This window comes from Trichoplusia ni, chromosome 6 (genome assembly GCF_003590095.1).
Source record: "Trichoplusia ni isolate ovarian cell line Hi5 chromosome 6, tn1, whole genome shotgun sequence".
NCBI classification, from domain to species: domain Eukaryota; kingdom Metazoa; phylum Arthropoda; class Insecta; order Lepidoptera; family Noctuidae; genus Trichoplusia; species Trichoplusia ni.
This window is the reverse complement of record NC_039483.1, coordinates 1,473,853-1,618,031: the sequence shown is the minus strand read 5'-3', so window position 1 is coordinate 1,618,031 and position 144,179 is coordinate 1,473,853. Positions and strand designations below refer to the sequence as shown.

General features: G+C 35.1%; 7 protein-coding genes across 15 annotated transcripts in view; 4 read left to right on the top strand and 3 right to left on the bottom strand.

Annotated features, from left to right (window-relative positions):
* The window catches only part of LOC113495088 (transcription factor LBX1-like), a 13,554-nt gene extending 6,098 nt beyond the window's left edge, over positions 1–7,456 (top strand). Inside the window, exon 3 of the mRNA XM_026873683.1 lies at positions 6,660–7,456. Within this exon, the coding sequence (XP_026729484.1) occupies positions 6,660–7,058 (399 nt within the window). The 3' untranslated portion in view covers positions 7,059–7,456. The remainder of the gene's footprint in view (positions 1–6,659) is intronic.
* Positions 7,457–43,736: 36,280 nt separating this feature from the next.
* LOC113495220 lies at positions 43,737–48,532 on the bottom strand. The gene is made up of 4 exons (XM_026873843.1): positions 48,396–48,532; positions 46,480–46,809; positions 45,373–46,260; positions 43,737–45,063 (listed from the first exon to the last, which is right to left on the bottom strand). Exons 1-4 carry the CDS (start codon positions 48,492–48,494, stop codon positions 44,866–44,868), a joined length of 1,515 nt encoding a protein of 504 aa, XP_026729644.1. The 5' UTR covers positions 48,495–48,532; the 3' UTR covers positions 43,737–44,865.
* A 459-nt stretch (positions 48,533–48,991) lies between these two features.
* On the top strand, positions 48,992–82,314 carry LOC113494716 (protein polybromo-1-like). Of its 6 annotated transcripts, none has more exons than XM_026873150.1 (32): positions 48,992–49,411; positions 49,937–50,086; positions 50,475–50,646; positions 51,090–51,220; positions 51,499–51,753; positions 51,885–52,064; positions 53,339–53,444; positions 53,520–53,751; positions 58,247–58,362; positions 59,631–59,884; positions 60,197–60,470; positions 60,998–61,262; positions 62,122–62,220; positions 62,820–62,981; positions 63,444–63,650; positions 64,271–64,453; positions 64,892–65,040; positions 65,551–65,669; positions 65,975–66,088; positions 66,596–66,762; positions 67,307–67,373; positions 67,453–67,576; positions 67,848–67,981; positions 68,564–68,686; positions 69,080–69,203; positions 69,536–69,724; positions 71,758–71,897; positions 72,487–72,589; positions 73,764–73,947; positions 74,283–74,359; positions 74,812–74,977; positions 81,216–82,314. In XM_026873150.1, exons 1-32 carry the CDS (start codon positions 49,283–49,285, stop codon positions 81,508–81,510), a joined length of 5,190 nt encoding a protein of 1,729 aa, XP_026728951.1. In that variant the 5' UTR covers positions 48,992–49,282; the 3' UTR covers positions 81,511–82,314. The 6 variants fall into 6 exon arrangements, with proteins under 6 accessions (XP_026728951.1, XP_026728950.1, XP_026728948.1 ...); XM_026873149.1 differs by having other exon boundaries at positions 48,993–49,411; positions 59,643–59,884; positions 73,752–73,947; XM_026873147.1 differs by having other exon boundaries at positions 48,993–49,411; positions 73,752–73,947.
* On the top strand, positions 75,335–80,364 carry LOC113494718 (flocculation protein FLO11-like). The gene is made up of 16 exons (XM_026873153.1): positions 75,335–76,664; positions 77,158–77,281; positions 77,521–77,607; positions 77,695–77,778; positions 77,863–77,931; positions 78,178–78,255; positions 78,326–78,403; positions 78,485–78,544; positions 78,618–78,707; positions 78,781–78,864; positions 78,948–79,022; positions 79,102–79,185; positions 79,258–79,329; positions 79,405–79,482; positions 79,892–79,952; positions 80,302–80,364. Exons 1-16 carry the CDS (start codon positions 76,626–76,628, stop codon positions 80,303–80,305), a joined length of 1,167 nt encoding a protein of 388 aa, XP_026728954.1. The 5' UTR covers positions 75,335–76,625; the 3' UTR covers positions 80,306–80,364.
* Positions 82,315–82,800: 486 nt separating the features above from the next.
* On the bottom strand, positions 82,801–85,667 carry LOC113494719 (protein BCCIP homolog). The gene is made up of 7 exons (XM_026873154.1): positions 85,473–85,667; positions 85,072–85,198; positions 84,863–84,987; positions 84,354–84,490; positions 83,998–84,134; positions 83,256–83,401; positions 82,801–82,977 (listed from the first exon to the last, which is right to left on the bottom strand). Exons 1-7 carry the CDS (start codon positions 85,590–85,592, stop codon positions 82,906–82,908), a joined length of 864 nt encoding a protein of 287 aa, XP_026728955.1. The 5' UTR covers positions 85,593–85,667; the 3' UTR covers positions 82,801–82,905.
* A 78-nt stretch (positions 85,668–85,745) lies between these two features.
* Positions 85,746–91,107, bottom strand: LOC113494720 (odorant receptor 4-like). Its single transcript, XM_026873155.1, has 8 exons — positions 90,834–91,107; positions 89,607–89,759; positions 87,967–88,093; positions 87,386–87,482; positions 86,938–87,039; positions 86,257–86,345; positions 86,117–86,183; positions 85,746–86,032 (listed from the first exon to the last, which is right to left on the bottom strand). Exons 1-8 carry the CDS (start codon positions 90,940–90,942, stop codon positions 85,976–85,978), a joined length of 801 nt encoding a protein of 266 aa, XP_026728956.1. The 5' UTR covers positions 90,943–91,107; the 3' UTR covers positions 85,746–85,975.
* A 14,904-nt stretch (positions 91,108–106,011) lies between these two features.
* LOC113494809 (soluble guanylate cyclase 88E) overlaps positions 106,012–144,179 on the top strand; it is a 92,297-nt gene continuing 54,129 nt past the window's right edge. For all 4 annotated transcript variants that reach the window (XM_026873288.1, XM_026873289.1, XM_026873287.1 and 1 more), the window contains exon 1: positions 106,012–106,095. The gene's annotated coding sequence lies outside the window, so the exon portion shown is untranslated. The remainder of the gene's footprint in view (positions 106,096–144,179) is intronic.

The following is a 144,179-nucleotide window of genomic DNA, read 5'->3' as shown; positions in this document are numbered from 1 at the left end:
CGACTCAATTACAGTCCGTTTGAACTTACGAGACTAGTCTAGGAGTCGCGACTCTTGTAAACTAGAACAGAGTATATAACATTTTTATTAAAGTACTTATTATTTGGAGAAGTCATTTAGATACTCGTTTATTTTGTTGAGCATATTTTCTGGCAAGTGGGTTAACTCAAGTAAAATTAACGGTGATTTATAATCTAAGTAGCCCGTTGCGTCGAAAGTAATTTACCCAAAACTAAGTGACTATTGAACATTTCCCAGCGGTTCGCCGTCCAATATCTTACAAAATAAACTATGACTGCAAACAAATAAATGTAATTTGAACACGATTTTTGTTGAAACGATTTGATGGTTTTTTTTTTTTTAATCTGATGGGCAACGGGGCGTAAAACCAGAAGGTCCTACGTGTTTGGTCGCGGCACCCGAATGTTTCAGGCCGTGTGAACAGCGCCCGTGAGAATGTGGTCGAAGTCGATTGTTTTATTGGATTATAGTCCTCGCTCCATCATCGTACTGTCACCAATTGCCTCCACCAATACCGTAGGCGGATCTGAAGCCATTTCTACCACATTTATCACTGCATTAAAAGCATTACACGCCATCAAATGTCTTGCAGATTGTACTGCGTTTAAATTCGTACCACCACACCTATAACTCTTTTGAATGACTGTAATGCAACCCTGTTTTCAATAAACATACGATTTATGACTTCAATTTGTTTATTGAGCATGCATGCGTTGAAATCGTGCCAAAAGTAACTCAATTAAAATAAATGAAAACATCGAAAAGCATGACCTATTATTTCTTATTATATCACGTTCAATTCCGGTCGCCAAGTACGCAAAAAAAAATGCAATTTCATAAAGAATTCGAATATTATTTTGACACGGATTCCAAGAAGCGACCGCAGTTCGCAACTAACCGAATCGTCTGTGATCGCTGCGATTCGATTCGACCGCAATTCACTCGTTTGTCAAATTGGCAGTTTGTACTTTTTGCGTTTTTTTTATACGATCACATAAAGCACCGGCCGCAAGACTTTTCTACTCTACCACCACTAAAACAACACACTAATTTTAAATTAAAAAAAGTCGACTTAACCGGATACTTATCCCTAATTAAGAAGCAAAAACATCGTTATATGTCACGCACCATTTTGCCGCGGCACCACAAAGTGTGTGTCACTAAGTCGTTTCAGCCGCTTCAGTCGACGCAGTCCCAGTCGAAATAGGCCGTGCTATTAACTCACCCGTTAAGACGAAACGCTTTGTAATATGTTTTGATAATGGCGGGCTGTTGTGACGTTTTTTGATACCGTAGCTAAGTGACACATGTTTCGAAATATAATTAGACTCGTATTTATAAATGTAGAGCCAATGGCAAGTGATAATGTATTTCTGCAATGCGTCGTTTATTTTTATTTTCCGGCAATTTAAATGTAGATATTAAGTCTTAAATGGTATGGGCAAAAATTACAGAACATCATTATTGCTCATTTAAAATCTTAATAACTACGTAATAAAGTAATAAACATTAATCAAAACATAAAATAAATTATATTTTTGTGCACAATGACAATTCGTTAGCAAGCGCTAATTTAGCTCCGAAATTACCGTGATTGGTCAAAACAAAAACTTAGTACCGCGTTTTTATAAAACAATACGAAATAGCGGTCATTAATGTTTCGTCCATTTGTATTCATGCAATCAAATAACATAGGCATTATTATATTTATATTTTTTGGTAGCGATACCCAGTTATTACGAGTAGTTCGTGTAATTACGTTTAGTGATGCATTTTGCATATTAATCAGGTAAAAGGATATTATCGAGTAATCTATCTTGATATTTTTCGTATTTTATGATATGGGCGTAATTACTTTTATTTGTAAATGTTTATAACACTTGTAAAAAGTGGATTGGAGGTAGGATTGTGAGGACACGCCCGTTTCCGTTGGATCGCAAATTATTAAGATTCTAATTTTTTTATTGTTATACTTCGTTCTTATTTAACTCTTAAATGCATGCACATTGTCTTTAACGTTAAGTTTGTAAATCTTTTCTAGTCGCCTCAGTTCCAAAGCTCACGTAATCTTCAGATCATCTATTTAATTTCCCTTTTGTATGTAACCTAGAAGTTCAAAAGCTTCAAATATTATTTGGAACGTCAAGTTGCTGTCAACTATGTATCATGCTATCTCTTTTATTGCAACCTATAAAATTGAGACAGAATCACATTTAAGAATTAAAGATTTGTCAGCATTTCAGTATTCTCTCGTTCATTTATTAATACATCTTATTACACGTAAAGGTTTTATCAAACAGAATTATAAGTAGGTATATAACTGGTCACTGAACCGGTTTGATCGCGAATCACTTTACTGGCACTTACCTTTATGCATTGGTCTAGTTACTGCATAAAAACATTCACTTAATAACTTAAATGCTGTTAACAAGATAAGCAGGCTCAAATTAATGTAATTGACAGAAGCAGAGATTGAAATATGTATGCTTTCCTACTGAATCTTAAATTGTAACTATAGTACAGGCACAAATAAAATAGATATCACCCTCTATAAAGAGGGCAGGGGGAAGTATAAATACAGAATAAAGCTTAACCTAGCATTTATTGTAATAAAACTAGAAGAAAAATAAAGTTCTTTTTTCAAATAGTGATAACATAATGTCATGCTAACTAACGCTATAGCACCTGTCGTTAGCCTACTTATTCCATATTTAAAATAGACTCTACATTTCATGCTCCATTCGATTACCTCTTGCAGTTTCAATATCGATCATTTTACTCGATTCCTAAAACCTGACAATCGATAACAAAAAATCAATGCAGTACATTCTACCCTGTTTCGCTACGCTTTTTCGGCATGTAGGTCTAAACAAGCGTGGTATGCTAGGAAAGGAGACTTCCATTGTGTCGGGTTCCGCATAACAAGGTGTACGAGACAAAAAACCTTAAACAGGACATTCAATTTGTGGTCGTTAAGAGCTGTCCACCGCTATTGTTCAAATATCACGATGAGGGATTCGGGTGGAGGTTGCTTAACGCGAGCAAAGGCGATGATCGAGTGATGTTCGGGGCTTGTTCGTTGCCGAAGTTAGAAAATGATAAGTGGCTAAAGGGAAAACTGGTGTGTAATTCCATCTAGAAAACGAAAGTTTCAATTTTAAAGAGAGCTGATAGTTAGAACTGTAGCATGAGCTGTTGGTAGAACGAAACCTTTCTAACAATAGTTGTTCTTACAAAACTCCACCAAAAACTCACCAAATTACCACGGTGACTACACAACAGCTAAAAATCATTGTTTTTCCATCAATTACTTTTTGTATTGTAACGACTCGATAGCTCAGTATTCGGCTAGTTGCACCCAAGCCGTTACCGATTAACCCTAGTTCGCTACAAAACAACATCGACCTTTAAATGCACCATTACGTGCGTATCGATTCGAGAGTCGCACCTCTACTGATTACGACGACCAATATACATAGCACTAAGCGATACCATCGCAAACTGTTATACATTGCGCGCTCACCAAAAGACTTTTAATGACGCGTTAATCAAAAGAAGCAATGGATGTTGTATGTTATGTTATATTGTTACTTTTTCGAGAAGAAAAGGGTCAGTCCGTTGATCCTCACACACAAGCCTGTACGTGATGTTATTGAGAAATTAATTAAGTACGCAAGGTACAGCCATGACAAAATAAAACGATGAAGGAAGTCTTGATTCTCCACAGCTTTTGATGCCACCAGCAGATTAAGATTCAGCTTAATTCTGATAAATGATGCGGTCGAAATCTATCGACCTTGCGATTCTGAACCGAGTTTCTGTAAGCGTTTTTGTTAGTAAAAAAAACTGTAATTAATTAACTTTATTGCAGAATACGTTTTTGCTTTTATTCTCATAATGTTATCTTAATAGATCCTTGTTGTGATCTGTTAATCAGAATGTGATAAAAAATACCGAAATTACCGTTTTTCTTACAAATGGTTGCTTAAAACCATTTTCGACAGAACTTGCCTGTTTTTATACTGGTTTGAATGTACCTTTTAATAATTTCTACCAAAATTTTGGCCAAAGTGCCCTAAACCATTATCCTTTCTGTGACACAATCAGGTGTTACCATAACTAATTCGAAGTTTTTTGTGTATCTTTAACGATGTCTTTGAGTCGGCGCTTTTTTAGCACTTTGCCTGTTTTATTCACATGTAATTGAGGTCCGGATTCGCTAAGGATACGATTAGGCGATGATTAATACAGCCGGCGATCTTTACTAACCTTTACTGTTAGCGGGCGAATAAGAATTAAGAAAACTTAGAGCTGATAGCACTAAAAACTAGACGTTTTTAATTACATGGCTTGGAATAAATCTTTTGCAATTTCGTTATTATTTAATGTACATTTATGACAGGTGTTCAATATACTGGCATAAAAGAAAAAAAAAACACATCGAAAGTGAATCGATGACATTTGTTTATGTGGAATATGTTTAAAAATGATTCCAAACGATTCTAGGTAGCGTTCGAATTTTAAAATGAATTCTTTTATATTCGCGCTCAATAATGAGACGTGTCGACCGAGTGGAGATGACGTGTGACGTGTGATAAATGCGATGGGATTTATTTAATTACCGCTCCATGCATTTCCATGTCCTGTTCGTGCTAATTGATTTCTTTGATGTATCGGATTCATTCTATTTAAAAAAATGTTATTTAGCGAACATGATTAATTTATTTTTTTGAAAACGTTCTAATTGCGGGTTTTTGATGTAAAAACTTGTTAGAAACATGACAAAATGTAATTCATCACTTTGTTCATTTGCGAATAAAATTGAATTTGATTTTTCGAGTCATTTCTGCAAACTTCCCAAAATCCCTCAAAATCATAATTATTGTTCCAGCTTAAAATATTCAGGGCTTAATCGGAAGTTATTTAAATTTTTAACGATACTAAGTGAGTCACGACAAGACTGAAAGGTTAATCATCGCATTACGTATATGACGAATACTTTTGCCGCCAAACCGACCAACAACTTTACTCGACATTAAAAAAATGATTTTCCTTTAACCTGCGGTCAAAGTAATTGTACATTAACTTCAAAGTTGTGAATCTCAATAAATCCAACAATGCATAGCCCATAGGCAGTTTCGCTTAACGACTAACATATTTAAAAAGTATGGATAATTTTTATTATAATCTGTGGTCAACCGCGCAAATATCTCCGAGGAGGTCGCTTTACGTTTTTTTTTTAATGACCATTAACAATTAATGATTATTGCTTGTTACAATTTCCTATTCTTAATATTATTTGTTTTCAAATCATGTAAAGTATAAAATGTACAGGGTGTAAAAGTAAGCGAAAAAGGTAAATAGGCAAAAATTCTGATAAGGAAACTACAGTTACACTATAACAGTGAGGGTTTTGTTTCATAGAGACTTATCTCACGTATCAACCAATAACCATTCACATTATAATTATGCCAACACTATAAAAATAAATGGGTTAATTCTAAAAAAATATCAGTCCGTGCAATTTGAAAATAGATAATACAAATGTACCGGATGTTGAGATAACGCCATTGTTGTTCTGTCTTCATTTCCTTTACGTTTATTGCCAGAGCAATAAATAGAAAATTGAGTTTTAACAGGCGTGGAAAATATTTACAAAACTTAAATACATTACATTTAATAACTACATAACATAACTACTTTAAGTTTTTAAGTGCAATTAATGGGTTTCATCATAACCTTTTATCGTTTTAGTAATCTCATTGGAGTAATTATAAAACTTATTTAGCAGTTGTCTTTTCTTACATGGTGTTTACAAAAAAAAAAAAAAGATTAGTACTATTTATCATGTTTTAACTACTTTAAAATATTAGGAAAAGATGATATTAATATTATGGTCGTAATGGATTTCAAAATTAGAAACATTGTTTTATTCGATTGTTTTTTCATCATTATAAAACTGTTTTACCGACAACCCGTATATGATTGTCTGCTCGTTAAAATGTAACGATACCTGGGTGTGTTTTATAGTGCTTTTTACGACAGACCAGTAACATTTTAGCGCTGCGGGCCTTTTATTGCAGTGTCATAGACTCTGGTGTTTTAGTGCTTGATAACGAGTGGAGGTTATCTGCCGAGCCACCATAGACAACCTTTTGCTTTTTTATTTCCAACCTATTATTCGAAACCTGATTTCTGTGACACCTCTCGAGGCGCGATTTAGTGTTGTGATTGATTTTATAAGGCTGTCAGCTTAATCGAAATGAGTTATTGGTGTTTATGAGTTTGTTGATTAAACGTAGATATATTAAAGTGGTTGTAAGGGAATATTTCTTGCGAGTTTTTGTAATATTAAGAAATATTTACAGTCCGACATTTAAGAACTTAGTTCTGCAACAACTAATCGTCAGTATTCGTGTACTAGTTCACAGCATTTTATTAATTACAATAACCTCAGAGAAAGGCACTTCGTTAGTAACAAAAAAATCTATGGAAATTTGACTAATCAACAAACGAGTTTGAATCCATCGTTTAACACAACTTTTTTCCTTTTAATACCTTGTCAATTGGCCACTTACTAAATTCTTTTTTACACATAGTTAATAACTTAATAACCGTGACTAATTCCTTGATTTTTTGTTCCAGATGGTCAGTCGAATCACCTGAATCTCTTCAACTCGAGGCCGCAGCCAAAGAAGAAGCGGAAATCGAGAACAGCCTTCACGAACCACCAAATCTTCGAACTGGAGAAACGGTTTCTGTACCAGAAGTACTTATCGCCGGCCGACAGAGACGAGATAGCGAGCTCACTCGGCCTATCCAACGCGCAAGTCATCACGTGGTTCCAGAACAGACGAGCGAAGCTCAAACGAGACATGGAGGAGCTGAAAAAAGACGTGGAAAGTGCTAAAGTGCTCTCAGCTCACAAAAGCTTCTTAGAAAACGTGACTGATCTCGGGATCCTAAAGAAGAAGGCCATGAGTATAGGCGCGAGTGAGGAGGCGGCCACCAACCTAGTAGTGAACGCGTCCAAATGAAACGAGGCAACACGCGCGATCGCGACCGACCTCACCTACGATCGACGCGTGCTCGACTATTAAGCCCAATAGTCGATTACTCAGTGACAATTTTATCGTGTAACAACACTATTGAATTGAATTTTTAGTACGAACATTCTAGTGACGTTAGATGTTTTTATCTTCACTATTAATAGTATTTCGTAAAGTACATCACTATTTAATACGTCTGTAAATAGTATTAGTTGACCGTAGTGTATTGTTGTACAAATCTTATGAAGCTTCGTTCGAAATAAATGTGATAGTTGATTTTATTATTTAAGTACTTAATATTTTATAGAGATATTCCTAAATTATTTATTTTTGTTGGATTGTCAGCTGGCTTACGGGACAACATTATTTTTTATTTAATTTAAAGATTTTTTGAATGTGTAAGAGGGATATATTGTATAGATACCGAAGTTTAACTTTTCCGTTTAATGTGCAATAAACAAGATAAATTTAGATAATCTCTGAGCCAGTTACAGCATCCAGCTGACGTTACTATTTGTAAATATAAATGTAAAGGTAGTTTGTTTAGTAATTAAATCTTAATGCGTAGTTTTACGATATTAATGAGAGTTCGGGAGTAAATGAAGTGTATAGTACCTACTTCTTATCTAATTTTTAATTAGTAAGCGCAATTACTAATTTGAAATTAGTTTAAATTGTGAATTTCTACTAATGGACTACCAGCAGTGTGGTGAACGAATATTAATGGTAATGACTAAGTAATTTCATGTAATTTTAACACCGTTACGTGCAAAATAATGAAGGCAGTCGTAAAAATTACAATTATTTCAAAGCGCAAACTAATTATTTTCCAGTTTAACAATTTTGTATGCGTTGTGTATGTTATTAGTCAGTTATATCACTAATTGAATGAATCGGCAACAATTTTGTTTAACTATTGTATAAATATCTTTCGTCGTTGTCAAAATAAAGTTATTAATTACAGTAATTATTGAATACCTATATTTTGTAATTAAATGTTGATGGATTTATGCTGTGTAAGATATACGCGAGTAACTACACCATGTATTTGGAACAGTAAATTGTATTCCTAATTGTAATAAATACAAACTATTTCAGTTTCAAGCTTTTCAATTAATTTATGTTAACAAATTAAATCGACTAAATCAATCGATACCGAATTGAAAAATGGAATATTGTCTTCGAACTGCACTAGAGAATTTTAAATAAGTTCATTTTTAAATCTGGAATACTAAAAAGACAATGTGTTTTTTTTCTGGAAGGCAAAGGATACTGTCTTATAGTGAATTCTTGTTCCTACTACGATATTAAACAGCTAAACATATAATTGTAACGTATGCTATAGGCACGGAGCGTGCTTCGACAACTATGTGAATATTACTTAGTGTAAATAAACATTATGTGTTCTAATGCGTTTGTTTCATTCCACCCTTAGATATTACAAAGAAAAACAACTGAATTTGTTACTGAAATATTGAAGAAAAATAATACAAACAATAATCGATTTTGTCTTCAATGCAAAATCTAAACTACATCTGAAATTATGAATAATGACATCACTACTTGCATTTACCATTTAACGAAAGAGCAATTATTCTAATTTAATACGATCATGTATATCAATATATCTACGACTATAGGAAAATTAATAGAAGGGTAAAAGGTAAAGGGAAAATTAAACCAACAATAGATACTTGTAGCAAGGGCCTTAGTACCTTGATGAGCGTCTCAAATGGTATTAGCGAACATCAAAACTGTATTTCTTTTTTAAATCGATTCTCTCAACAAGGCCTGTTTTTATGAAGGGCTGGGTCCGAAACTAGTCGGGCACTCCCGATAAATACGCGTGAGTAAACCGTTACATCATTTAATAATGAATCAGTCTCACGATAGTTATTATACAAATATTCATGATTGGTTTTACATGAACATTGAACTCACGTGCCCAAAACAAGCATTCTTAGGTCTCATAAATGCTTGTGCTCGAGGAAATTATACCATTCTGCTATCCTTTATGGAAGAGGGAAGCCGAAATTTTTTGCTGAATTTTATACGAGTGTTGCTCAAACTAAAAGTCCTGCTTACCTAGAATTGAATTGACGTTGATTTGCAGCATTATCAGCAACATTTTCAGGGGGTCGATAGTCATCTGTTACAAAAAGACTTTTGCAATTGTGGAAGCCAGATACAGAAGTACATGACGAAGAGATTTGTCTATTTGTCACAAATGGAAGGTCGTAACACAACACAATAATATAGGTTGAGATCCATGGAGGTTCTCTTAAAAAAGAACGCTTAAACTGTTAGTTAATTAAAAGATGCAGTCTGAGTATATAATAAATATAATGTAAGTATCGTTGTGAAGTTATCTTTGATGGCTACGAAATATTAGACAATCCGATTAAGTTTCGCTAAAACTATGATGATTTAAAACGTTCAACACTATTGTGGGCCAATGTTATGATATGCCAGTTAAAATTCGCAAAAAGAAAGAGCAAAAGTCGTGGTCGTTAATTGAAAAAATTAACTGATCCGTAAAATCCACCTCAAATCAAAAATACTGTAGCCTAACGGAAACACTATACCACGCAGGATTAACTAAACAAATAAAAAACAATTAAGAAAGTTTCGTTCATTCGTAATAATTCGTAACAAATTTGAAACAGGAAATATTTGACTCATTGCTCCATTACAATTACATAGTTGTTTTTGTATACCATAGAGAATATAAATGTGATTTGGTAATACCGGAAACAGGCATGGACAAACTATTACCTAATCAGAAATATGCCGTGGAAACATCGTTTCTAAGACAAATATGTGTTCTCATGCCGTCGGTGTAATCAATTCGGTATACATCGGACTTCGATTGTGTTGGAGCTCCATAGACAGATATAATATGTTGGAGTCAGCAGCTCATGTCAGAACATATGTCTTTTTAGGCTTTTTAAGACATATTGTTTAATTGTCCAGGTATATATGTCAGAAAGGTCAGATTTGTGGAGCGCCAGAAAAGTCAAATCGCAAGTTCTGGAAGAAAAAGGGGAGGTTTACCCAGCAATTTGAAATCACATGAGAACTATATTAAAAACGCCCAGTGTGTTGCAAGGCTTCAAATTAGAATAGGATACTGTTAGGCGATCTGTCCTTTTTAAGTTCAAAAGATTTGATAAAAACTAGAATCGAGATAAAGCATTATTTACAATGCACATATTCTTGGCAAGCTGTGAAATGGCTTGCAACGTAACAGTATAAAACGTAAATTGAGTGACAAGCCATGGATGATCGAGAGATCTTAGTATGTTCAATAATTTTCAATACTCCAAAATCAGACTCATTCTAAATATTTTTTTACCTAGCTCACTGCGTCCCACTGCTGGGCAAAAGCCGTTCCTTCAAATCTTTCCACGATTCTCTCATAATAATATGTTATTTTAGTTTTCCTCGCGTATCTTCCACTGGAGGTATCTATTCACATAACAGCGTTATCGACTAGTATTTGATCTAGGCATCGCGCGTCGCGTGCCGAGTGTGATGAGAACCTACAATGATAAAAATTAATAGGAAATAGGCTTTGAAACTTTACATCTACAGTTCTAACATTATTGAATATTTTTATTTATTGGTCTTGTATTTGATTTAAAAGAAATCGACTCCCGCACTAAGGAATTAAATCCTTGTATCGCGGGGCGTTTCAGAATCACTGAAATCACATGTGCAAAGACACTCAGGACAAGCATTCGTGGATCAAACACCTTTCCAAAGCGATGAAACACGCGACACGTCACGCACATACGAACTTTAGATTAAAAAAAGGGGTTTATAGAATGAGAGCATTAAAAACAGGAAAGCAAGGAAAGGTTTGATTATTTTCGAAGCAAAGACTTCCAAAAATGGACGACCTAACGATCACTTTACTAGCGTACAGCTATTGGAAAAGTTTTCTAAGAAATCACATGACACAGACAGACATTAACAATTTTTCTAGTATAGTTAATTTTAATTCGACGAAACACAAATGATTTGTATATTTTTCCTTATAGTTTTATAATTTACTATTTGTTTTAATTTAGCGAGCAATACGTGTAGGCGTCGCGTGCCTATTAAGTGGAGGATACATAAGCGAATACGGAATAAGTAATTTTTTGAAAATAGATAATTGTGTCTGAGATATTGTAACATTAATTATTTTTGAGTTTCCGTAATTTCCCATGAAAGTTTTCGCTACTTCAATGACCCATAAAAATATACTAGGTACTAGTAATAAATTGAGGCAAGGAAAAACAGTTTGGCTGAATCGGGCTGCTGTAGGATTATTCATCTACAATTAAGATAAAAGCTATGGAATAAAATTAGATTTTTCTCTACAAACTCGTGACAGAAAATAGTAGGCTCGATTTGAGGTCTGTAGAAGAATTTATACGCCGATTTTTAAAACACACAACACACTATACAAATATAAAGTCCTTGCAAAATTCGATATGTTCTAAGTAGTCATTAGTAAGTGACATTTCAGAAAAATAAGTTAATCCTGCACTTGCTTAATCCAGTGTTATCAGTCAATAAAATATGAGTCTAGAAAAAGTCTAATTCATAAAAAGAAACAATGTGAACCAAGCCTAACACAGCCGTTGTCAAATTACATCAACGTTCCAAACTCAAATTGTTAAAACTGTACGAGAATTAGTTACGGACTAAAGTTTGTTAAACGTTAATTGGTCGCCCACAAGCCGCAATCACCAGAATATCTTGACACCTCTATACTTAACACCTATTAGATGCCAGAGGTCTTGTTGTAAAGGCTAGTATGTTAGCACGCACGCTAGTTTCGGTCACATTTCAAATATTAATTCGTGGTTGTTAATACGTTAACTATGGTCACTATTCTTGCACAAGCGTGATGTGATGAACCGTAAACAATAAATAATTGCTTAAATACCGTCTAAGACCCACACCAAACGTTTTATAACTACACTCAATTTCCCTCGCTATTCCAAAGATGCCGTTTGCTAAAGTTGTTTTTTAAAGCCTTTCAGTGTTGGTATTGCGGTTAAAACACATCATCACAAAATTAAGCAATCTATACGTTGTATGGAGTAATTACAAAAACACACATTACTGAAAGAAAACCAGTAATAACACGGCCGTGAGCTGTTAATTTATGTTGCCTATTGTGCTGTAATTAATACTGGGCTGGCTTTTATTGATTTCGCGGGCTGCACTCAAAAACTCAGGACTGCGGCTTTCGGCGTCTTTGTCCAAAATTTAATACTATAATTTTTGAGGTCAACGCGCGTGATGGTAGGGTGTAACGTTGCTTTGTAAAATGTGACCAATTTAAATACACCCCCGGGCGTCGCTGCTCCTCTTGACTCATCTTTACAAAGTCCAAAGGCAAAAAGCGGGAGGGGTCTGCATTAACTGGTAACCTCATAACAGTTGTTGATTTCGAACGCTACAATTCGAAATTCAAAATAATTACCGAGCACAATCATAGGATGTTATTACGCAGCATTTGTTTTTCGAATCGTAATGAAAGGTGGGAGCTTTGTTTTGTTAATGTTGCCAGTACTTTTAAGTGGCAAGTATAAAAGTTTATATAAATAGACGGCCTCCTTTTTTCAGAATAAGTTTTAAGTATTGACGACAATTTTAAACGATCATAATTTTTCTTTTGCCACACCGTGTGTTCGTTAGAGGCTATACGCGTTCGTAATTTAGAAATAATAGTTTCTATAATGAAAACGTCATTTTAATTATAATTAAACCGTCATTATAATTAATTTGAACAGCACGCGCCGCCTTGGGCGTTGACAGTTGTGAGTTTTTTAATAGTCCCCACCCACAGCCGCCTCGATTGATATTCTGGTAACGCCAAGTCTATAAAACATTGACGTTTTAAATGTCCTTTTATCGTAATGAATAGAAATATGATGATTGAATATGTGTTTGTTAGGAGCAAGTAATTTGTGGTTTTTCACTTCGTCACACATGTTGATGAATAGCTAAAGCTTTTGTATAGATAAGAAGTATTTAAAACCTTGTTATTTGTAAGTGGATTGATATTATACATTGCAAAAGGTTTTTTTATGTGGTTTTTATAGTAATTTTGTGTAAACTAATAAATCTGTTAAGAATGATAAAAAAAACAGCAACGTATGAAAAGAATTAACTACTTACCCATTGCTTAGCAGATTAAACAAGTTTAGAGAAAAAACTTTAAACAATAGCAATAAATAAAATTCATCACTAAAAGTCGCACATATTATTAAACTTTTTCTTTAGTCCCTAAGGCAAAGGTATTGACCCAAAAATCCAGCCTCTGTAGCGAATTAACAAGAGAATTCGCTTCAATGATAAATCGTTTCGCACATTCGTTTCCCTATTATCTTTCCAAACTGCCTACCGAATATCAGTATCCTCGACATCACAGTTCCAAAACCTATCAAAAAAACATTCACAACATTTTCGTCTTTATTCCGATGGCTCACAGATCATTATTGTATTAATTTTAATGCTGTAACGACATACTTTACTGCCCTCAGTACGTGAAGTTCAAAAACGGAATGTGCGATTCCAAACTTTATTGTCACGTCGTGAAAAAAAAAACGGATAGTGTTGGGCACAATGGCGATTGGAAGTGGAGTGAAATCGCGACAATGGATTTTAATGAAGTGGTTTTGTCATGTTTTTAGGCGTTTCGCCGCGTGTGGGTATATTAAAGCACAATTATGTTATAATGGGCGTTTATTGGACGATTAGTGCGACGGATCGAAGAGGCGTGCATTGAGAAACTTGTGTTGAAATAGGTGTACTGTCATTCACAGAATTGTTTAGTTGACTGTGAAGTGACATTATTGAAGCTTGAAAAAGCTCTTTTTTTCTGTTTACACCTGGCTGCGCACGTGTGGTTAATAAAATGTTAAAGCTGTGATTTAGATCCGCTATTATAAAAAATACTCGTTGGACTAGAAAAATGATAGCTAGTATCTGACTATACTTAAGGAAGTGGATAGAAAACGTTCATTTTAAAGTCGGAATTCGATAAAACTAGCTTACCTATTTTGCCATCTAAACCAGCGGCTCACTTTCTTGGAAAAGAGTAAATATTTATGATTACAGGATAAAATTTTAAATTAAAGTTATATTGTTCCCTACAATTTGTCTTGTCTCTATAACAATAGATCTGAGAATCAGTTTCGTTATTCACTTGGTAATGGAAATTTGATTTAATTTGTCAGTAATTGTATTTTCCTAAGTACGAATATTAAAACTCTTAGAGATCTACTAAAATGTATAAAATAAAAGCATCACTTATCGCTTTTGTTACCCTGTTATAGAGCGCACGTCAAGAGACGATGATAATTAGTCTTAAGCAATTCAACAGGTAACTTAAAATAACCATTCGTGAAAACTGAAACTATTCAAATGATTCACGAGATCGGCTGACTAATTTATATCCCAAAAAGAGTCTTTAATAATCAACGCAACGGCGGGCTAGGAGGCGGTGCCGAGAACGCGACATATAAATATTTTGTTAAAACACTTGTGCTCATGAATGTACAGTTTAAATAAAACTGACATCATTGAGAAACACAATCACATTAACGACATATAATTGTGTCTCAATAATTACTTAGTAATTCACACTTACAAGCTTCTATTAGCAATATAAAAATCTTTGAGTGTTATGCGAAAATCATCTTTATTGTTGACAACTTAAAGCATCTATTAAGTTTTCATATGCAGACTGAATAGGTACTAAAAGTACCCCGAGACGTCATTTTTTGTAGTTAGCTAAACATTTATTTCCCTCATATAACTTTTCCTCATAATTTACTTCCTTCTACCTGCACTTACATTAAAAACGATTAAAAAACACATTTAAAAATAACAAACAATTGTAAAGAGATATTAACAGTCTAGACTAATTGGTTCCAAACACTACATCCATACAAATTACGTCTACAATGTAATATAATAATGGATGCGCAAGCGCATGTCACTGATCATTATCTCAGGGGATACCAACACCCTTTAAAGTGATATTACGGTTGTGAAAGCGAGACAACACTACGCCTTGTAGAGCGACATCCCTCTCCCACAATGGCAATAGGCCCTACACATCACAGCCATCTTAAAATATATCTTGTAAAACTATTGTTTGTTTCAATGTATTTTTAATTGTACATCGTACAGTCAAGTGACTATTCATGACAATTAAAATGTATATAATGTTGTTTAATTACTAAGTTTAGAAAGGCAATTTGTCATTGCAATCTGTGTAGCGGTGTTGTTCGATGTAAGGTTGGAATGATACTGGTGCTCTACGAGTTGCTTTAAATGAATGACAATTGCTGTGTTTTTATACCAGTTTAATAGCCCACATAAGTAGATAGTTAATATTATTTTAAGGTTAAATTGCAGACGATCAACGGGTTTCTACACAAGTTTAATAAGCCACGTATCTAGATAATAATATTTTAAAGCATTCAATACTATTTTTTTTGTATTTCGTATCTATTGATGTTTGATTCATATTTGCAAAAACTACATAGAGTCGGTCAGAGTGACGAAGTAAGTTTCAAACTTTAACGTTTGTCAAAATGTGTAGAGATCGAAATAACGTAAAATGGCATTTTTAGCAGAGAAAACGCTAGACTATCTCAGAAGTTAGAACAAATACAAAAATAAACGTTGAAGAAGAAACAATTAATTTTCATCAATAAATTATTCAAAAGGTTGACCAGAGACACACCAACCTAAGACATAATACTAATAGCGTACGATACCCGCCATGTTTTATTTGTAGTGGGGTAAATGATACCATAGACAAGACTAGAAGAGGTTGTCGTTGTGACTAAGTTGTAATTAGACATCTGTACTCCTACCTACGGTTTATGAGATGGTTTGATAACAACATTTATACTTTTAAAGTACCTTCTGCGGTTAAATAGGAAACAATACCTATAAAATGGCATTATTGATTAAATTGCAGGGACACGTTAAAAACCCTCATGTTTCCAGAAATGTGAAATTAATAATTCAAAAATACTGTTATCTGAACATAAGATGGTAGTAGATGAAAGATGAAATAACTGATATTAGCACAAAGCCAGATTTTACAGTAGACATTTTCTTGAACTAATTATCGGAAAAGGAAAAAAACAGGGCCTCGATTCCGCAATTTCACTGTCAATACAATGAACCATTGTAAAATGGCCATTGTAGTATTGACAGTGAAATTATTGAGTTGGCAACATGTTGAAGAGAATACTAATAGTGTCATTTTAATAAAATTTCCATTCATTCATCGGCCATTGTAAAGCAGAATCGATGCCTAGGGCGAAGTTCGTAGTTCCTAAATCATTAGACCGTCATCTTAACCACGTTAATGTTGACATTCCATTTACAGTCTAGAGCTGTCACATCAAGCATACCGCTTGTTTAAACTTTAAACTAAAGCCGATTGAAAAAATCATAATCACTTTAACATGAAAGAACGTCAAGCACAATCACCCACGCAAGTTTTGACAAGGCATTTTGAAAAGCGACCTTATACTTAAGTAATTAAAGTTGGTTTTAGTTTTGAATGGTGGGTATATGTGTGGTTTAGTGTGGAAACTAACAAGGATTCTGTCAATCGCGTCAAAGACGCCGCGTATTGTTCGCGCGTCTCGTTTTCGGCGATACAACGAGATTTAATCCCTTGTTTGAAACGCTGTTTTGAGGTGTGGTCATAGAGCTAGCGATTAGCGGCAGCTATGTCATGTTTACTCGTGTTTAAGTAATTAAAAATAACATAAAAAGTTTGCTTATGTAAAAACTGACTATATTTCAATTATGAAATGCTTAAGAAAATCTTCATATCATTATTATATTCTATCCCGCAAAACGTCCAACATATTTAAAAAACTGTGTTCTTGCGCTTGTTTTCACTCAGTTTTACTTTACTGTTACTTTTCAGACTCTACCGGAGCTGAAGGTAGTAGAACGGCTTAATCATTATTTTTTTCAAAAATAATAATTAAGCCGTTGGCAATAATTAGTTAAACCGTTGGAAATAAGAAGCATATGTGTATTTTGATTATATTTCAGAATAATTAATTGTCCGAAATAAATAAGACACTTTCTTGAAACTCTACAAGTCTATATTTCTCTTGATAAACTCTTGTAGAGTTTTGAACATCATCCTGACCTTCTTAGAATAACAGTTTGCTTCATTTGACTGGGGTCTCAATCAGGGCGCAATTAGAAATAATTAAATTCATAGCCAATCACGATAACGAACACTGCAAAATGCAAAAAAAAAACATAAAAAGTCCTTTACAATTTCCTTCTAGCTAAAAGTTATCTTATACACTAACTCAATACAAAGTAACAACCTATCAGAAGGCAATACAATCAAATCTAAACTAATCTCAACCACTTTAAGTGGTTGTAAAACGGATCACAGAATCTACTTACACTATCTGACACTTTATGTGACCGCTAGATGTCGCACCTGCGCCCTAGCCCTCATAAATAGTTTCGATATCAATTGATTTGCTATAAGTACTAATGAGGCATGCTTCCTTCGCTCAAAAGACTTTTGAGCGACACATTCGAATTAAATAACCTTCATCTCTTCCCACTCAAATATAAATCTTAATTTCAATTTTGTAGAGTTCGTTTTGCCATGTCATGTGTAGTATAGTTTTTAAGCTGTTAATAAAATTATTCGGATCTATTTAATGCCTTTGATTTGAAGATTAGGACAGATATAATAGGCTCAGTCTCGTATCAAGTTTGATAAAACAGCCGATGTCAAGATAAAATGTATGTATCTCGTTGTGACAGTTTAAGGTACGAAAAAATTAGAAGATGACATGTTTGGGGAAACTTACGTTCACGTATGTGAATGAACGTGTGATATTATGCAATAAGCTACTACTTTTGGGCATTTCTATAGCTTTCGCGACAGGTCAGGTTAAATAGAGTTTTGCACATACTTTAGATGCAAAGGTTTTAATGGTTCGTAGCTACATCAGGTTAGACTAGAAGCCGGCCCCACAAAGATGTAAAAATTCTAGAAAAAATAGATGTTATGTAAATGGCCCGGAAAGCTATTGATCTATGTAATGAGAATTCATAACAACATCTATGAATGCTTGTGTGTGAAATACAAGTCTGCATAAATTACTGCACAATAGATGAGAGATCCAAGAGGTTGGATGATCTCCCAGCTAATCATGTAAAATGGGTCCCTCTCACTCAACGCCAACAAATATAAGTGAAATACATTGATGTTGATGACATGCCACACCGTTGCAAATTACATTAAATGTCTAAAGATTTGTTAAATTAACGAATATAAAAAGTAGTTAGTACATTATGATTTAAATGACGTTAGAACATTAGAACCTGCTCCTAAACCTTAGGAGTTCTACAAGAGAATTAAGAAAATATATAATTGTAATATGAAATTCAAAAGACAGTTAAAAACTAAAAAATCAGATAAGATGAGTTTTTTTGTACTTATTCGACTATTCTACATAATCGAAATCAAAAAATTAAATCGTCATCTTTATCGCACTACGCGCTACGGAGTCATTTCATCGCCAACGAATTCCAAGCACATGCCTCTTGCCATTAAAACGACTGTATCACTACTGAATAATTAACAATCCTTTCTTTAAAGCTTGTGTGAAACCCAAGCTATGCAAAGGTCTCTTCTGTCTTCCAAATCTCTTTGTATTGCGCGTTTTCTGACTCATTTTCCAATTGACGTACACAAAATTTTACAATACAACAATTCTTTTAGCAGACTTACACAAGGTAAAATTAATAACAAATCAAATGAAATAAGAAAACTTGTATCTTTTGTCTAGAACCCGGTTAATCTGTTTAAACAAAACCGCAATTAAACGAGAGGATGTTTGAATAATGCTCAAAGCGAGCTCATAAACCATACCTGCGTTACATCACGACTATTTTTGACACTTATTCACATGTATATTAACAAATAAATAGGATCAAACGATCATATGCAAGATTATGATATTCGTTTCACTGATCCCGCCTTTGATATTACGAGTAAGATGTAAATCACACAGTTTTATGATAGCCTGGTGTTTCTCGCGGTAAGTAATTCATGAGCGGATTCGTAGAAACTGATTCTAGTTATAATTGTTGCTATATTAATTAATGCATTATGGGGCAAAGTTATATGATTATTCATAAAATCAATCGTCAAATAGGTTGACGAAATTAATTCCCGGTTCCCTCGCGACATAGATTTTCTTACTAAAAACCAATCAGTAATGATTATTCTTTATTTATGGTACTTGTGGTAGAATGTCTGTCCACAATCTATATCTAATACATGTAATTCCTTAAATTTTTAACGCCTTTGTACAGAGCCACCTGTGTCGCGAGTCAAACCCGCACTCGAGTCGAGCGGTCACTACGGTAACAAAATAACAATATTCCTCCAGTGAATCCAATCCATCAATCAATCTTGCGTATTTTTAACGAGAACTTTGCAGATAGAGTGTAATTAGTGCCAGTCTGGTCTAGCCCGCAGCTAGTTCTCGATGACTGGTACAGCAGACTTGGACATAAAGGTTCTGTGAGAGATTGACCAGTGTCAGAAAATAAACAAAGCTTTTAGTAATAGCGTTTATGGTAAAGTATTGAACCCAGTACTAATATGACTTTATCAATAATGTTCTTACTTTGTAGGTTGAAAAACCGGTCAGATGGGAGTCCGACTCGAGATGCTGAGGGTTCTATACAAGATGGTAAATATAAAGGAATTGGTTGGGTGACAAATGTCTGATCGTAACAATCGTTATTTAACCTCAATCTTTATTTGTATTGTTTGTCGTTACAGCGGCAGCATAAATAAATCATCTAGGAAAATGTCATCTGCCTTGCTGTCGCTGCTCATACAGCCTTGGTGCAAGACCGTTAGACCAGCGAACAGACGGTAGAGCCTCTAAAATAGAGTTTCGTTCTTTCCGTTTGAGTACGAAACCCTGAGAAACACCACAAAGATATTGTTAAAGAAAGGGCTGAAAAGTTTGAAAATGACAATATTTAATTGCTACATCAAGTGATTTTCTTCATATTGAGTGTTTCAAGCTAACGCGACTGTCAAAGTAACCCCTGACTAGAAGATTAGATGTGTAATCTGAAATCTTCAACCCTCTGGAGGCGTCATAGTGAATGCTAGTTCCTTCTCCTTATTACACAATGTCCAGTCAAATCTACCTCATTCTAGATGGCTTCGTACACTTCAGTAATTATGGAAAGTTCTCCTTCAAAGCAAACATTTTCCTGTTAGAAAGTATTCAGTAGCGACCGCCCGCTGGCTCCTAATCATTCAAGTAACTGGCAATACGGTGAATACGGTAACTTGAAAATAAAACTGAATCATCAAAATAGTGAATAAATACGCGGTGATTTGTGAACTTGCTTTTTTCAGAGCTGCTGCTGTCAGCAGGAAAGTCAATGACACATTGAAGTGCATGTAAAAAGCCTCGTTACTAAGACTACTGCTATCCTCTTGAAACTCAATTCGAATGATTCCAAACTGTTTTGGTCCACTTTTCATGCTACCGTAATGGATCTTAGACAGTCTTTTACACCTTTATTTTAAAGCGATAGAGTTCATTTTCCTCATCTTATTTACCACAGTTTGATATGTTTGGGATAAAATAACAAATGCTCACAAACATATCCGATTAGAAAAAGGCGTTTAACTAAAGAACTCTTAAAAGAAACCTTGCGGCCATTTGAGAAATTCAATTGATATAGTAATAGCTTCACCATGCGCCTATGAAAAACATTCAATTGAAATAAAAGATTCACCAGATATGATTAAAGCCCGCAACACGTCCGAAAATTTACGGGGTTTATGCAGGAAAGCTTTGCAAAGAACCACAAGACACCTCCTTATTGCCTAACCTAACTTTGTCTCTACATTCACAAATACAGCAGAATCACCTAACGGGCAACCTCATTCTTATCAAAACTGACAGAGCACTTAATACTGCCACCCATTACGAAGTCAATACCAATTCCAATACCATTTTTTGCTTGCGCAATCTTCAAGACCTAAAATTACCTCGAAAGTTAGCCAGTAATGGCCATAATAAATTGACCAATAAGCGAACTTAATACAGTTTTTCAACGAGTACTTTCTATGACGTTTTTGCTATTGTTGTCATACGTAATTGATCATGGCGACTACTACCTACCACGACGTTCTAAAGTAGAGCTGTTGTTGTTGAGGAAGCGAGATGGCGCTCTACAAGCTTTATAGCTCCGTCTCGTTTGCACACGCAACAGTTTTGGTTTAAAACGCTGTGGTAAGCAACTGTCTATTGCTTTATTACGAGGCTGTCTTGTCTCGGACTAGTTTTAGTTAATATGATATTGGCTTAACGAGTTTATTAGATGATTATGAAGTTTTCAATATTAGATATGTGTGGGTGGGCGTTGTCTGGTAAGCTGATGGATACATGACCGCTTCTAGAAGCTACCAACGATTAGAAGATTTTTTACCTATGAACGAATTATTTGGTGATCTTTAATAAGACTGGCGCGATGGCGTGTAAAAAAATGGTTTTACCTAATACTAAAATGTACTTCCATTTCTCACAATTACACTTAAAGATATTTGACTCACGTAAAAAAGAAATACAGTTTTGCTCTTAGTTTTTACTTACAATGTAACCAAGGACTTTTTCTATTGAATTTCGGTGATTAGTATCTAATGGCTTCGCAAAGAAACTCTATTCCACTTAAAATATATTTCTAATTTCATGTCCTATTTTATTGACATTAAAACTCACTTTAAGACATTACTTCTCGAAACTTGAGAACAAAACAGGCAGATGGCAAGCCAGACGGTTACGTAGCACAAATTCCTTTAAAAAAACATATATCAGATGAAACATTAGCAAAAAACCGTAGCAACTAAATTAAATTAAGCTAATCGATGGCTTTCAATAGAACCGGCCACCCTAAACGCTATTAATATTAATACACACATAAAACATTAACAATTATATAACTCTTGGCCGTTTTAGAAGAGAATTGGTACTAATTATGTCGAAATAGGCGTTAATAGGACATCTAATGGGCTGCTTTATGGCCGCGGCCCTTCAAAGGCCCACGTACTGTTTATAACCTTTTTTGTGTCCCGATCTAAGTTTTTGGGTAAACACTTTTAAAAAAACACTAGACGTCAATTTGAGCGTTCTATGTCAAAATTTGAATATCCGTGGTAGCTGTTTTTTATAACGCATTTATACTGTATAAATAAAATTGAAAAATATACGAAATACATCGGCTTATTATTTTTCTAAAACATCGTTAGATTGATATTATAAATATGTAATACTAAAAACTGTGTCTCACTTATTTTGCATAATACAAAAGAAAATACGTTTTCAACTTAAAAAAAAACATTAAAATTGATGTAAGTGATGTAAACTTTTTATGACACATTAAACTTAGCAAATCGGTCGTATAAACCTGCCACTAACTTTAGAGACAATATAAAATCTACAACTCAGTGCAACTTAAAGAATACTCAAAAAACGACTACCTACTGTACAATACACTCAATTTCCTTATAAATCAAAACCTCAAAACGTTAATATTTTAATCCCTTCAGATTGATATTAACGCCCTTTTTACGTATACCTTTAAACCGTATACATTCGCTCTAGCAAGGAGAAGTCTGTCATATCGTCCCGCCTAACCGCTGGTATGACCAAAAGAATAGGCACTATTGCACCATAATTTATAGCGAAGCCCGACCGAGCTATAAGCTATAATAGCTTCCCAGACACCTTCGCCTGTTAGACAGAGATGCAGCTATGTAAGTGAGAGGGATGCAAGACCAGAAGCGCCGCTCCACGTCAAAATACGTGCTCCGTTCGTTTTATTACCTTGCTGTGCTGTGGCGAAAGAGAGATGTGTCGATATCGATAGTTTATTGAATCTTAAATTGTTTATCGATAGTTTTTGGTTTGTTATTTAAATGTAATGCACTTTGTATTGAAGGAGTAGTCGTTATATGTATATACTTATTAATTAATCGAAAATAAATATGTAATTTTAAGTAATGGGCTGTTTAAGCTAATTACTGCAGATATGAACATGTTTCTTTTTGTACATTTAAGTTTTCTAGAATGAGCTTCGAGATGCAAAGATGTTTTAAATTAACAAATTCTTGTAAATACAATTACCGTACTAATTTAATATTTTTAAATTTGTGTAAAACCAACAATAATTAATATTTTCACTGTTATTGTATAAGAATTAATCTTAATATGAATTATAAAATAATCTCAACATTATAATACGAAAGACAAAAAGACAACCTACAAAAAAATTATCGACAACAACAAAACCGCTCTCCCACCGTCACATCCCTAAAGCCGGTGCGGCGGCAACATCAAAGGAGGCCACCTCTTTGATGTGGCCGATGGCGCGCGCCGCCAAACGCCGTAAGCGCCAAATCCATACGTCATCCTCCTGTCATTATAACGCCTCACAATCGAGCTACGGAATGTGAAATTACTTACGAGACAATATAAATTGACAAGTCAGTTTAATACCGATTACTTGCCTTTACTTGTCACTCGGATGGTCGTAAGCGCGATTGGCGAGGTGACCCCATGTCTTCAATTAACTAAATTGATATCAGGACTTTTTGGTGACCGAATTTGACATTTCGATTTTTTTAACGTCTTACGTCATTTGAACGACCATGGAGTTCGAATATCTTTTAAGACTACGCGCGCAGAAGGAAAATATATTAAGCTTTATGTCCTTTCTTAAGTTTAAGTTTAATATAGTTCAGTGTCCTTAATCTTTAAATAATTACATGGAATATCAAATTTTATAGTTTAGCGTAAAATAAAGGTTTATGCGGTTGGGTTTAAATACTGTTTGTAATATGAACACAAGGCTATGTCCACTAGGTTTAAAGTAATAAACTCGAATAGTTTAATTGTTTTAAATTAGTTTGCATGCATACATAGGTACTATAAAATGCAAATCCTACAAATTATAGACTTTGTTCCCTTACTACTAACATTTTTATTAGTTTTTAATTATGCAAAAGCAGAAATTACGAAACCTTCTTAAAGCAATTTCATAACTTTGCTAATAGGTATTACGGATTATTTTATCAGTCGTTTTTATTCCTTTTCAAATATTACAAATTAAACAGATAGGTGACATGATTCTAACACCAACCGAGAATAGAATACAGTCATGGTTATTCAAAATACGTTGCATTATCTTTAAACAAATACGTTATAATATCACAGTAGGACAGTTGAGGGCTGGTTTAAAACATAATTTTAAAAACCTAACCTAACCCGCAGCGAGCTTCGAATCATTATGAGCGTGGTGATCAATGCTTAGGTAAACCTTCCCTGTACTCAAAAAAACTTAAGTAGAGCAGAGGGGTTTTCATAAAATGTTTTTTTTTTATATATTATTATATACGAAAGTAAATTCAAGTCAGTCACCAAATAAATTAAAATTTAAGTCGTAAAATAAACGTTGTCCCGAATTTCTCAAACATTTTCACCTGTCTTCCAAGATTGAATGGTATTGTATTAAAATGGATATCGATAGCCATTTTAACTGATCAATTCTCTTTTTGTTTTCATATTAGTGATGGACGGACACACAATGGGCTAACACTCGCATTTAATCCATTAAGACTTCTGATGGACATTATTGTGAACTATCACGGTTATCTTATTGAAGAGCAGGTCTACTGCCATCTCTTATACTCGGACTTGAAGAAGGAGAAACCGTTCTACATCGTGTAGTCTGTTGTCTCCCTTCCACAAGTACCACAGTCTTATTTTAAAAATTAGTGATAGGTAGGTGAGAAAGAAATGGAAGGAAAAATTATTTTCTTCTTTTCTCTTCTTTATTTTGGCAGGGCGTTGAACTACTCCTGGATATCCGACCTCTTTGAAGGAGGAAAGGGTCTCTTACTGACTCAACCTAAACCGCCGCCGGGGTACGTGCGCTTTTTAATTATTTACGCAAGGCAACCTTCATACCTGATGGTAACTAGAACCTTTCTGCACAGTTACAAAGGGACATGTTTAGTTTGTTCAACTGCAGAGATCTTTAGACTAATTTATCCTACGTCCCTCTTTGTTTTGTACTTAAAGATATTTTGCAAAACTTGTAGCGTACGAATATAATTATGTTATTATGATCAGGTTTAGTCCTTTCTCATACTTCGTGTAAGAAGCAATGTAAGTCCATAAAAATATCCCGGTAATGAGTTAAATGACCTTTTATATAAGTTTGTTTTGAGTAATGTGAAGCGTATAAAACTGCTGTGTCGCAAGTTCAATCTTTCATAGATAAAACAATACAGTAGCTACATTCGCCTAATTAACAAGAAACTTAAGCCCGCACCTACAGTACAAGCGCACTGTCACTTAGGTCATTTGGGCCCGACACCATGAACAATAGTTCGCCTTGTGAAAGGGCACAAAAACCAAATTATAGGTTTCTCGGCGAAGCGCATTGTGCACGATAATTTGGGCAACCCTTTACATATGTTCAATGTGAATCTTTACATTGTTTTTTGTTAATTCACGTCTACAAAAGATGTCTGACCATTGATAAGGGCTGGAGTCAGTTGTTATTTTAATATCTCGCGGTTTTCAATGCGGAGGTCTTAGGTTGAGTTTAAAGAAATACTGAGTCAACATTGTAGATACATTAACGTAAGAATTGATTAAGTTAAAATATATAGTTCAATGGTCTGGTCATAGATAGCTGCACTTAGGCTAACTCAAGCTCTTTTCGAAAACATTTTTTTAACGACTCCCGCACTACGGAATTGAATCCTGTACTTTGACAAACGTTCAAGCACAAAGACGCCCAGAGTCAGGACAAGCATTTGTAGACCACACAAATGCTTGTTAATTTGTATAAGTATTTATGAAATTTGGTCATCAGTGATTATAAGAAGTTCCATGTTTAAAGCGGGTAACACCGCAGGGGCCGGCTAGTTTCAAATATTTAATCCTTGTTCGCACTGTGCGACACACATTCGAGGCCGGTAAAATAAAAAAAAATCCGTACTTAACTACAGATTTCATCATCATCTCATCTCAGCCTATAGCTGTCCGCTGCTGGACATATCCCTCCCCATACGTTCTTCAGCGCGAACGGACTACAGATGTATGGTACTGCAATAGAGCGATGTAAAATGTTATTATATCATTGTATTAATTGTGTTGGCTGTAAAACAGTCACTGAAATGGTTTGAAGCTTCCTTTAAAATGGAACTTTAGGCAGGTAAGGAAGTTCTTTTTTTGGTGCAAGATGAATAATGCAAAATAATAAGTGACCATGATAATTAATCAAAATGTATTTATATTGCCTAAAAAAGAAGATTTTGCGTGCACGGACTTTAAATCCATTTATCGACAAAATCAAAACCCTAACTCACCAAACAGACTGACCAATAAACTTAATTATGATTTCAACAAAAACGATTGACCACACAACATCACAATAACCTAACAAGAACTTTTAATAAACGAAAACACAAAAGTATCGTACTCAACTCATCAATCAAACAAACATAATATGTCGGACGACTATAAGACTATTATTAAACAACATTTTAACGGATAGCCGTGAATAATTAGTTAACAAAGGCACATTTTCCGTCCACCCGTCAACCTTTATCACGGAGAAAAATCGTCTAATTCACACCTTCAAGACCACATTTAGACGTACAACACTATTCTATAAATGTTGCCAGGTTTTTAATTAGCAACAATAATGGGTAATTTAAAGAATTAAATACATTTAAGTGTTTTTTCGCACGTACTGTGTTATTTTGTTTGTTTATTTTGCGCTATTATTTATGTGTAAGATGTCGGTTTTGATAGGGAGGCATTTTAATTGTCATCTAGTCCGCCATTGTTGGCACTAAATAAATAGTCTTGTGTTGACAATTAATGTAAATAATTGCTAAAACCTTGCACTTTTTACTGTGGTGTCGTAACATATGATTATTTTAATTGTTGTTGCAATTTCCACCAGAAACTAAAAACACTTACCTACAATTTTTTTTTAACAAATAAAATCAACCTAGGGAATCACATTTAAAACTGGACATTTTAGTTATAAAACACAACGTCACGTTCAATTTTCGAGGTAAATTGACCTTTACAACTAGCAACACCGAATCCTGCGGTCAAATTAATCAAGTAGGTCCCTAATTATGGCATATTTTAAAATGTTTTCGTTGAACGACACAGTTTTGACAGAGGCGCAAAGATAAATGATCGCTAATTACCGAACCGTCCGCTAGGGGGCGGGGTTCGATTCCGCACTCGATCTAATGGTCCAACTGTTACCGATACTAGCTTAACACGCGGGTTCACCATGCTAAACGGTTTTTTTGCCACTCTATTCCGATGTCTGACTATATCTATCAGAGGTCTATGATAAAGAACAAGTCTACCGTTGTTAGTAACTTAGTACCTACCTATCCACATATTTCACTGTGGTGAAAAAGTTTTTTGGATCTTCTAATATTAAAAATATATTTGTTAGATACGTCCAAAAATACTTGTCAGTTTTCACAGTAAACCCCTAACGAAATATAGTTTGGATACGAAACAGTTTTTCAAGATTTGAAAAGTATACTTTAATATAAAGCCGTGGAAATCTTAAAGATACAATAAAACAAAAAACATTTTAATTCATATTTCTAAAAACCCCCACAAGCAAGACACACAAAACAATTGACGATCAATATTCAACATATTCGACACTACAAGTTCATAACTTTAATGAAAAAAAAAACTTATTAATAACGGACATAAAGATTGGGATGAGTTCGCGATTAAAGAAGGTTGTATATGTGTTCAAATCGAGGAGATATTAACACGTCTCCATAATGGCTCGCATTTATTTAAAACGATATTCTCTTGATTGCTTCTGTTGGTTAATATAGGACAAACGTCTTCATCACGAAGACGGAGATAGGTATATAGTTCTGTCTCCTACTGGTGACAAAGTTTCAAATAATAGGTTGTTTTTAATGCAAAATGTTGTCATATAGAAACATATTATAGTTATTCTTGATGGTCAAAATTAAAGGAAAAGTATATTCATGTGATTTTCCTATCCTTCGTGAACAAAAATATCTAACTGAACTTTTATCTTCAAATTCAAGTTGTTAGATTAAAATATCTATTGAATTTCTTATTTTAGGTGGGACTACACGTTTTATTTTATCATTGTACCTACATTTTATAAGAAAAAAAATGTGTAAGATACAATTTTGCACGATTGCCAAAAAGTCTTTCTAAAAATCATCAAGTTATGTTTATAGTTGGTTTAAATTATAATTTCTTTTTATCATTAATTTTTCAAAAGTTTAACAAAGAACCTTACATCAAAACAATTCCGGAAAAAATTCGCAAATTTTAATACAGACGTCGAGTGCATGAAATAGATACATTACATCCATTACCTTGCACACAAAATGTATAGTTCTCACGTCATTTTAATTACACTAAATGAATATACAATATGATTAATTATGTAAAGCAATTATTTAATTAAATGTGTGGCGTGTCAAGCCTTGCCAAGCCACGTCAAGCCACTCCTCAATGTCAATATTTAAATATTAACATATCACGTGTCCCATCGTTTCGGTAAAGTCAACATGTTTATTATATTAATTACTATGCATATATTAGCGTTTTTTTTGCTTCTTTTCTACCTGGAATTAAGGCTTTATCGTGAAAATATGTCCCACGCAAACGCATGTTACATGAATAATTTATGGAATAGTTGAAAAATTTAAAACAATTTTGAAAGTTATGTCCATATTAGAAAATTTATTTTCGTTGTCTTTAACAGACAGCAGAATTGCAAAATAAAGTAAGGTGTGTTTTGTGTTATTTATTTATACAACTACTAGATCTGAACGAAGGGGATTTGTGAGCTCACTCGCTCAATTTATTCTTCAAGTTTCGCTGTGAGTAAACACATTTTTAATTACACGCAACATACAAAGAGTTTAGCTAATACACATATACAATACAATACGTAGAAAGATCATGCTTCTGTGTTAAGAAATACCTTACAGCAGATCTGCGATAGGAGATATTAAAAAAGAAAGGACACATGTTCTGACTGTATGAAAAAGATCAAATCTCTTGTCCCACTTACCAAATTAATTGATGATAAAGATGGCACTGAAAAGTAATGTTACTCTCTTTTATTAACTTTAGCCGTCTGTATTATGCAGTTATTTCTAAAACAATCATGTACTTTACTGAACACTCACCGAGACCTTGACGAGCTACATTTCATGACACCAGCGATACATTTCATCAATAAAGCTATAACTATAAGATGATAATTGATCTGATTAGAAAGAGTACTTATCATGATTCTAATGTTTCGTCATCTGACAACTACAAAAAGCTTTTAATATTAATGTAATTCTGTTAAAGGGAGTTTTGAGCATTATTAAAGGTCAGCCTTGCCCATTTGGTTCAAGGATGGGTGACCATTTGAAAATATATCGAGTCACTGAAATGCTTCAAGGGTTATTTTATGGTTCCATATTTTTGGGGTTAAAACCAGACCCCACAGACCATTTTCAGTTTTGAAAAAATAAGTATTCGCACATGATGTTTTTCTGTTGCCGCTATAAGATCAACTACCTCCAAAAAAAAACTAGAAGTTAAACAATGGTTTTTATAGATTTGTTTGACGACAGTCCGCCTCACACTTTACAAGTTAATAAATAGATCTATGGTGCTAAATCCAGAAACAGCACGATAAGCCATATGTCTTAGCTGGTAAACTTCAATAAATTGCACACAAATGTATGAAAATGACAATTTGTTTCGATAAGTCACTTAACTTAGTTCTGTCGTCTTCATACATTTCAGCGTTTTCTATTGACGTTGCCAATTGGAGAAATGTCATTTGGCTAAAAAGTTGCGATGCCATTTGACTGAACGGGTGAACTTCACCGTAAGGTAATCGTCCAAAATATATTAAGTAAATAAAACTAAGAATTATCAAACAAAGGGCATCCATCCCAAACCTTCTCATCGTTAAAGCGAGACGTTGCAAAAATTGCTTCATCATGTAAAACACAAAACCATCTTGCATTTCAAGTCAAAAATACCATCTTTATCAAATTTGCGATCGTGGGAATCTATTAGGAGCTCACCACTTTAAAACATTGAGTCGATCGCACGTGAATCAGCATTATTTCTATTAGAGGATCGACCAGTTCTGCTGACCTACCTCTCCGCCTTTCCTTCATCGGTTTTCATTCGGAAGAAGGGTAATGGAGTCTGTCTGTAGAGGTCTGTTAATCTTGGTCATATTAGATGTAATGAGCAGTTAGCTTTTCTTCGGTGATGTGAACATGTCATAGATAATTCGATTTAATAGTTCAGAACTGGTAATTATCGAATTAGGAACTTCTTCGTTATGGCTGCAATTTTTTCGTTTTTATTATTTTATGTAATTATTATATTAGTTGAGATATATGGGAAATTAAGTGGCAAGGCTTGTAGTCTCTCAGAGCCCCAATTCTGATGGCCGATGAATGGTCATTGTAAATAGAAGAATGGGATCCCTGATAGGATACTATAAGTAATTTAATAACGTAGGATAAGGACGGTAAGATTTTTGGTGAAGAAGAAATCTAAAAAAAGAATCATCGACTAGTTATTGCCTACAACTCGATTAAACATTAGGTCAAAACTGAACCAAGCCGAGTTTCAAATAAATCTAGACCTAATGATAGACATTTAATCAACTCGCCGTGCTGTAATAGCACGATTGTATAAAATACCTCGAATTGCATTTCTGAGATATTAACCGAATCTACTATAAGGATATGAAAATTCTTCCTTATTCGAAGTTTTCATGTGCCTAGATATTCTGTAATAATTAAACCTTTTTTTCTCCTGTAAGTCTAGATTCCCACTACCTCCTATCCAATTCAGTCTACCTTTAAGTTAGACAGACAATATCGTGGTATAGTTTTCATTCGCGGCGGCATTTGATTTATAAACAATACGTCAGTGACGTAAGCTTCTTTAGCGGCACAGATTTATCGCTAGGGAGGGGACATGATGGGATGCTGCGATCATATGTTGTCGATATCGATAATTATGTTGATGAAACTTAATATATAAGCTAAATTAAATATTTTGTGGGTTTTAGTAAGTGAATAATGATTATTTTCAGAAAAGTTAAATATCTAACGTATTTCTTTGAAGAACAACAGGGAATAGTATACTTATAATATACCTACTCTATGAAAAACAGTGGATCACCACGCCAAATCCACTGCGTGACACCTCAAGGGTTGATCCCTTTGTCTTTGTTACTTGCATGTTTGTAAAACCCCCGCGATATAAGAAAATTCTTTAGAAAGGGAATCTTTTTTCGAAGAAAGCTTCTACATTTTTTGATAAGATGAAAATTACTAGTAAAATATAGAATAATTATTTTTCACAATAAACCTATGAGTTCAACCGAAAGTACTTAATACTATTTATTAGTAAGAAAAACTATTTATTTTTAAGAAAAGGAAAACGTGTTTCCAGGTTTGCTAACAAAATAGCATAAGCAACAAATAATAACCGACTAGTTACAAAACATAGCACAACATGGTTATCATAGGTACTTACAACGTAACACCACTAACCCCTCATACCTACAGCACTTAACCCTATCGATACCGATCTCAGCACACCACTATCCGCCATTCTCACAATCTTGAATCAACCCGTTCATAAGGATTACTACTACAAACACACCACCTTCCCTCTCGCTCTAACTCATGGGGTTTGTTCTTCCGTCTCGCGCGCACATCAATAAGCATTCCCTTTTGCGGCGTTGCGGCGGCGTCTTTGATGTAGCGAGGCCACGCCCCGCGGCCCGCCCCCTCCCCCCGCCGTTGACTGTAGTTAATTCGTCACAGTTTAATCACAATGGTTTTAATTACAAACGGAAACTAAATACGGCGAAATGTTTCTGTTTCAAGTTAATGGCCAGAGATTTAGGAGTGCTTCGGTCGTGGACGAATGTTTGTTTTCTTTTATAATGAGTATTTTAATTATGCTTGTTAATTTATTTGAATGGTTAAATTTTGTTATCTATAGTTTTTCGCTTTGTCTCTTTTCTAAACTGTGGACTTTTTTATTGCAGCGTTTCTGAGCAAATCGTGGCATCGACATCTGCTACAAAGGATCCATTTGTATTTGTTCCGGTTTATTTTTTCTGTGTGTTTCTTAAAAACGTGAATCTTGTTTGTCTCAGCTTCTTCCATTAAATACTGAAGCAGATATCTATATCGTAATTTTTGTTATTCCAACTGAAGAAAAATCTTTAGTTGGCAACTGATGTTTTGATCTCCTCAGATATCTTTTTCGGGAGAAAAATATTGCAATAAGGATATCTTGTACCCCTTCCCCTATATTTCGTAATTCTTTCCTCCTCTCACTTGACAGGAAGCTCGGTAAGTTCAAAGAGAGCTAAACTCCACCCTCAGTAAACTAACGCGCGCAGTAAATATTTCCCAAAGCAATCGTTATAGAGACGATAAAAAATTCAATTACGCTTCCATTGTGAATGTAAATCCTAGGTGTCCTGCGGTACATTCATACGGAGGCATCCAACGCGGCCCGCTCTTACGTAATTACGCCGCCACATCAAAGGCGCCGCCGGCCCGGGCGGCGTCTTTGTAGTCTAATAAACGGGATACACCGCTCAGAAGAAATGGAACTTTAAGTTATTTGTGTAAGGTTGATTTTGGAATGGAACGCTGTAGTTTTCTTAACACCTTCACGTTATAAAGGGTCATATCAGTTAGGGATTTTGCCACGGATATGTCAAAAAGAGGTTTTATAGCCTGAGCGGAGGACCGCACGAGTTGAACCGAATTAGGTCATGTGTTGGTTAGTTTGTAGTTAATCCTCTGATTGTCTGATTGATGGCAGGAATCTTAACGGCCAATTAGTATTTGATAAGAATGGATTAGTTTTGTTATTTCAAGGCTGATACCAACCTTTTTTGGATAATTAGCGGCACCTAAGGATTTTCGAGTCATTAATCTTTTTGAATTGTATTGGAGAGACTGAAGTATTTTTGATCCGTTTTATGAGTACGCTTATTGATAGTACCTAATGATGGGTTTTTTTCGCCGACTTGCATAAAGGTGTTATGCCGTAATTTTAATTATTTTAATAAGCAAGTATCCTTCTCAAATTATAATTATACCTAACATTAGAATCATGGAGTGGTTTTTGTTGTTATGTCACAAAAAATACTTTATATTTATTTAGTAAATTAAGATAGATTAGCTATCTTAATTTACTAACGGAACTTACCTAAATTAGTTGAAACTTTAAAAAAGCTTGTAAATACTACTTCCTCGTACTTCTATCACAATTTCTTACACATATAATCACCCTTATATAGCAACAAATAAAGTCTAGACACCTCATAACATAACTATAATTTCTTCCTATTCTTTAAAGCCAGTAGGTCTCGAATGCCTAACGCACAAAGGTTTGTTTATAACAATAATATCGCACGTTCGGTGAGCACGTATATTGCGCTTACATCGATCGCGCCACCGCTGCGCGCCTCACACGACGCATATTACATGTAGTGATGTGCTGCGGGCAACGGTACATATCGATAGATATTTTCGATAAGTATTGTCGATAGCTTTTCTTGGCGTGAGTAAATGTCGATAAATGATATCGATAGCTTGACTTGACGTAATGGCGCAACAGGTATGGTTTACTAGGTTTTCGGGCAGTTTATATAAATACTATTTGGAGTGAAATTTCAGTTGCCACTTTGTCTGCTTGGTAACTAGGTTTCCTGGAAGTTTATGTAAATACTTTATGTTGTGATATTCTAGCTGCTCCTTTAATCGATGTGTCAGTGTCAAGTTATTGTTCATCCGTTAGGTATATCTATAACATATACAGTATTGGATAAAGACTTTCTTCCAGACTTAGAGGCGTTTGGAAGAAGAAGGAAAACCTTTGCCCATCATTGGGTATTTTAAAGTTTGGACTATAAGAAGAAAACAATAACACAATTTTGGAATAGTAAAACAGAATATTTGAAACTTAAAGTAACATACATATCGATCTCAATCATAATATCGATACATCGCCATCGGGAACGCCCATCCTTATCCCAAACCTGCACCACTCAATTACCAAGATGAAATTATTAACATGCTTAAACGGGATTTTTTAAAAGGAACGACATGTCTTGACGGCTTAACTCCAAGCTTTTTATCTTGAGTAGTTTCGAGGTAACAATCATTGGCCATTTTTCTTTTCTCATGCAAATAACTTGAGGATTACAAGGAACGGATTGGTTTTAAATGTAAATTATCGGTATCGGCCGGACCACCAGTACGGTCGTGTACCATAAACGTTGGAGGAAAGCTTTCAAGTGCTTTGCTAAATAGGCCTCGTGTTTACTGACTAGTTAGCTGAGGAAATGTTTGTATTTATATTGTGGATTTACATTAGACTTTCTTGGCAGCTTTTACAAATAACACTTCGCTACTTTGATGTTATGCTAATGTTGTACACACAACTATTAGATGTCCGAAAGTTGAGGTAGTATGAAATTATTTGAATAAAATCTAGCTGACATTCTCCGAGTTCAAAATGTTGGCTTTGGGATAACTTGATTATAAAAAAAATGATAATTAATGGGACTTCTCTTTGTAGAAGTAAAATAAGATTACATTTGACACATTGATAGTAATATCCTAGATTTACACATAGTTAATTAACTTTTTATGTCTTTAATTCCACAGAAGCAGGCAATAAGCTACCGTGGGACGGTGTAGTACATTATATTAATAGAGGCCTACTGCTACGACTTTAAGTTATATTATTGAAGTCGCGTAAGCGTGTGAGCGCTCTACAAAGCGTATGGTGTTGTCTCTTTCCCTCAACCGCAATAATATTACGAGATGATTGCAGGTACTTAGATCCGTTTTCTAATGTTAAATCATAACTAATTAAGATCCAAAATGTACGATGAACAACGGAAATACAACTAAAGCTTTGATCAGAGATAATACAAGAGCAATCAATCATTAAATGTGTGATGATTTTATTGCTTTTGATAGAGTTTCGGTAGCACAATAATGATACACACATCTTGATCCTAGAGTCATTATTGTGACGTTTTGAAAGTGTCTGGAAAACGGTCTACTTGAAATAAAAACTTTAGATTTTCTTTTGACAGGGTCATAAGAAGTTTCAAATCGTTACAACTAGAAACAGTTGCTCGATTTCGGTTTTCTTAGATGGATGTGAAAACCGATAATTAGTCAGATAGATATTGGGAGGGAAGCATTTAAAAAAAAAACTAAGATAATGTAAGAATGTAAATCAACGACGTTTTTCCTATCCTTGCTTTATTCCCACACATGGCGGAGTTTCCTTATAGTGTAATACGATTAAACGATGCTAGATTTGGACTGCCCAAAATAAAATGCTTAAGCATTAAGTCAAAGCAATACTCAAACCTCCACAGTTACACAATTATTGACTGAACTACGTAAAAAAAATAACTCAATATCATATGAAATGAGGACGAGTCCAGCTAACATTATCAGGTGTTGTAATTGTCACTGGGTATAATTGCCACTAATTAGTGCCAACAAGCAAACTCGTTTAGGTCCCGGGTATAAATTGCTCGACGGATACCATTTAAGTGTTGGTACTTTTTACGATTAGCAGGACTTGTTCTAGTTATGAAGGTTAAATTATTGATCACTTTTTATGGTACTTTTTACGACTTGTTATTTCTACCCTATCAAATATTGACCTAACCCTTTGTCATAACTATTATTACGTTTGTTTTGAGATGTATTTGTCGTTCGTGTTTAATATTTTTTTTACGTTTGTAATGTAATCAACGGTTTTTGTAAGCTGAACTTTGCTTGGATAATATTTTTTTAACAAGTCTAACAAGTAACATATAACCTATAAACCTAGTTCAATAAAAAAAAAACTTAGCAAAACTTGATGAATTTGTTATGCGACTAAGTATTTAACGTAAAATAAATAAAGAATCAAAGAATTCAATTCATCTAGTCCGTAGTTGAGGACTCAGGTTACAAACATAAAAAAACACAGGAATTGAGCAACTACTCCTTACCCTAAGAGAGACTTAATCTAGACTAGACCTAGAGATTATACCTATAGAGTGTTCAAGTTCTGATATTCCTAGTGAATTACTTTTACTTGGATCCCATAATCCTTCCAATATTTTCTGAAACGAACTTTAACCTTATCTTCTGAATTCAGAAGTTCATACGTGACCTTTTTTTTATAAAAACACGACTCCCACAGTAAGGAATTTAATCCTTGTGTCGCAGGGGGTTTTACATACAATTGACATGCACAAAGACACCCAGACTCGGAACAAGCATTCGTGGATCACACAAATGCTTGTCCTAAGCGGGGATGGCACCCGCGTCTAAGTCATATTAGATCGCAAAACTCAATTAGAAGGTTAAAACAAAAAACTACTTTGCTAGAACTAGATAAAATTTCTACTCCTAGATGTCATCAATACAATTATGAAGTTACATAGTAACGGTATAACGCCCTCACTAGCGCTCTCGCAACAATGACATATTGTTTGTCGTGATTACCGCGCGGCCACCCAGCGCGCGCGCCTCGCTCACGCGACATTTGTACTACTTGTGCGCTTGCGCAAGCTAAGACTCACCGAGGTTCCTAGGGGATAAAGCTAAACTGTAAAAAATAGTACTGTGGTAAAGAAAAGCTTCACTGATCGAATGATACTCTGCTGAAGATACTTGCCGTTTTTATATTTGGTTCCAGAAACAGAGCGCCCGTAGTTTTTGGTCCTGAAGAACTCAACCTCTCGTTTTATAAACCTCTTGGGCTTGGGAAAGGGTGAAACATCGAGTACCTAGTCTATTGAAGACTAAAACAACCGGAGTTTTCCTCCCTTCCCTTCAACCAGGAAGACCGGGAATGCGGTAAAAACCACCACGATATGAAGAACTACCTCTGAATGGGAGGTTAGTAGATTTGGACGAAAGGTCAGCCAGCTTGAATCAAGTGAATTTATCTCAAAAATAAGATAGAGAATATTTAAGTCAGATTCTTACTAATGAACACCACCGGCTGCTTCTTCTTTCGATTAAACAACTGCGGAAAATTATTCGTAATACTAATATACAGGGCTTCCCAAAAAAGATTAACAAAATACATCAAACTTTCCACGTCCTGAACATTTAGCTAAGCTACAGGTTTCAAGTCTAACCGGCTTAAGCTGAAAACCGTTGTTTAACGGTTTGCGTCTGCCCACTTAAAAAATATTGCTAAGCAATTGAATCGTCAATAAAATGCATTGTATTGCAACAGCATCGGCGCACGCGCAGCTTAGAGCAGCCATTGTTGAGTTTTACGTCTTCATTTATTAAATGTGAGCTTTGGGTAGTATATAAACCTCCTTTCATCACATTGTATGTTGCGTTATAAATAAGTATTAGTTCTTATCTTAGCCAATAAATGACATGAGTAATTAAAATTAATCCGTTGGCGCTCTTGTTACCATGTACCAGGTATTTTCATTTCAGCCAAGATTAATGAACTTCTTCAAAATTATATATTTCAGTCATTTTTCAATGTAGTTTTACCAACAGCACAATGACAGATCATAACATAAAAAATGTAACTTACATTCAACAAATACCTATTGTAAAAAAAATAAGTTATCCCATTCATAAAACAAAACGAATGTAATCTAATAATTTTATTGCACTCGCACGTTCCGCACATTGCGTCACTTCGGTAATCATCGGCTATCATCGGCAATCATCGGGCATCATCGGGCGATTCCGTCACCTTTCGCATGACCGAACCATCATTGAGGCCAATTCTTTTGTCTGGTAAGTGGTATAAACTTATAAAGTCACGTTGGGACGCGATCAATCATTTGGACATGTTGAAGACAAACTGACTTAGTGGTAATGTCGCATTACTTTAAGGGTTACTTAGGATATGACTATTTGTCTCTATATTCTGTTTTAATGTGACAAAGCCGGCATTACATGTTCCCCTGAGCGTTCATGAATACAGCTGTCAGTAATAAAATATAAAATACATTTTTTAGAAAAGACATAGGTACCTAATTTCTGTACTGGAAAGATGTAAAATTTTCGTTCTTAAGATGCACTACAAAGTCATAAACCTCTCGAATTTAAATATGTACATAGGTTTGCAGATAAAATTTACATTCTTAAGGGTTACTCACCGGTTTGCGGAAGTGGGCTGGTCATGTCTGCAGAACTATCCATATACAGTTGACAATTGTGAGTGTTGACAATTTTAAAACAAACGAGAGAAGGATACCTTATGTCACGGTGAACCGACCGACGATTTAAAGACAGAGCGACCTGATTAGCGAAACGCTGTTATTTATTGATATTTGTGCGTTATTTATTTATGTTTTTTTTTAAAGAACGATCCCGCAATAGGGCCTTAAATCCTTGTGTCACGGAGTTTTTCACAAACATGCAAATCACATGAATAAAGACACCCAGACTCAAAATAAGAAAAACGTGGAAAACACAAAGCAGCATAGGTTTGTGGCTTCAGAAAGCTATATTATAGCTAATAATAAAACAATGCAAAAAGCGCTTTAAAAAGCTGGAAAAGCACCTGTTTCTGCTTAACCTTCAGGGCTAAAGGTTTTACAAAGCATTAGACGACTGTTAAAAATTCAGAAGGAAGGAGTTCTTTAAAAAGAAGAAACAATATTAATTTTAACTACAAAACTGGTCACCCTAATGATTACGTATTGCTAGAAAGACGAACAAAGCTAAAGTTTATTATATGGGCGTTTACCGTCTGAACTCTAAATCATGGTGTACCTACATAATGTATACAATACAAACACTTACTTGCGAAATAAGTTATATTACGTACTTAAAAACAATATTATAACACGCAGAATACTCTCCAATGCGGATGATATTTACTATGTATTATGTAAAAAAATAATCAATGTCATATAAAAATAATAAATGTCAGACAGGACTCGATCCTGAGACTCCTGGCTATTGCCAGTCGTTTTACCATCTAAGCCACTGGGGTTAAAGGACTGAGGATCAAGAATGTAAATTTGTTTAAATAAACTAATTTTTTCACATTATTAAACTGATTTTTCAATCTTTTTTTTTAACCGCATACAGAAAAGATACCTACAATCATGGATATAAATATGAAATATGTTTTAAAAGTTATTGTTTTATAAACAGTAGGTATCATATTAAACAACTGCAAGTTTACTTACCATGAGTTATATATCTTCAGTTGTAGTATACGAGTGAATCTGAATACATACAAAGAGCCTAACGCCATCTAGTGAGTGCCAAACAAACAATAATTTATCAAAGAGTATAATTTATCCTTTGCCAAAGTGTGGGAGCTTATTACTAAGACGTCCGTCCGTGCCCGTGCTTACCAGGCTGTATCTCATAAACCGTGATAGCAGATAACGCTATAATATCTAACAAACACCAAAATATAGATCAATATTAGCAACGATTGTTGGAAATCATGTAATTTAATATACGCAATCTGTTTATCATTTTACTCTGTTTCCTTAGTATATACCAGGGTGTGACTAAGAAAAATTGTGTAAATTAAACCTAAATCCTAAGAGCTATTCAAAACTTGCTCTACACAAAGTTTCATCAAAATCGGTTCAGCCGTCATAAAACTACACGGAGATAAAGTCGAGTACTTTCATGTTTATTATAATTAGCTTAGCTACGAAGAATCTATATCATGGTAAGAATTAGAAGTTTTATTTTAATACGAATCATGAGTAATGAATCTATTCCTTGTGTCGCGGAGGTCAGTTTAAAGACAACGACATGATTTTGAATACAAAATTTGTCAACTTCGATTTAAAAACACACCAGTTAACCGTTATACAAAATCAAACGTCTTACTTCAACAAAATAAACCAGTAAGTCTCGTCATACATAAAAGTTCACCATAAAATAGTTCAGATGCGTTCCGCTACTTACACACGAATAAAATAAGCACTACAATCTAACAAAACTACAATACACCAGCAAGGCGCTTCCAATTAGAAACTTAATTAAATTACACCAAAAACGACCTCTAAGCAAACACACATTCCAGGTTTTATATTGCAATGTTAACACGCATCGTACGCGGGCTTGTGAAAGAGACAGCGCATAGTCTGTCTCGCACTCGGGCGGAGCTTGCCGCGGTGTGGCCCACGTAGTTAGGGCACTGTATGTGAGGTCTCGATCATAATTTATTAACTGGGCCCCACAAATACTGACTCGAAATAAACCCGAGAAATGGCTATATGAATTATTATTACTTAACCTTTTTTCATCTTACACGCTTTATAACGGTGTAAATTCATGCTAATTAAGATATCCGAATGTTCTATTATTCATTTTGATGAGTGATCTGTTTTTTTTTTTTTAATTTACACGCTGGCTTTGACTTTCTCCTATTAAGCGTAGTGTGTTATTATACAGCATTTTCAGAATTTGTTTTTGTTCTGCTACTAATTTTATTGCGTTATCGTGATATTTAATGTTGTTTGTAACGTTGTTTGTATGTGAAAGCGTTATAAGGCGTGTCGAGTGCTCATGATCGTTGTACAATGCTGGTTGGGGAGATTGTGTGAGAACAGCGTATTGCATGGCGTAATATATTATAGTTATATGACTCTTATTACTTATGTACTTATTACCTATATGACAATGCAGTCAAAAGCAGTGCGAGTTTTATTTCCCGCAAAATCTTGTTTTAAAGTATTTCAATATAAACTCACTTTTTCAGTTCGAGTATCAGTTTATTGTCGCTAGCTTCAGTCTCTCTTAGATATTTTATTCCACAGTTCCGTTAAAGTACATGATACTTAAATATCCAAAGATCAAATTCTAAACGAAAACCTACACGCTACTAGTATGTAATCTACCTATACCTAAAATTAATTTAATTAAGTAGAGGTGACTGGAATTGCAGTGAGCATCATCGAAAGTAATTTTTAAATAAGGCCCTTGTTTTCTTGTTCTTTTGACAATACTGTAAGTATTTCAGTAGGAACTTCTTTTATTTTATTTTCTTAAAAAAAAACGACTTCGCATTACGAAACTTAATCCTTGTGTCGCGGGGGGTTTCACAAACATTCAAGTCACATGCCTAAAGACTCAGAACAAGCATTCGAAGATCACACAAATGCTTGTCCTACGCGGGGATCGAAAGCGCGACACGTCGTCTTTTTTGAGAAAAATCGAGACTATTCTGCTATCACCTTATGCTGCGAGGACTTCCCATTTTTTTCAATATAGACTTTTAGTCAACTAAGTAGTATAAAAAAAACGTTTTCAAATACCGTAATTAAAGTGTATTTGTTTTTTGTCAGTATATATAAACTGACGAACTGTCTGGAAGCAAGTTTATCCCTCTGAAAATGGTCATGATAAAAATTGTGCATCTCAACTTGCCTACAGCACATTTACTGTAAGACATGATGGTTGGTCCCAAATCAACGAAAATGGAATAAATACAATATAAAATAAATAAAATATTAGAACTAACATTATTTAAAAGAATGTGCATCAACATGTAAATCATTTTGAAATATTTGAATCGGATCATTACCAAGTACTGCCATCTATCAGTGAATAGCTATACTGATCTCTCAATATCAAAAACAATGGTATTACTATTCCCTAAGAGAAAGCAGCACACAGACTTCTAAATATAAGAAGAAAAGACGACTCAATTGAAGCAAAATTTATTTAAAAATATATATATAAATGTAAATAAACGGAAGCTAAAATATGACAAATATTTTTTTATTTTTTTTGTCAGCGATTTAACAAGTATGGCAATTTATCAGATGCCACTTTCTATATGTCAATATTGTCAATTGAGTTGAATTGAGTTCAAACTTCAAAGTGTTCAAAGTCAAACAGTGTTTCAAACACAGTTTCAAAGAAATCGAAACGAAATGTGATAAAATATATATATTTGTGAATGGAAAGCCAAAGCTTTAAGGAGAGAGAAGTATTCTCATACCTTAAATAAAGTTATCAAATCTGTTAAATTTCGGAGCGTTCGTAATTCACTAAATTGGGTTCACAAATTGTTTAAAACATTCAGGTCAGCAGTTGTGTTTCCGGAAAACATAATACACAATGAATAATCAGTTAATAGAGAAAATTATAACTTCAAACGATCTACCTTGCCCTAAATTCATCTATGAAAACCCGGTACTCGACAAAACAGTGGCAAAAGCGCTATCAAAAAGTTTCGTCAAAATTCTGAATTTGTCTTTACGAAGTTCGACGGTGAACAATAACCTCAGACTTTCAATACTTGAAAATATAAGAAAACTATGTCAAATAGAACCAGAAAACCACATGAAAATAGATGAGAACTTTACAAGTTTGTTATTGCAATTTTATGAAGAAAACATAAGAGAATCGAGAAATTCAAATTCGGAATCAGCTGACAAGAGCCTAGATGCATTCTTGATTCGAAATTTGAAAGATACTTCTATAGTGAGTCAATTTGAGCCCACAACAAACCCTGAAATTCTACAAGCGCTGATAAATATGAATCAAAATGGAATATACTTAGCAACACTACTCCGAGATATAATACATTGGAGCCCTGCAGAAAAAAAATATTCCCACATGTTGGAAGATATATGGTCAAATGATGTTCTTGATACATCAGAAAGTCACAACGATTTATCTATTAAGTTAAAGCCAAAAATCGAAAAATGTCTGCTTGATACATGCAATGAGATATTAAATGAATCTAATTTAGATATTGAAAAAGTCTTTAATTGTAATCATGCATTAAAAAAGTTAGTAAAAAAGAGTTCTGAATCAAGTCACTGCTTTCAAATTTGCTGTAGTGTGCTAAACTATGTTTTTACTATGACCAACTTTAATGCTAGGCTAGGAAAATTTGTGGAAATGTTTGTCAAGCAAGTTAAAGATAACTGTACATTGCTAACATTCTCTGTGTTATATCCAGCTCAATTAAGTCACTTAGTTGTCCTATTAGACATTGATATCCACTCATTACCAAGTACAATACAATCAAATTACATAGATTCAACAAAGAAGTATTTATTAGAGCTAAATTCTGATTATGAAAATGGTTTGATAATGTTATTGAGTCATTTTCCTCAGTGGTTTGATATTTATTTTGATGAAATTATATTATGACATTCATTACTTAGATTTTATTTATTTTGTGCCCAAAATCTCTGCTCTTCTAACCTTTGCAAGCATAAGACCCCATCTCTGCAATCCTTCCCTTGGATTTAAGGCTCTTGTTTTTTCAATTTATAACAATATTATCCCTTGTAAGACAGGCAATATCGAAACAACTATCTGATAAGTACCTGAATGTTTATTTGTATATTTTCTTTAAGTTTATATAAAATGACCAATGATAAGAGAGAGGAAAATAAAAAGTTCATTTCTTTAATTAAAGCTTTTATTTACTTAATCAAAATAATACAAACCAATTCAGTAATGAAGCCTCATTTTGGCTTATACATACATAAAAAAAGTATGAATCACACAAAGTTTGAATAATCATTTTGCCATTAGGCATTTAAATGAGCTAGTTTATTGTTGACAGCATAGTAATTTGAAACATAGTTTTAAACTGTTGCATCCAGCTTATAAACAACTTTTTTGGACCCTCAAATATAAGTGCTTAACTCTTGTCAATGTTTAATGTAAAATTCCAAGTTATTTGCTGGCAACAAGAACAGGTTAATACTGCTGGTAATAAATGGCTAAACACATAATTTTATATTGACTCCAAAAGCACAGCACATTTGGCATCAAAATATAAATGATTAAAAAAAAGTTCTTATAAAAGACAACACAAAAAAGTTATCAAAACAAAGAGATCAATCTTATATCTAAGTACTTAAAGTCGAAAATATTGATATACAAAAATCCAGGATACACAGTCAGCATATCAAAAACCAAACTTTAATCTTCACATTTACTGAATCTGAAGTCTCGCATCGTAAAAACAACTTTAAGACAGATACCTAAAGTTGGATTTACAGTAACAATTGGTACTTCAAGTACTGTAATTTTTAAGTTTTGATCGTTTTAGTCCAGGACTGTGTATCCATACTCCATTTGTTTAGGTACTTAAAAAAGTTAAACATCCTAGTGTCTTACAATTACAAACACATATTAAATGAACAAGCGACTGATTTCCGTCGATCATGTAATTTGGTAATCTTTATTGCTGCTGTTCATTCATTTTCTCGACAAAAATAAACGAAGATTGTTTAACTTTTCTAGAATTTTCTGCCGAAAGGTAAAAGTTGAACCCTATTAGTAAGGTATAACTGTTTACACTGTCTGTCCGCCTGTCATATAATATTACAGATGATATATTTCTAAATAAAGATTATGCAAAGATTTAGGCCATAAATAGGTAGGGTGACAAATAAATTTGCGGGTACCCACCCTCACATTTATTTGTGATCTAACCTATTTGTACTGTAACTCAAGTTTCGAGAGTCCAACTTGCACTTAACTGGTTAATTAAATACCTAAACAAATGAAATAAGGGTATGTATACATCAATGTAACATAGAATGACACCATCTATTCATCAAAAGCACAATTCAACAGTTGAGTATAAGCATCATCATGATCTGTATCAATAGGTACAGTGTTCAGAAGGAAGTTGTTGTGTTCCTCTTGCATTAGTATGTGGTTGTCAGTCACGCAGTGCTGGCGTAGCTGCTCCAGGAATGGTAGAGTCTGGTTACAGTATCCGCAGTGGAAGAGATTTGTCCGTATCTGGAAAAAAAGGAAGAATACGTTTTGTTTTGGTTGACATTTTTAAATGTCAGCATTTACTGAATCAAATTTTGATAATATTTGGTGTAAGGACAACGTGAAATATTTTTAAACTGAAAACCGAAATCTAAGAACTAGTTTTATAAATTCCACTGGCAATATTATAAATGAAGTAAAAAAGACAATTCTTATGCCTAGCTTCATTTTGTAACTTCTGTGCAGGTATAATTGTGTAACTTATAAATGTTGTCTGGAATGATAACTCCAATTTTTTAACATTATTAAATAAACTTTACTATAAGTACTTACTTCTCGGATAAAGTCAGATGGTTCACCCTGACCATGAAACTTCACTACATTGGCAGACAAAAACTTGCTCCTATGAGCAGGAGAACCGCAATGCTCAAGTTCCTTTCCTTGTGGGAAATACTCATCGCACAAGAAACATTTAGCCTTCTTGAAATGTGGATCTTTTTCTACTGGTTTGATGAAGAAGAAACTATTAACATCAAAAGACACATCGTTATTGATCGAAAACATTTTCTCTGACTGCGAATATGTGATACTGCAATCTAAAATGCTCTTTGACTGGTACACCTCTGTGGTCTTATGTCCCTCTTTGGGTTCTTTAAGTCCAAGCAGAACTAGATGCCCTTGATGAATAGCGCCTTTTATGTGTGCTTTGAAATTGCTCTTATGGGCAGAAATGTATTTGTCACAGAGCAAGCAAAGTCCTTTACCACCATTGTGGTTTAGTTTGATGGAGTGCTTCTTTCCATACTGGGACAGTTCAGAGCGACGCTTGCCATAGTCCGGCACTTCTTGGTACACCACTTCATCTTCCGAGGACTCATCAGAGCCTTTCGGTTTGGCTTCTGGTTTGTTATGCTGGTCTTTCACATGTGTAATCATGGTCTTAAAGTTGATGGCTACGGCTTCACTACAGTACTTACAGATTGCTATATTATTTTCCTCGTCTATGTTGTAAGCCACATGTAATGTTTCAACTAGCTTCTTCTCAAGTTCAGCTACTTTTAATATATCATCCGTCACGGTTCCTTTCGATTTCGTGCTTGGACCAGCTTTCAATTTATTTATATCAATAACATCATAATTTTCACAGGTTGACCAATGATTTTCAAAGTCTTCAGTAGAGAAAACTTTTTTGCAGGTAAAACAGTGATAGTTTTCGTTTACCTGTAACATAAGTTATATTTTATGTTAAAGAAGCATTTAACAAAATACCTAATAAAAAATTAAGACTTGGAATCCGGGTACCTGTCACCAATTTATTACATAAAATTGAATCCATAAAAAAAGTTAATATGAAAATAAAATCTGTGGCCTATACATAATATACTAACTAGTTTTTTACTGTAATAAAATTGATATGGGTATGATACTGGCACAACATACCTTTCTATAATAGCGATCACCTTCATATGTAGTTTCAGCCTGAATCAACCTTACTACATGATCCTCGACTCCAATATGCTCATCGGGGTGCTGAACATCAACCTCACACAGATGGCATCTACCATCAACAATAGAATTCCATTGACTACTGTTAAGTATAACTTTATTTATAATAACATAGCCCGAGTCAAATTGACCAATGAAAGCTTTGGCTTCTGTCTCTGGATTACTTTTTAATTTTTTATGTTTGTCGGTTTTTATATGTTCAGCAGTTTTATTGATATCTGGTAAGACAAGGTTGCATATTTCACAGTAGAAGTTGTTGCCGATCTGTAAATTATAAATAAAGCATTTATTTAAGTATTAATGTTGTATTTAGGGCTAGGCCAGGGCTATTAGGATAAATGTTTTAGATTCTTCTTTTTAATTATTATGTCTATTTATAAATAAGATCAGACACCTATATTAATTTATTTGTTCCACATTTTGAGAAAATCAAAATCTTTGATTTGATTTGTTTTGTAAAATAGATCGTTAAGTTACAATAAGCATGTTCAGTTCTTAATTATAGGTTTGATGTATCTATATTTTTATTATTATTTTTTCCCAAAATTTTGAAGTATAATTTTATGTACGTAATCAATACAATTTAATATGTCTCTAGAACACAGCATTAACGAGTTCTTAATGAAAGAACTGCATTGCTATTATTTATGTTAGATTTGAACATAAATAAAAGCCTTTCAATGTTATCAAAACGCGAAGCCAATCCTTATCGATAAATGGTAAACGTAAAAACACGCAACGTAATGCCTGTGTTACATATGGCTTGTTTATAATAATAAGATATTTTGAGTAACGTGAAAGAGACCCCTTAATAATTTTATATTAATTCGTTTCCACGTACTTAAACTATAACAATGAATGTAAAATCAACTGATTTCGTTGTAATTTTCATTCAGAAAAAGAAGGAATTACATACCGAACCGAACAAAACAATGCAGCCGAAAACGCACGAATAATGAAATGAAACAAAACAAAAGAAAAATGAAGCGTTAAAACGTCGTCGGCGTAAACTGTCAAAGTCAAACAAATGTTTGCATGCTTTCTCTCTCTTTTGGAAGTAGCTTTCTCTTTCTCTTCAAGATTCCCTTGATACGATATTAACGACCCTTGTCGATAGCATCTGATCAGGCGCTATATCATTAATTTATTGACTCTGTGTTGAATCTTATTTTAATAGCCGAACAATCAATAAAAATACGAGAATTATTAGCCGAGTGGTTGAGGTCACCACCTCAAACCCACTGAGCGCCACATTTCGCGAGTTCGATCCCCGCGTAGGACAAGCTTTTGTAATATCTACGAATGCTTGTTCTGGTGTCTTAGTGCATGAGACTTGAATGTTTGTGAAGCAAGCGCGACACAAGGGAAAGAAAAGAATTCCTCTTTTTAATCAGTTCATGTTAGATTTGGAGCTTGTCTGCCAGTTCACACCAGTTTAGTAAACTCTTTACTTCAACAGGTTTTAGATCGCTCTACACTACATTTAGTATTGCACACTCCTGGCTTTCACCGAAGAAATGCCTGCCTTAATAATCTTTGGTTCTATGGCAGGTATGACCAGCCCAGAACTTACGACGAGCTGAGTACCTATGCCAATTTTTTCACTTCCGATATACAAAGCAAAAAGTACGCTATTGGAAATTTGATAACTTTTTAGAAATTGAGAATTACCGATTACAAACTTGCGCTTTGCAACTTTGGGACAATGAAACTACGAATGGCCCATTGCCACAAGCATTAACATTTTGGCGGTGATGCTAGATCAGGAGAGGCCAGCATACTATTATAATTTTTAGCTGGGCTTGAGCAAATGGAGTAAAAAAGACTACGATAGTAATTAACCGACTTACCTTATAAATTGAATCTTTCCGAAATTTCGGAAAATAGGCTTGATCTTTTATAATCTTCCTATGTTTCTCCCAACGTATATGTTTCTCGACATCTGGCATCGTTGCAAAAAGCTCATGACATAGTAGGCAATAATGATCAATATCACCGCATAAAATAAAGTTTTTGCTATATTTCGCCATGATTACTAATTAAATATCTATAAAACTTGAATTGTGAACTAGGCTCATACCGTTATAATATAATCATAGAAGGTGATTAATAAAAAATACACTTTTAAGATCATTGTGGGTAGGCAAAAAGCATTAGTTGTTCATTGTTGTCGATATCGTGTCGGTTATCGGTGTATGAAGACCGTACAAAATTAGAAATTAAAAAATCATTTTGTTTAAACATGCTGGTCTGTACAAAATCATAATGGCCCCAGGGATTTATCTTCAAGTTTTGAACTTAGGCTAAATATCGATTTGATATTTGTACTAAACTGTTATAAGTGAAAAGGAACGTAAATCCTTTGACAGAGACGAGAAGTCATTGAACTCACAACCAAGCCCGCAGAAATAAGATTTTAAGCATAATTTCTTTTGTATCTCGTTTCCGCTTCATAGTTTTGTATCTTGTTGTCTTTGTCTATCCATTTGTGCACGATTTTGAAAGAGTTTTTCTATTATAAGGGGAATGTTTCGCTCGCACTGTGCATAGCATTTTGCTGAACGCGGCTCTAATCAATAGGGCAAAACTATCTTTAATTGGTGTATCTGTTGATCAGACATTGTATTACGTCGTGAATAACGCTGGATAATGTTCAATAGTGTTCAATAAGGATGTAAACTAGTAAAATCGACATACAACAATATTTGGCGTCGTGAAGCGAAGTCAGTATCTCAAAATGAGTAAAAGACGCCGTGCATCTTCGGTGGCCTCCCGAGGAGCTGATGGGGATGACAGTGATGACGGCATCGAGCTGAGCAATCCCGGTCCTCCGCCATCTACTCGCAAACGCAAGAAGTTAGATCCAGTAAGTTTTAGAGTTATGGGTATACCGCAAGGCGCTAAATCCCGGCTATAAACATCTATCTACCGCTCTTTTTTAAGAAATTTTGATGTAATTTTTGCATTGGTGTTTCCAACTTTTAAACCAAATATATCAATATTAGAATCATTTGAACACATAATATCTTTTCTACCTTAATTAACCACGCTAGGTATAATATTCTCTGTACCTTTAATATAATATGACACGACTTTGTGTTACTAAAAATCAAGTATATCCATTATCTGATTGGAAATGGATAGAGCAATCTAAGCGGTCCACCAACACACTTGAATTTTGCCTACCAAGTACCTACTTGCCATTTCAATTGTTGCTTGGACTGCCTTACTGCACAGTCATCATCTCAGCCTATTGCCGTCCACTGCTGAATGAAGGCCTCCCCCAAAGAGTGCTAACCATCCCAGTCCTGGGCAGCCCGCATCCATCCATACTTCTCATATAACTCAACGAATATCACTCATAAGTAATACTCATTATCTATTTTATCAGGGTGAAATTTGCCAGCAATTGTATGACACCATACGATCATACAAAAAGGAAGACGGGACTTTACTTTGTGACTCTTTCATAAGAGCTCCTAAGAGAAGACAGGAGCCTCAGTACTACGAGGTTGTCTCACAACCAATTGATTTATTAAGAGTAAGTTATTTTATCTTAATCTTTTTCTTGCTGAACTGAGTCTGTCCCTTAAGTTTCAATAATACCTTTATCATCACTCATTGACGGTTGATCTAAGTGAGGAGCAAATTACCATATAGTAGTAATAGTTATTTTATAATTTTAAGTCCTAAACATATCCTAATAAGTAAACAAAGTAGTAAAGTGACTATTCGCTTACTAGAGTTCGAGGACAAAGATACTGTGAAACCTCAGTTTATAACAGGAGAGTGCCGAAAGCTTACGATAGACTGGGAAGACACCAAGATCTAATACCACAAAACCGGTGGTCCTGTACCAACAACATACAGCTACCACCCTACCTTAAGTAGAATACCTTCCTTAAATAACATATATTATTTAATCCCAGGTACAGCAAAAGTTAAAAACAGATACATATGAAGACATTGAAGAGTTGTCTGCTGATATAGAGCTTCTTGTCAACAATGCTAAAGCCTTCTACAAGCCCGACACAGTTGAGTACAAGGATGCGATAGAACTTTGGAAACTGTTTGCCCAAACTAAAAATGCTCTGGAAAATGGTAAGTAATGCAAAATATTACTTGAAAATATGTCCATATACTTCTTTTTGGTTGACAATCAAAGGGATGGGAATTAGAAATATAATTATACCAGTATTCAGCGATGCTGGGAGCATTTTCTAGTGATGTTGTGCCACTTCTTGCAATGAATTCACTTAGCCTTGTAAATATGCCTTTTAAAACTCTGTCATCTCTGTCATTATACTTTTTACTTTTGTGTAATGGTTGCTGAATATTTTTGAGGCAGCAAGTAAGTTGTTTACTAAATAAATATTTTTTTTTTAGATTCCAATAAAAAAAATATTACAAACTTTACTAAGTGCTAATGCAAGGTGTGACTTTCTCTCGCTGTTTATTATGTACCATAATTCTGGCACAAGCTAGTTCCTTACTGTAAATTTTGCACTTATGTTTAACATTGATTACTATATTTTCTATGCTAGGTGAAGACATTAAAGTACCCAAGTTGTCTCGCACCGGTTCGTCCAGCCGACGATCAGATGTGGCCGAGGATTTGTCCGAGACCTCCACCAATAATGAGGAGGATAATGTGTTTGAAGAATTGTTTAGCGCTGTAAGTTATCTATTGGGTTTTTTGTCCTTCTTAAGAAGTTGCAGTTGCAAAGTCTAAGAATTAGTCTATGTTAGGAAGTTTAATTTAAAAACAGAAAAAAGACTTTTCTTTGGATAATAATATATACTTTGATGTTCAGATACGCCTTTGATTTGCTTTGCACTTACACTTATGTTCATTATGATATAAGCAGTTTAATCATTCATGATTATTGTTAGAAGAAGCAATATTTTTTATAAAAGCTCAGATTTAATTCAATGCCTGTATGTTTCATCCAGGTAATGTCAGCAAACAGTGATGGGAGACCTCTATATCCAGCATTCCAGTTTCTCCCATCAAAACGCCGCTACCCAGAATACTTCAACGTAATCGAATCTCCTATAGACTTGAAGACCATCGCACAGAAGATACAAGGTGGAGAGTACACTAATCTGATTGATTTGGAGAAGGATTTACTGCTCATGGTTAGAAATGCTTGTCATTTCAACGAACCAGGCAGTCAGATCTATAAGGATGCTAAGACTTTGAAGAAGGTTAGTCGCATAAATTGCATTGCCTTGATGAATATTGACATTCTTTTTCCTTATTCTTTAATAACTTATGAATTAAGTACGTAATTCTTGAATTAGGGATGTTTGGCGCAGACGTCCATTGATATAAAAAGTTAATTAAACAGGTCATACAAATGCGTAAGCAAGAGATAGATCAGCACGGCCGCAGTGGTCCGGCGAAGACTTCGGAACGCATTCGCAGTAAGCGGACCTCTCGCGTAGGGCCGGTGCCCAACAGCAAGGCTCTGGCTATCATGGACCCACCGGGCTCTGACAACGAGCCTGATGTGAAGGTAACGATGATTTCATATTCATTTATTTACTAGATCTAGTTAAACGAGTTTTACTTTTTTTCTCAATAAAAATCCACATTATTTGAGTCTCTCATATATTAACGCGAAAAATAGTGGTCGTGGTAACTAATTATTAGAGATGCGCCGAATAACTATTCGGTATTCGGCATATTCGGCAATTTTTTCACTATTCGTATTCGGCCGAATTATTCGGTTTGGTGCCGAATATATTCGGTTCTTTTTTTCTCCGCCACATTACCCGATGAAGAACTAAAAGATATAACTTATTCTGTTATAAGTCTACGAAATACTATGAAAAAATTGTTGAATTATGATAATAAAGTAAAAGCAAATAAACTTTCACTCAGTGTTTATTTTTAACCAAAAATCAATATATTTATTTCATAAACAACAACATTTTACTCACAACTTTCTAGTCAATATTTATTTTAATTTTAAAAACGCTTTAATCAGTCTTTAATCATAAATTATACCTTAAGACCTCCAAACTTAAAGACTCCATAGAACAAGATAATAATCCCTACTAATATTATAAATGCGGAAGTAACTCTGTCTGTCTGTCTGTTACGCTTTCACGTCTAAACCACAGAACTGATTTTAATGAAATTTGGTACAGAGGTAGAGTTGACCTTGAGAAAGAACAGGATAGTTTTTATCCTGGACTTTTGAAGAGTTCTCTTGGAAACGCGATATAACCGACCTCGACGCGGGCGAAAAGCTAGTAATATTTATTTCTGAAACTAAACAGTTAAAACTTAAAAAATAACATTTTTTAAAATATTTTTATAATAACTATCGTGAGACTGATTCATTATTAAATGATGTAACGGTTTACTCACGCGTATTTATCGGGGTAACCCGACTAGTTACTAGCCCGACGCGGCGGGATCGCGATCCCGCCGCGTCTGCTCATGATTAAGGACTCCGGTTGGGTCCGAAACTAGTCGGGCTACCCCGATAAATACGTGTGAGTAAACCGTTACATCATTTAATAATTTTTTAAATGTTTAATCTTGCGGGCGGCAAGTAAGGACATGTTGAAACCTGTTTACGCGGCGAGGCAATAAAAATTTTGAACCGAATAGTTCGGCCGAATATTCGGTTCGGTAAACTTTAAACCGAATAGTATTCGGCATTCGGTTATTCGGTGAAACCACTATTCGGCGCATCTCTACTAATTATCGTTAATAGACAAAAACGAAGTGAATATACTATATTATATGAATAACTAATTGAATACTTTTCTTTGTTAGCATTCAGACGACAGTGCTGGCGACAGTGATGAAGAGAAAAACGAAAATGAAGATTCACCGCAGTGGAAACTGTTGGAGACAATTAAAAACCACTTAGGACCCAACGGTATTAACCTTTCCTCATTATAGTCTTAGCTCCAAAAGTAAATTTTCTTAGATAAAAAGTGCGCATCATTCACAGGTGCGCCTATGTCAGAATCGTTCTGGAAGCTTCCGTCACGGCGTGAATATCCTGACTATTATAAGGAGATCAAGAATCCGGTATCTTTAAATCAAATCAAGAATAAAATAAGACGTGGCAGTTACGGTACCCTGTCGGAGGTAGCTGGCGATATGAACATCATGTTTGAAAACGCTAAGCAGTACAACGTGCCCTCCTCCAGATTGTACAAGGACGCCGTTAAATTACAAAGGTAAATAGTTTTAAGAAACAATGGTGTATTGAAATATCTTTATTAAAAAACGATATATGTTAATTACAATACATGGGTACGTACAGCTTGCAGTGTGTAATCAAATTCAAAAGTTTTTATTTCAGTTATTGCTTTTATTGTGATCTTGACTTTCTCCCCAATAGAGACGAGATCTGATTTCATGTAAGTCAGTGTTCGCTTTAATTGTGATCTTGACTTTCTCCCCAACAGAGATGAGATCTGTTTTCATAAAAGTCTAAAGCAGCTTGTATTGTGATCTTGACTTTCTCCCCAATAGAGCCGAGATCTGATTTCATATAAGTCAGTCTTCGCTTGTATTGTGATCTTGACTTTCTCCCCAACAGAGACGAGGTCTGATTTCATGTAGTCTTCGCTTGTATTGTGATCTTGACTTTCTCCCCAATCGAGACGAGATCTGATTTCTTATAAGTCTGTGTTCGCTTGAATTGTGATCTTGACTTTCTCCCCAACAGAGATGAGATCTGTTTTCATAAAAGTCTAAAGCAGCTTGTATTGTGATCTTGACTTTCTCCCCAATAGAGACGAGATCTGATTTCATATTATGTCAGTGTTTGCTTGTATTGTGATCTTGACTTTCTCCCCAATAGAGCCGAGATCTGATTTCATACAAGTCAGTCTTCGCTTGTATTGTGATCTTGACTTTCTCCCCAACAGAGACGAATTCTGATTTCATACAAGTCAGTCTTCGCTTGTATTATTGTGATCTTGACTTTCTCCCCAATAGAGACGAGATCTGATTTCTTATATGTCAGTGTTCGCTTGAATTGTGATCTTGACTTTCTCCCAAACAGAGATGAGATCTGTTTTCTTAAAAGTCTAAAGCAGCTTGTATTGTGATCTTGACTTTCTCCCCAATAGAGACGAGATCTGATTTCTTATATGTCAGTGTTCGCTTGAATTGTGATCTTGACTTTCTCCCCAACAGAGATGAGATCTGTTTTCTTAAAAGTCTAAAGCAGCTTGTATTGTGATCTTGACTTTCTCTCCAATAGAGCCGAGATCTGATTTCATACAAGTCAGTCTTCGCTTGTATTGTGATCTTGACTTTCTCCCCAACAGGTGATGAGATCTGTTTTCATAAAATTCAAAAGCAGCTTGTATTGTGATCTTGACTTTCTCCCCAACAGAGACGAGATCTGATTTCATGCGACTCAGTTGTTTGTATTCTGACTTTGAATTCTTTAGACACAGTGGTCACTTTTTTCATAAATGTGATCTTGACTTTCTCCTAAACGTGACCCAAAATCTGATTTCATCTTCACTCACACGTTTAATATTGTCTTTTGTTTATTCCACCAGAGTCATAACAAACTGTTATGGTAGAATAACTTTTTGCTGTCACCATTGTCAAACGCAGACTGGACCTAATCTATTTTTCCGCCCTATATATAGGTAAGGACGCCTAAGGGGTGGGGAGGGGAGTCATTCTCTATACCCAACTTTATTATATTTCCGAGAACTTAATCCGTCCATTAGTAATTGCTTAATCCTTAAACAATAGGTGAGGGATTAACCCTTATCAGTTTAGCACCTGAGTATAATAAATTGATTTAATTGTTATAAAGCGGCGCTGTTTCAGGTAGTCACTAATTACCCTTGGATCGAAAGAAATAATTAGCGCTGTTCTTTATTATATGATTCTGTGAATTTGAAGTTTTTGTTTTGGTTGAATCGCTTTTGTGTCGTAGTGAAGCTTTTTCTGGAAGTATTATTTTCTATTTTATTTATTATATTGTCTGTTTACCGAAGCCGGTGGTTTAAGCTACTAGTACTGTCTTAATACCAATTATACAATATTTGACTAAATCTATTTAGTCCATAAGATTTCCAAAAAACTAGTCTAGGACAAGTCACATCATTTGCTATCAAAAAGCGTACTGGTAAGATTTGGCGAGATTTTAAATCACTGTATCCGCTGCTATTTCTGTTTATCGAATCGAATAAAATAAAACATACGTATCCAATATTTTTGGGGATCTGTGTGACGGACTAAACAATTTTTGTCTAATACCTCATTGTATGTATGTACTGTATGTCACTGATCACCTAAACGGCTTGACCGGTATCAAGTTTTTGTTTTTCGTGTGCTTGTTGATGGCATAACGTGACATAACAGTTGCCATATTCAGTTAACCACAAAACCAGCTCAGTAGTTTGTCGTATTCTTAGTGTAGTATTTATTTTATTAAATAAAACTGAGCTAGCCTTGTTTACTGGTCAAAATGTATGTAAAAGAAACGGAACATTCTCTGCCTTCACCATCTCTTTCCCTTAGGCTCAATTTATCCCGCCGCGGAATGGAACGGCTTCCGCGGAATCCCCTCGTATTTTAATCTCGTTGTTAGTTTGTTTGTTATATCCTTGAGTTCATTATACAAAAACTTCCTTTCCGTTAAATTGCGCGGCGGTATATAATGTAATTGAGGCTTACACCGTTATCTATACTTTGATCTCGCTTTTATTGTCTTGCGTCTCCTGAAGCGGCCAAATTATGTTACAAGGTATTGGAGCTACATAGCAAATAATAAATTATTATTATCCCATTTCCATGTTTGTTATTTTATTCAATTTATATCTATTGTAGTAGTGTAGTTTTGTGAAAATCGCTTGTGCTTAGCTTCAAAAGGTGGGAAACTTTTGATTCGTTTACTTAAGCCTTGTATCTTGTTGAGCAGCTCGGCCAAATGATCCGCTCATTCGCCCGAGCATGCTCAAATGGATACATGGCTTTAGTGGGTGAAATAAAAAAACCGTGTAAATGATAGATACTTTTATTGTTTGTGTAACTTTGAAGTTATAATACACCTTATCATTTTAAAAAATTACATAAATTTGTAAAAAACCCATCATCTAAGTACTCATGTGTGGTCACTACACGACACTGACACAAATTGTTATATATGACAGCAATTTAACAGTTTGTGCGAATATAATAAAAACATAATTAAAGAATTGAAAGTTTTTTAATCAATATTTACATTGAATTCAAGCTGTGGGTTCATGTTCTTTGAATGGAATATAATATGACGATACATAGTTCCATTAAACTTAAATTATAACAGAAAATATTCACCCAATTCTGAGTATTTCTCACATCAGTTTACCTATTTTATAAAACGGGTTGTTCGCTGCAAGTTTCAACCCTGCTTCATTTTCCAAGATGGCTGGATTATGAGACCACAGATCCATCCTATAAATACAGTTTCCTTCGAACAGCAGACGCCACGTGTTTTTTTGGACAGTTTATATCATGTATTGATAGGTCCTTCACCGCACGTGGTTTCATTCGATAGTGTCTTGTAGTGTGATCTTTACTTTCTCCCAAACAAAGACGAAACACAAACTTTAAGCTCTTCATTATATCTGTAACAATAAGAAAAATCAATTTGAGTTTGCAGTCTTAAATAATTGAACATAAAAGAAATAACTTATTTATGTATGTAAAATGCGTATGTTTATTCATTTCGTTACCGAATGAAGGTGGTCCATTTTGGTGGAATGTATTTTTTTTATAACCATTTACTTTAAAACAAAACACTTTAAGCATACAAATTATATTCTTACCTTCGAAAATGTTCTGTCTAAACATTTATATCACGCATCACAAAGTTTTAATAATGACTCCCAACCGCTACTAAAATCATTCGCACAATGTTTTAGGAAACAGTTTTCTCGTCTATTTATAGGTTGATCGCCAATGATTCTTTCGAGTGACAAATATGTGTAATTTTTGTAGGTAGATGAAACTGATTTTTTAATTCTACCTGCGTTAAACGTCAACTAGACACTACTGGCCTTGGATGGAACGAGTTACATTATTCGCGGAATCCTTTCTTTTGTTATTAACTTGTTATTCAAGTTCAAATAATTGGCACTAGGGTTTAATCCGTTTATTGTTTACCTGTTTTAACTATTATTTACTGAATTCGAAGGAGTATTAATTATTTTTTTTATATGTAAATAAAGATACTACAAATATTGCTGTTATGCCATTTTTTGGGTAGTTTTGAAAATACTGATTTCGTTTGTCAACTCGCACATGTTGAGTATGGATCGTATGGATAGAATAGTACAATGTTTACCTATTAATACTTATACCTTATTATACCAAATTTTTGCACTGTGAGACCAAACTTACTCACAACAAACATGGGGAGAGCGTGGATTGTAAATAAACTTCAACAAGTCAACATTTACAAAATAGGACACTTTTGTGAAGTTTGCCTTCTGGCTGGAGGCTGAATGCATAAATCAAAATAAAATATACATACTCAAATTAACGCGGCGGCGGGGTCGAACTTTGAATTAGAGTCGCGACCTCGCCGCCGCGTCCTCGTCCGTTAGGCCCGAAACTAGTCAAGAAACTAGCCGATAGTATAATTTATAAAAAAATAGAATAATGTGGTATATTTATGTACGCACATTTTAATTAACATTAATATGTATTCTTCAGGATCATGCAACAGCGAGTACAAGAGCTGTTGGACATCGTGCAGAGCTCGTCAAGTGATGACGAAAGCCTGTCGTCTGTCAAGAACCAGGCACAAGTACAAACACCGAGGCCTAGAGGTAAATATTATGTAGAAGCTATTGTTTTTTCTTTGTTTTGTTATTTTGAAGGGATTTGGGTAATGAGGATCTACCACCACTTCTTAAAGTAATATTATAGGAAATGATTAAGCCTGATAACGCACTGGCCTGTTGGTCTAGTGTTTTGTGTTCATGACTGATATATTGAAAGTGGTTGGTTCGATTCCCGCCCAGGATAAATGCTTGTGAGATTGATGTGTCTTGGAGTAATTTGTCTATAATATGTATGTATTAATGTACAAGTATGTTTATCAGTTGTCTAGTGCTCATAATACAAGTTTTGCTCAGTTTGAGACAAGATGGCGTTCTCTAAAAGTTCTCTTTGTTCTTCTAGATGTTTGATGCAATAATATTGCTTTAAGGGGTGGTGTTAGGACTTCTGGTTATTTTATCTCACGCTTGTTCAGAGAAATGGAATATATTTTTCTTGCCCTTCCTTACACTTATTTCTGATTAATTTATTTGGAGTCAAGATAATTAACCGATTTCCTGGGACACAACGAACGTAAGTGCGTGGATTCGGTGGTTAACACTGTGGATCTTGGACTATGTATTACAGGAATTGCAATGATGGGCATATGTGGCGGGGTTGCCTCAATAATAAAACGGTCTGGTCTACTATGCATGGCACAGTATTTAAAGATATTATTTTGTAGCATTTCAATGTAAAAAAGTGAATTTATATGTTTCTCTGTCGCATGTTAGCTTATAAAATACTGGTCTTAATTCAATGTGGGTGTTTATTATAAACCCAATATGAACTAGACTCACAGAATAATAATTTAATTGTAATAAATAATTAATATTAATAATTTCATACATTTTCTCTTAAAACAACTGGAAAATTGTCACATGGTTGATGGCTTGGCTTTAGAGTTTATTCCGCCCTTATGCCTCTAAAGTGTCTTTGCAGTTTGCACAATTTAATACTAATAATATAATGAAAAAAATTCAAACCTCAGGACAAAATTCTAACCTGCGACTCCTATACACGCCAGTCACATTACCAACAAAGCTACTGAAAAAAAAAAAACAATTAATACATTGCATCCGCGACACAACATTGAAAAATTCTCTTTATCACCTGAATGAAGCTTTATGTTTTATTTTACTAACCATATATTATTAATCTACTTAATATGAAAAATTCTCTTTATCACCTGAATGGAGCTTTATGTTTTATTTTTACTTACCATATAAATCTTCTTAATAATAAAAACAAATTATAGCTATAGTAATTAATAAAGATGTCCGTAAAGGTCGTCCCCGTATCAATCCGGTTCAGGCAGCGCCCTCCCCTATCAGCACCCCGATCAAGTCCAACCTCCCGCTGAAGAAGAAGCTGCATTACGTATCGAAACAACTCGTTGAGTTCACCTGCTCAGATGGAAGACAACCAATGTTGTTGTTCATGGAGAAACCCAGTAAGAAATTGTATCCTGAGTACTACAATGTGATTGAAAAGCCTATAGACATGATCACAATTGAAACTAATATTAAGGTGAGTTTTTTATTGCTTTATTTAGATTTTTAAGGAGTTTGTATTGTTGGTACTAAACAATTTTGGGTATCTTGTCCCTTCAGTTAACCTGTTTCGAAATTTGTATGGACTTATAGTAGCAAGTTAATAACTCGAAAATTAGGATTTATCTTTTATAGATTCTGTTACTTTTTATCACCATTTATTCATATTTTAGTAGTGTATTTCTTTCTTTGAACTAAACTCTGCATTCTGCTGTTCTTGTAAAACTTCTAAGATTTCTATAGAAACAACTGAGAAAAAATGTATAAAAAATCTTATGTTTTTTCCCAGAACGACCGCTACAATTCCATCGATGAAATGGTCTCCGACTTCCGCCTAATGTTTTCAAACTGCCGCCAATTTAACGAAGAAGGTTCCATGATATACGAAGACGCGAACCTTCTAGAACGAGTCATGAATGAGAAGTTGAAAGAGGTTAATAGCAGCTTCGAGAGGAAGACTCCTTTGAAGACTTTCAAGGCGGCTAAGTCCCGCCAACTGTCACCGTTTGAGCAGAAACTGAGGACTCTGTATGATGCTATCAGAGATTATAGGGATCCTAAGGGTATGTTTATTATTGTTATTTGTAGTTTCAACGAACAACCTTATCATTAAATAACCAGATAACAAAATAGATGTTTGGATATAGCTTTGGATTTTGCGGCACAGTAAAGGTTGTAAGAAGTAGATCATCTTTTGCATAGTAATGAGAACTAATAAAGGACACATTTTTAATTAATGTAAGAATGATGTCTTGTTATCTTCAGAATATTTTGATATCGCATTACTACTGGCCAACCGTACTGCGCCTGTTACGTTGCTTATGAAAACACGAACAGGGTAGAAGATCGTTTCACAGCTCATCTTTGTAAAGTGTAATTTTGTGAAATTTTGTTGATGAAAACAACGCAGATAGAAATGAATTGACTGAATACCTACGTGAATATTTATATAAATATATAATAATAATTAATCATAATACAGGTGGCGTTGTGTGAAAGTTGCGATACATGCCAGTACATTACTTTTAAAGCAATAATTTCCTCAGGTACACTAATAAACAATATTATATCAATAATTCTATATTAACAGCAAACCGCCAGCTGGCCCTGATCTTCATGAAGCTACCAAGCAAAACCGAGTACCCTGACTACTACGAGTTAATCAAAAACCCCATAGATATGGAGAAAATAGCCCACAAGCTCAAGAACAACGTTTACAACTCTGTTAACGAGTTGGCGTCGGATTTCATTCTGATGTTCGATAACGCCTGCAAGTATAATGAGCCAGATTCACAGATATACAAGGATGCTTTGATCTTACATCGCGTGTGTCTTCAGACTAAGCAGATGTTGAGGTATGTTTGTTCTGTTGTGTTTCGTTGTAACTGGATTTGTATAATGAGTTGATATTTGAATAGTGTAATACTGTAATTTATTTGTTTGTTTTTCCAAAATCGGGAATCTAAAAATTGGCTGATAGATTTGGAATATTTATTTTGCACAGACTAAAAGATTTATGCTATAGAAGCTAATTTTTGTCTGCATATTTCATATTTTTTGATCACTCACCAGGTTGAAAAATATTGTAAATTATGTATCCTATTTCGCCCTTCGGTGACTAAAGGTAATGTTTGGATTTGTATAATGTGAGCCTTTTTCCACTATGGAAAGAGGGCTTTGCCCGGCTGTGGGGCATATGGGCTAGTGTTATTATATTATAATGTATGTATTACACGCACCGTTCTGGATGGGCAGATCTTCAGGTCGCGTCAACATCAGGTGCGTCTGATACGATAGAAACTCAACTGCATGTGAATGTCAATAGAGTTCAGATTTGCATGAATACTTGGATGTTGTTTGTATTATGTTGACAAAATATATTTTTGATCAATGTTTCTAAGGAAATGGGTATTCATTCTCTTTTAAAGTGATTCTGATGAGCTGAGGCTGACTTAAGTATTTTCGTTGCTCAAAACATCAGCTTTTTCGTTAAGTTATAAAGTGAGGGTATTTAACGCCCTTCCCATTAATAAAGGTCCACCAGTTGCTGTTATCTATCTCTATACTTTGTTATGTTGTGATACCAGAAAAAAAAACGATTTCCTTCTTTAAAGTATTAGTAAGAATACAGTTTTGTCAGCTCACACCTTGTTTAACTATCCATATCTGTATTTGATATTGTCATTATATAAACTAGTACTGTTATTTGTACAGGGAGGATGACGATGCTGTACCAGATGTGCCGGCCGCTGTCCAGGAGTTGTTGCTGAACCTCTTCACGAGTGTCTACAACCATCAAGACGAGGAGGGCAGGTTAGATACTTATGTAGAATTAATTAGGGCCCATTTAGATGATACGAGATATCCCATGCAAGTTGCAATACATTGTACAGCCATGCAGCTCAAATAATATTAAAGCTTGTATGTTTTCTTGTATCGTCTAAATGAGCCCTTATGGTCGCTGTTAAGCTCTGCTAAGGGAAAATGTTGTATTCGAGAATCTGCTGAGTTCTGGAAAAAGAACGAAAGATTAAGGATTAAAATATTCATATATATGTTTGAGTCTTGCGAAAAAAATTGCCGACGAGTTAACACTAGGGTTCTTAGTTGTCATCGCAAAATTGAAATAAGAATGACGTACATTATTTTTATTTCAATTTGTTGGAAGTTGGAACTTTCTCATTTTGATTAAATATTGAATCATACTGATACTCTAAACGTGAAAGTTTTGAAGTATACGTGTATGGATGTTTGTTCTTCTTTCACGCTAAAACCACAGAATGGATTTAGACGAAACTTGGTACACAGATAGTTTATATCCAGGATGTGTGATGGCTCTGAATTTAAGCACAATATTTTCTTACTAAATCTTTAATATGACCAACTCTTAATACCTTTCACCTCGCCCCCAGATGTTACTCCGACAGTATGGCTGAGTTACCGGAACACGACGAGACCGGCAACGGCGAGAAAGTTCGCGCCATCTCCTTAGACCTGGTCAAGAGGAGGCTGGACAAAGGATTGTACAAGCGACTTGATCACTTCCAGCAAGATATGTTCGCTGTTTTCGAAAGGCAAGTTAGGTTTTTTATTTATTTTAAAGAAGGGCTTGTTCGTTTGTGAAGGCTTATTTTGTCGTAGATTTCTTCCTTTACACCGAGAGGAGAGTCCAAATAGAAACAATGTAACAGAATAGTTTGAAGCTTTTTTATATCAGTAAAGCAAGCTTTACTTCAGCATTAAATTGAAATATTAAATTTGTTTCAAATTATATTAAATTAATTAGTAGTTAACTATTAGAAACTGTGAAATATGAGTAATTTAAAACTGCACGACATCAGCTGCCGCTGTGGGTACTCCTTCTTGAAAAGCGGCTAATATATAACTCTATTTCTAAAGGATACCTATCGAATTCAGTGAATACTGCTTACGTCTGAATATATCTTCATTTTAACACCATTATACCATTTATTACATATTACCACATACATTTCACCTTCATTTTGATTTAACTAATCACTATAATCACGGTCCAGGGCCCGCCGCCTGTCCCGCACGGACAGCCAGATCTTCGAGGACTCAGTAGAGCTGCAGTCGTACTACATCGCGCAGCGGGACGCGCTGTGCCGCTCCACGCTGGCGTCGCCCGCGCTGGCCTTCACGCGCGACACCATGGCCACCAGCGTCGAGCTCGTCAAGCAGTGCAAGCTGCTGCAGGAGAACGAGGACGAGGACGAGACCAGGTACCAACAGCAAACACTCCTTATTGTTATATGGTTGAGTAACAACCTATTGGGTGCACGGATAGCCGAGTGCTTGAGGTCACCACTCCAAAGCCATTGAGCGTAACCGAGTGGTTGAGGTCACCAAGCCAAAGCAACCGAGCGCGACGTGACGCGGGTTCGATCTCCACGTAGCATACACAAAGATTAGAACAAAGCATTTGTGTGATCCACAAACGCTTGTCCTGAGTCCTGATGATTAATACAGGAGTCGTTTTTTTTTTTTAAAAAAGAGCACGACTTGTTATCAGGAATTGAACTGCCTGTTGGCTTCTGACGTGACTTAATATGCTTTAAATTTTAAATCCTGGGATTTGCACCTACAATTTGAGACATGGCAATCTTATGGTCATACCGCATAACGTACTACTATTTATGATTAGACTGCCAGACTATGATGGTCTATGACTACCACCTTTTGGCTACGGGCACGGGGCATGTAGACAAGTTGCACTGATCTGGGCTAACTCTAATATACGTTGAATCGCTCAAACTAACAAGTCTCGGTACTTTGAAGAATAGTAGTTTTAAGCATCACATTTATTAAAAAGCATTTAGTCAACCTTCCCATATAATTTCAGATCTAGCACAGACGACTCCATACCACCAGGTGGCGCTCCTTTACAACAAACAGCGTACACTAAAGGGGACTTCATATACATACAGCCGGACAAAGGGAACAAGGAGCCCGGTATCGCGCAAGTCGAGCGCGTCTGGACCAACAACGATGGCGTGCCTTGTGTCTACGTTAATGTGTATTTCAGGTAATAAACTTGTATATGTTGATAATTATTATAATAAGACAAAAGAAAAGAATTAGAATATCGATTGAGATAGTCGTAATATTTAGTCTTGTGCTATATACAGTCAAAAAATCGTATTAGCGAGTAAAACATAACGTCCGGACTATGCTCAAGAATATTCTAGAATAAATGTGTTGAGATTTTAGATAGACAGGAAATATCGCTTCATCTTGTTAATAAACATATTTTTATTTAATAAATGATTTAATTACAAATCAAACTATTGATCAATTTAATGCGTCCATTTCCTTACACAATTAATTGATAGTCTGGAACTAATACAACCCGAAGTTTGTTATAAAAACTAATTAATTTAATTACCATAATAATCTATTACAAAACATTGACTTCACCGAACCAATCTTATCCTCCCAATAAACAACATCTCCCACCCGCCAGGCCCCAGGAAACGTTCCACGTGCGCACGCGCAAGTTCCTGCAGCAGGAGGTGTTCAAGACCGAGGCCCACCGCGTGTTGCCGCTCGACCACGTCGCCGGACACTGCTACGTCATGAACGTCAAGGAGTACTTCAAGTTTAAACCTGAAGGTAAGTACTAACATCACTATAAGTAGATTGTTTCCACGTTTTTATACACGCACTTTTCTTGTTCCTCTGTGCGTCGTTCCGGTTGGATATTTGCAACTCATTTTTCAGGCACTTGCTGATAAGTTAGCAGGCGTAAATTGTCTAGGTAGCTTCAAACCCGATCACAATGCAAGTTACAAGTATAAAAACGATTTGAAGAATGATTTACCTTTTGATAAAATTTGAATGAAGTGATACCATGGGATGAAACCATGGTACCATTTAAAACCATGATTTTTTTTTTTTACATTATATAGGGTTATTTTTGTAGGTGAATAAACAAACTTGTGCTGATGAGTATCTATGCGTTCGGTATTTTATTTTGGATAAATTAACATTAAAAAAATATAAATGGTTTTTTCTGACAAAAATACGTCCAAAGTATATCTTACAACGTATAAATAAAGGAATATCGAATGTTGTGTTTATAATAACGGTCTCACAGTTAAAATTGTTTTAATTTGATCACAGGTTTCGCCGACAAAGACGTGTACGTATGCGAAAGTCGGTACAACACCAAGTTGCGCTGGTTCAAGAAGATCAAGGTGTGGGAGGGCGCCGAGAAAGAGGCCACACTCATTCCTAGAGAGGTAACACATTTATACAACTAATTTTATTGTTTTAAAGTAATGTTGTCGAAAGTTTTCACATCACATGATGCTGGTTAAAGCAATCGTATTCCTGGTTGTGTTTGAAATTTTGGTAACACCAGTAGCCACAATAATTATCCATTGAAAATGGTTCTAAATAAAATAATAATGATACTTAAATAGATACTGTAAAATACGTATTAGCTTGTCACTAAATTATACTTGCTGTTATTATAATCTCACTGCATATACATTATATTTTAATAACTATATAATTAAAGTATAATCTCTTTTCCATTCCTTAGGTGCCACTAGAGCCGAGTAGAACGGTATCGGTGTTCCGTGAGCGCGTCGAGAAACACAAGGATGAACTCGCTGAGCTGGAAGTGCTGGAGAATGTTCACGAGAAGGAGAGGCCGGTTAGTAACACATACACATAAAAAAAGTCTTAATGCAATATATAGAAAGTATTGTGGTAAGCAGCACGTGAACACGTGCTAGAAAACTTATTGATTTAAAGGGTTGATAAGAAAGTATTATAACACATCTAAATGATATAAGTTCATATTACTATACATACACAAATATATGTGTGTGCACATAAATTATTAACTTTTATTATTTTTGTTACTTCCTTTCCTGTTTGGATGGGACAGAATACATCAGTAAGTATTAGAAGTAATACAGTAGCTAGTATTTTATTCAAACATCAAAATAGTAAATACTATATTTTCATTTTTAAATTGACAATAGGTTTTAAATCCTCTTGCCACACATTCATTCATTCTTAAAGTAGAAAGATAGATTAATGCACAAAAATGATCTTATAGCATTTCCTTTTAAATATACTTTAACCCTAAAACCCTACACTAAAAACTAAAACACTAATTATACACTAACACTAAAATAATTATTATATATTACAGGACGTAGTGATGTACAACCCGCTGGGAACAGACGATGAGAACACGTACTACGAGCAGTACAACACCGTCTGTTCCGGCGTTATCAAGACGGGTGACTACGTGTACGTGGTGACCGACGGCGGCAAGCAGATGATAGCCCAAGTCGACACTATATGGGAGACTGGAGAGTAAGTATAATGTTTGTTGTATGGAAATTTGGTTTATAATATGTGTGGTCTATTTTTGAATAGTTTTTTGATAAACTTGATCGTTACGACTATTTCAATAAAAATTGTTTTTCCTTATTTTATTAACGTAAACTGTATGAATACAAACACATGCACTAAAATTGCATCCTTTTATTTGAGTCGTGAGCCAAGATTAATTCACACTTGACGACCTCCGTGGTCGAGTTGCGTACGCACCGGTTTCAAGGTGACGCTAGCTCTGAGGTCCCGGGTTTGATACCCGTCGGGTCAATGTAAAAATTCTTATTTCTACATTTTATCGGGTCTGGGTGTTTGTGGTACCTTCGTTGTATCTGAATTCCATAACACAAGTGCTTAAGCAACTTACTTTTTGTTCAGAAATGTATGTGATGTCCTCATTTACTGTTAAAACTATGTTTACTAATATTTAATGAATGATGCTGTAGTAATTCATAAACAAAGATTCTAACCATCGAATTATTGATATTATAATAAGTAATAATCTCATGTTTTTTTGTTACAGCAACAAGTGTTACTTCCGCGGTCCGTTCCTCATCTTCCCATCGGAAGTAGCAAACATAATAAACAAGGTTAGAATGAAAATACATATATTTTCACTTAATATTTATATATTTCAAATGTGCTAAATAAAATTATCATTAACTGAAGAGTATGTTTGATTTTCAGCCTTTCTACAAGCAAGAGGTGCTGTTGACCACGATCCACGATACGAGCCCACTTGTGGGCATCGTGGGCAAATGTTCCGTTTTGGATTATGATGATTATCTTAAATGTAAGTACTGTTTCCTTAAATAGACGATATCTTTATTAACCAATTTTATAATACTATCTAATGTTAATATTTTTAAAACTCGATAACACTAAATAAATCTTTATTGAAGTAATTATGGTTACAGTGTATGGTCTTAAAATTACATGTTGTCATTTTTAATACAAAAGAACATTTTTAATAAACAATAACACCTGTTTATCATGTTTGAAGAAGAAAAATTTATAGTTTCACCTTATATTATAATTACTATACCTATCCCCTTTCCTCCTAGGCCGACCGACGGAGATAGCAGAGAACGACATATTCGTGTGTGAGTCGGTTTACGACGAGTCCAACCGCGTCGCTCGCAAGCTAAAGGCGGGTCTTCGCAAGTTTGAACATACCAAAGATGTGACTGTCGATGAGGTAATGTGTTGTTTATTCGTTCTAACTTGAATGGTACAGTAATATGTGTGAACGAGATAGAACGCGTGTGTATTTCATAGTTCCACGTAAATATAATGAAATGTTAGACGAATAATAAATGATTGTAAAAAGAAGCGTGGAAAAAGAACTTATTAAAAATACGATTCCGATATTTTCCTTCAGTACCTTGAAACTTATTGATAAGAGTTTGGTTTCAAGGGTTGAAACATGTGTTTTCTTCTACTTACAAATATAGGAAAACAGATGAAAAAATCCTCTTACAACTAACTCTTCATATTTTAAATTAGTAGTCAGTTAAATTTCGGTCTACAATCCTACTAATATTACAAACGCCAAAGCTTGTATGTACGGTTGTTTGTTCCTCTTTTACGCAAAATCCACTGAACGGATTTAAACGTAACTTAGTGCACAGATAGTTAATAACGAGGATTAACATATAGGATAGTTTTTAATCTGATTCTATGTTCTCGTGGGATCAATTGCAATTTATAACTGACGGGCCTGCGGGCAACAGCTAGTACCGTACCTAAATATATAATAATATCACTACTTTGTTTCTAGATCTACTACTTCCCGAAGCCGCTGGGACCGCCGCCGCTGGCCACCGCGCAAGAGGTGCAGTCCACGTCCAGCGCCTTCACGCAGAAGCAGTTCAACCAGAACGTCAACTCTATGGACTCCATGGTAAGATATAACAAATCATTTTACTAGCTGGTGATCTATAATTAAAAACAGTGAGGCCTTTATATATATATTAAAAATAAAAATGATTAAAGCATTAAGGAATATAATGCTTGAGACGCAGGGGGTTTCGGACTACAGTGTGATCCACGAAACCTTGTCTAGGTTTCGTGGATCACGAATGATCTTCGTTTATATAATTTTGAGTTATGTTTCTGCTTTAATACCAGTCCAAGTATAATTTAAAGGCGTATTAATTAAAGGCAGCCAATAATCTCACCTGATGGTGATGAATAATGCCACATCACATTACTTCTTAAGGAACAAGTATATTGATAAGGCTTTTGTGCTAGTAGGTATGTCTTTATATTGTAACATTTATTTGTTCACTTACAGGACAGTAAGCCTCAGTTCACGAACCTCATCAACACGACTATAGGCAGTCAGGATGTGGAGATGATTCTTGAAAATTCGCTTGACGACTCCTCTCTCGCTTCACCTGCTACGCCCCTATCCATAGGTAAATATAACTCAGATTATTTTGATTTATGCATGATATATACATTTACATATACTAGAACTGTTGAAGACTTAGACTCATGTTTGTCAAAAAAATCAGTGTGAGAATAAAATAATAATAAATGAAAACCAACAGTAAAGATTATAGAATCAAATGGACTACTGAAATAAACCAGTCGTTTATTTGTTTAAATTGTTGTTGTAAAAAAATACACCTAGATAATATTGCTTTAATTATAAGTACGAAACAACACACTTATTTACACGAAATCTATCCTAAGACAAAGCCATGCACATAAACAGATATTTCAACTTTTCCTCCAACCTCCGTAGGTGGTAACAGCAACCCATACAACCCTTCAATGACAGCGACGCCCACCCAAGAACGCTCCAGCACGACAACAGCGCCGGCTAGCAGCAAGAAGAAGAAAGACAACAAACAGAAGATAGTCACCGGCTACATTCTGTACTCCAGCGAAGTTAGGAGGGCCATCGTAGCGAATAACCCTGAGTCGACTTTCGGTAAGTCTCAACAAAAAAACATTCATTTAATAAGCTACTAAGTAGCAATTTCTAAATGTCAAATTGTCCATTTGTCAATCATTTACTGGCTAGGCAGTGCGGTATTACGGTATATTGCAAAAAAAGGATTAAAAACGAAAAAAGAGCCTGAATAAGGTCTATTTCAAATCTTTGTTATATTTTATCATCTGACTACAAGGAAGTAAGAGTACAATTTGCTTTGGTTTTGCAATATACGTAGCGCCGTTGACGGCTAGGTGATGGCAAATACTACCAAAATGTTACTCTCATTGTGTTGCCATAAACGGAAAACGGCATCTATTGTCAATGTTATACTTTTTGAAAGACGTTTCAAATTCTTCAAGCTAGCACTTTAAATTCATTAAAACTTTAATTCTTGGCCATTATGTGTAAATATTATCATTCTATGTGTGCCAACATTCTTTGTGTAAGCGCTATGGATGCCCCGTGGTTCAATTCTGTTTAATTCATAAAACAAAGAATAAATCTTAAATAACTTAAAATTATTAAATGATGTAACGGTTTACTCACGCGTATTTATCGGGGTAGCCCGACTAGTTTCGGACCCAACCGGAGTCCTTAATCATGAGCAGACGCGGCGGGATCGCGAGTTCGACTCGCGATCCCGCCGCGTCTGCTCAAACTAGTCGGGCTACCCCGATAAATACGCGTGAGTAAACCGTTACATCATTTAATAATGAATCAGTCTCACGATAGTTATTATAAAAACTTAAAATTAAATTACTTATTAATATTCAAACCGTAATTTTTGGTGCTTTAATGCCTTAAATTAACTTTTTTACTAGGCTTGCCATGCCCAGACCTTTGCGTCGAGTAAATATTCAAAAATCAAATGTTTAAAGTAGTAAACACAAACAAGAATTGAATAACTGTCCAACCAACTGTCTTCATTATCTTTGTGTGTGTAACCGCAGCTTTACAACTGTCCTATATGTCTGATCCTAACGCCACCTATATGTAAATCTAGCTAGCAAGGATAAATCTTTAAAATTAGGTAGGTATTGTACCTCTACTCGTTTAGTTGGCTTTCTCATATAATGCACGCTATCCCTTCAGTTATAAGTTAAGGCCTATTCAGACTTAACGGTATTCGCTACCTTTTGATACAGCAAAAACCAGTTGATCCCTTTTCTCGTCAAAATAGATTTCGCTATTCTCGTATCTCGTAAATTTTATTCTAAATTTCTCATAAAAGACCCGTGCAGTAACGAAATCCTACTAAGGTGTGAATAGGCTTTAATTGTTGTGTACGATTATAACCACATAGTTTCGTACTAATCCTACAGCTGATTTCTCGATCGCTGATGAACACAAACGAAATTATTTATCTGTTGAATCTACTGTGAATGGTTGTTAGTCTTTTACTCAACCAACCACAGTCATTATCAGATTGAATTGTACAGCCTTTGGGAAACTGTTAATTTTCAATTGCTTAGTCATTTGTTTTAACACTTTGGATTAGTTCAGTGTACGTACAATGGTTAAAGAATTATTTGTTTAGAGTTTTTTTTTGTATAGTAAAACTTAAATAGTTCTCTCAGAGACGTTGTAAATAAAGAAATTTACTTCAATCAGGTGAGTATATTTTAGTTCATGTTAAAAAACCTTTAGTTATTCCTTTCTGATCTTTTTGAAAGGTAACAAAAACAAGATCTCGAGTTAAAAGCTTACTATTTAATAAAGAGTTGTGATCAGCAGATTGACCACAAATAACAATTACAATGAATGATGAATGTTCTGAAATATACCAGTCTGTATCTTAACGTTTCTGAGTGAAAATGTAAATAAAGTTAGTTTAGTCCAAAAAACTATATACCTAGCTATAGAAAATAATATCATTAAAACTGTTGAACCTTAACAATAAAAAAAAAACATCAAGTACCAACATAATCTTTCAAATTTTACGCACACACGGACAACCAGAGAAAGAGTCGTCGAGAAAATTAATGTCGCGTTCTAAGGTACGTGTATAGATGTAGTGTGTGTTGTAGGCGAGATATCGAGGATAGTGGGGAACGAGTGGCGCTCGCTGCCGGCCTCCACCAAGCAGAGCTGGGAGGAGCGCGCCACGCGCTGCAACGAGGAGACCTCCGCCAGGCTCGCCGAGGAGATGAGGGAACTCGCCCAGCACGTTAGTTGTTGTCTAGATTTAAGTTTTAATGAACAGCAATTTGACTTCATTTTAGGTCTTTAAAATATGTACCTATCTTTTCTCTTGTTATTTCGTTTAAAAGTATTTTTTTTTGTAAGTACAGGGTGACTGCTTAGAATTGAAAATAGAAGTTCGTATCAATATCAAAAATCAAAATCCATTTATTCAAAATAGTCTACAAAGTAGCACTCATTGAATGTGAAAGTTACACACAGTATAAATATCATAAGAATTTATATTATTAGATTATTTTATTTCAATAATATAGTCATATTATTGATATTTACACTTATACACTTAAAATAAGTACTGAAAAACAAAACCAATAATTAGAGTAACGCATCAAAAAAATCATCGGCATTATCATAGTCATTTTAAAACCCTATTGGTATACTGTCAAATTTAAGTAGTCAGTTTTCAATAAGATATATTACGTATTCGACGATTTGAATGAATTATTTATTCACTTATCCTTAATCATTCCCCTACGATTCTGTAAAGACAGTCACGAAAACCCCAATTATAAGTATACTAGGTACTCACTAACCGGTACACGTGTACTTAACAGACGCCGATGGAAATGACATACGAATGCGCTTGGGACACCTGCGACTATCAGTTCGAGGATCTATCTGACTGCATGGAACACTGCATCGGTGATGGCGGGAACAGTAAGTATTTATACCGTTATATTAGCTCTTGGAACTAACGAGACTTGGTAACCCTTAATACTTGCTATTTACGATTGCCAAATGGAAATTGGACTAAAATTACACTAGTCGTATTCTTGTGTTGACAGTGAGTGTTCCGCCCCGTACTGAATTTCCAATTATTGTGATGGCAAAATACTTAAGAGAATACGAATGGTGTCAAATAATCCAATATCCATGAATTCAAAGGGAATTGTAAATAACGGAATTGGGTCACAGGTTTTGATTTTGAAGGCAAGATCATGTTAATGGTGATCAGATCAAAGCCTGCGCTAAAACAGAGATCTGAATAAGAAATATTTCAAATTCTTTGAAAGGTTTTTAAAACTCTTTTTCTAATCCTATTACAATTTTGGTCATTAAATTCGACAGCTCTTAAGCAACTGGGGGCTTTTGTGTATATTATTGCTGAAGTCGTGTTTTTTTTTTATTTGATATTAATATTTGTGTAACTCTTAAACGCTGCTAGTGATTGGTACATTCGTTGAGACCAAAAAAGTCAAGCTTGAACGTAAGTATCGTCGCTACTCATTTTCTTAAGCATTAACTTATTATGTTTCGTATATTGGGGCTACCGATTGTTTTGTGAAAAATATTGGCATGTACATGGCAGTTACTACAGAAAGCTTTGTGCTGCGGTTTCGATCATTGCATAATAATATTGTGAATATTGTAATAAGTGTAATCCATAAAGTTTTGTTTAAATCAAATAAGGAATAAATTACCTTGTACTGTCTACTAAACTGCGCAGTGTGGTGTGTCTAAAAGGATTTTTTGCGTTCATTTGACTGAGTCTAGTTCAACTGACAAATCCAGTCTAAATGCCTGTTACAAGTCTATACTGGAAAAAGGCTTCTTTTTATACAAAAATATTGACTATTTATCAAGCAAAACTGATCTACAAATAAAGTAGTACCAACTACTTATCCAACCTCGTACGTAACTCTGGCCTAGGCAATAAAGCTGGACCGAGATTTTTATTAGTCATTGTTTTATATCCCTACGTCGTGCCCTCAGCGTGGGTCGATCTTACTCGGTCGACTTTAAGCCCATGAAAAAAAAATGACATTATTATTATATTAAGTATTCTACTACTCGTTACCTAACCTGCGTCCCCCCACATGCGTGTCGGCAGCGGGTCACGTGCAGCAGCACTACCGCGGCTCGCTGAGCGAGTACCCCTGCGTGTGGCGGAACTGCGCGCGCGTCCGCAAGGGACAGGCGCCCTTCCCCAACCTGCCGCGCCTGCTGAGACATGTCCGCGACCTGCATGTCAACAAGGGGAATGGACGGTTGATGGCGGTGCATGAGAGGTCACGGTGAGTGAAAAGACGTTTGTATTGATTAGAGGTCTACTATTCAGTTTGGAGCAATAAAGTCGCTGGAGTTTCTTGGAGAATCGATACAAAAATCTCTTTTTTTATGTAAGGAAGTGGATGACGGGCAATGAAGTAGGAAGTGTATTTTTTAATGTAAAGAAGCAAAGGACTCCATAAAATGACATAACATTTTTCGTTGCGTTTCGATTTCATATTACAATTTTAAGATTCTGTTCTTTGCAGTTTTTTTTCTATTTTATATCTGATTAATAACGTCGTTGAAGCTTCAAACACGTTTTCTTGAAGTAAGTTTAATTGTAATATTTTCGTTGCAGAAACTTCGTGCCCTCCTCGAAGAAACCGCCCAAACAGTTCAGCACCAATGTACGTAGCGGCGTGATGTCACCTGGAGGTATGTATTGTGTATATTATTTATTGGAGTACGCAATAATAGGGTATTTGATTAAATCTATTAATATACATCTGTATAGTCCGTAAGGATGATAAAAAGCACTTAAGTTTGGTAGTAAAAAGTGTACTGGTAAGTGACTTCACATGACATTTTAAACTAATGTACTTCTAAAAATACGTATTCGTATAAACAGATGTTAGTTTTAGAGCCGATTTTTCAATCGCTAGAAACCTTTTATCTGAAAAATGTTTGACGTTTTGACAGCTTTTGTATAGAAAATATGTCAAACGGCCACATTTATCCCTCAGATGGAAATTAAGTAATGATTGTTAAATCAGCCTTTAGACAGGTACCCAATTTTACATAAGCTGACAAACCAGTCCCTTTCAAATTTTACGTTATATTTTTTTTTTATCAAATATCTATAATATTCATACCCTGTCCCCCCACAGCGTCCCTGTCGGGCATGTCCCCTCTAGCCCGCAACACGCCGTCCCCGGGCGCGGGCGAGGCCTCCCTGTGCGCGGCCCCCGCGGCCCCGCGCCCGCACCTCGACCCGCTGTTCGTGGCCGCTCCCCCCCGCGCGCAGAGGCTCACGCACTCAGAGGCTTACATCAGGTAAGGATTCTAGCTGCAGTTATATGTCCGCTGTGCGAGGATTTATAGCAGGTCAACCTGTCCTAATGGGGCTGATGGGGTAACACATGTCTGTGCCACTCCGTCTGCGCTGGTTTACATGACTTATTTCTCTGTGGGGTATATTGATATATTTGATCATGTGAAATGCCCGCTTTTCGAAGCCGCGTGCATCTGCTCGCATACTCAGAGGTAGAACTCTGAGCTTTCATCAGGTAAGAATCCTGTAAGAACAAGTTAGGAGTGAAATACTCCCACTATACGTGGCCGCGCCTTACTTGCGCACTGAGATATAGGAATATAATATTGATCAAACAAAACAAGAATCGCTTTTCTCAATACTAATCATTCTATGTTCATCTTTAACCAAATATTTTGACGGTTTAACGTGGATAGTTTTAATTTATGGAATTGACAAGTCTACGTACGTCACCAAACGTTCCTAAAAAGTAATTAATGCAGGTAATGATCATTATTTAGAAAACCGATTCTAGTGTACTATAAAGTTAAATTCTTCATCCTATTCCTTTATCCAACCCAGTTTCAATTTCAGAAGACACTTCCCACCTTGACTTGAACCTATTTATACCAAAGCTTTAAGCATTATGTAGTTTTGGCTATGTTTAACCCAAATGCGTAGAACATGTATCATGCGTTCGTATGAGTTCCTCAGTTGGGCAGTACTGCAATTATACCAAGACTCCGCGTTATTTTGCGAAGGTTTCTGGTCACTTGACCTTTTGGGCCGTGTATTGCTTATCCCTTCGGACTAAGCAACCGACCGCGTTGAGTGCAAGTGTGTTTGAGCATAATTTTGCATTCCATTCGTGTGTAGTGATAAAATTTCGTTTGGAGGACAACACCAAATTGGATTCGTTTTCAAAATTTTCGTTTACTTCATGGTGTGCCTATCCTCATATTACCGTGGACTACTCCTGCCTTTGTGTATTTTAGCTTAGGCAGGCGGAAAAATAAGTAAAATAGTTTTTTCTTCGGCTCAAAGAAGAATAAACCGAGACCTTGATGCATCGGGCGTCTCCGAAATAATCATCATCCTTATCTAACCTTTCCTCAATTTTATTTTATTTATTGTCGTATATTATTGAGTTAAGATATGACTTATACTCCGTTGCACTTATTTACACAGATTTAGGTATATACATTTACTATCATTTTAAAAGCATGTAATATGGACAGACATTTAATAATCCCGGTAAAATCAATTACTAGGAGTCTTAAAATGTGGTAAAATTGTTTATTTGTTTTGTGCGTGGTTTTTTTTCATTAAATGCAGGTGTTGGATGTTTTTTGGTTAATGTGGAACAAATAATACAGTATCCAGAAAGGTACAGGCAAAATAAGCCTTTATTGTAATGCAGTGAGTAAATTACTACTTTCAAGTCCATAGCAAAATATAACAGCGATAGAATATAAGCCGTCAATGAATGTGTTATTTAGTTAGTCAAAATTTCTATACAAATTAAGTGTATACAATTATTTTAGAAATAACAGACCGGGGGGATTCTTCTTTGTGAAAAAGAATCAGGACCCGAATTCTAACCAATCCGAGATATTACTGGTGCCATTTGGGCCAGCGGGCACGAACGAACAGTTCCAAGCACTTGTTAACATGCAGCAAAACTCACCGACAGCGATGCAAGCTGTACAAGTAAGTACCGTCATATTTAAAAACGTAGCACTTTTTTAGTCTCGCTAAAGCTGAAAAATAGCTGGAATTAGGGAATGTTAGTTTAAATGAGAAGAAACCGCAGTCGTGTTCTAAATATAATTATGTTGGCACCTTCCAGACATCGAAAATATACGATAGTCGAAGAGTTTTAAATACTTATCTGTGCTGTAAATTGTGATGTAGATTGATTCTGTTCCGCCTTTTATCGGGGGCAAACGTCATGTACAGCACATAGCTCTCATCTGTATTAATAGGATTCATATATATATATTTTGAGCTTTCCAACGCTTACAGAATTTTTAATCCATGGCAGTACTAATATATAAAAGAACTCGATTGTGCTTTGGGTTACTTATGTATGGGTGAAGACGAGGAATAGCGAATTATCGAAATAAAAAGTTTTAAAGAAATGAACGCGATTAATTTCCCATTAGGTTATCTTCACACTTTAATCCGTTTGAATGGTTTTTAGATGAAACTAAAAATTAATAAACCGATACCAATAAATAATTTAAAACTGGATGCGGACAAAATATGTTGGATTGAAGGCGGTCAGAAAGCATCGCTTGATATGAATCAAAATGCGACAGCTACAAGTAAGTATAGTCCAGAATTATTGTTAAGGATATTTAAACGAAAGGCATACAAAAAATTAAAACAGTAGTTGTTACGTAACTTCTTTAGTTAGCTTCCTAATTCAGTATTCCCTAATTGTAGTAATACATTACTTTTAGCTAAGTAGCCAAAAATTTAAGCAAAGAAATAGGGCTCGAACTGTTTCTTTAAATTCGACTGAATCTTATTTTAAATTAAAACAAGTTATTATTTATTTTAGGTGAAATTAAAATACAAACAAGTCAATCCAGTACTTTGCCAGTAACTTCGACAGTCACTTCTGTAAATAATACAGAATCTAAGTGGTGTAAGTACCAAATTGTTTTTAATTGACTGTTTTGTAACAGAACACCAGTGATTTTTTTAACATTTTACACATAATTTTCATCAACAGGTAACATTATTATAGAACCAAAACTAAATAAAATGAAATTAATGTCCATCTCTCGAGCTTGTGATGAAAACCCACCTGAAACCTGTAAGTTCAAAAATACTAAATTTTGCGATTATTTTTGCTAGTACAATTTTACATTACCTTCATAATTTCACATTTTTTCATCAGGCAACATTCCAGTTCAGCCAAAGGTGGAAGAGGCTTCAACCATTTTACCGAGTGATTTGTTTGAGTCAGGTTGGTGGCGAACTTCTTGGTATATTAAGGGGTAGTTATTAGAATGTATGAAGTATTGCAACGCATTACCATAGACCAATAAAAGCTCGGACGTAGCATGCCGGTTCAGGTTTAGTCAGTAAGAGACTGACACTACCCGTTCCCTCCCCCGAGGAAGTGGTTGTCAACGAGGATACCCCGCCTTATAAAAAGGGGGTACTTTGGTATCAGTTTTGAGACTTAATACATTACATTTCATTGTATCAGATGAAGAGGAAATTCAAACGAAATCGGACCCAGAGACTTCGTTCAACTCTATTTATAAAAATGAAGTTACTGACCAATGTAAGTACTGCACTAATAGATGCATAGATTGTTTAATATTGCTATTACATTAACATTTTTATTGCATCAGGTTATATCACTATAGAGCCAAAATTCGACCAAATTCCTTCGACATCCTCCGCGTATATAGACGATTTTGATGAGACAAGTAAGTATCCAAACATTTGGCACTTAAAAGGTTTAATATATGCTTCATTTATATTAAATTTTACAATTTTTCTTGGATCAGCTACTGAGCCAATGCCTTCAACGTCAGATTCTGCCTATTATATGGATGAACCTAGCACAAGTAGGTATTAAAAATATAGAAAAGATTTGTTACCGTACTATCATTTTCAACTTATATATTTTTATTGAAACAGGTATAAACGACATACAGCCAAAACATGATATAGTGCAGACTGCATTGGATTCTATATCTTTTATAGGCGATGAAGAAATAAGCCAGTCAAGTAGGTATATATACAATAATGGTAATTAGTTAATTACCCTTAAATTATACTTACACTTAACGTTTTGTTTAAGCAGGTATAACTGATATTGATCCAAAGATTGAACCAATTCTTTCATCGTCAACTTCTGCGGATTGTATAGAGGCGTTTGAAACAAGTGGGTATATGATACTTTTTAATACAAATTAATAGTAGATTAGGCGCAATAAAAACTAATTTTATATATTTTGACTGCATCAGGTAACATTGCAGAGTCAAACTCAGAACAAGAACCTTCAACATCCTTTGTATTTACAGATGATGAAATTGAGAAAAGTAGGTATCAGTATATCTAGAGTAATGTCATAGCTATCACATTATACATTAAAAATAAATATTTCAATTTTTTTATTAGGTATCGCTGATATTATGCCATCGCTTGAGATAATCCCTTCAAATATCTCTGCTTCTACAGATGATGTTGATATGCCTGAAACAAGTACGTATTTAATGACTAATTAATTATGTTATAGAAAATTGCTCACTATATAGATTTTTTTTATTGAAATAGGTAGCACAAATATACAGACAAATGTAATCCCATCAACTACTTCGAGTAATGATGAATCCGTGCCAGAGTCAAGTAGGTATTTAATTATTAAGTAATATATTTTATTTTCAATGATATACTGATTTAACTAATGCTTTTTGGTAACAGGCAACACACAGCCACCTATTGAGCCAGGGATATCGATTTCTGATACTGAATCAAACGATTCAGCCGTAGCTGCGAGACGTATGTATTAATAGCTGGCGCATGAGTTGGTCTCTTCCTAACGTATGTAGGCGGTAATACGTGGGAAGGAGACAAAAGATAATCTACGTCATTGCGTGCGTTTTATCAATGGCGTCCTCCCCGTCTTGCCGCGCATATACCTTAGGAGGTGACTAGAAACTTGCGCGCGCTCTAAAGTATTATGTATAAATCCACATATAAAGTTGCCTTTCTATTATTTTTCATACATTTACATTGAAGTAACATGACATGTTTTAACTAAGCCCAGGTTTTATTTAAGCACTTTAATTTGAAGCAATGATGTTGCTCTTTATGCACTCTACTTCATCACCCCGTGTCCACTTATAATAAAAAATAGTTAAAGCAAATTTTTATTGGTTTTAAATTCACGTTTTTTTTTCTACACCAGATAATATGAACTGTCAACAGAAGTCTGAGCAAATGACTTCCAACTCGGATGAAATTTGTAGGTAGTGTAGGTACCAGTTTTATATCGATTTTTCTAATCAACCTCCTACTTTAATTCCTAATTCCTATTGCAACGAAGTCGAACAACTTATTTTTTAGTAGCCTCAAAGGGTACAGACGAGGTACAAAGGATTTCGTCTCAATGTTGTAAAAGTTGTGTAGTTGCCTTTTTATACGTACTACTACTGACCACTTAATAAAAGAAAAAACTCTTTACTGTGGCTTTCCAAAAAAGAAATCGTTCTCATTTTGCTTCTGTCACCCGCATTTTCTTCTATTTTTTTCATTTCAAGACACAACTATTGGATTTCGTTGAAAATGGTGTATTGCAACCTGCCGTTTTACTTTCAGCTGAAACACCTGTTCGGCGGGCGTCTCGCTATCGGCCCATAGACCCGCCCGAGCGAATCGTGAGAATAGGTCGTTGTCTTATTAAAAGAAAAGGTATAATATCATTATACAAAAAACTAAAGAGAAAGAAAAAAAGTTTTTAACCTTTTGTACCAAAATTTCAGGGCCAGTGGGAAAGGTAATAATTAAACCACCAAGGAAAACACCAAGAGAAGCAGCGCGAGAGCGATCGCTTCGAGCCAACAACCGGGCAATAAGTCTGTCCAACATACAGCCGTTACTAGAAGTATCGTACGGAACCCCAGAACGAACGGAAATGATGAAAAGACTCAGCGTGGAGTTGGAAGCCGACAGGATTGAGAAACATGAAAGGCGGCACAAAACAAAAATAGCCCATTTAAAACTGGCGATATATAAAGCGAAATTTGCCTTTTACTCGAAGTCAAAAGTAAAACTTTTATAGATAATATACATTTTTATTTTTGTTATTTTATTTTTAATTTTTAATAACAATTACAACCCTTATTCTTCAACATGACGGACAAACCCAGAGTAGTTTAAAAAGGCAGTTTTATACAATATTCTGCATTTTTCTGTAATATTTCAATGTGTAATAAATAAGTCTGTGTTTTTAAATAAATACTTCAACTACTACAATCTCGCCTCACATATGTTTCTTTTACGAAGAAATTAAAAATATGTGTGTGGTCTATGGTCCAGGCCTATTACAGATGCGCTTGCGCACACCTCGCCTCATGCCATCTGCGAATGACATGTGCAACTGAGTATTTGTCTGATTAAAAAACAAAAGCTTTTTTCTTACCTATTTTGACAAGCATATCTCTCTATTAAGAAAGAAACCTTACAAAAATCCCTAAGGAATAGTTTAATGATTTACTCAAATTAATTTACAGGTACATCGAAGGCTTGCACTCCGAGCAGAAATACATAACGCCGTGGGAGAAGTCCCTGACCCCGATGCCGATGAACCCGGACCCGGCACAGTTCAACATGCATAAGGTGCCTGCCCACTGGATGACCGAGGAAGCCATTACCGGCTACCTGGCCCAGGACAAGTCACTCTCGGAAACCGACATACAGAAGATGGATCAGAATTCAAAGATCCTCAAAGGACTTTGCGCTCTAAGAGATTTCATGATGAAAGACGCCCTGTATATATCTAAATGCGTGTATAGTAATAACATTTGATTGTCGGGCGAAGGGTGGTTCTTATGTTATTGCAATAGTAATTGTATTTCATGGTGTAAGGGACATTGAACCTTATGTGCTGTAGATTTTTGAACCAGTGTTGTTTTTTCAAATAGCTCCTGTTTTATTTTTATTCATTTCATAAGGAAAGAAATAAAAGGATTTCTCGCCTACTGCAACTTACTACTAAAACCAAGTAGCACACACAATATAAAGTCCACTTCTTTTGAAACACAAATGTTACCTCTCTATGTGAGGTTTAAGCAAAAATGACACAAATCAATTTTGTGGTTCTATGTCTTTTACATCCAATATATTTTTATAACGAAACATCATGCAAAATCATGTTGTTTAAATGTTAAAGAATCTGTGTAATTCAGTACATTAGCAGTTACACTTCGACGTTTTCTATTGAATCATCTTGATCGATAATGATAATGATATCATAACTATGGGTGTAAGTCACGTTTTGTTTTCTAGTTCATAAGACATTTTTCTGCAGTTGTATAACACTTCATTTTGACAGTACATTACATATTAGATGTTCAACCATTCATATATGATATAAATCAGTCAAGGATTTAATACTATAAATAATAGAATATTAGATTGACAAATCAGTCCCATGTGTTGCTCTTAGTATCAGTAACAATCATGGGATATTTCTCAAATACTTGTGCATGTTACCTATTTGTAATGGTGACTTTAGTTTAAGTATACTTTTAAAATTAAGTGAGGATACCTTGCTGTTAGAGGATAAGAGATCTGTGACCTTTCGTGTCCTAATAAAAGTATTAATTAATATCATGTTTTTTTTTCCGCTAATGTCTAATTTTTCCAAAAATTTGTTTATTTCTTCTGTAACATTTCTATTTGTTTAGCTGTTGGAAGTGTGAAACATACCTATCTATGCTGTTCACGTTGATAAAACTTTACTTGGACAAAATTATGTACCTAACATACAAGTTAATAATGATAGTGAAATAAAGTGAGTGAGTGTCTCTTCAATACTGAGACATAAAAGGTCGGCGCTCATGGATGTATGTGGTACCGTTTTTGAGATCCTGGTTTAGATCCCAAACAAACACTGCAAACATTTTGGCATCGGGGCTGACGGTCAGCGTGCAGTCTGCATGACTCTTGAATCCAGCAGACATGCTTACTTCAATCTTTTAGTCACAGAAACGTCATGTTCCTTTAATAACCTAGTATCATGTCAGTTTTGGACTGAACTATTTACGTATTTTGGAATTCTTGGGGATCCTACAGATACAAAATAAAATTCGTAACTTAGGTAAAGCTTATGTTTAATATGTATGTAATAATAAAAATATAAATATGTATACAGCGCATTGTATGGCATAAATATATAGTCACAGCGTGTGATAAGCAAGTTCAGGCGGACTCCACTTCCTCTTTGATAAGTCTCACTAGGTGACTGAATTTACTGCCGTCAAATATTAGGACCTGGAACAAAGTACAATAATTTTAGAGTATTTTTAATACATGATAAAGTGATGTACTCATTTTTTATTACATCTTATTGATGTCTACATAAACTACAAATGAATATAACAGTGGACTTGGAGTTAATTGACTTTAACATATTTTTGTGGCTAGAATTTATGCTCATGTACTTTTCTACAAGAAAAATATCTTGCCACACAAATCCTGATGACATTTAATATAAATAGAATCATACTTTATCATCAAGCACTACATTATGAATGGCTAATTTGTATTACCTTTCTGCAAGGCGTGAGCGCGCCACCATCGTAGTCCCACTGCGAGAGGTCAGCTTGCTCAGTTACGTCTACATCGAAGCTCGCCAGCGCCTCGTCAGCTATCGGTTTTTCCTCCTGGTTTGCGAATAATACTTCCGATGACTCCTCTGCAAATGAAATAAATGTGTTATTTTTTGCTTTAAATAGGGTCACATCAAAGTCACAGGGTCCACTGCCACGTCTTACATTTAATATAATTTTAGTTATGAAAAGAAAGGACCATTGTGCACCTTGAAGTTATATACGCTTAAAAGAACTCTCCATTTCTCATTGTTGTCAGGTGTGAAATTTACTTAAAGAGTAGTTATAACTGTCTTCCTCTAACTACAGTATTGTGGTTAAAACGTCAAGTGCGTCATGAAAACGTATTTGGTAATAAAATCATATCATATGTAAAACATTTGGTGTCGCACATACTAAAGTAAAACAATCCTACTGCTTTTGTTACTATCATCAATTTTAGGTTAATTAATGTTTTAAAGTATGAATTGATACTTTCAGGAAAGACTCAATAATATTCTATGAAATAACATAAGCAGTCTCAAGCAGAATACTCAAGCCATAATACAATTCATTCATTTCAATACAGTTACAAAGGTGTGAATAAAGAATACTGAACAATATAATCAGTTTATCGCCGTTTCTTCACACAAACACGCTTGTTATGGAACTAAAGAGGTTCGTTTGGAAAACATTGGCATACCTCCTGTGTTGTAAGTTTTGCAGATCCATATGAGGTACTGGAATGTGTAGGGCATGTTCTTCTTGACAACTTTGTCCAGCTCGCCCTGCAGGGATGTGAATAGAGGCACGCTGATAGCTGCCGGAATGTTTAGGATCCTGAAAATTTTGAATTTTTAATATGATTAATTTTGGGAGTTATGCAAATTATTTTTATACAGACAACTTAACTTCATTTTTAAATCCAGTCTGCTTTATAATATTTTTTGGATAGTTTTCATTTGTTACAATAACTGAATAGTACATTATTGATAGATACTTGAAAATGGCTTAAAAAAAGGCTGTGACATTGTAATGTTTTCATGTCATGTATGTTACCTTTCATTGATAACAAGTCCGACATGCTCCGCATCGTTTGACAATATCTTCTTGACTAGTGCCTTAGTTCTGTCATCGGCATTATCATCAGCTAATGTGGTCAGTAGAGTGCGAATCTGTTGTATACATGGCTCTTCCTGGAAACAGTTATCAATGTTGTATTTATAGTCACGGTAAAATTATAACCTTATGCTTGGTATATTTTCATTTTCATCAAATTAAATTAGTTTAGTTGAATTGTTTTTTTATTTATTCTTTATTATCTTTTTAGAGTAGCTATATAGCCTTCACACTAGTCTCAATTTAGGTTGTTGCTATCAGATAACAATTCGTTTTAAACAGGATGCATCTAATAACTAATATGATAATAATTTTATTGTGCTGGCGTACTGCAAGACTATCTATTATGTGTCAAATGATGTGACCTATTGTTACTTAAAATTAAGTAATTCAAAAAACTACGATTAAAATAGAATTCTTTAAAAATTGTATTTTTAAATGTTACTTACTTTTCTCTTAGTAATGTTTATAACAGTTGTAATACCAAATACTCCATCACTGCCATCGTCTTCATCATCATCATCCTGTCCATCATCCAGGCACTGCTTCACAACACTGCCTACATAGTTTTGAGCTGTGAAAAAAGTATATATTTAAAATCTGTACAGTTAAGTATAATAAAAGTATTACTAGGTTATGCAAAGGAGAATTTACTCACAAATAATGATTTGTGCCAGTCCTCCTAATTCGACGTTGGCTTTGAGGAACAGTTGCCGCAGCAGTTGTTTAATGCCATGGAAGTCACAATCCTCAGGATTACGACCTTCGAAGTCAGCTTGTAACTCCTAAAACAAATAAAAAATAAACTATATTGTATGACGTAGCACCTCTGACTAATTTGCCCCGCAATAAATTATTTCAGCGTGTTATGAAAACCTATGAAATTATTATACAACTTTAAAAACAGGTACGTATTACTCATATATTCTAATATCAAAACTTCTCACTAAGAACAATGCGCTACTGCAGAAAATTTAATGGAAATATTTTCATAGTGAAATATAAACAAAGATATTTTTCGGCATGCCATGTGTTTTGTAGGTTATGTTTTGAACTCACCTTATCCCCGACGTAGTTTCCATCGGAATCAAAGTCCGAATCTCTTTCACTGCCAGATTCCTGTTCTTCTTCACTTTCACTGTCGTGGATTTCTATTTCTTTATTTTTCTTGTTCGACATTTTATCAGCCGACACTATCACACGACTTGAAATACAAAACAATAACCACAGACAACACTGCCGAAGTGACTGAAGGAGTACTGACGTTTTATGTCAAAGACACCGGAGGCACAGGTAATAAATGTAACCATTGACAAACCTAAATTAATCTTAAATTTTTAAATATTGTAGCGTAGCTTAAAGGCCAGGTCCATGATTTTAATTCTACTAGTGGTAATTACCTTTATTTACTCGATCGTTAGTCTATGCGAATAAGAAAAACTCAACCATTCCTTTATATAAATTTCGCCATAATACATATTTTACTTTTACATTTAATTATAGTTGCAGAATAAATAAAATGAATACATTTTCAAACTTAATAAGTAATTCTAATGCTGACTTCATTTTTTATAAATATTGAGTAATAACGTGAAGTACGACCAAGATGTCTTGATTATCTGAAATGAAATAGTTGAATTAGTAGCCACTTAGCCATAATTTCTTCATTAAGGTTCCTTCAGTAACCATTGGTTTTAACCTACCGTAGTATAGCTTGCCAAAGAAATAATGGAAAATCCGTATGTAGTAACATGAACATTCTTCTGAGCCCTGAAAAAAATATTTAGTTATTAAGGATAACGTACGATTACGGTTTCTTAAAACTTAACTTAATTTTTGTTACCTATGTAGCATAATAAGCAAGGAGCTCTTGATTTTCTGAGTTGATTTGTACCAACCGCTGTCGTAAATTGCGTCGGATACTCCTTCACTCTGTGTCAAGAGCAAATCAATTAGGGAAATGCAAACCTTTGTCTATAATTTAATGGGAACACACTTATGTAGTGGATAATTAATCAAATCGAGGTTGTATCACGTTGTATGTCTTATATACTTATTTATACTCAATCAACACCAACTTTATATTTTAATAGCTAAGTAAACATATACTTAAATTGTTTTAAACATCGCTTAATGATAAATCCTTTCCGAACAGCAAGTCACAGTCAAAGTTAATATTTCCTAAGTTTTTTCACGCTGACCGTGTAAATTTTCAAGGATCATTTAACTTTGAACACGGAAAAAGGGTAGGAAAGACCCATTCCCTTAAAAAATCCGCAGGCAAAGGTATCAATTTAAAATGGTGACTAAGTAAAATAAGAGCTAGAATTTTTTCGGTCGCTTCCTTATCGGATGGTAGGTAGGTATCTAAACGGAATACATTAGGCAAATTATTTTAGGAGAGCTTGTGGAAATTCTCCTTGGAAATTGAAAAAAAGAAACTGGTGTAGCGCTAGTGATTTAGAAGCTAACTTACTGCGATATTGTTTTTCGTATTCCTGTAATTTAGTAACATTCTACTTACTGACTCCAATAGCCTTTGACCATACCAGCATAACAGCCAAGTTTGAGAAAGAGCAGTTGTAAGAAATGACTTGTAAACCATCTCGTTCCATTTTTCAACTATCTGAAATGTACATTGATTTATAGAATAGCTTCGATACTACAAGGTCCCAAATCGACCTCGTATGATATTCCTGGAGTAAAATAACGCATTATACTGCGCGTAACGACGTCTTTTTCCACAACATGAAAAACTCTACTCTAAGGTCTATTACAAAAATAAATACTAAATGCAATGAATCTACCACCACGTGATAAAGAAATATTAATATGGTTGTAGAAGCGTCACAACGAAATACACACGTAGATCCTCTACGTAGTATCTCTCATCCACACGCCGCAATAGTATTATTTTAAGACGTGGCGGTAGAACCTCTCCTCGAGAAAATATAAAATCCATAGAAACTCACAACACAGCAGAAGCCACAGAAACAAATGATGATTGAACTGTTGAAGAAGTTCACCAGTAACGCGAAGCTGAACATGTCCTCAACGTCTCCAGAAAGCCTGGAGATAAAAATGTAAGTTAGTTTACTTATGAGTACATAAGTATTTAATTCTCTATTAAATCTCTAGGCACTACTTAATACCAGCCTATACGTCTCACTGCAGGGCACAGGCCTCTTCCCTTATACTGAAGGTTTGAGCATCGTTGGCGATTTCAGATTCCAATATCTGGAATCCGGGTACGCACTACTTAGGTACCTATTACAAACAAAATCACACAAAATGTAAATTGTTGTAATCTTTTGAAGGCATAAATGAAAGTAATAAAAAATTACAATAGAAATAGCTGACGCCTTTGATATACAGATAGAATCCACATCCTATGCCGTAAATAAATTATTATGCCAGCAAGATCGCTATATTAAGTGCAAGATCTAAACTCTTTGAAGTGATGGTGATTTCGGCGATTACTACCCGTCTTCACATGTAACAGCCCGAGTAAAAACATTGTGTGCAATGGTGGGTTGTTTCGTAAACACTGTACCTGACTAAAGCTCGATGTCTGACGATGATATTGGCGAGCTCCGACTGGTGTTTCTGCTCCCACTCCTGCTCACTGAAAGTGTCAATGCTTTCCTTGTTCTTTCGGACATATGCAGTGCTGTATTCTGCTTAAAAAAGAATCTATATTAGTATAATACCTAATAAGGCGTAGCCTCATGGTCGCTCGTCGCTCGCGATCTGATCACGTGACCCCGTTTGTAAATTTCCCGCGTCTCGAAAAAGCGACAAAATATCACAGATGGTCGCAGGAAAGGTAGCGACTAAGCTGAAAATGTTGAGCTACGGCCTTTGCAGTCGCTCGTTTGCAGCGACAAATCTGCTCATGTGATATGTAGTGATAAAGCGAAAAAAAGATCGTAGGTAACTAATACACTATAGAATAGAGAAAAGAAGAAAAAAATAAGCGGTCGAGACAAGTCGATTAAAATTACATAAAAGTGGTGCTGTAAACGGTGTCTACATTAATTCCCTTAAATAATGGAATCGGACAAGGTAAATGCTTTAAAACATTTCATAAATATTAGTAAAGTATGGACACAATGTACGTTTAAACCATAATTTTGTTTCCTTATTGTATAGTTTTATCGAGTTTAAAATGTACATTTGTAACTTTTAATCACACTTGTTTCTACATAATAGCATAACAATTAGATTATAGATAATAATGTTTTGTTTTTCGGGAAATTTAAAATGCTCGACCAGATTGTTGCTGCAAACGAGCGACGAGCGACTCCATGAAGCAGCGACTTTGCGGGTCGCGGGAAATTTAAAATGGGGTCACGTGATCATATTTGTCGCTGGCAACGAGCGACGAGCGACTCAATGAAGCCACGCCAGGTATCGAGCGACGACTGCATGAAGAAGCGACTTTTCGAGTCGCGGGAAATTTAAAAAAATGGGGTCACGTGATCGGGTTTGTCGCTGTAAACGAGAGGCAAGCGATTGCGTGCGGTTACGCCTTTAAACATCTGGTTACTCAGGCCTGCATCTTGTAAGAGTAGGTTATTATGTTATTACGAGTAGTTTATTTGTGCAATAAAAACCTTTATAACTTCAAGCTAATTATGCACCACTACATAATATATTTACCTACATCACGATGCTTTACAATGTTATTAAATAAACCTTTTATCCTTACAATAATATGTAGGTGAGTTGGATACATACATAATTTTTAAGTGGAAGAAAAGTCTGCCGTTTACTATTTGCCTTTTAATAATTTTCCGAACAAACCATGAGTCCAAATAAATAGACCTCATTAACCAAACAGCTGAACATCTTACGAATTCATTAAGAGTCAGCACCTCAGTGTCTATGGCTGTTACCGTAATATAAAGAGAATTTGCACCTACCTACGTCTGCACTGCACAGAAAATTTGCCTTTTAATCAAGCTAAAGGGGTGGAACAACACTTCAAACGACAACCATCTTGGATTTTCAAATAAGACGTTCTATCTTTCTCATTACGAACTTGTTCATTGCAAAGTCACTCTGCTTTTAGTTGTTATTGAAAAAAAGTAGTGTAAGTACCTGGTTTTAAATTAAAATAATATTGATAGATTTAACTATATGGTTTTAATTACAAAAGGACGAATAAGGGTCATAGAGTATGATGCTTACCCAAAGGATATGTATCGATCAGCTGTTTATCCAACGGGACATACACAAGTCTTCGTATCCTCACAGCAAGGAGATCGAACTGTGTAGTGATGTGGCTGAGGAAGATGCAGAACAGCAGGTCCCCGCATAACATGAACCAGATGGTAATTAGTCCTGGAAATAGTGTAGGTATTTAAGCTTTGTATATCGTTTATCTATATTATACCATTAGTGGGTGACGGATAGTTACAGAACGCCTTCTCAAATCTCTCTTATCTTTCTCCCTTTTCTTCTTAAATCCTCTTTATTTACTTTTTTTCTTAGGTAATTTTCTTGGGTTTTTGTATTTAGTCTTTGGATTTTATGCTGATTAAATTAAAGGTAATGCTGATTAAGGTTTTATGATTGAATTATTGTATGCCAGCCATTTCATCCTAGGATGGGAGGCCTATGACCAGCATTGGACGTCGATAATCTAAATTGATTGATATCATTATCTTAATGTTGGTCTATCAAGGCTGAGATAGCCTCAAGAATTTCAATCAAATAAGAAACAATCATAATATTATAGCAAGTTTGAGAAAATGGAACGCGATTTAAAAGATTTTCAATAACTACTTTCTGCCAATGTAAATGGTAATGCATGATCTAATATTGAGTTGCATGCAAACTTTGCACCTGCCAGACTTATCTTCATAATATATCTTCAAGTTTCTGTGAAAGGCTGAATGGCAAATGTCTTTGCCTTACATCAATTTGATTAATCTCGTTAGTTACATGGCTCTAACAGTTGAGAAGTGTAATTTAAGTTTCCACAACTCTATCTGTTCTTCATAAATTTATAGTTTGCTTTTGAGAAAGTATGAATAATGGGTCTATATTGAGTTGAACAAATTTATGAGTAAAAACCTTTTGGGATTCATGCAGTTATTTATGATTGGTAGATACTACAAAACTCCTTAATTAACAAAAAGTTAAGATTTTTGAGTACATACTTAAGAGCTTTAATAATATGCCTACCTTTCCGCGTTTTTCCAACTTATGATTTAGGATACATATGTTTTCTTTAAGTGTGGGTGTCATTTTTAATTTTTTAATTAGTTTTATAGTTTCATTTTTTTATTTATTTTAGATAGAACAGCGATTTAATAAGACATATACCCTATTTCTGATAAAGTCTTCCTTCTGCGGCTGAGAAATATACCTAGATGCTGTAACACCATAGCTCTGTAAACCATGTTCCCTCACCATGCCAAGTCTGAGCAATGAGTATGACTTCGTAATAGCCTCTTTTGAACTCGTCGAAGGGGAACCAGTAGAAGAAGGGCAGGATGAGAGGCACCTCCTCCCCTGACATTATCTTGATAATCTCCACGAACGGAGGCGACAGGAAAATGACCAGGAGTGCGTTGTTGCACCAGTAGTAACCTGAATGTAAAATAATATTGTTATTATTTATAAGAAACAATGTTAAAAAGTAATTGAAATTCTGTTTAAGAAAACCATGCGATATTTTCGAGAAAAATATTATAATGCTTTTTTACGAAGATACTAAGCTACCTTCCGCTGATTAAAATTACTGGAAATGATTCCTTTTAATTCTCACCAAATTCAATAACGAAAATTGTGAACTTAACTATGAACCTACTATATGTTATCGATAAAAACCTTTAAATTATTATAAGAAGGATTTACTACGGGAATAAAATATATAGGGATTATTTATACACAAAGCGGCTATTAGGTTCCAAGAATTCTTCAGATCTTATTTAGAACTTTTCTAAGTTATCTAGATCTAGATACTTTTCATAATGTAGGTCGGAAATGATCCCTTTCGGACGGAAATTGCTTTTCTTTTTACTTTCCAAGAAAGACAGATATTGAGTATGATGCGAAATGATAGCTTTCTAAGTTGGCTAAGGATAGTATGAGTGACCTAATTCTGCTTATATTTTATTCGTAACGTAGATTTTCATCATTCGGTCTTAAGGTGGTTGGATCTTACCTACTGCTTTTTTGTCACACGAGTACTAACCCGATGGTATTCCGTTTGTAAAACCGAGAAGTGGATCAAATTCAAATTGCAAGACAGGTAAAACTAAATAAAAGCTTGTTATAGCAAACAATTGTCTGCACAAAAACCACCCGAAGTCTGATTTTTGGTCGGAATCCTTCAAGTCCTTGAAATCTATCTAACTTACCAAAAAATATTATTAAATCAAACGAAACGAATACCAAAGTCGTCTTCTATAATAAAGTGGTACCATTACTCTATCATTTACATGTAAAAGGCCAATAACGTGATATTTATTACTCAATTAGATATAGGAATGTACCAAGGTGTACGTAATAGAAAATAATAGATTAACGAATTCCCAGACACGAGGATTGCTTGATGAGAAAACCAAGTTATTAACTCTTGACATGCAATGACTGAAGAGGTTGTCGACTTAAGTAAATAGCTTTCATTAGTTTAGTTTTGAGTGAGATACCTACATCAATGTTTGTATGGTAATTTGTTTTGTTTTGGCCTTTAGAATTTTTAAGGAGACGTGGTTATCGAAAGGGTACTGATAAAAAAATGTTGTGAAAAAGGTTGTATACATCTGAATCTGGAAAGATTTGATGTCCGAAGTTGGCAATCTCCAACAAAATTTATCTTAGAAAAAAATCTCATTGAGTTTTAAAGCAGTAAATCGCATGTTCAAAAAGCAAGGTTGTCTTTTAAAATAACTTGATAACGGTTTTCTAAGGACATTCAACATCGCCTGACTAGTTTTGTATCTAACCGGAATTGTTTCCACTCGCGATCTCACTAAAGTTGGATCCGAAACTAGTCGAGCGATATTGATAAAACGTCGTGAGAATATTTATAGAGCCGCCTCACATTAGCATTAATTTGTCTTTCAGTGTTTATATTACCTTCACACAATCCCTGCCTACCTTGCACGACATAGTTGAGCTGTGTCAGGGCCGTGTTCACAATGAGATGCTCCTCATCAGACACCTCTCCGCGCGGCCACATGCTGCGCAGCTCGTCTACCAAGTTCTCATAAACAGATCGGTGGTACACTATCTTGTAGGACTTCGCCATCGCTGGAAGTATTTGCTGAATTTGAGTACTTCGATAACCGATAGTATTTTTATTTAGGCAGTTGAGGGTTGAAACTTAAGGCGTTTTTAACGCAAGAAGTTTACAACTGCTGCTGCAACTTAGTTTTTTGCAGTTATAGTACAGAGGCACTGGTTTACGACACTTAAAATGCCGTCGCTTTAGCACAATTGACAATTAGGTAATCCACTCTACGGAATTAGTAAAGTAATTTTTCGCAACTGTATTCTTTATTAAATAAATCTCAGTCTGTTTTAATTCTTACTATTTTCAGCAAATACTTACCCCTTCCTTCCTCCCTTTAAAATCAGGTTAGGTACTGATATTAAATTTTCAAAGAAAAAACTTAATCAATGAGTAGGAATTAATAAAACTGACCGAGCAATAAATATCCAACACAAGGCATCATCCGGAATATCTCGACGGCGTCCTGGAACTTCCCTCCCCTGGCTGTCTGCACCATTTTGATCAGCTCCAACCATGTCACCACGAACAAGTTCATAAATTCGAACCAATAGAAAATGTTCCACATGAGCCTGAAAGTGATCGGCAAAAAACTTGGTTTGATGGCATAAAAATAATAAGAAAAACCCTCTTTACATAAAAAGTACAAAGACAAACTTGAAGAATGTTTTATGGGACCAAATGACAGCTATTTCAAGGATCAACAAAATAGTCCAGTACGAAGTACTGAGAAGATAAAAATAAAAAGTTGTAATACAAACCTTTCTCATTCGGTGGAAATAGCAATTTTTCCATATAACTATTTATATTTAGAAAAAATTAATTAATTAGAAAAATCAAGGTACTTAAACAATAGTGTAAGAAATCAAAGATCTTTGGTTAACGATTCTTTGATTTGTCAAAACACAACACAGACATTTCAGAACTTACATTTACCTAAAATATGTTCTCTGTACGTATGCATTGCCTACTTACTAATGATATCTTTATTGATTATAATTATGTTCACCTAAGCAAAAAGCTAGCTCCGATTCAGATTGTATTTATATTAGAAACTACGATTAAGTATTTTGCGTTTAAATCACTAGGGACCAAACAAATACAAAACCAATAAACAATGCTAATAATACACAAACAGCTTGACCCTTTCTAATTCACAAAGTTTTCCACTATAATAATAGAGATAGATTAACTCTGGGAGTCTCTGAATCGCTAACAAGCTTTATATTAATCCTTCTAATCAAAGGGAATTCTAGCAAAGGTCAGAAAAACGTTTCTCCTTCGCTGTTTCATCGACGATCCTTATTTTCACAGATCAACCAATTACTTATTAAGTAAATAAATACGAAATTATGCTTTATGGGAAAAACCTCAGAACCGATTTTTCTGTTGTGCTGTAAAGTTTGTCGCAGCGTTTCTTCTTCATAGCCAGAGCACTTAGGAAGCGGTGAAAGGAGGGCAATACGGGGTGCTGTCTATGTCAATGATGTCCAAAAAGTGCTACTTCTTAATCTATCTTGAATAAATGGACTTTGATTTTGATGAAACATGAGATAAATTAAATCCCAAATGAAGTACGCAGGTAAAAGTTTTATTAAGATAACGAAGTCTTTGGAAAAGCTATTTTGTGTCCGTATATTATAACTTCAATGTACTTTGAATAATATGTATACAACAAGAGATCATATTGTAAGTTGTTAATTCCTTATTACCACTTACTTGACATATTTGGAGTCTTTCCTAGTGATTCGAAGACCAACTAATCTTAGTATTGCTCTTGGTATAGCAAATGTTGCGTCGTAGGAGTCCACATCATATACCTGTAAATAAAATATAGAGCTGACCACCACCTTTTTAAATCCCGACGTAAGAGGGGTTTGATAAGTTGGAAATGATAGACTTTCTGTCTGTGGCATTATAGCTTACGAACGGATGAAGCGATTTAAATTTAGTTTAGCAGTTTAAAAGTTTCGGCGGGTGAAAATGGTTGTAAAACTGAATGTCTGCAAATATACTCGAAAGGCGACACAGATGAAAGCTCACTGAAAAATATTTTTTATGATTAATTCAAGCGAGTTTTAAGGTTTGTTTGGTGACAAAAATGGTAGGTAATGGTAAATTTAATGGAAATCCGATTCCAAAGTGGGACTATTAGTTACTACAATTAAATCTTTGCAATTACGCTTTTATTAAGATGATTTGCCATGTGTGTCTGATATTTACTACCTTTGATGTAGGATCCGGCAAATTATTCGATTCGTTCTTAAAGAGCCACTTTCTTAAATATTTCGTCATTGTCTCACACCCTTATGAACAACTACTGCTAACGTCACCCTTTTTATACCACTTTATCAAAAAAAACCGTGTGAAATAAAACACACAGATTATCAAATTTTTACAACTTCTTTGTACAAGTTTGGAACACGTTGTGTTTTTGTTAACTTTTTTAAGATTGAATATAAAAGTTTCAAGACTTTCCCTGTATTTTGTAGCACCTTCGTGAAAATGTTGGGAAGGTAAGTTTTAAACTTTCTTGTATATTCTTTTGTTTTCGAAAAAAGTCACGTCGAGGGCATAAATAATGTAACACTGGCTCGTAAGTATTACAAGGTGTAAGTCTGCTTGATACATAGGAGTGTTTATGAGAAGAACAACACCGTTTGATCCTATGCCTTGATTTGCACCGTCGTTTTGGAAGGTTTGTGAATTACTTCTAGATTAACTTTTGCTCGCGGGGCTGCCCGCTATAAATCTTACGATAGCACGGGGTTGGGTTATCCTACGATAACAAATCAGGTTAAAAAGTATTCTATATGTTAATCCTGGTTATAAACTATCTGTGTACCTCTCTTTCGTTTAACTCCGATCAGTGATTTTTGCGTGGCAGAGGAACAGAGATCTTTACATCCATACATAAAAACCTTATCATGACACCCATCTATGACAACAACATCACCTATACCTTTAATTAACGTTAACCTCTTTCAGTACATCCTATCTATCAAAGCCTTCACCAATAATTTCTAATTCGATTAATAAGAAGCCATGACCTTAGCTCCCCTCTTCCAAAGCGTCAGTTATAAACAGGCTCTTGGTACCGCGGTCACGTCGCCCGTCACTCACTGTAAGATGGACTTCTCATGTACTGGCGAGATTTGCATCTCGTGGTGAAGCTGCGACTCTAGACAGTTGGAGGTACGGACAAAATTAAGCAGGATTTAGCTGACCGATGGAATTATTAAAACTGATTTTAGGTATACCAATAGATAGCTATCTTAGCAATTTTGGCAGTTGCTGGCAAAAAAGGGAAATAAAACTATTCTTAATATTCAGTTAGTTCGATTTCATGGATAACTAAAACGCTGAAACCTCCCTAAAGCGCGTAGGACAAGAATTTGTATGATCCACAAAGGCTTGTTCTAAGTTTGGGTGTCCTCGTGCTTGTGCTTTGAAACTTTGTAAAACCCCCGGAATACAAAGATAAAATAGCTCATTGCAGGAATCGTTAAAAGATATTATTTAAAAGGAAAAATACGATGCAGTTTGTAACTGCGTCTTGGTCACGATAGATGGCGTTGGCACCCAGAGTATGCCAAACCTAATACAATTTTAGTTGATTAGTATTCTGGTACTCTATTGGTATTCCCTAGGCCATACGCCACTGTATTGCAATCAAATAAACATAATAATACATGACATTGAAGTCCAAATCAAGTGTTAATATAAAGTATTTAGTCTATTCACGTATTGTATATCGGGTGAAACCTAATTGGTGCCGAAATCAGCGGTTACTTTAATAGTAGACGCTGTTTCAATTGTTTTAGTTGACTTTAAATTACATTATAGTGAGTAGATATTTCCATATTAATCCAGCATTTCACTGCTTCATTCTGAACCAACGATGTAAAAGTGGGTTGTCATTAAGCCTTCTTTGATTTCTTTTAACTTTATTCGGTTTTCGAAACATTTAAATGTCAGACACAAGCATACCCAGATTTTGCGCGCGTGGACATCACCTAAACCCGAAACTGGATGACGTAGCACAGCGGTTTAGGTTTAGTCAGTAAGTGTGAGACTAGCCGCTGATTCCACTAATAAGGCTGTTGTTCAGACTTCAGAGGATTACCCAGCCATTTTGGTATGGCCGACAAGAGGATCTAATTGTAAGGCTTATTATTTACCTATTTAATAGCTGGTTACTTTTGGGAATTTGTCGGGCCGGCCAAATTACAATAGTCTGACTCACGGCTCCGCCGACGTGTCAGCTCATGATAAAGGATTCTCGCGTAATGGTATTTAATAAATAGTTTTGGACCCTAGAGCTCTTATAGTAAGACGAGATTTTCAAACTTTAATTCTTTTTAAAAATATAATTTCAGCTAGAATGTCCGATGACAATAGTTCTCGTGATCACCCTTGACCGTGGTCGGAGTTCCCGATTGTAAAATCGCTGACTCGAATAAATTATGTAAAAAGCTGTTATTAATTTAAAACAATTTCATATTTAAGAGCCTTTAAAAGTCTCTCAGATTTTGTTTTTTTTGTAGGATTTTGTGTTTACGGTCTCTTTATTAAGCTTTAAAAAGGTAATTTGTTTTTTTGAGAAAAAACAGAACCTTTTACTCAGGCACCGCTGTCTGTCCGTCTGTTTTTTCGTCTTTCACCAGGCATGAAAATTTCACACATGATTTACTTCTATTTCTGCGATAAAAAAATGAATATTATCACTGTTTTTTTGGGTGACGAGATTATTTGTTAGAGTGACTAGAACGGATATCCTTGTGCAACATACGTAAACAGATACCTAAAAAGTGATTTACGTTGATTAAAAACAAAACCAATGTGAGTCAGATTGTAGCCAGAATCTAACCAATAACAGTCCAAAGAAAAACTTATAATCATTAGTAATGAATGGTGTAACAAATTAGTTGTTTATAAACATGGATTAAGCACCAGACAATACCGAAACTTGTTCTTGACACAAAGTTATAACAAAAGGACAATAACTAAGACATGCTTTGAACAATTATTTGTCTTAACTGTTATTGTTCTTAATATTTCATTGTTTGTGAAGTAATTTGTTTAGCGTTACAAAATGTAGGGAAATTTGCGTTAGGTAAGTGATCGGGGATTGTCAATCTTTTCTTATTTCTGTAAAACTTATACAATTTGTCACACATAAACAAATTTAAAAAGTCAAAATTATAGTATTTTTACGACAGTTTAGCTATTTGTCTTGTGGCTATGTATAGAACTAGTATCATGAATCATTATTTATTTATTTAATTATCACACTAATCTACCATTACAGGTTACTTAACCTAACGCGGTAGCTAGGACTAAACAAAGGTCTAAGTATTTATGTGAATTAGAGTTTCAAAGATTGAATTATTATGCACATAGTTGCAAGTCTAAATTCCAGCAACTGTTTTAATATGTAATTTTATGATCATAATTTTATTCTTTTAATAATATCCTGACGATTTCCATTCACTATTAGAAAAAAAACCTGGATGTTCAATTATTGACGTTAAGTTAAGACTTAAATTAAAATTGTTTATTGATTATACTGTGCCAGTGTTTATTGTCAATTTATCACCATAAATGCAATCTGACACATAATGGTATAATGGCTCCTTATAAGTTTCAGTACACTCCGAATTACAGTATTTGTTTAAAGAAGAGAGGTCGTATAATTATTTGGGAAATAATGACTAATATATCTTCTCTTCTCTATAGGATCCCAGAATACTCTCGATATCTCGATCTCGAGTTGGGATAGCTGGACTGACACTTTAGAGATCAAGGTGGCTCCCTTTTCCGCAAATGTCCTCCAAATTGGTAGTACCACCAGCACTCTCAATGCTTATAGGAATTACTCATATCCTGTCGACTGCAACCAGATGAGTGACCTCTTCCCTTTTACTGGTGTATCAAAGCGGGTTATGAGCAAATTACCCCGATCCCCGAAAAGTCCCGAACACCAAAGTCAAATAAATATCTAGACCACATAACAAGTTTGAGTACCACTTACTAAAAGTAACTCGAGTTTAATCCTCGAATATTTCTCGTTAATACTAAGCTAGCTATTGCGAGCATTGTCTGTGGGGCCACCAATAATGACTTCCTTAATCAACGTCGCACCAACGTGAAGAATGGGCGCGCATTATACGATACTGGTTTTTGTTACTGGTCGAATTAAATGGTATTTGTAGGCATACCATTACCCTACCAGCCCACATTACTGGCCGGTGGAAGCCCGCGGTCGGTGTATGAAGGATTGCAACGCATTGCCATACACCGACACAAAAACGTGGATGACGTAGCAGGACGGTTCAGGTTTACTCAGTAAAAGTCTGACACTACCCATTTCCTCCCCCGAGGGAGTGGGTGTCCATGAGGATTCCCCCGCCTTACAAAAAAAAGGCATACGCATTATACGATTCTGGTCTTTGTTACTGGACGAATTTAATGGTAAGTATTTTTATAATGTAAGTGGTTATTGGGAAAAAGATATTAATGGGCTGCGCATGTGTTTCTGTTAACCTAAAAGACATACCTTGCTATATCAGGTGTATTAAATTTGAAAAACGACTCCCGTCATAAGGAATTGAATCCTTGTGCATGTATAAGTAATATTTTGTCAAGAACAAAAACGTGCAATCGACTTCAAATAAAAACTATCTAGCCAAATGAATGCCATAGCTGAATGTGGAAAGGAAACAGACTTTCTTTAAGAGCCTTGGTGATTGCAATTTAATTCAAAGCTCTTTACCAAAATGCTTATAATCTATAAAGCCAAAATTTGCCCGTCACATTCTATGAAAACGGGAACCGGGATGCAAGTCAGATGAGAAAAACAAGATGTTAATAAGAAAAGCCTTCAGCTTCCTGGTGATTAATTAAAGACAATTGATGTGAGTATTATTGTCACAGTGATCGATGAGGGTCGCTTTACTAACCGAAAGGTCACTTTGGCGATACGACAAATACCAGGAGTTACATTGCGGAGCCACGCAGTTCCATTTTCAGGAGAAATCTTTCATCGTCGGTAATGTATTGCAACTTGTACGGTATTGGTCGCATTGTCATCAGTTTTAAATACGATTTCTGAGACCCTCGATGCACAAATCATAATTGATTATTTAGATTATGGAACAAAGGATGTTTGAATGAGTATGTTAACTATTTCAGAAATTAATATTGGTATTTAGTTTATGGACTGTCTTTTACTGGTCCGTTTTTTGGGTTTCCAATCAAAATATTTTCACGAGTCGCTAACGGATAATCTTTAGCATTTCAATTTCAAAGTTCACTAAGTTTCCGAAACTTTTCTTTTTATATTAACGCCATTTTTCTTTTGAGGGCGTCAAGATGTCATTTGCCTCCGCGTTAAGCTTTACAGTCGTAGGAAGTATGTAACAAGGATATTATAATGTTGGCTCCATTCTTTTGTGGTTACGGGTGATCAGAAGTCGGAAAGGCTGACCAGCCAGACTAAGTAATGGAAATCGTGTTGTCCGATTTAATTCTTTTTTCATTGAACAACACGTTTAGCAAATAAATTACCATGAAATGTAGAGACACAGTTAGCACTTGCTATCCACGGATAAAATTTAAACTCTATAGGTATTAATAAAGTCGCAAATGTGCGCCCAACTTAAGCACCTGAGTAGTCGCGTGCGACCTATTCGATTAATATCACTCCAAATACGACACAATTGCGAGACAGCCTTATACATCGCGGTAACGACTTATCAGATATTAGTTGATCACTATTAGCTATTCAATGTGTTTTAACTTCTAACTTGAGTCGTACTTAGGTAGACAAAGGACTTGGATAATACATTTTCATTGTAGAAAAATGAAGAATACTTTTAAAATTTTATCGCATTGCTATGTAGTCTTATTTTCTTTGTGTCGGTTTGAGGATTCAAAGTTTTACCAAAAACTCTGTTGAATTAATGAAACTCCTTGTTCAAGACTTTTTAGGATTCTACTACATGCTAATCTGTGTTATATCTTCTTCTCAATTTCCCCTTTTTCTTCTGCCAGTATTCCTACTTATCCAGCCAATATTGGGATGATGATGATTTATTTATTTGTTGTTTGTGCTTGTGATTTGAATGTTTATGGCAACGACACAAGGATTTTTATTCCTTTATGCGAGAGTCGTATTTATAATTGTAATAAAAAATAGCTAATTTGGTGGTCATTAGACTATAACAATGACTTAGACTCTGGCATTAAAATAATTAAAATTTGATGTTAATTTTACAGTAAAAATTGTTACTTTAGCACTAAGCAATTTTTCTAACAGCGTAGGATAGTCTATTTTATGGCGACCTTTTACAAAGTCAAATTAAGTGTTCTCTCGTAAATATTGCATTTTAAATTTTTATGGCATTTCAATTTAAGCGTCGTTCGGCCGATACAGTCGCTTGTGTGAAATTGAATTCTGACGTCAGGTGCATATTGGTGGAAATATGAAAGTGATATCTACGTCGTTTTTAGGTCATATCGAGAAGGTATCCTTCTCAGAAAAATGCTCAATTTTACCCGAAACTATATTTTTTTCTGATATGTTACTTTTTGTATATTAAAATATAGTTTTCTTTTAGACATTTTTTATTGGAAGAAGATTAAAAATTATCACAAAAGTTTATCTTTTTATTTCCTTACCTGGAACAGAAAAATAAGTCTTGTATTCGTAATATTATATATCTTGGTATAGTGTGCCGAAACATTAGTGATGAATTTAATTATTTCTGGAAACCGAGAACAATCTTAGAGCAATAATAAATCAATATTAAAAAATGCCAAATAAAACAGATAAAAAATAATTAATGTTTAGTCTACAAACACGAAACGACAGAAAGTAATTTTAGGCCGTGAAGTTATTGGATTTCGTAGAATTTCATTAACTTTTCGACAAACGATGAAGAATGTCTATCCTAAAATGAAAAGGTTAACCCTCTTGTTTGTCAGTCTTTAAAAACAATGTTATACGTAAACTTTAGTCGACCAATGTAAGACAGTTTTATCCGACTTTTGTGTGAAAATAAAGTGTTAAATTACATTTGCGATATTTTAGACTCAATACTCAATACTCAATACGTTTATTGCACTCCACAATGTAATATAGATCTTAAATATAGTGGTAACAATCATGGACCCTGTCGGGCACGGCAATCGTAGGAGAGAGGAGGAATGAAAACTTTCAATGTTAAATACTAAAAGGTAATTAGACAATTCGAATCACTTACGCATTACAAATTACAAGTTTGTCTTATTATTGCAGTATTTTAATTAAATATTAAATATATATAAATGGTACATATGTGATTGTTGTGTATATATTATTTTCAAAATACTTACATGCAAAATTATAAATTCATATAAATATTCTAAAATATATAAATTATTCAATGTCAATTGTAATTCAAATTATAATAAAAAATAAAACATGTCAAATACTTGTCAAATATTAAATAAATGTCAAAATAATTGAAATGTCGTAACAATAAAAAAAAAAAAAAAATCAATCTAGTCAATGTTAGTCAATGTCTTTATGTAAATGTCTTTGTGCCGTCTTCTAATTTAAAAATGTCTTTGTTTTTATAGGCAGGTATGTTGCTAAAAATTGTCGTTTAAATATTCATTTATGTGATAGTAGCTTTTTTGTAGTAATAATTGTTTCAATTTATGAATAAAAACATTAAGCTTATCTTCTTTCTTTATATGTTCGGGTAATTTATTAAATATTTTTATAGACATGACATATGGGCTAGTTGAATGCATCTTTAATCTCGATTGTGGTAAGTTTAGTCTATTTTTGTGCCTTAACACATACTTGGTTTGTTTATTTTCTCTCGTTGTGTAAAATTCTTGGTGTTTTTTAACAAACTTACATGTCTCTAAAATATATATGCAAGGGAGAGTCAAAATTTTTAAATTTATAATATAGACTGAGGCAATGAAACCACGTCTTAATGTAATTTTATTATAAGTTGTGATTTGACAAATTTAATTATGATTATTATATTACAAGTAGGTCCTAATGCAATAGATAGCCTTATAATAAAAATCGTGAACATATACATTATTTATTTTATTTTTTTTCCAAAAAAATATATACTGTTACATTCATAGCATTTCAAAAACCTCAAGGGACTGTCTATAATTTCTACAAGTATGAATATTTAAAGCACTTAAAATAAAAATTGACACACAAATATAAGTATAGAGTGAAACAATTAACAAAAAATTTCCTTTTATCCATCCATACTACAAAAATATAAAGAAAACTATTTTTCTAAGTTCACATATTAATTTATACATTAAAGCTAGGACCCTGAATGTCTGAATAACGTCCAGTCAGTCGGCATAATGTGTCATTTGCTCACAAATGATACGTTGATCGTATTTCGTATATTTTGATTCGCAATTCATATGCAAATAGCCTCGTCGCCAGAAACGGTGCAAACACGTCACAGATTATTGTTATTGTTGGCAGTTTCGCTTCAAACGTATGATAAATATATTAGACGATATATTAGTAGCCATCGGAGATTTTAAAGATGAATTGGAGAACTGATCTATAAAGGTTTCAAACGTAAGACAATTATTGAAACGTTGGATGCATTTTTTTTGCATTGCATTGTATAAGCAACTGATTAGTAACAGAAAGATAAGATTATATAGATATACTGGGATTTTTTTACTGTATTCTTAAACAGATATGTATGCGAAGCTTCAATTAATATTATCAGTAAGGTCAAACTAACGTTTGAATCTTGGGGGTCTGACTGAAGCAAGGTCTAAGGTCATTTAATACGAAGAAAAAGAGTGAAGCATCGTAGCAACAAAAATTGGCTTTACTTGAGACTAGTAAATACCTAAAAATCTTTAGCACCAAAGCAACTCAATAATTGTAAGCCCAACTGGCCACCCAAATACAGATTAACGAAAATTTATTGACTAAACCTTTTACACAAACAAGTTAGACCGCAAAATACTATTTCTTCAATTGTTATTTGTTGTTGATAAATATTTATTTGATATAGACAAGAGTCTACGGTTTGGTCTGAAATAGAAAAAAAAACATTTCAGTTGAAGAAACACTTGCATTGCGGGTTCCGTATCATATCATAGTACAAATATTTTTTTATGTGAATGCTTTTTATTTGTAGTAGGTGACAGCAGTTAGAAAAATATTTATTGAATGAAAATAATGAAGCGAAGATTTCAAATTGTTTTCTTATCAGTCTTTTTGTTTTGGGATAAGCTCGCCACAATTGCAACATTGTACCTAAGCTAGGATCTACAATGGGACAATCTCTTGGTAGCCGCTACGGAATTAATCAGAAATGGTTTAATTAATGAGTAAGTATTTTTTTCATTCTATTAGATTGAACATAGATAATACAAACTGCTTGCTGACTTAAAGTAGGACGAACGTACAGCGAAGGCTTAGCAACAGGGTTTCATATATACCTTTTTAATGGGTTGTATACAAAGCCCTAAAAGCCATGGCTTATAATTGTTTTTTTGTAGTTATAAGCCGCAATCGAAATATTAATCTAAAAATTTTCAGTGTCCAGCTATATACAGTGACGGACGGTCCGTGAGACAGCGAAGCTTCAGTTTTCGGGTTCCGGTTTTACTCTCTGGGTACGGTACCCTAAAAAGAAAAGAAAATGTAGAGTTCCATTTTATTAGCGAGAACTTTTTAAATGTTGAGCCTTCCTCGCCTAAAGTGAGGTTTTCTTGAATGGTTTTTGGTAATGGAATCTCCTTTCAGCAAAAAGTTTTTTCACGAAAAAGTTCTTGTTGATGTTTAATCGCAAACAGTTAAAAGTTTTATTTTATATCGTTTAAGTATGAATGGAGTGGTGAGTAGAGTTTGATGGAGTTTTCAGGACAATTCAATTAAAAACGTTTTTCCTGAATAAATTTATTCTGAAGTGATCATTTCCTTTAAGTCAGTTTCAATGCATTATTTATTCAAAGAATATTCTTTAACACAATACAATTATAATGAAATAAGTAGGGACATCATCTATTGATATTAATAAACGCGTGAAACATACTTTGTATTTTATAACATAGAATGCGTATTTCGAAAAATGTTACAATAAGAGTTACATAAAAAGCTGTTTCCAGTTTATAGTTTACTTTTTAGATCAATATAATAAGGTTTTAGCTGAAAAAAACAGTATTTAACGTGTGTAATGTCGTAAATAAGATTTGTTAGCACTGACTTTGACCATTCCAAAATAATTGTTCTACGAAATTAAACTGTAAAAGAAAGGAAAAGTTGCTTTAAACAATTAATTTTCACGCGTATTGATTAACAACCGAAAAGACACCTACAACCTACCAGACAATACCTACGAGTTACATACATATATACGAGATAAACAGCCCTTTTCAAAAGAAAAAGCGAAAGAAATTGTAAGTATTTTCACCCCAAACCCACCCGTTTCACGAGTGTTCAAGCTGGCGCGCCAGATAAGAATAATTACACCTCTTTCAGAAGTTCAATATAAACATACGAGATATTTACCAAACTCCTTGGTTTAATAATAAAAGTAAAAAGTTTGTAAGTTGTGAGAATTAAGTGAAGTCGTTTTTAAGTTAATTTTCCGAGAGGTAACGTTTAATTAATCGGATTATTGTAATGTATTAAACTAAAAATTCATAGTCAGGTCTTTTTTTATTTAACATCAACTTATAATTTTATTTAAAGTGTTCTGTTTTTCAAATCAAATCGAGTAAAAGTTCTCAAAACTCTCTACACAAATCAAAAAAAATCAAGCCACTACATTCGTACCTACTAATTCATTGGAATATTCGCCATTAAAATTTTTATTTCATACACGTGCCGCCTGCCCTACATACAACGCAATACGCATAGAAAAGAATACCCCTCTATTTTCGCATTCAAATCCTATACAAAACAATTTACACATCTTTCAAATGTGACCATCAAAATAATACCATTAATGGCGTCAAGAATGACGTCATAAAATCATTTATATTAGCGCGTCAATTACGTTTAAATGCGCTAATTACGAGCTAAGCCCATTTCGTTTGGGCTGCAACGCGCCTGCGATTTCCACGCGACATGGCGCGCGGACGGGCGAACTCGCTCACAGCTAACCCGCTTGTCAGTCGCACAGCGTTCGCGAAACGCAACAGTCTAATCCTACCCTTATTTACGAAACTAACTTTCGAAGCGCGCGGGAATTTTAAATTGAGAATGTATTGGTTGTGGTGCCAGTGTTGTAATTGAAGTTTGTTTTTTTGTTTAAATGTAGTAAAAAGTTTTTATGCATTTTAATTATGTATTTATTTTTGCAAGTGTTGTGATTGTGGGTTGTTTGATTATTTAATAAGAAACTGTTATTTTGTGGAGCAGAAAATATAACGGTAAGTGTGGTTTATTTAATTGAATAATTACATTTATAGAAAAAATGCAATGCTTGCAATCTCTAAATTTTAGTTTTTTTTTTCTGCGGAAAACAATATGCCGTGGCTAGCGATTAATCTTCCCTATACTTAGGAGTTCCATTAAACAGTGTTTTTTTTTATTAAAGATTGTTTTAACGCATTATAACAAAATAATAGTTAATAATCATTACTATAATATATAATCTTCTATATCTATATCACCAACATCAATTGAATAGAGCCAAACCGTAAAACGATAATCACGTATCATTTTACAAATTAATTAATCATTGAGTACAAAATCGGCACAATAAGGAGGTACGTATCGGTTTGTTATGACGTGACGTCACGCCATAAAACATAATGGCGCTTGTCAGCCAGTTCCGGTGGTGTCAAGGTTAAGGACTGTCAACATTCGTGACGGTGTATGGGGGGCGAGACTTATTAATGTCATAAAAACAAATTGGATAATTCATCTAATTCATGCGTCTAAGAATAAGGAATAGTGTTGTGTATCATTTTTTTATGGTTTACCAGCAGTCCCGTCCCTAGCTCGGAATAAAAAAAAGTGAATATTAAATTTCGAATTCTGTACAAATAATGCAATTTTGCTAGGTATTATACTGTTTTCTTAGCGATAAAAATGTTTTAAAGTCAAATAAATGTGTATAAAACTCTACTTTTATAACTTATCTTAGAATTAAAAGCACTTTTTAGTTTCTATCTTGTTTAATATTATTTTTTTAAGTAGCAGACGCTTTACATGATTTTTTCTGAAGACTTAATTTAATAATTTAATTATTTCGTAATATTTAGATTCAGATTCAGATGTAAAAAAATCAAGCTATAAGCCATGTCTAAATTTTCGAAGCGAATAATTTACTACTTTCCGATGGTTCATTTTGTTATCCTTAATAAACACTTACCTTCATGACAGAAAACCTAAATTTCCATCATTAATATTAAAACCTCCAAACCCCCTTAAATTAGAACGACATCGCACCCAATAATGTATGTTATGCTACCTGTAATAAAAGAAAATGGCGTCGTTCATTTCCGTAAAAACGTAGTTTTCCTCAAACATTAAATTAAGTCTTATTTGTTGTTAGTTCGTTTCTCCGATTGATTTGACCGATAGTGCAGTTTGACCTACTTAGTTTTCAAAAATAGCATTGATTTACATTTTAAGTAGGTAATACCTTACAAATAATAAAAAATACCCAACAACAGCAACGCTTGTTGTCTAATTTGTTTTCATTTGATAGTCCATACAATGAAGGTTGAGGTAAACTTTTTTACATAGTCTGCGGCTTTACAAGTCCCAAAGCGATCAAAATATTTTTGTAAACCCATCAAGGAACGGCTAAACTTTTATTACCACTCTAACTTAGCCGACTCTTCTTTTTACTTTTCAACCATAGACCACAAAATGTCCATCACAATTGTTTTCTAACCCATTTCTTTTTTTTTTCATAATAAGGTAGGCAAACAGATATTGACATTAACTTAAAACAAAACCACTTACAATCCCACCAAATACTGGCTGCCAATTCACATTGTTAAGAGACTATCGCAAATAACTTCCCTTAGGCCATTAACTCAGAAAACTAAATAGGATTGCTCCTTACACAATTTTGCTGACGCTCAGAAAATGTGGAACTTAATTAAAGAGTTTGTGTTATGTTTCTTATTAAAACCTCTTTTCATTTATTTAGCGATTTCTTTTTGTAGTTATAGAAATTGTTTTTTATTTTACGGTTAGAGTATTGTAGACGTGTTAAATTGTTTGCAAGAAGTTAGAATTTATTGTTAGTTAGCTGTTGCCCGCGACTATTTTAGTAATTATTTTAGTGTCCTGAATATGATATAAATGTTTGAGGAAGCCTTCGCGATATAGTGCTCACATTCAATGATGGGGTAGCCCTTAAAAGTTAATATTGAATTGCGACATTGAAGACATACATGTCTGTCTACCTAACTGTTACAATTCATGAGTTACAACTTGGGGAGAGACGGGTGGACAGATGGAGAGACGATAGCCAGCGGAGCTGTAGTATCAAGTTTCCTTTATTACCTCTTTTTATCTACAGTATCAGTTAAACTGACCATCTAAAACAAATTTTATAGCGTCTACGACGTTTATAAATAGCCATAGTTTGACCAAGACGGCTGTTTACCCAAAAACGTACAAATTCCACGTGAAAACACTTAAGTACCACACTGGACCTAAGCTTGAGAATTTGAGATCGTGACGGGAATAACAAAACCGGTTAAGTGCGAGCAGGACTAGCGAAATATAGGGTTCCGTACAAATATTCCAAAACCATATCTGTTGGATGAAAAATATTAAGGGCTGGTCAAACAACAAATATCAAAATCACTGTTGGTAAACCTCGATATTTATTTTTCGTATTTGTTAAATACCACCAGTGAAAATTTCAACTGTCTAACTGCGTTTCATAATATACAGCAGTAGACAGGTGGACAGACAGCGGTACCTCCGTAAAAGGGGTTCCGTTCATACCCCCACTTGCGTACTGTCTACAGAACCCTGAAAACGGTTATCACGTACAAAGACCTACTTGATGTAGTAGTATGGGCATACTAACATAAAATAGTGTTGTTATCAAGTTGTACTTGGAGGTACGTAAATCATGTACCTAAATATAGGCAAGCTTAAGTGTTGTAGCTTAGGGTATTAAATGTAGAGCAATTGCTCGTAAATGTTGTAACACATACGTATATACATTTAGAATTAAGGGATTAAAATTCGAATCTATACTTCTATATCTATACTTCTATACTAATATATAAAGCTGAAGAGTTTGTTTGTTTGTTTGAACGCGCTACAAGACTACTGGTCCAAATTGAAAAATTCTTTTTGTGTTGAATAGACCATTCATCGAGGAAGGCTTTAGGCTATAAACCATCACGCTGCGACTAAAAGATAGAGCGAAGATACAATGGAAAATGTGAAAAAAACAGGGCAGGTATAAATCATAACTTATATCTTCTACCCACGGGGACGAAGTCGCGGGCAACAGCTAGTAATGTGATAAGATTAAAGGTAGCCTAGTGGGATGGCAATTGGAATGCCAAGTCAAGGGTTGTAGACTCAAACCCACCTGCATATTAGAAAAGGATTACCACTTGGTAAAACGCTAGATGAAAACATTGCGTCTTTAAGAAACCGTTCACATCAGATACTTTCTTAAGGATGTCGAAGCCAGGCGGTTTAAACCCTGACATCACGTTTAGAATCAACCTTGCGATTGTTGCGATAAAAATAAGAAGTAAGTAGTCGGCAGTAGTGAATGTAGACAAATTACTAGTAAATGCGCAATATAAACCTTAGAATTTACGACTTTAAAATAGTAAATAATTATATGATTATGCCACTGTACCTACTAGACTCATGTCCGCTTGGTTTACTAACGATATTTTATTTAGACAAATCGAATAAAATTTGTATTTCTAAAAGTGTCAAACATCCATCTTGCGGTAAAGGGTTTCGCGGCAAAAACACATCGTTTGTTCTTTTTAAGATTCTAAATTCTAAATACCATTATAACAAAGCTCATTAAAATTGATTCAGCAGATTAGGCAAACATGTTACAGATAGTTTAAATAACTTATATTAGCTTATAAATCATGAAATCTATTTCCAAACTATCTTCAAGTTTAGATCCTCTTAAAATTTGGCCTAAATAGTGATCATTAAACTCTAAAGCTGTTACAGTTAAATGAAGTAATAATTAATTCAATTAGGGTGACATTGACACTGAGTGCCTTCCCAGAATCTTTAATCGGTGTCTTGAATAATATATTCGTCTGAAATTCTCCGTGAGAACGACCGCTTTTAATATAACCAAGTGAAATTTAGTATATTTTCAAGTCTAATTAAGCCTTGTTTAAGAGGATGACGAGTTCAAGCATTTATAGGTATTGCATTATAATACTTATATTGTTATACTGTTATGCATATGTCTCTTCCTATATGGAGGTTTGAGCATTGATCATCTCCACGATAGATGACTGTAATTTGGGGTCCACGTTTCCTATGTTTTTCTTTACCGTTGGTTCGATAATCTCAAAAAAATAAATTCCTTAATTTTTCTAATTTACCACGTCCCAGTTCATATAACAATGAAAAAGTCATAGCATAGCGTCACATTACCTGCGTTGTTTTTGCACATGTACCTCGTGTATACAAATTTATATATGTCCACCACGAATTGTCGCGAACTGCGTTTATTATTATTGAGTTTCTGATTTTGATCATCTACTTTTGCCGTTGACTATATCTACTAAGTACGTTCCCCACTTTTCAGAAATAACTACTTGATTAACAGAATCAATTTGTAATTACGTCATCAAATTGTATCCTTAGCCCAGATACTATAGGATAATAACTATGGACTTTCAAATAAGGACTGTCGCTGTGCTGAAAACGAGATGCCGATACTCTGTGTAGAGCACTATCTCCCTTTCAATAGGCGTGTTTTATAAGCTCGTAGTACAGTGACTGGTCGCCGTAAAATTACACGAAGGTTTTATCTTTAAGGCCTGTAAGAGTTTCCTAAGACAGGAGTATTGTAATAAAGATAATTTAATTCTGAAATAACTGAAAATAATAAATTAAGGATACAGCTTTTTTGTCGTTACGAAACTTGAGTTATGGTAAGAGAAATTGTAGCGTCAAGCAATTTGTGTCCGAGTTTTGAAGATTTTTTTTTATATTATGAGAGAGATAAATATTAAGTTTTTTATTATTTGAAGTTTGAAATATGCAAATAGAATTTCTTTTTTGTGTGACCTTGATAAAGAAAAACATCGGTCATAAGTTACTTAAGTCAGTGAAAAGTACTCTTAAAACGATTTACCTCGGATCTTGTGAAAACCTCTTGTCGGGAGCAAATCTCTGCAATACTTGTGTGAGATAACTTTAATGTCTTCGGGGACTTCCGACGTGTTCAAGATCAAGTTCAACACATCTCAGATCTCAGGACGTGTGGATATTTTTGTAGTAGTAGCTTACAAGTTTGTTTTAGGGGTCCGTATGGAAAGGGAAAAACGGAATCCTATTATAGAAATTCCGCTGTCTGTCACCAGGCTGTCTATGAACCGTGTTAGATACACAGTTGAAATTGAATACTTCTCTCATTAAGATATTAATAAAAAATGAGTTGGAGCGACGATAAACATTATGTTTCATTTTTTTTCTTTAGCCCTTCTGTGTTGCGAGTCTGCGACCTACCTACTTTACCGGATTTTCATTGGATTTATTTATGTGGAAGAGAACAGATCCCTTATATATTGACTACTATCAAATATGAAATTCTGAGAAATGCTTCATAATTCGTATTAAGTTGCTATGAAGTTACACGGTGTTATCAAAAAATGTGAAGACGATTTTCGCCGACAAAAATTACTTCAATATATCTACTACTAGCTGACCCAGCAAACGTTGTTTTGCCGAATTTTTTTTTCTAGTTTTATGCAATTTTAATGCCACATTAAAAACAAAAAAATTCGTCCAAAAAACAAAATATTTTTTTAGTGTGAGCAACCCTTTTCACTTAGGGGTATGAAAAATAGATGTTGTTCTATTCTCAGACCTACCCAATATGTATACAAAATTTTGTAAAAATCGGTTAACGGTAAACGGTAACTAACATCGTGACACGGGAATTTTATATATTAGAAGATTTAATCCAGCAAAAAATTATAGCAAAAATATTTAAAAGCTTTTACTATACAATAACAAAAAAACACATAAAATACCAAAAGTACCACTTACAGAGTATATACATATTTTTAATTCTGTTAAGACACTACCTGGACACCACATTCCGGTACTTTTTAATATATATCATTCCGCGTTACGTCCTTGACACCTCCACTATACGAGCGTGGCAGGTGCTCGCCAAAGGAAATACTTTCAGAAATGTAAACATTTTCCTGCTAGATAAGGTAAAATGTAAGATTAAATATGTTTTGAGATTTTAAATTTCAGGAGCAGTCCAAAATCTTCTTATATCGCGTTTCCAAGTGAACTCTTCAAAAGTCCGGGATAAAACTATCCTATGTTCTTTCTCAAGGTCAACTCTATCTCTGTACCAAATTTCATTGAAATCAGTTCAGTGATTAAGACGTGAAAGCGTAACAGATAGACAGACAGAGTTACTTTCACATTTATAATATTAGTAAGGATTTGTTTAAAACAATTATTACATAAGATAATTAAATTAAATACAGTTTATATTACTGGTATGCGGAAACGAATTAGATTACAACGTTCGGACTACCTTCGGACAGCCTTTCCAGATAAGTTTGTAGTCAAGGTGAACCATATGTTACAGAGATGGGAAAATCTAGCGCATTTCCTTGCTCCATCTTAGCATTTATCCTCAGGTGATATGCTTTTTCAGTTACTTAGACAAATAGTATGTAGCGTCACGAGTGCGTAGAGCCTTTGTTTTATCGGCCGACATGTTGCCAAAATATTTATTAATACTATGTAGTTGGGAGAAAAATATTAAAAAAAGGCCCCGGCATTAAGGAATTTAATCCTTGTGTCGCGGTTCGTTTTACAAACATACAAATCACATGCACAACGACACCCTATAATTGATTAATGTAAGGAAACAACTATAATGAAAACGGTAAATACTCAAAAGAAAATAACCCTTCGGAAGCTTAAATTAAAGAAATAAATAAGAGCATTACTAATTATTAATATTTTTTTTTCTTCTTCAAATACTGTTGCGCTGTTTTGCTTTCCTTCTACATCAAATCTCTCTGTCACTCTAAGGTTTGCTGTAAGAGAACCCAACTCTGGGTTAAGCTCGCCTTTGTACATGAACTTTCCAAGAACATATTGTCCAAGTGTGTCTATTTATGTGCAATAAAGTATAAATAAATAAAACATTATAAAACTAAGATAAACAATTTTCCGTTCTCAAAAAAAAGCAGGCTTACTTGTCTTCAGTACACTATATTAAAATGGATTCATCTCTTGCCCCTTGCCCTTGCTAGATTTATTCTTCCACATATCTTCATTTACTATTAACACAGATCTCTACATTCACTTCCTTTTTAGGATTTCTTACTAAAAGGGTAAAAGCCCTATTACTGTTGCACCACAGTCTGTCCGTCCGTCATCAGGCTGTATCTCATGTACCTGTATAGACGGTAGAAATGTTCACAGTTGATGTATTACTGTTGTCGCTATAACAAGAAAATAGAAATAAATTGCGGCCATTTTGTAGCTGACACACAATTTAGGGGGAATTGATTTGGCAACTTTAACTGTCAAATCTGTAACTGTTTGTACGGAGCCCTCAGTATTGTTTTTACATTTGACAATATCACCCACACAATCCATTCATATTTTCTATAAATGTATTAAATTGCCAAAACATCGTATCCTAGCGTAGTTTTTCACATCCCTATAAAGTTACGATCCTCTTCAAGATCAAGTTTAGGTCACATTTGCGAGGGCGCGCTGACGTGACGCTGGGAGGTATGCTTTTGTAAGTCACATGCGCACGTTTTCAAGCAAGGGTTATATGACAGGTCACTTGAAACTAGTATATGAGAGTGTATTGAGTGTGGCGGAGAAAGAAACGTTTACGAGGTTTTGAAAAACATGACGCTATGGTAACAATTGTGTTTTGTTAAAATAATAATGAAGAATCAATAAGAAACGCCTGTATTGTTTTATAAACGGTTAAATTAATGATCTTCGTCCTAAAATACTACTATATATGTTTTAACAAAGAAAACATGTACTAAAAACCTGTTGAGCCAAACTTAATGAAATTTAATGTGAAAGTTATTTCTCGTTAAATAATAATAATAATAATAATAATATATTTATTTATTTTCTCTTCACAAAAGGTAGGTTAAACAATATACATTTCAATGTTGGTGGCTTGGACCTAACTTTGTGAGAGACTGGTGCCTGTGGTAGATTTTGTCAAAAATCTGTATTACAGGTCACCAGTGCCCTCCCTCGGCTAGAGTTTTTAGACAGCTAAAACAAGAACTTAGAGACATAGTTATTTAAACGCAGTCTATTTAAGAAGTAACAATAATACACTTTTTAAACTATTTAAATGTTAAACTATTTGCGGAAAAAACCAGGTGTGTGTCATTTTGTAAAGTATGTAGGGTGTAAAGTGGAAGAGTTGGGTATGAGATTAAACAGTTTATGTTAAGTGTATGAAGGTGAGATCAGGTGGAGTGTAGAGTGGAGGTGAGCGAGTTGTTTAAGGACTAAGGGACACGATATTGCCTTGGTAACACAGTATTCCGATTATTTATTTTATGACGGTTATGAGATTTTCGGTATCTTGGTAGGTTAGGGTTTTTAGATAATTTGTCACTGTTTTTTTGCATTTAGAATTCAGTGTAGGGTATATATTTAGGGTACTATTTAATTTATTGTAAAGGTATGGTCCGAGGAAACAGAAGGAGTTGTTTGAGGAGGCGGAATTAAAGCGCTGAGTATCACAAACCTTGCCCTTCCGGCGCTTGCCCTTGAGTAAGTTTGGGTCGTAGGGCAGTGCGGAGTGTTGTTTCATAATGGTGCGCAATATGAACAGTTGTCTGACAGTGAGAACGTCCCATTCTTTGTACAGCTCTTCTGTTGGATGACGGAATGACAGTCCTAAAGCCACCTTGAGAATGGCGCGTTGTGCTCTTTCCACCTCAATGAGGTGGGACTTCGCTGCTCCACCCCACGATGTGATGCAATAGTCTATCAGGGACTGGCACAGAGCGAAGTAAATTGTTTTAAGAACAGTTCGGTCAGCTGAGTTTCTCAACGACTTAAATATATATATTAACTTCCGTAGCCGTGGGACCAGAGCTCTTATATGAGATTTGAAAGATAACGATTGGTCGATAATGATTCCAAGGTATTTGGTGTCCTCTGTCCTAAGGAGCGATAGGCATGAGCATGTGGTTTGCTGGTCGCATAAGTGTGCAGTGATGGTGAGGGACACTCCTGGCAGCGAGCTCTTCCTGTAGGCAAAGGTTATGTACTTTGTTTTTGACACATTTAGTGTCAGCACATTGTGTTGTAGCCATTTGGTAACTCGATTAAAGCCCGTCTGAGCCTTGTCAAAAGTCTCCTCCCAACTGTCACCATAGAAGAATAGGGCGGTGTCATCAGCAAAAGAGATGATTAAGCCCTTGTGGAGTTTCAGTTGACAGAGGCTATTAATATATATTAAGAAAAGGGTCGGGCTGAGAATGCTGCCTTGTGGCAAGCCGCAGTTAACTTCTATCTCATCACTCAATTGGTCATCAATCTTGACCCTCTGTCTCCTGTCAACCAAGAAGTCTGTCATCAACTCCAAGGGTATTCCTCTCACTCCAATAGTGTCTAAAGTTCGCAATAGGCGTGGGATAGAAACTGTGTCAAAAGCTTTCGCCAGATCTAAAAATACCGTTAGACATTTCTTCCCTTTATCCAAGTTGCTTACCACCGCTTGTAACAGCTTGTGTACTGCGTCGTTAGTAGATTTACCCTGTCTAAACCCGAATTGTGAAGATGAGAGAAGATCATTTGATTCTACGAAATTAGTGAGACGTTTGTTTATTACGCGTTCTAGGATTTTAGAGAGCGTTGGAAGAATAGATATGGGACGGTAATTATCGAGACAGTCTCTATCCCCGCTCTTGTGGATAGGTTTGATTACTGCAGTTTTAAATGCTTTTGGGAATATGCCCGTTGACAGTGCCAGGTTGCAAATGGATGTTATAGGTGGTGTGAGGCGGTGTATATACCGTTTTAGAAATTCGCTGGAGATTTGATCGGTACCCACCGCACATTTCACCTTGAGGCTTCTTATTATCAGTGATATTTCGTCCTCATCAGTAGAAAGCAAAGTGAATGAGTTTACATGTGACAATATAGGGTAATTTTGTAGAGTTTGTGTGGGAGCGGTTATCTTTTCAGCCAGGACTCTTCCGACGTTGGCAAAAAACTCATTCACTTTATCTAGGTTTTTATCCGGATCTCCCTGCTTCAGCAGACAAGGTGAGTGATCTATATGCTTATTAGAACCGCTGATGTTTTTTATTACCTCCCATAGTTGTTTTTTATTGTTTTGAGTGCTCCTTATCTGATCTCTCTCGTATTGTATTTTAGTTTTTCTTAGAATAGAGTTACAGAAATTGCGATAGCGCTTATAGGTGGTCTTAGCCACCTCGTTATCTGGGTCGCGTTTATATTTTTTGTAGAGGTTGTCCCTATTTTTCATGCAACGTAATAGAGCTTTAGTAATCCATGGTTTGCAGGTCCGTTTTCTATTAGATACTTTAATTGCACTAGTGTTACTTATAATAGCAGTGGATAGACACGACACGAATAGGTCTGCTGCCAGGTTGGCGTCGGAACACTCAAATATTGGCTGAAAGTTAATGTTTTCTATTGTTTTGTCGAGCAGCTCATAGTTAATAACCCGAGCGTTCCTTTTATAGAATTGTAGGCGTGTTTTTAACCGAAGACTAAGTGCTACACTTTCGTGGTCTGTTACAGATGATTCAAATATCAAACAGGTGGCCTTCAATTTGGATTTGATAATTATATGGTCTAGACATGTACGGCCGTGAGTGGGGATAGTGTGCCCAGGGAGCATACTGTGACTCGCGAGGACGTTTAAATATTCATGTAGTCTTTTATCTGTACTCTTGGGGCTAATATCGATATTAATATCGCCACATAGTATGATGTTCTTATAATTACTTAATTTTGTTAATAGTGAATGAATAGAGTTATTAAAGTTGGTTGTATTGTTTGTACTCGGGGGACGGTAGATACCTATTATGCAGATGTTATCATTTATTTTGATAAGTAGGCAATTTGCATCATTGATGTGGGGTTCTTCGCTAGTCACATTTAGATGGTTATTATAATAGATTACTACTCCTTCGTTTTGACTTTTGTGAGTTGTAGTGTAAGTACAATTGTAGTTATCGAGTTGAGGAATCGATTTTGCTGAAGGTAACCAGCATTCTGTTAAGACTAATACATCCCAACAAACATTAGATCTTTGTAGGAGAGTAGTAAAGTTTGATATGTTGCAGCATATACTACGTATATTTTGAGTTAATATGTTTAGAGAGCAGCTATCGGTCGATATTTTATTTCTTACATCATCTATGTCGCATGATATTGACTTGGCAACTTTAATAGCGTCCAGATCCAGGTTTAAGGTTTCAATAGTCTGCATTACACAACTAGACAGAAAAGGATGTACAAGACAATATTGTCACGGCCCACGCATGACTTGTCTTAGTTATGTAATTTGAAATGAGACCTGGATATGAGACGGATGCCATAATTAAATAAATCAAGCGACTAAATGATGAAGAAAACTTATCCGCACCACTGTTTATACCGTCAGCGAACAATGTCGAAACTCGCGTGTGTGTTGTTAGGTGTTGCGTTGGGTGAAGGGTATTTGTGTGATGTGAGTGATGTGGGTGTGAATGATGTGTACAACTGGATTTCCAAGTAAGACTAACATACATTGGGTGGAACGAAGACTTATCTAATAAAAAAGAACTAAGATACTGTAATAAAAGTAATAAAATAAAATAGTGGGAGAATCGAATGACTAGTCATGCAGCTAGCTTTACCAGTTCTGACTTGTCATCAATGCGTATCGGTGACAATCCTTCTCCTATTTTTATGTACACCTTCCCGTATGAAGTCCAGGCGGCGACGAACTTATTGTTTTTTACATTTAGTCGGGCCAAGTAATATATATTTCTAGCTTTGTTTGTTAAGTACTCGGATATGAATATTGTGCGTGATTCGCCAGGCAGCTTTAAGTGTGTGGTGTTTAGCTGTGGTTCTTTCCTTTCGCGCTTAGACTTGTTGTAGCTTTTTATTTTGGAAATCATGCAGTCCTTATGCCTCGTAGTTGTAAAGTCTACAGCAATAGTTTCGGTCTTGGTGCGAAAAATATCCCTTATATCAGACTCCTGAATTAAAAATCCCTCTTCCAAAGTTGAGCCTATCTTTTGGACTATTTGTGTAAGAGTTTTCTTATGTTCATTATCCTGTTTAGGTATGTTGCGAATTTCAAGGGTTGTAGAACGTGTGTATTTTTCTAGATATTCAAGTTGATTTTCTAGCGACGATATTCGGTTTTTGTACTCCGTGTTTTCGGATTCTAAATAGTTAATTTTTGACAGTAATTCTTTATGCTGTGTTGTAAGTGACTCAACAGATTTTTTAATTTCTTGATTTTGCACGGTAATGGTTTTTAAGGTGAGAATAAGTTCTTCGAATTTTTGATCTTGCTGAGCTTGGAACTCGGCTAAGAAAGCTTTAATGTCGGAGGAGGAGGTTGGCGGTGTGATATCACCGAAGTTCCGCTTCTGTCGTTTGGTCACATTAAAATAATTAATATCAGCTTCAGTTGCGGATGATTCGTTGAGTGCTGAGTCTGAGTTGTAATGAATAGTGGGTTGCGAAGGAGTTTTTAGCAAGCCAGGAGGGGATCGCTGAACTGACATTTTGAGTTACTGCTTCGCGAGTACTAGGATAGCAGCGATGTAAGGAGCTTGCGCTAGCGCCGTTCCAAGCTTAATGAAAGTAAGCGTGCGTAAATCGTGACCTTGAGCAAGCACTCGAGAGGTGTGGCCAGTGTAGTGTGAACTCACGTAAATATGCTTGTCTTCCTCGCACGCTGACTTGTCTCGCTCTCTTGCGCTCCTTGTTGCGTACTGTCCTTGCGGCTATGCACTCCTAGTACTACGGTTAATATAATTTATGTTTATTTTGAATTAAATGCGAAAAAAAAAATATTCAATATTTCTGTCTAAACACGTCTGTACTGCGCAGAGTCCACGGGGGAAGAGGAAATGTAAATACTGAACAAAATAAACTGAATAATTGAGAACCTCTTCCTTTTCAAGATCGTTTAAAATGTGATTCAATTTTGAAATATATTCGAAATACTTCTTTGCTTATTACATTCGACTATTTTTCCTTGAAAATTACAGGGGAAACATAGAGAGCTAAAAGTCACTGAAAACATAATGACAAGTCAGTATTCGTTTATTGTTAAAATTAATTAAAATTAAAAGTCTATATATTGCATGGGATCATTTTAGCATTGCCATGATCAATTCACAATAATTAAGCTGGAAAATGGAAATATATTTCTTCATGGGAATATTGAATCAAAAAGTTTATTACTCGACTAGAAGAGTGCAAAGTCCAACGATAACTCTTTCATATTACACGTGGGTTTTTATTTTAAAATACATGATATTTACTTTTTTCTACTTTTTTTTTTGCGAAAACCATCCATCTTTTGAAAAAAGTCCATCTTTTCCGAAAACCCTTTCTCTTTTCTATAGTTTCCGAGTATCTTTAAAATTAAAATAGATAATTTACACAAAGGATAATAATTCTATCCTTTGTGTAAATTATGTATTTTTAACGCTGATCTTATAACAAAGATACTCGGAAACTAAAGAAAAGAGAAAGGGTTTTCGGAAAAGTTCATACAAAAAAAAGTAGAAAAAAGTAAATTCATGTATTTTAAAATAAAAACCCGCTTGAGACTACTCTAAAAGACATTTTATAAAAGAAACACAAAAGACTGAGATATAATGTTTCCTTTACAAATGCTTTCACAGTTATAATAGAATAGAAAAGGAAAATGCATCACATTGCAATGTGCAAGACTTAATGTATTGTTGGAAAAATGAAACCTTGAAACTGTGATTGCTATGCATGAAGGTCATAGTTCAATTGTTAAAAACATACTTCAACTGAAAGAGTGAAATCTTTTTGTAAAATTCGACTAAATTATATGAGTGTATGTCCTTTTACCTTTATGTCACATTAAGAATGGAATAGAATTGAACAGAATATATATTTGCCAAGCAGATGATCAGAATGCTGGTAATTATTCAATTAAGATAATATATAACAGAACTAAATAATTATTATAATAATTTCTTAGTTTTATTTATGAGTGTATAATAAAAATGCTGTCAAAAGTGTGACTTAAGAAGAAATGGAGTATAAACAACCAGTTTATTTATGTATTAATGGATTAAAACAAGTCTAAAACACGAGTATCACCCAGCGTACTTGCAAAGGATTTCCCCTACTATAACTCTACTTAAAACTTTTCTACCAATTTAAAATATTCAAGAAAGAAAATCATATTTCAGATTATTTATCAAACTTTAAATTGTACCTTTGGTATGCCACTTAATTATTTACAACATTCTGAACAAGCAAGTAAATCCGGGGTGATTATGTTAAGATAAATTGTCGGATCAATTTGTAACAGACCCCGCTTTTGACAGAGTTTGTATTATACCGATTTTCTTATACGACAGTTTGTTATTAATTAAATACACGTTTGTTAAAACAGATATGGAATTTAGTCTTAAATGAGTTGGAAAAGGAGTTTGTCAATCAAACACATTGGTTGACTGTTATATAACAAGGAGGTTACATTAATTTTGACTTTAGGAAAACCGTGTTTTATTTTCTTTTGTTGATTAGTTATCAAGGATTAGGCTAACATGAATAAGTGCTACTATAAAGCAAAGACAAGTCTCCTTAAAGCAAGTATATGCCCTTAAATGAAGTGGCTTAGAGTAGCGCAAGGGCATGGCTTAGGAATAACACGAATCTAATGAGAAGCTGAAAAAAAGGCTTTGTTGTCTTTTCGTCATCTGAATGTGTATCGTGAACCGTGAAGGAATGGGTTTAAAATTTTTACGTGTGTTGTATTTCACAAATACTACCTAATAATAAACACCGATGTCAAGCAACGGTTTGTACAGTCATTAATTTGATAGGAACTTTTTTTTTGCAACTTTGCATTTCGGTACCCTATCTGTATGGAAACATCAACAACCTCAGCGTCGCAAATCCGACCGGTTTTATTTAAACTTATCTTATCGGCTTTAGAAACAAAAGAAAATCCACCTATCAGTTACTAGCTTTACTTTTGTTCAATGCATTACTCTTCACCAGTTCAGCTCATCATTAAAAGTTTACAACTTGTTAAAGGCATCCTGCCGAAATATTAGAAAATAATATATCTTCGGCTTATTAGACTCGAGAATTCTGTTTCATACTTTTAGCGAATACTCTGACTAACGAGACAGCGACATCTGTCGGCAATAAAACTCCTCTAAACCAGGCGGTGACGGGTGTACCTAGGTATTTTATTGCCTACTTTCTTGACTCGACTGATGGAATTTAGCTTAGTTTTGCTCGACTCGATCTAAAAGGACTTACGTTTGTGATGTATGTTTGTCTTATATTTGCTGTTTTAGAATAAATCGTTAGACGGATTTATAATGTCCTTTGATATCTCCTTGCGTCGTCAAATTTAAGGTGTTAAAGTAATGAGAGTTTTAGCAAACGTTTTGATTGAACAAAATAATGGATAGATAGTTTATAGAGTGATGATGATAAATTAGGTTGGTATAAAATCCTAATAGGGTTTTGGCCGAATTTGAAGCCTTTCTAATCGATGTTGGGGCTTTGATAGGACAACATCGCCGCTACCCAGTGCTTATCCTAGGTGATTTCAACGCTAAGTCTGTGGCTTGGGGCTCCCGCGGCACGGATGCGCGCGGAACTCTCGTTGAGGAATGGCTCCTAGAAACGGGCTTATGCCTCCTGAACAGGGGCACAGTATTAACTTGCGTGCGGCAACAGGGAGGCTCTATCGTAGACCTTTCTCTGGCTAGCTCGACTGTCGCACAAATGGTTCATAATTGGAGAGTACTCGAAGAAGTGGAAACATTGTCAGACCACCGCTATATTCGATTTGAACTGTTTCCTACATCAGCACCTACCTCAACAAGGACGAAGTCCTCACCATTTCCACGATGGGTGCTCGGAAAATTAGACTTGGAGCTTCTCAAAGAGGCAGCCATCGTCCAGGCCTGGATTGCGCCATCGAATATATCCACGTCGACCCATGCAGAGGCGGCTTGGTTCCGGCGCGCAATGTCGCAAATTTGTGATACGGCTATGCCGCGCTCCAGGCCGCCGCCTCCAAGACGACAGGTTTATTGGTGGTCTCAAGATTTGGGTCAGTTGCGAGATGCGTGTATAGCTGCAAGGCGGAAGTATACACGGCAAAGAAGAAGACGAACCATAAACCACTCTCTTGAGACTCAGTTATACGAAGCGTACAAAGAGGCAAAATCTAGCCTAAATGTAGCCATTGGCCGTGCTAAGGACGCTGCTAGAGAAGAATTGTTGGCATCCGTGGATAGGGACCCATGGGGACGCCCATACCGAATGGTAAGAGGCAAGCTTCGGCCATGGGCTCCACCAATAACCCAAACACTGGAACCGTATTTCTTGGAGCGCGTTATTGCCACACTCTTTCCATCTAGGCCGATACTCACTCCTCCTTTAATGCGCTCTAGCACCGAGACATTTGACCTGACGATGGAGGTACCAGAAGTCACAAGTAGCGAATTGAAATCTGCAGAACTACGACTCAAAAAAAAATGTACCGCTCCTGGCCCTGACGGAGTGCCCGGTCGAGTGCTAGCTTTAACACTCGGTGTTCTAGGGCCCCGACTGAAGTCCATTTTCGATACGTGTCTACAAGAAAGTGTATTTCCACAACAGTGGAAAGAGGGCAGGCTTGTGCTTCTTCGGAAGGAGGGGCGTGCCATCGATACACCATCCGCGTACAGGCCCATTGTATTGTTGGATGAAGTCGGAAAATTTTTCGAACGCATAATCGCTGATCGCCTCGTTGAACATCTGTCTAGGGTAGGGCCCGATTTGTCTGACAACCAGTATGGATTCCGACAAGGTCGCTCGACAATCGATGCTATTCAGCGCGTCAAAAGCCTCTCTGATCAAGCAGTGTCGGGAGGCGGAGTGTTATTGGCAGTATCGTTGGATATAGCTAATGCTTTTAATACTCTGCCGTGGAGTGTTATTATTGAGGCCCTCCGATACCACAATGCTCCTCGATACCTCCGTCGAATTATTGGGGCCTACTTAGGAGAAAGAACAGTGCTCTATGAGAGTCGCAGTGGTTTAGTGTCAAGGCAAATGTCCTGCGGTGTTCCACAGGGATCGGTACTGGGGCCGCTCCTGTGGAACATCGGCTACGACTGGGTCCTTCGAGACTCTGCTCTCCCGGGCGTCAGTATAGTGTGTTACGCTGACGACACACTTGTGCTAGCTCGGGGGGGTTCGTTTCGCGAGGCTGCTCATTTAGCTACAGCAAGCGTGGCACAGGTTGTTGGGCGTATTAAAATGCTGGGCCTAGAGGTAGCACTGGAAAAATCCGAGGCTCTGGCTTTTCATGGGCCTCGAAAAGCACCGCCAGCAGGATCTCATATTGTGATTGGTGGGGTACGGATAGAAGTCAGGTCTACTATGCGCTATCTCGGGCTAGTACTGGATAGCAAATGGACATTTGACCCTCACTTTGAGCAACTTGGGCCTAGGTTGCTCAAAGCAGCGGTTGCGCTCAGTCGGCTGTTGCCTAATTTGGGAGGGCCGGGTGCCAGCTGTCGCCGACTCTTTACGGGAGTAATACGCTCCATGGCGTTATACGGAGCACCAGTGTGGGCGGACCACTTAACGCGGCGTGGTCTGGGTCATCTGAGCCGGCCCCAGAGATCTATGGCAGTTCGGGTCATACGCGGCTATCGTACTATATCTTGTGTAGCCGCGTGTATCTTGGCAGGATCGCTTCCCTGGGACCTAGACGCCAAAACTCTCGCGGCCGCCTATGAATGGCGAAAAGATCTTCTCGAGCGCGATGAAAGGCCTCCGCCTCGAGTAGTAGGGGCCATGTTAAAGGAGCTCCGTAATGCTTTCTTGGAAGTATGGGCCGAACGGCTAACAAGTCCAGGAGCAGGATCAAGGACTGTAGGTGCTGTCCGTCCGGTCCTTCAGGAATGGGTGAGCAGGCGTCATGGCGAACTAACCTTTCGCATGACGCAGATATTGTCGGGACACGGTTGCTTCGGCAATTACTTGTTCCGGATCGCCCGAAGGGAAGCCACACCTTGTTGCCACCACTGCAACGACAGCGAGGATAATGCGCAGCATACCCTGGAGGTTTGTCCAGCATGGGCAATACAACGACAGAAAGTCGTTGCGGTAGTGGGCGGGGATCTCTCGCTTCCTTCTGTAGTAGCCTCAATGGTTGGAAGTGAGGAATCTTGGAGAGCTGTCGCCGAATTCAGTGACGAGGTCATGGCACTCAAAGAAAGTGCGGAAAGGGAGCGGGAGCTGTCGACCACTCTCCCGATTCGTGCCCGACGCACAAGGGCTAAGAGGAGGGCTGATAATGCTCTCTTTCAGCCACCATAAATAGCTTTCGGCGGTAGACGCGGGGAAGTCTATCGCCCTAAATTAAAGCTACGGGCGGCGCGCGCGGTGCTTCCGCGTGCTTCCTAATTGGTGGAAGTAAAATCAACTTTTTTATTTAAAGTGGCAGCTCCTGCAAGGAGTGTCCCTGCCTGGGATCGCGGTAGTTTGCATTGCGTCCCCGTGGTCTCAGTTACAAGGGAAGGGTGAAGCACTCCGGTGGTTTTAGCCGGTAGGAGTCCGGCACACCTCTCCGCCTTCCCCAGGGCGGAGAAAGTCCATGAGGATTTCCCCGGAAAAAAAAAAAAAGGTTGGTATAAAATGTATTTATTATGTTAAAAGTACTAGCTTATAGTAACATTTGGAAAAGGTACCAAAATTTACAGTTTAAGTTTAAAAAGTACCAGATATAATCCTTTTTCATTTTAAAAATGGGGTTAAAAGAGGATTACCTATGTTCATTGAATATTAAAAGATGTTTAGTTTATCTACGAGAAAATACCGTATTCATAAATGAGATTGTTCTGATTTTTCCCGCTTAGGTACTCGTACTCTTGTGTTCTTTACATTCGTGTGAAATATTTTTCGGCGTCTAAACATCCAGTAGATACGATCAAATCTTTGATACAATTCCAATCTCAGTAAACCCTAAAAAGACTCTTTAGATAAAATAGGTCTAGATTATTGACTGGTATCTTTTTGGTGTCAAGAATAAAACCCTTCCCTTTTTTGTTTTAAATTCTAAGTTATTTTGTTTTCTGGAAAAGGCTAGGTACAAGGCCAAATACAGACTGTGAAACGAGTTTTTTGAAAATGCTTAGCCATTTTATTTAATGTTTTGAATGGGTCAGTTGCCCGTCTAGTTTCTGACTCAACTCCACAATAATGTTAATTTTTCTCACTTTCTTTCATTTTAATTTTGTATCCGTTTTAGACTTCTTGCTCTTGTACAATGTACTTGAATTTCTTTTTTGTTTAACGACTGGCTGGCAAAAATAACCCAGTGGATTACTGCCACTTATTAAATACTAGCTGTTGCCCGCGACTTCGTCCATCTGGTTAGAAGATCTTGAACCGTTTTCACAGCGCACGCAACGGAAGCCCACAAAGATGGATAATTTTCCCCGTTTTTTTGGACATTTTCCATTGTATCTTCACTCCTATAAGTCGCAGCGTGATGTTATATAGCCTCAAGCCTTCCTCGATAAATAGTCTATTCAACACAAAGATTACCGCGTTCAAACAAACAAACTCTTCGGCTTTATAATATTAGAATAGATTTTTTTACAATACATTGTCATAACATTTTTATCATTTTGGTACTGTAGGTACCTATATGTTATGATTTTCTTTTTTTTTTATTTGATGAGAGATCAGATCCTCTTTCTTTTTCCGTTTCGGTAACAGCAGCTAGGCTTCAAAGGTTATCATTCAAGATGAGCATTTCATAAGAGCTTGATTTTGTTATGATTAAAAGACGTGACTGAAATAACACGACTTTGGATGTTTCTTTAACTTCGACATTTTCCTGCTTTTAGTAAACTTTTCTCTTGTTTGGTTTCTTTTTTTATATTATTGTTTATTTATCGACCTGAACAACTTGAAGGAAATTGTTTATTTTTAATTTAGAAAGGTTATTTAAAATGTAGCTAAGGTTGTTTAAACAAATATAAAAGTGGCTGGAATTGCAGGCTTTAACCAAAATACAAAGTTTGGAGAGAAAATATCCGGAATGATATAAAAATAAAGGTATTTAACAGAAGCGCCCACATTTTATATTCAAAGTCCGCCTTTCACGGCTAATTCCCGTAAAATAATGGGAAAAGTTAGTGCTTAAGCCAGTACAGTGGGTTTAAATAAAGACCACAGAGTCCACAGATTCAATAAAATGTTTGTGAAAAAAGAAAGAAAATAGAGAACGCTTTATTTATATTTTGCAGTCACTGCAGGGAAAAATCTTAATCTAATTAGAAAAGTATTTGCTTGTGACAGATGAATGGACAGACAAGGCGTTCCCTTAGTTGTAGGGATCCGTCTTCACCCTTTGAGTACACAACCAAAAGAGTAAAAAATATACCTTTACACGAAAATTTATTCAATTTAACCCTTCATCTGCTCACAACTACTAAAGGTATGGTATAACTCACATAAAGCCGTTGGGGGTTAACCCAGTACTTAGTCTACTCAGCCAAAATGGCCGCCACGGGGGTTTCGAATATCCTTTTTAAACTACCTACTCTTAGCTCCCTGGCAACACTATGCCTAATACCTTAGTTAGGAGGCCAATATGACACCGTTTGGGTGTAATAAATAGAGGTAACGTTGATAGTATTAAGCTTAACATTAGGGTTAACGATTAATTCAATAGGCTAATGCTAACGACAGTGTAGTCTTGGGTATCATAGTTATTCGACCTTGGTAGAATAGAGCGTAATGAACTAATGTCCTCCTTTCTTTAAAAAAAAACGAATCCCGTACTAAGGAATTTAATCCTTGTATCGCGGGGGTTTCCTCGAACATACAAATCACATGTGCGACGACACCCAGGATCAGAACAATCATTCTTGGATCACACAAAGGCTTATCCTGCGCGGGGATCGAACTCGATACAGGACGCGCAAAGTGGTTTTGGCGTGGTGACCTCCAGCACTTGGCTATCCGTGCAGTCAGTCACTAAAAGGGTGTTGCTGAAAACGAAAGAGCGCGCTGTATATCAAATAGTGTTATTTCTCTCTCACAAGATCAATTCTTAATTCAAAAGTTCCTGGTTTCAGGTCCCTAGTTGCGTTTAAAGTTCATCGTTGGGTCACTGCATAGCAACGTAATTTAATTTCATATTACTTTGAGCAGAGTACAGAGTCCATCGCTTTTTGAAATGCTCTTTATTTTTAGTTTAAGTAACGCCATTAAATAAATATATTCAAAAAAAGATTTTTTTATTTAAAATTGATACAGGCTGGTGACGATTTTATTTAAAATCTCTTTTTTGTTAAAATTCAGTTTTTGAAATTTGACTCTAAAATCTTTTGCAGAAATTGTAGGTGCTTACATTTTAAAGTATAAACTAGATACAGGTTTTTTTGTTTTCTACCGAGTAAAATATGGATTTTCCAATTTATTTTTTTATGAGCATACCTTATAACTTCGAGCTACTTTTTTCATTTAATGCAATGTAGCTGTAAATTTTCACCTAGTTTCGTTGAGCAATGTTCAAAACGTTATAGTAGCTCTAGTTTCGCGGTTCCAGAATGTCATTCCTATGGAGAAGTACTTACTCCATAAGTTACAATGAAGTAAATTTTACTATGGTTTACGCTGTTGATACTAAGTTTGTGCGTATACAAAGCATATCCAAACAAAAACAAAATAGATAGATATATAGATTTAGTACACCTATGCACACATTGACACCAATGTTGTACGTTTAGTCAAAGAGTTCTTGTAATAAATTCAGTATTTCACGTTTCTTTTTTATTCTTTCCTCTCGGCGTTTACTGGCTTGGTAGTAACAATGTGATATTTTCTCATGTATATTAGACATAATGGATAAATAAACAACATCTGAGATACACGAGTACAGTAATACGATACATGTTTGTTAGCCAAAAGTTAATATAAAGGCGGTTTGGTCATGCTGACATCATTGTATGGGTGAAAGGTTTCTATAAGTACCTACCAATAATGTTTCATACTTTGGTGACAATGCCTTTATTAGCTGTGATAAAGAATTATGTTTCATTGTTATTACTCCAAAAAAGACCGTATACGATTATTTTTTCAGTAATCGAATGTGACGTTTTAATATTTTTTTTTTTGTGTTTTGCTTTTATTTTAGGCCAGCATAAAATGGTTTTCAATCACTTTTTTTTATAAAAACGACTAAAAACTTAGCGTGGTTTCCAAAAACATGCAAGATACACGCTAAAGACACACAGGCTCAGGAAAAACATTCCTGTATCACACAAACGTGCAGGGATTGAACTGATTCGAATTTTCTAAGAGTTTTATTCGTTGCTACCATTGAATAATTTTAATTTTATTCATTCAGTTATCTAGATTTTGTCTCAAACATCTTATCACAAATTGTTAAAGACAATTTATCTTTTTTATAAATTCTGGTACAACATATAATGTGAAAACTAAAACTTTCCAAGTAATGTATTTTGAGAGCCACAATTTTCATATCATATTTTGAGTAATGTTTAAATTGGCAATTCCAGTGATGGAATTTCTATGAATTTGGAACATAGGAATTACCTACTTAGTTTATCATTCTATCTATCTATCTTTTAAAACTTATGGTAACAACCCTCAATAAGCAACCTAGAACTTTCCAAAGAACATATTTTGCGAGCGAAAATAATTTTCAATTTTGCTTTCAAATTATATTTTAAGTAAGGTCCAAATGACCAATTCTGGTGATCGTATTTCTATGAATTTGGAACATTGAAATAACAATATTATCCCTTAGTTTATTGCTTGTAATAAACCTCTTTTTGATTCGAAAATGGAATAACATATCTACCAATCAAAGTTAAAGTAAGTAAGAGTTTATTTTTATTCTTTAAAAGAAGAATTTATTCTTCAGAGGAAGATATCGTACACCGACTTATGAAAAGGAGGATTTTATTTTTCCGTAGTTTTGATTTTACGCAATAAGTATTGTTACATTACGCAACTATCAGAACAGAAAAACAGTTGATACCAAAAATCTCTAGACACATTTACCCCAGGCATTTCAAGAGATTGGGCTTTTATTACCAGACGACCCTTGTCTAGAAAAAGGCGTTGTATCGCAAATCGATCCCGTACTTAATACTTAATAACTTATTAAGGGTTTCACCACGTGGGTTTTATCTTACGGGATTACCTACAGAGGCCTCATAAAGCTGCAGGATTAATTCAGGTGTGAAAGAGAAACCGCTCTACAATGTGTCGTGCTATCTTGCTTCTACAACAGCGACAGTTTTGCTTTAAGAGTTTTGGTAGGTTCAATAAACGACTTAATCTTGTATTAACGTAAGCTTCATGTGATGCGTGATTAAAAGGGAAATAAGCTCGAGTAGTGTGATCTGGTAACAACAAAACGTGTGTAATATAGAGGTGAGACGGATTTACCGAGTTCCCGAAAATAGATAATTGTTGAGATGATTTTGAATCTATGTGTACACACATAAAGACAAATAAATAATAGCTTAAAATGTAAAAAAACAAAAAAAAACATGTTTTCTTCAGTTAAAAATAGTTTTTGAACAAGGTTAAAAAGAAGGAAACGTTTGAAAGTTGAAAAACAAGAGTAAAATTCCTTGTTTTATTTGGTAACTAACAAAATAATTAATAACAATTATTCACAACCTGAAAGATTACATTATAGCTTTATAAATATTTACATACAAAAAAATAGCAGAGCTATCCATAAATACCCATTAAAACTTGAACAGAATACACCTTCATTGGTACTTCAAGGCATAATATATTTCAAGAGATTCAATTTGCATTCAAGTACCTTACTACGCTACGCAGGCGGTCTCGTCGTGGGGATAAATTCATTTTATAGTGACATCCCCGTACCTATAACTCGAAGACTAGAATGTGAATAACTGTTTAGGTATATCTTTAAACTAGCTGTTGCCCGCGACTTTGTCCCCGTGGGTAGAAGATATAAGTTATGATTTAGGTATACCTGCCCGGTTTTTTTCACACTTTCCATTATATCTTAGCTCCTATTAGTCGCAGCGTGCTCGTTTATAGCCTAAAGCCTTCCTCGATGAATGGTCTATGCAACACAAAAATAATTTTTCAATTTGGACCAGTAGTTCCTGAGATTAGCGCGTTCAAACAAACAAACAAACTCTTCAGCTTTATATATTAGTATAGATATAGATGAAAAGGATTATAATGATTACTCATTTTGACCCATATACAATGATATATGAAAATGAACAAGTAGTTTGGTATGAGTTGGCGAATTACAATATTAATTCTCTTGATTTTTCCTATCTTGTTCCATTAAAGCGGACCCGAGAGATGATATGACGACCAATGAAATGTTGACAGTATTGAGGTTTAATAATAATGTCTTCTTATCTTATAATATGTGATCTGAAATAGGTTATCAAATGTCCAACGTATTCAATTCCAAGCAACATTATAGAACCCAGGTTTATTCATCCTAGGGACTAGTTTTAACTTGTATCGGTATGAAAAGAAAAAAAATTGGCAGTTCACTTCATGTTAAGTAATGTTTTTAAGTTAAACCATCATCATCATCTCGTGCCAATTTCTACGGTCCAGATCCAGTCTCTACTCCGGACTATGACTATATCATCGATCCATTTTTCTCCCAGTCCAACTTTTATTTTGCCTTAATTACACAATAGTTGGACCTTCAACAAGGGCAAGCAGAACAGAGAAAAGAGCAGAAATTATTCAGGGCTGACGACTAATTCAATACTTTTGACCAAAAGAGGTCAAAGTTATAATTATAAATCCAATTAGTTCTAAGAAAATGAATTTGTGTCACTGTCACGATGTTATTGATACGGACATACATATTAATAGTGTTTTAATAGACTAGTAATTAACGGTGGACTTATTTTTTTTTTTATGACAGAGCAGCATTATTTGATGAGTAACGGAAAGGAGAGCCAACTAGGTATTAACCTCAACTTATTTTTTCTTTTTGTTCGAAAAGTGGAGTTTGAAAAGAAAGATAGAGTGCCTGTATATTGAAATCTCAAAGCTGTAACCGTTGTGGAAGTAAGACGATATACTTACTTTGTAAATAATTTACTTATCCGACCAGCAGTTTAGGTGATTAGAGCCTTGAAACAAACCTTTTCAACTTTATAATATTAGTATATATATATTATATAGATATTATTAGTATTATATTAGTATAGATAGGGAGTTAATTAGTACGATGCAAACCCGATTCAACTATTTTTTAATTGCATTAAATGAAGTGTAGTACAGCCACAGACAATGGCATAATTGCCCTATGAAGTCTTACTACTCGCAATATTTTCATTTAAAACCGCACTAAGTGGAAGCGATCGAAAAAACTAATTTTAAACTTAGTTGGTGGACGTGCTTCGTGTTTTCAACGACCAATGAACGAAGTCTGCACTTTACGAGAACTTTAAATTATATTTTTATTCCTATGACTTTTTTTTTTTGAAGTTGACATGACCCTGGGTATTGGCCATAGTTATAACGTAGTTTAATTTAATTGGTACTTTTTTGTCATTGAGATAGACCAATAGATACAATATTTGTTACTTTTCTACAATATTTTATGTTCTTCTGCGGATCAGCGGTGTTGCTGATCACAGGGGAACATAAAATCGGGATAAAAACTGTCCTATACGTTAATCCGGGTTATAAACTATATATGCACAAAATTTTGTCAACATTTGTTCAGTGGTGTTTGCATGATGGAGTAACAAACATCCATCCATAGTAGCAAACTTTACTAGTATACTAGTAGGATTGCACACCACATGAGTAGAGGTTTTGATAAATCAAAATAGTGGCATGGTGCCACACTACACGCGTCTTACAAACCATAGACGGACTTTATAAAAAGCAGAAACGTTGGCGCATGTACGGATCGAGCCATTAAAAAGTTGTTGGGATGAGAAAGTTTATACTGTTCAAAAAAAAACTCTTATTACCACCGACCAATACCACTTGTTAAGCTCAATGCTAAACTTAGTGACCAGTTAAGCGTCCCACTGCGGTTGTTAACCGACAATAGACCATACATTACTAGTGAGTTCAATTTACTACACGTCAACCTACATCCGTCAGACGGTTGCTAATTTAACTTACATGTGTAAACCCATTTACATAACCACGTAACCATTATTGCGTTCAACATCAACGTTATATATTAATGTGACATTATGAGATTGTATTTATTAATCTGTGTTGTGTGTTCAAATGAAGTGGGAGTTAGTGTGATGTTTTATACGCCTTTGTGAGTCTTATTGTATTTGTTATGATAAGATTGGGTATGACTAGGATTTAAATTTCTAAAATTTTACATTCATTTAAAAGACAGCTGCCAACCTTGTTTTTTTAGTTTGTTGAGTTGAGTCGGTTTGTTTGTTGATCTTATTTTTTTAGGCCCGGACTATAAATGGTGGCCCCGCCCGGACGCGCGGACACTCTCTGGATGCTCTCTAAATGTGGATAAGTCCGGGGAAACCGGAGTGGATGGTAACCCTAGGTGACTAAAGTGAACATTTATTTGAAGACTTGTATAAGGATCTTGATTTAATAATTAATTTACCAGGCAATCAAGTATTTGAGAAAAAGATAACAGCTAAGTCAGTCAGACAGATTTCCAAAAGAAATAGGATACGTCTAACGTATCATCAGGCCTCTTGCCTGATGATGATAGCATATTTATAAATATCTATTACGCATATCCCCTAGGACTGTAAAAACATTAATGGGCCATTACCGAGATACACAGATATACAGATATTGGATCGACGTCTTGCTGCTGTGGATATCCAATTGTGATGAGGTTCAATTTGCTTGAACTCTACGAGAAGATTATGTACATTACATTGGCGTATGAAAGTCACTGAGTGTGGATGTGTGGCATCGACTAAAACTTTTTGCTGTTGTTTTCTGAGCGTATTTTAATTTAATATTCAAATTTTGCTAAATGGGTTTCTGGAGTGTGCCGGTCTCTACAGTCCATCTGAAAAAGATAGAGATAGCTTGAGAGAACATTTTAACTTAGTGTCGTTTAATTGTTACTGATATTGGAGGGACCCTCGTTTGTCACCAAGCTCTATGTATCTGATGTACCTTAAAAAAATATCATCGGTGAAAATTTCAACAGTTTAGCTATCATGGTTCATGAGATGTACTGTCTGGTGATAGACGGCAGGACAGACGGACGGATAGTGGTGCCTTAGTAATATTGTTCCGGTTCCCTTGGATTTACGAGTAGAACCCCAAAAAGTATTTGTAATAGTCACATTTCGTTATAACCTGCCATCTCATACATTATATACAAACTTAAGATCCAGTTAGCTCTAATCATCCTTAATCGGCCTGAGTATAATCAGAAAGTAATTATCCCATGTGAACGCTGTCGCCATGACACAGCGCTCTACAACTATTTCATACTCGCATGATGTCAGATAGCTTCATATTGGATGCAGGAATGTAAAGTTGAATTGGTATTCATAAAACTCAGATAATACAGAGGATAATGATAGATGAAAAATGAAGTATTTCAAGTTTTCGTTTCCGTGTTTCAATAGACACTGGCTGTTATTAACACATCTTTGACAGTCGTAACATGTAGTCGGAAGCTAAAAAATCTGACAACCAGCCTGACCAAGGGGTATGGTGTTGCCCAGGTAGCTGGATTGAGAAGGTGCAAGCCGTTAGACTGGAAGCCGACCCCAACTTAGTTGGGAAAAAGCTTGGAAGATGATGAGTAGTTCATATCAAGTTAACTGTTTCAAACCACCTTTTCTTTTTCTTGTATGATTTCTATATAATCTAATCTTCCCTTGTAGAGAGAATCATGTGACCGGGGTTTATAAGCTGGCATTTGATATTTTATATATTAACAAAGTAACAGATAAGTCAGTTAGATTACATCCGAGCTACAAGGCTAAACAGGGATAAACTTTTAAGAGTAAAATCTGTAATATCCCTGTTACTATAGCTCCATTTTACAACCAAGCTTAACAAAACAGACGTAGCTATGCAAATATTTTAAAATTAGTTCTCTGAAGGGAGTTTTATATATTCTGTAGTCGTAAACCTGTGAAAAGGCAGACTTTGATATAAAACCAGTGACAAAAGCTTATGTAAGTAAAGAATTCAACATTCGCATATGTGTGTCAAATGGGACAGTTGTCGTTCGCGTAGAGACTGCTACAATTTACATAACATAACTACTATTTATATTCATGACTTACCTGGTTCTAAGGGTCGATTTATAGTAGCACAAAGTCTTAAGACAACAATGTGATGATCATATTTCTTCGGAGAGAACATTTCGCAAATTCCCGCCTGTTCTCTGCGTCGAATTTTTTTTCCCAGAAAGGTCGTCTATATATATATTTTTTTTTTATTTAGGACCTCCAACAAAGGATGTACACAGAAAACCACAAACAATATAAATAAGATGAGACCATTTCAGTGTACTCCCTCAATTATAGGAAGCCACAGCATCCAAAGGGTTTCGACTGAGCTATACTATAAAACACAAAAACTAATATTTAGTTTGTAGAGCACTATTTGTGAGTAATTTTACACTTCAACTCCGTTGTAGGATAGTATTATTTAGTAAACAAATGTGTAGAGTCTTGGCCAAACAACCAACATTCTTATATCGTCAACAAACTATTTTGTTTATTAGTGATATTCGTCACCAAATTGTTCTACAGATTCTTGGCGATAGGTTTTGATAAACAAATTAATACCGTTTTTATGTACCTGATATAGCATTCGTCTTACTATTAATATATATATTTTTATCTAGCCCACTGTGTCCCACTGCTGGGCAAAAGCCTCCCCCAAATCCTACCACGATGCTCTGTTCTGGGCCTATTGGAACTAGCCCAATAAAATAAATATAAATTCGAAATGAAAATATTACTAGGCGAACTGACAGTAGTTACCACACTTACCACGTCTTAAAATAATATAATTATAGTTGTGGAAGCGTGACAGCGCAATACACAGTGTAGAGCGGCATCTCTCTTCCACTCACGCATTTATATTACTTTAAGGTAGCCCCTTTGTGAGCGTGTTTTACTTGTGGTTTGTAATTTGGTAACCATTTTTTGTACATGTATGAAAGGCGTAAATCTTGGTAATCTGTTCGGATTTACTTTATTATTTTGTTTTTCCTTTTCATTTCACGATCGGATTGTATATTTTTTCTTTTCTTACTTTGGATTATTTTTTTCATAAGCTTTTGACTCTGCTGTAGGATGAACTTATCTTATTGATTCTCTGGCACTGGACTGGACTGTTCGTGGCATTAATGTTTGTCTGATGAGCACATTCATTTGTTCTGTATCTGAATATCATTGAGTTACAATTTGTAAGGAGTTAAAAAATATATAAGTATCTATGTTTTTGAGTTGTCAAGATACATAAGACTAGTAGAGAATAAAATAAGAACAATATTTTTTTTGCGTAAAACGTGTGGAATTTCATTATTACTATATCGTGAGTATAAAGTTCTCCGTCTATTCTCCAAAGGATGGTTATCTAAGTTTACAGACGAAATAGAACCAAGTCCCTTGAGATGTAACAATCTGTGCGAATCATGTGTTCAGTATATTTTCTGTAACGCTGAACACTGAACATAATGCGTCTGAACAATACTTTGGGGCGCATGACAGCGGAAAATGGTTTGCAATCCTTTAAAGAGGATTGTGTCAGCAGCAGAAACTGTAGTTGAAATTAATCGTTTGTTGAAATGTTTGTGACTATGTGAGGTGGAGTGAGAGCTAAGTTCGTACTAAATTAGTTGTTGCTAAGCTAGCTACACTAGTACGACATGATTAAGGTTTCCCGGTGATATTTTTAACTAATTTTTTGTGTAAGTAAGCAAAACACGATTCTAGAAAAAAATGGGATTAACGTACGAATTTATCATCAAATGTGAATACTGATTTCTAAAAATCTTGTTTCTGTATCTAAGAATGTTATGTAAAGCATACCCGAGCTCTTTCTCGATTTTTTTACACACAAGTTTAAAAAGGACGCAACATTGTATAAGCTACTGCTTATTTCTAAAAAATAATTCTTCAAATTAAAAATTAAGTGTGCCATTTTTTTTGCTCTACCTTCATATATAATTGTTACAAAGAGGTCGGACTCCAAACAGCCCAATACATAGTGAAGGTAGGTACTTGTATAAATGAAATAAGCTCGTAAAACACAACGAGCCGCACCACCTGATCAGCTCACGTGTCGGCCACAGAACAGAACGCCGTGATCTTTATGAGCACCTGCTCATTAGATTTTTATACCAGTCGCCGCAAATAAGCCTGCAATCAATATCTGAGGTTTTTTATAACGTTCAGGTAAAATTGAATGTTATATAGTTCGAATTTGATATTCAATTGTTTCTTTTTCTGTTTTTTTTTATTGTCCCATTAATACTTCAGCTGTAGCCGAAAATTTCAGGGTAGCTACAAACCCGATAACAATGCAATTTATGACTATGAAAACCGATAAAACGGTTTAAAAAAAATGATTGCAGTGACAGTTAAAACGACTAGCTATAATGGTTTATGAGACAGTTTATGTTGACAGAATACAGACGGACGGACAGATGAACAGACAGCTTTCAGATGGACCGATTCTTAGCAAATAGAATTCCACATTTACACATGATTATAATTACTAAGTTGCCTGCTCTTAGTAATTATCACTAAGGCGTTAATCGTACAGCTCAGATACGCCATGACCTCATTACCTCGCAGCCACTGCACTTGCAGTTGCAGGCGTATCACTACGCTAATGGCGTGCTAATGACCGCCGTATAGCCGCACATTCACACGAATAGCCTATTACACACTGGATCACTGGACTTGATTGCACTATTAGAAGATTAAGTCCCCTTTGAAGATTTGAAATTGTAGAAATCGAAATCGATGGTGTAACAAAACCAAGGACTTAACCTCTAAATTTGAAAATGAGTAAGTCCCTACAACAAGTGAAATTTGCTTGGATTACTAAAAAATACATGCTGAAAGATAAAAAAATCTTTCAATTTTAAATCCTACCTAAAAATATATCCAACTATTTAAACTCTACCGGTCGTACATGTTGAATAAAAACTACTTTTTAGTCTGAAAAGTACCTTAACTTTAGTTTAAATAAGTACAAGAAGTTACCATAAAAGATCGGTACACAATAAACGCAAACTTTAAGGCAAGATCTAAACAAACAACAGAATCACATTCCATTCTACGATTGGATGTCCGTAGCATACGAGATTCGTAGAGGCATCGGCGCGTAACGCTACGTGCTCGTAGCGTCGTAGCATGGAGCTACGAAGTAATGTTTTCTCGCCACAAAATTAACTGGGCTTGTAAATGGTTTTCGTTTTATGAAAATATTTTAAATTTTCAGTTTTTTGAGTTTTATATCATGCAAACATATTTTAAATATATTATGTAAAGTTAATTAACTTTTTATGCTGCAAAATAATTTACATTTAATTAGTGGTCTAAGCCAAATAATGGCCTTTTTATTATTGAATGATATGTTAGAAAACATGGTAGCATAAATTATAGCTCTTGATAATCACAGAGTACGATCATATACAAAACTTCAAGTATAAAAAATTGTTAAACACTCAGTAATTGAGTAGAATCGTTTTAACCATCGATCCTTATTTTATTCCCAACTTCCCTCATCAAAACATATCATTCAATATAATTTCATTATCCCGTATCCAATAAATCGTCATTCCTCGGAAAGTGTCGAAGCCATATTTTATCTGAAAAATAAAACAAAACAAATACGACAAAGAAACAGCTGTCATATCCAACACAAAGAAAATAAAATAAAAAAGGGACTGCCTTTCAAAAAAGTAATCAATCAGAGTAAAGTCACGAGACGCCATCTTTGTTGCCCCTTTGAACCCTCGTCAGAATTTGTTACCCCAACATACCCCAACATGGTTCGAATTACCCCTATAGGCCATATTCATGAGGAGATAACAGCTCAATAGACCCATTCATGATTGCACGAAAACTACGCCGTTAAATATGTGTTTAAGATGACAAATATTTTATTTTAGATAAATTACGTATTAATGGTAATGGCAAGAATCGAATCAATATATTCAGTTGCAGTATATAAAGAAAACTAAGTAAATTTTTTCTCAAAAGTCATTACTCCACCATTGTTGCAGTCGGGTAAATAAACAGGGTATTTACTAGTCCGACTCGCGCTCTAAGACGTCTGTAGTAAAACCTCAAGTTTATATCTCAGTTTCGCGTTAACTTACTTGATGGTTTCAGTTTGCATTCCAACAAATAAACTGAACACGGTGAATAATATTCTAAAAAGACTTTTGAACTCGATCATGCGATTCACTGGATTGGTTTCCGTTACTGTGAAATCTACAAATTTCTATCTCCGATCGTAAATCAATACTTTTTTAGTCCATGTGTAATCTCACAACTATGGTTACTGGTTACTGGTGGTGGGCTCCCTTTTCCGCACGTAGGCTCCAAGCTCACATCTATGTAAAGTTATCTTCCTTCTTCCAAAAGCCTCTGGTTTTGCAAATTCTGGCCAAAATCCCTCGTAACAGACAAAATCTTGGCAGAACTTTGGCCGCCGAGAGACAACAACGGTGTTCTTTCTCCAGCGTTCAGAATCTGATGATTTTGGTCCAAATTGTTAAATAACCTGCTTCCCCTTAAACCTTATATAATTAAATACATTTATCAAAAACACTTCCCGTTACTAGTCACCTCTATCAACCACTAAACGGCCTTCGAGACCACGAATCAAGTTTCAAACTAATTTTCCCTCTCTTTCTTTCTCATGAAAAACTCAATATAGCCTTGTTTGTCTTCAGCTAATATCAGTTACTTCTGTCGCAGTAACTTCATCGTAAAATAAACTTTATTGCCTTTGATTGTGGCTTCCTTTTCTATAGCAGTTGCTATGGTTACCGAGGTTATATACGGTAGAATGTTCACTATATGTGAGACATTTTATTACTCTGGCTTCGCTTTCTTGCGACTTCGATCTTTACGTTTTGATTGCAAACTTAAAACAGATTTGATTATCTACAATTATTCGTCATATCCGATATATTCGTGTACTTACATTAACAATTGGCAAAATTAAAAGATGCAATCTACTAAAATTGTTGTCAAACTATTAAAATTGTTACATATTGTCAAAACTCATATTATTATACTCATACTTTCAAAGTATTTATTGACAATAATTTTACCGAAAATCAAATTACAGCTTGCTAAATATCAATTACACAGATGTTTTTAAACTTATTTTGAAGCTTGTAATCAGTATTGGGTTTTTTGCTGACCGTACATGTTTGTGTTAATTCACTGGACTGTGATAAATTTGTCTTATCTCTTCACTTGAAATGACCGAGCATATTACGTTACAACAAATTGGTCTTATTGTGTTCATGTCGGCCATGTTGCGTAGATGTTATTTCTCTTAACATTAATTTTAGTAACATCAAAAAGCATTTTATATTGAACCTAAAGTTATATTATGCTATCTGTTGTCCGCAACCTTGACCGCGTGGTAAGTAGGAAGGTAGGCTTTGGATAAATATTTTTCAAGAAAATAATATTGCAACTATAAGTTGAGATGAAAGAGACTACAAATTTGATTGAAATCGGGAAAGTAGTTTAGGAGTCCATCGCGGACAAACAACTTGACACATAATTTATACATATTATATAAATATTAATCACAAAATTAATGTTAATATCAAATATAATATAGAGATCAATCAAATTCTTCCAAACAAACCAGCTTTATAGCAGGACTTTCACCGCACTAGCAAGACAGCGGTATACAAAAGTGTAGCGCCATCTCGGTTTCACAATGCAATAGCTTTTAAGAGCTTTTGGTACTGGCACTGATCCCTGAAACACCCGATCATATATGCTTATGGGAGAGGTACTTAACTTAGATTGAGCTACACATATAAAGCCTTCACTTAAATTATATCTCTAAGATATATAGCGCCTTCGAGAGTAATTACTGGCGAATTACGTCCCACACTCGGATCAAATTCATCAAGTATGGCGGCGGTGTACTTCGGTAATGATCGGCTGTTTTCGGACTTTATCGGGACCTACTTGATTTTAAAACGACCTTGGCCATAAATATTTAAAATATCGCTCTAAGCTTTTAAATGAACAAGTCTCTCAAAAAAGCGTTTTGTTAAGACAAAACGCTTTACAATACAAACAAATAAAATTAAGGTTTGCTCTAAGAAACATATGAAATCTATTTTATATCTGAAATAATATCTATAATATAACTAGCTGTTGCCCGCGACTTCGTCCACGTGGTTAGAAGATATAAGTTATGATTTTTTTCTTCTCTCCTATTAGTCACAGCGTGATGGTATATAGCCTAAAACTTTCCGCGATTAATGGTCTATTCAACATCAGAAGATTTTTTCAATTTGACCTAGTAGTTCCTGAGATCAGCGCGTTCAAACAAATAAAAAAACAAACTCTTCAGATTTATATATTAGTATAGATATTGTCTGTTCAATCTTGAATTCCTTAGATAATATGTACATAAATTTGAAGTCCAGAAAAACTAACTTGAACGTTCCTTTGCTACTATTGATAAAGAAAGTTCTTCATTCATTGTCATCTGAAAAAAGGAAAGAAACAAAAAATGAGTACAACTAAAAGTATCAGTAAATTGGAAACTAAGCGAACTGCACGTCTTTACATCTCTTCAGCATTCACAAACTTTTAACTTTCCGCTAAAGGATTTTTATTCCATTTCAATTTACATTTACATTGCAACAATGACACAAAAGCTTTTTTGCAGAACAAAATATATGTTCTAAGAGGTACATTCGCTGTTTTGCATTGTTGGATTTAAGACTTGTGATGTATTTCGTTGAGTCGGTTGTTAAGTGCAAAGTGATGTTGAATGTGGACGGAGGTTTCATGATAGCTGATTTATACTTTGGACGTGGTTTTAGAGTTCGTCCATTTGCACATGAAGCGACGAAAGTCTGTAATACTTAATATTTGTGGTGATTTTTAAACCTCTATGGAATTTTATGTGAGTCATTGCTTCGTCAATAAATTTGTATATTATCAAACTAAGCAAAGCTTGTATTAAAAGTGCAAGGCACCAAGCCACGGAAAAAATTATCGTGCTCATCACATATGGTGGGTATAGAACCCACAACTTCCAGTATAGCAGTAGACACTTACCACTAGACCATAAGCCAGTCAAGTAGTATAGAGAATTGCCTTGTCTACAAACAGCCTTAAATACATCACACAAGCGTCGAACACAAATTTCTTCACTGTTCTAACTACAACATTATCCATTTGGCAAGCATGTATCCAACTATCATTGTGTACACTCGATATCAAGCTCACACAAGCAGACTCACTGTCAAACTGAATGTATGACGTACTGTATCACAGTGTACACTAACCATTATTCTTGACATACATTCAATGTATGGATATTTGAGTTCGACTGATATTGGGTCTATTTATTTTATCTGACAACCGATTTATGGTAACTATCACACGTAAACGGACGCTGGATGTTCATACAGCCTACTCCTACTATTAATAATGTTGTAGTTGTGTGAGCAAGATAGCGCTCTACGAAGTCTATTGCGCCATCTCGCTTTAACAGATAACAGTCGTAGTTTTAGGGATGGTGGTAGGTTACATGAATGAGTTTTGGAGTACGGATACCGATACTAGGCCAGTGTTTGCTTGCAACTAGGTTTTATTAGAAACAGTTAGTTAGTAGTAACTGATATGTGGCACAATAAGTATGATGAAAATTGAACTTACGCGTGACGTCACGATTATTGAATACATTTTATTAAATCCCCCCCCTCTTAAAGTTTAAAGCAGTTCATCTTTGTAATTGTTGTTGTTTAGAAAAAGATACTGAAGAACTAAATATTTTTTTACTTTTTTATTCTCAATCATCATCACTTTTGTTCTTTGAAAAACTGTTGTCAATACTTTGATAACAAAATTATATAAGAAGATTACTATCATAATTCAACTCGTAATAAAATTATTTCAATAAAAATATCAAGCCTTATATAATATCCCGGTGTTTCCATTCCATTTCCATTCATACAAATTATATTTGACTCCCACACAGCTGCGAATAAACTAATAATGGAGTATTTTCAATAGTAAAATGTCACTAAAATATGGGTATTAGATTTTTAAAATGTCACACTAATATTACTTTAAAACAACATGGCGACTATGACAAGCATTCTTTATTGGAATTTAGTATTTTTTAAAGTAAAAGAAAACTCGATACATTTGAATTTGAATTTTATAATTTTTACTTGAATTTTTTGTGCCTATACATATTTACACAATCGGTTCAATATCTCGATTGTTTTTTTTTTACATTATTCTTAGTCGCTCGCGATTCCGCCTGCGTGGGTTTTGGTTATTACAGTGAAGCATAACACTATTCTTTAAGTCGAATAAAAATACTCAGTGTTACTTCTAATACCTCAAAAATATGTTTACAAAGTTACATGGTAATAAGCATAAAACTACATTTATAATTATGTCATGAAACGCTGCCCCAGTCAACATTAAACTTATTTCAGCAAGTATTCCAATACATTTGTAATTTATTAGCTTTAATTGAACACTTCGATCGAGCTATCGCCGTGTGAAAACCAATTAGCTTTCAAATCTCAAGTGGATTCGTTTGTATCGTTGATTTGTAATCTTTAATTACTTAAAAGAAATGTTTTGTTAAACTATAAATTAACTCAGTTTGCAATAAAACGGTTCATGATCTTAATCAGCTAATAGCATTATGAAGATTGATCAAATGTTGTGTAATTGATATTAACAGTTTTCTTACGCGTATTTATCGGGATCGCCCGACTATTTTCGGATTCCCATTTAAGTAGGTACAGTTAAAAGTATTTGATTAATGAGATTTCATAATAAAACAGAAAAGACATTTGCAGTCTAAAATTTCACACAAGTTGATCGATAACAAATTAAGCTAGGCGTGTCGCGGTCATTCCGTGATAGTTGACCATCTAAGTCATAACGAGTTCCTCCGTGTTTCGGACGACACGTTAAATTGTGGGTCCGGCTGTCACTCATACATTTTTGACAGTCGTTACGGGTAGTCAGAAGCTAGAAAGTCTGATAACCAGTTTAACTAAGGGGTATCGTGTTGTCCAGGTGACTGTGTTGAGGAGGTCAGATAGGCAGTAACTCCTTGTAAAACACTGGTACTTAGCAGTTTTTGGTTACATTAGAAGCTGGCGCCAGCATAGGTGGGACAAGGCTAGGATGATGAGTCTTAAAGGCAACATAACGTTTGTAATAATTAAATAAATAAATATTATTATTAATAAACAAATAATTCATGTCAACTCTCTAAATAACTTTATAGGTCCGTATAGGATACCTAATATTTAATTATAGCTTCATATATTGTCCATACTCTGCGAAAATGTAATTATAAAACTAATTCGAAAGTGGTCCTGCCTATATCGATGTCTCAAGAGATCGAGCATCGGCACTTCAAAGGGATACATGATTAATTAATTCTCTTAACGATGTGATAAGACCTTTTTAATGGAACTACTTGTGTAGTAAGATGTTATGTTCCGTATGTACAGGCTGTTCGGAAAAGTTCTAGCGTACGTGTTGTGAAAGTCGGATTATGATTAAAATCACGAAAAGGCCTCATAGCGAGAAAACAAAAGAAAATCGCGGAATATACATATTATGAGTAATTCGGGTGTCTCTGGGCTGCCTGTACATAACCCTTTTCAGGACAACCTATGTTTTCGATAACACACTTACTTTTGTAGATTGGCATTTGTTTATAGTTTGATTTGATAAAAATTATAAAAAAAAATGAAAAATATTTAATACTTTTCGTCGAAAGGCTTATTTGCTTTTTGGTAAATGTTTGT

Bases quoted from the DNA above. Each gene is read 5' to 3' on its own strand.
- LOC113495220 (XM_026873843.1), bottom strand. From the start codon at position 48,494: ATGCCAGATGTCGAGAAACATATACGTTGGGAGAAACATAGGAAGATT. The intron at 46,810-48,395 runs GTAAGTCGGTTA...TATAATTTACAG, and splicing joins GGAAAGATTCAATTTATAAG to ATCGGCAACAACTTCTACTG. The intron at 46,261-46,479 runs GTATGTTGTGCC...CTTATGTTACAG, and splicing joins GTGATCGCTATTATAGAAAG to GTAAACGAAAACTATCACTG.
- LOC113494716 (XM_026873147.1), top strand. From the start codon at position 49,283: ATGAGTAAAAGACGCCGTGCATCTTCGGTGGCCTCCCGAGGAGCTGAT. The intron at 67,374-67,452 runs GTTAGAATGAAA...CATTAACTGAAG, and splicing joins TAGCAAACATAATAAACAAG to AGTATGTTTGATTTTCAGCC. The intron at 69,725-71,757 runs GTAAGTCTCAAC...TGTGTGTTGTAG, and splicing joins TAACCCTGAGTCGACTTTCG to GCGAGATATCGAGGATAGTG.
- LOC113494718 (XM_026873153.1), top strand. From the start codon at position 76,626: ATGCAGCAAAACTCACCGACAGCGATGCAAGCTGTACAA. The intron at 77,282-77,520 runs GTAAGTATAGTC...TATTTATTTTAG, and splicing joins TCAAAATGCGACAGCTACAA to GTGAAATTAAAATACAAACA. The intron at 78,708-78,780 runs GTAGGTATATAT...GTTTTGTTTAAG, and splicing joins TGAAGAAATAAGCCAGTCAA to CAGGTATAACTGATATTGAT.
- LOC113494719 (XM_026873154.1), bottom strand. From the start codon at position 85,592: ATGTCGAACAAGAAAAATAAAGAAATAGAAATCCACGACAGTGAAAGT. The intron at 84,988-85,071 runs GTGAGTAAATTC...CTTTTTTCACAG, and splicing joins ACTGGCACAAATCATTATTT to CTCAAAACTATGTAGGCAGT. The intron at 84,135-84,353 runs GTAACATACATG...CAAAATTTTCAG, and splicing joins GGACTTGTTATCAATGAAAG to GATCCTAAACATTCCGGCAG.
- LOC113494720 (XM_026873155.1), bottom strand. From the start codon at position 90,942: ATGTCAGGGGAGGAGGTGCCTCTCATCCTGCCCTTCTTCTACTGGTTC. The intron at 87,483-87,966 runs GTACAGTGTTTA...TTTTATCTCCAG, and splicing joins AGACATCGAGCTTTAGTCAG to GCTTTCTGGAGACGTTGAGG. The intron at 87,040-87,385 runs GTGAGTTTCTAT...TGTACATTTCAG, and splicing joins TCTGTGGCTTCTGCTGTGTT to ATAGTTGAAAAATGGAACGA.